This window comes from Channa argus, chromosome 3 (assembly GCF_033026475.1).
Source record: "Channa argus isolate prfri chromosome 3, Channa argus male v1.0, whole genome shotgun sequence".
NCBI classification, from domain to species: Eukaryota; Metazoa; Chordata; class Actinopteri; order Anabantiformes; family Channidae; genus Channa; species Channa argus.
In genome coordinates, this window is record NC_090199.1 from 22,993,803 (window position 1) to 23,137,981 (window position 144,179).

At 40.1% G+C, this 144,179-nt stretch overlaps 5 protein-coding genes across 9 annotated transcripts; 3 read left to right on the forward strand and 2 right to left on the reverse strand.

Moving 5' to 3' along the window:
- Positions 1–32,943: 32,943 nt before the first annotated feature.
- Positions 32,944–55,180, reverse strand: ccdc85al (coiled-coil domain containing 85A, like). Of its 2 annotated transcripts, XM_067499301.1 has the most exons (4): positions 54,329–55,175; positions 52,011–53,109; positions 35,998–36,055; positions 32,944–33,750 (listed from the first exon to the last, which is right to left on the reverse strand). In XM_067499301.1, the coding sequence occupies exons 1-4, from the start codon at positions 54,572–54,574 to the stop codon at positions 33,732–33,734; spliced, it is 1,422 nt and encodes a 473-aa protein (XP_067355402.1). In that variant the 5' UTR covers positions 54,575–55,175; the 3' UTR covers positions 32,944–33,731. The 2 variants fall into 2 exon arrangements, with proteins under 2 accessions (XP_067355402.1, XP_067355403.1); XM_067499302.1 differs by lacking the exon at positions 35,998–36,055 and having other exon boundaries at positions 54,329–55,180.
- A 1,885-nt stretch (positions 55,181–57,065) lies between these two features.
- Positions 57,066–66,326, forward strand: sec23b (SEC23 homolog B, coat complex II component). 2 transcript variants are annotated; one of them, XM_067498937.1, is made up of 19 exons: positions 57,066–57,231; positions 58,809–59,042; positions 59,295–59,352; positions 59,466–59,552; positions 60,053–60,289; positions 60,479–60,561; positions 60,695–60,839; positions 61,993–62,151; positions 62,371–62,486; positions 62,598–62,721; positions 62,825–62,905; positions 63,022–63,111; positions 63,334–63,440; positions 63,760–63,913; positions 64,132–64,209; positions 64,440–64,601; positions 64,724–64,810; positions 64,955–65,176; positions 65,747–66,326. In XM_067498937.1, exons 2-19 carry the CDS (start codon positions 58,822–58,824, stop codon positions 65,834–65,836), a joined length of 2,301 nt encoding a protein of 766 aa, XP_067355038.1. In that variant the 5' UTR covers positions 57,066–57,231; positions 58,809–58,821; the 3' UTR covers positions 65,837–66,326. The 2 variants fall into 2 exon arrangements, with proteins under 2 accessions (XP_067355038.1, XP_067355039.1); XM_067498938.1 differs by having other exon boundaries at positions 58,812–59,042.
- A 5,193-nt stretch (positions 66,327–71,519) lies between these two features.
- LOC137123826 (germ cell-specific gene 1-like protein) lies at positions 71,520–77,340 on the forward strand. The gene is made up of 5 exons (XM_067498077.1): positions 71,520–72,253; positions 74,284–74,331; positions 75,074–75,226; positions 75,563–75,674; positions 76,317–77,340. The coding sequence occupies exons 1-5, from the start codon at positions 71,965–71,967 to the stop codon at positions 76,609–76,611; spliced, it is 897 nt and encodes a 298-aa protein (XP_067354178.1). The 5' UTR covers positions 71,520–71,964; the 3' UTR covers positions 76,612–77,340.
- Positions 77,341–77,912: 572 nt separating this feature from the next.
- Positions 77,913–89,659, reverse strand: tmc5 (transmembrane channel like 5). 3 transcript variants are annotated; one of them, XM_067498076.1, is made up of 22 exons: positions 88,556–89,659; positions 87,962–88,160; positions 87,362–87,567; positions 87,115–87,189; positions 85,974–86,093; positions 85,737–85,839; positions 85,338–85,419; positions 84,949–85,209; positions 84,387–84,529; positions 84,138–84,282; positions 83,741–83,893; positions 83,355–83,521; positions 81,074–81,149; positions 80,872–80,969; positions 80,683–80,778; positions 80,506–80,581; positions 79,832–79,965; positions 79,509–79,682; positions 79,100–79,178; positions 78,878–78,976; positions 78,715–78,795; positions 77,913–78,555 (listed from the first exon to the last, which is right to left on the reverse strand). In XM_067498076.1, exons 2-22 carry the CDS (start codon positions 88,123–88,125, stop codon positions 78,226–78,228), a joined length of 2,862 nt encoding a protein of 953 aa, XP_067354177.1. In that variant the 5' UTR covers positions 88,126–88,160; positions 88,556–89,659; the 3' UTR covers positions 77,913–78,225. The 3 variants fall into 3 exon arrangements, with proteins under 3 accessions (XP_067354177.1, XP_067354175.1, XP_067354176.1); XM_067498074.1 differs by having other exon boundaries at positions 77,913–78,795; XM_067498075.1 differs by lacking the exon at positions 87,115–87,189 and having other exon boundaries at positions 77,913–78,795.
- Positions 89,660–89,791: 132 nt separating this feature from the next.
- On the forward strand, positions 89,792–112,118 carry nomo (nodal modulator). The gene is given in 48 exon segments (XM_067498078.1): positions 89,792–89,944; positions 90,877–91,135; positions 91,297–91,442; positions 91,629–91,784; positions 91,866–91,951; positions 92,031–92,176; positions 92,260–92,407; positions 93,047–93,229; positions 93,393–93,538; positions 93,649–93,763; positions 94,014–94,111; positions 94,365–94,548; positions 94,675–94,805; positions 95,559–95,714; positions 95,804–95,882; positions 95,992–96,183; positions 96,981–97,025; positions 97,028–97,216; positions 97,669–97,758; positions 97,840–97,885; positions 97,993–98,093; positions 98,390–98,496; positions 98,612–98,684; positions 99,764–99,916; positions 100,244–100,381; positions 100,841–100,930; positions 101,455–101,560; positions 101,679–101,829; positions 101,962–102,139; positions 103,031–103,172; positions 103,357–103,488; positions 104,269–104,405; positions 104,488–104,575; positions 104,765–104,828; positions 104,909–105,004; positions 105,122–105,343; positions 105,779–105,861; positions 106,059–106,218; positions 106,840–106,966; positions 107,536–107,649; positions 107,803–107,930; positions 108,045–108,186; positions 108,357–108,440; positions 109,601–109,711; positions 109,843–109,944; positions 110,124–110,243; positions 110,352–110,444; positions 110,638–112,118. Coding segments are annotated over 48 exon segments (5,985 nt in total). The 5' UTR covers positions 89,792–89,928; the 3' UTR covers positions 110,770–112,118.
- The last annotated feature ends 32,061 nt before the right edge of the window (positions 112,119–144,179 follow it).

Here is a 144,179-nt window from a genome sequence, read left to right on the forward strand (position 1 = left end):
TGGCAGCATGTTTATTTTAATCTGCTTTGACAGTGCCCTGTGATGGAAGCCTGACCCGTCTGAACAGCTTCAGATAGCTGATCCGGCTTAACTGATGTCTCTCAGGAGTGTGTTGAACCAAACTTTAAATGCCACATCCCTACCAGTCTAACTGTGACTATGTTTTTGTTAAGCTCTGTACTAAGAAATAGTAGCATGTGTGCAAGAATATGCACACTTATTGGTACCATACATTTTCTTCTATGGCTGGGCAGATGGGAGCAGTGACTTAGTTAGGCACAATTGCTTAGTCAGCAGTATCCCACATCACCCTGAAATGGATAAGCTAGTTAAAAAAATGAATGATGAATAGAGATACTGTTGATAAAAATGGTCAACTATAAGTTGATGTGAAACTTCTGTTTACAATAGTAAATTGTGTAAAAACTATTGATTATGTCCTTAGGCTGTAGTGTTTTGACTGACTCGGTTACAAAAGAGAACATGGATCAATAAGTGATTTTCCAAGCTAAACGTAGCAGCAAAAGCAGATAGATTACCGCAGAGACAGGACATGCAGCCCAATACTTTAAGCAATAAAAATTTTTTGTTCATTTTAACCTTTTTTTTTTTTAGAAAAAACACAGCTGCATCCAGTTAACAGAGAGAAAAACTATGCAGTTTTTTGAGGCGTGTGAAAAACCTGACAATGGCAAACTTATGTCTCTCTTTCTGGGATCAATCACTATGTGCAGGTCCAGCATGGTCTTTGATCTTTTCTTAGCCCCATTCACCAGGCCCGAGGCACCTTTTGTTCAGGTGGAAAATGGAGGTTAGACCTAACTGGATAGAGAACAGCGGAGAGGAGCAGGATGGGGGATGGGGACATCTTGCTTGTTGTAGTTGACGCTGGTGAGCCTTTGTGGAAGTAGGTCAAAGGTAGGTCAGCTTCTCCTCTGCAAGACAGGTCAGTTGGTATGCATTGCCCCGAGCCTTGAAATCAAATCCAGCTGTTTACGTTCTTGGCGTTATTCCCAGTAGATGTTACCAGCAAACACGGCTGACCACAGTCAATAGGATTTTTTGAAAATGACAATTATTACCGGTGATGGTCAAGCCTTTTTGTGTTCGATTATGGGCAAAATATATAGTGCGTGTATAAACTTAAATGTGTAATTATTATTAAATTCTTCTGTTTTGCACCAGCCTATACCAGACAAAAGAGATTAGGTGAGGTACTGCACACCAGGCTAGTTTGGTGATTTGCTTCCAGACAAAAATGTCCCAGGGTTTTCTTAAATAGTACGTGTCTTCTGGTTACTAAACCAAGGATGATTAAGTTTGATCATTTAAATCATAGAAATGCACTTTTAATTGTGGATTAACTTACATTAGCTTAGCTAGACATAAAAGCAAGAAATTCTGGAATTCTGGAAATAAAATCCTTTGATTTCTATTTTAATCTATATTATTTTACAACCCCAATTCTAAAAAAAGTTGGGAAAATGTGTAAAACGTGAATAAAAGCAGAATGCAATGGTTTCCAAGTCTCCTGAACCCATATTTTTATTCACAATGGAACATAAACAACATGTCAGATGTAGAAACTGAGATGTTTTACCACAAAATATTTGCTCATATTGAATTTGATGGCAGCAACACATCTCCAAAAAGGTGGAGCAGGGTGATATTTACCATTGTGTAGCGTCCCCTCGTCTTTTAACAACTGTCTGTAAACGTCTGAGAAGTGAGGAGACCAGTTGCTGGAGTTTAGCAGAGGAATGTACTTTCTTGTCTGATGCAGGATTGTAGCTGTTCAACAGTCCTGGGCCTTTGTTGCCAGATTTTTCATTTTTTGAGGCACCAAATGTCTGGACTGCAGGCAGGACAGTTCAGCACCTGGACTCTTCTCCTGTGAAGCCATGTGGATGTGATAGATGTAGCATATGGTTTAGCATCGTCTTGCTGGAATAGGCGAGGCCTTTCCTGAAAGAGAAGTTTTCTGGATGGGAGCATGTGTCGCTCTAAAACCCGTATGTACTTTTCAGCATTGATGGAGCCTTTCCAGATGTGTAAGCTGCCCACACCATAGGCACTGATGCTCCCACACACCATCAGAGATGCAGGCGTTTGAACTGACAACAAGCTGGATGGCTGTGTTCACATATGGCTTCTTCTTTGCATGATACAGCTTTAACTTACGTTTGTGGACACAGTGACCTGTGTTCAAAGACAGTGATTTCTGGAAGTGTTCCTGACCCCATGCAGTGATGTCCTCTAGAGAATCATGCTTGTTTTTAATGCAGTGCTGCCTGAGGGCCCGAAGATCACACACATCCAGTTTTGACCTTTGGCCTTTTTCCTTGCACACAGAGATTCCTCCAGTTTCTCTGAATCTTTTAATGACATTATATACTGTAGATAGTGGGATATTCAAAGTCTTTAAAATATTATGTTGAGGAACATTTACCTGAAATTGTTTTACAATTTTTAGACACAGTTTGTCACAGAGTGGTGAACTTCTGCCATCTTTACATTCGAGAGGCTCTACCTCTCTGAAACGTTCCTTTTATACCCAGTCATGTTACTGACCTGTTGCTGATTAACCTAATTAGTTGTCAAATGCTCCTCCATTTGTTTTTTTATTAGCAGCCATTAGTTTTCCCGAATTTTGTTGCCCCTGTTTTGTTGAGATGCTGCCATCAAATTCAAACTGAAAATTTAATTTTCCATGAAATGGTAAAATATCTCAGTTTAAACATCTTATATGTTGTTTATCTTCTATTGTGAATAAAATATGGGTTGATGAGATTTGCATATCATTGCATTCGGTTTTTATTTACGTTTTACACATATTCCCAAGTTTTTTAGAATTTGGGTTCTAGAAAGATCTTTTATGGTTTTTAATTTGAAACTTTATGGCAAAATGGCAGAAGGTTTAAATGCAGTTATTTGGATTTTAGGGCAGAATAAAATTAAATAACATTCATTAGCCAAGTTTAACCACTTAATGTAACTTTGAATATAGAGCAATAGAAAATGGTTTTACTTTGCTTTAAATAAAAACCCCAACCTAATTGGAAGTTTTTTTTAAAAGTATGTTATCTTTCCTTTAAAAAGTAAAATTTCACATGAAAGTGATATCCCACTTCTTTTACTTCACTATATATAATAAGCGTTGCTTTTTTTTTTTATACTGTGCATTGAAATGCCACTGTTTTTAAGCTGTCAGACCTGACGGCTCCTGCGGTGGCTCAAAGAGATACAAGGTGCTTCTCATTACTTTTCTTTCATGTCTGTCATCGTTAAAGACATCTCAGTTAAAGTCAGTTAGTAAGAAGGCTTCCAAAACATCCTACATAGAAGTTTTTTCGTTACATGACCGCTTTATAAGAAATATTTGTAATGATTAGACCAACCTGATACTACATCATATCTGTTATACATCTGGGCAAAGAAGGGCAAACGGTGTAATATCACCACACTGAATTTAAAAGCATCATACTAACAAAATTACATTGTCTTTATAACACTGAATTAAACAATAAAATCTCAGTAGAAGCATAAGCATTTGACAAATACTGCGGGCTTATTGGATAATGTTCTTTCAGTGTTTGTGTAGTAGTTTCACAAGTTGTGGTTTGATGGATCTTCTCTGAATATAAATACAAAGTAGAGATTTGAATGAATGTGCGAATGCTTGTCACACTGCTAGGGTTAGCGTAAATGGGGAAAATATTCAGAGAATTATTCACTAGTCACATTGGAGGACGTCATTACACTGCTGCGCTGGCAGCAGTTACACCTGCAGAGTAAGAGCTGATCCAGCTGTGCTGGCGTCATCAGAAACTACGTCAGTTTCTCATAAGCTTCAGATGTTGAGTCAGAGGAAAGGACATGTTGTTTCTCTACACATTTCTTGAAATCAATGTCTCCTTTTTTGAGACTGACATGGGAAACAAGAAAAGATGTTTTAAGAGACTTTTCAGAGGAACACTTTGTTACTTCCATGCAGTTTAATTAACTAAAGTCTGTGTTTGGTGCACGGTGAATGTTGAGACGCAACCAGTTGGGACTCTACAGTATGGCGCTGTTGGTTCTTGCTGCACATCACAGTGTTGCACTAACATAGGATGGGTGCTGCAAGTAGAAATTTGTCTTTAATCTTATAATGCTGTACAAGGGAGCAATATGTGAAATGTTAACAGACAATTTGATGCAAAGGTCAGAGTCTTTGTCAGCAGCTAAGGTCACAACCCTTGAGAGATGTTTTTTCAACTAGACATAATGAACAATACTTCTTCAGGGGCATGTAACCGTGACTCAGCGCCGTGCATGGATGTCGGGCTCGCTGCATGTAAATGTGAGTGCCTCTGTCATCCTGACTGACATTTCTGATTCAACGAGACCTCGGGACTGTGTACAGGGATGATGCGGTCAGAACCCCACATAAGAATCCCTGATAACTTTTCTTTAGTCGAGTGGGCGTGCAGGTAAAACCAGAGCTTTTTATACACACACATATTCTTCTACGGATACAGCAGACTCATTCAGTGAGAGCAGGGCCAGACGTGACTTGACTTGATTGCTTCACCCTTTCACTTAAAATGATGCATCAACATTTCAGATAAAATGGCAGAAACAGGGAATGATCGCCAGCATGGGTTTGAAAAAAATGCAATTACATGTGTAACAATTGTGTCTTTATTAGCATATTGTGTTCAAAGAATATCTGAATTGCAAATTAGGAATGTCAGAAGAAGCTGATACTAAAAACTGTAAGAGGAAAAGTAGCAATAGCTTTTCTATTTGTAAATTAATTTGTTAACTAATGCAGTGTCACCTCTTATCTGCACTATACTCCACCTTGACACAGAGAATCTATAGTGAAGCTAAAGCACTGTCTGTCTGTATGGGTGTGCGTGTAGACTCACACAGAGTTAATAAACCTGACTGCTGGACTATGATTCACACTCTGCTAGGTTAGGTACCCACATGCAACAGAGCAAAACCATGCTTGGGGCTGGAGACAGTGCACACACGGTATGTCTGTGCATTTATACATCGGTGTACATCATATTTGGTGCACATCACATTCATTATGTCTGAGTGTCTTTCAATGAGATTGGTTGGAGGTAATCCCAATACAACAATGCATGCACACAATGCCACAGTGCACCAGTAAAACATGGATGTAGCTTCATTTTTTTCTGATGAGCCAACAGTATAGTTCTCCCTGGAGGGGTGAGCTCACGTGGTATATCTGTACATAGACCTGCGTTCAGTAGCAGCATCCAAAATCCTTGGTATAACACATTGACTGCATGGCAACACCTCCTGGGAGACTCGTGCAGACAATGGTTTCCATCTGAATGCTTTGACTCTCACTTTTTTCTTTTGTGATCTATGAATCCCGCTCAGCACTACCTGAAAATAATTGGAGAGAGAATCACAGACTAGACTATAAAAGGATAGAAACCGTAAGTAATAAAAAGACAAATAAAGAAAAAGGAGAGAAAAGGCAAAGGTACAAAAGAAGAAATAAAAAATAAAATAAAAGAGCAAAGAAAAGAACAGAAAGGAAAAAACAAAACAAAAATAAAAGAGCAAGAATGAGCAGAATGAGAGGAAAGAAGACGGAAGACTAATAGCAATTTATGGTTGCCATGAGGCCCAGATATCCATTAGGGATGCCATCACAAAAGGCTGCTCCCTGGAAGTGACACTCAGCTGGAGCCTGAGCTGAGTGAGTTGTGCTCAACCCGAGCAGACTACTGCTGCCAGCAATGCAACACTACTCATAAAAGATGACACATAAGTCATAAAAATACAACCATTTTAAGTGTCGTCGTGCCAGGTAAAGTCTCTTTTTCTCTTTGCGTTTATCTCTTAATTGTTCACACCTGCTCCACTATTGCTGGTTTTGCCTTTATCTCTATGGATTATTATGTCAGTTTAGATTTAAATTAACATTACAAAAATCTTATTGCCTAGGGAGATGCTACTGAGGATCATTATGTTTGCTTCCTGTTTCCATTGTTTTTTCTTTCCTGACTGTATACATTATACAGGTCAGGTTCTCTGGACACTATTACATTTGAACACATGGAGTAGTGTGCCCAGGTAAAGCAGTAAAGTAATGGGGGTTGAGCTCAGTTTGCCTGCATATTCTTTTCTTTTCCTAACCCGGTTACTGTGCACAAAGAGAAAGAAAAGATTTTATAAATGTCATTAACACTTTTACAAAATAATTTAATCAAACCAACTAATGGGGCTGAAGAAAAAACTAAATCAGTAAATGATTCAATTAGGTCTGTTGTTTCACTTATGTGAAGGGTGTTTCCCCCACTTGCAGAAACTGTTGACCAGTGTTTAGGATTTAGAACAAGTGTAGAATCCTTTATGGCTAACAAGCTAAATTCATTAAAGAGTACAGACATGGGTGACATTGACAGTACTTTGTTGTAAGCTGACAAGCAGACATGAATGTATTACTTTGTGAAAGTCTTAAATTTTCTATAGTGGTTATGGCTGTGTCATGGCACATTTTTAGGTATACGGTAGGAAAACTGGGGGCCACCAATGAAGGAGGAAAGATTTTGTAATTGCTAAAATGTTAACAACAGGAGTTAACAAAATGTAAAGCATTGTTTTACATCTTTCTTAGTGGTAGTTTTGGTATTTTGGATGAAGCAAAAGAAACTAACTTTGGCCACCTCATCAATTTTAAAAGTTGAATTCATAACAGAGCCACTGTATTTCTTTGCATTAAACTGCACAGGGTATCATAAAGTTATGCTTGATTTGGTTTACAACGACAGACCGACATTCACACCTACGGGCAATTTCAAGTCAACAGTTAACCTAACATTCATGTCTTGTGACTGTGAGAGAAAACTACCCACGCAAACTCCACACCGAGCACACACATGAACCCACAAGCTTCTAGGTCTTAGGCGGCAGCGCAAACCCTTCAACCACCAGTCTGCCCTTTTTTCAAAACCCGCAATGTGCAGGTGAGAAATTCGGCCATTATTAGTCTTCTGATCCCATGATTTTTATTTGTCTACCACTACATCCGGACATAAAGGTCAAGGCTCTTTCATCCTGGTCACTGGCATTCAGTGACAGAGCTTTGTGAGAGGGGAGAGCCAGAGGTTGGAGCAGGCACTTCACCTTCCCCAGTCTGCCTCTTGTTTTATTTGTGTAATATGTGTTTTGGCCTTGGTCCAGAGCAGGGAAGTGCTGCAATAATAAGATTATCAGTGAGCCCAAACTTCATCACCTGTCTGCTGCAGTGCCAGGGGAGATAAATTGATGAGGTGATTTACAGCTTGATATGACATGGGGGGCATAGCTGTGTGTAAGACAAATATACAGTATTAATCCAGGGTTTTGTTTAATCTTGGGTTTTTTTGTTTTTTATATTATGCACTCTTTGAAATGATAAAAATCCATTTACATTAACATAAATCATCAAATGAATTGATTCGGCTGTACCCATATTTCAATTCATTCATATAGATTTTTAAATGTGTAAAACATTTATCAATCACAGAGGAATGAAGTCGATTCAGGTTATAATTGAGCAGCAGTTGCAGTTACACTCAGGGACTAAATCTAATAACATTTTGAATTTGAAAACTAATGATCTCAGTAAAATTGAAAAAAGTTAAAAAAGGAACCATCAACTGACATAAATGACTTTCGTGATTTTGTTTGTTTTTATTCAATCAGGATGTTCTAGATTAAGTTAGGATGCAGATGTTGGGCCAACATTGTGTGTGTATGTGTGAACTCAACCCTAAAGCTAATATTGTACCTTTTATTATTGTTTTCTGCCAACTGTGGTCTACAGAAAACAAATGCACAGCAGTGCAATAATGGACCCATTGTCTCAAACTTAGAGTTTAGAGTTATGAATCTGACACCATCATCACTCTGAACTTTGCATGTGCATGTGCATAAGCTGACAAGTGTGGGGCTGTGTGGTTTACCCATCCAGATATTTGACTCTACGTACATAATCATTGTATGCAGAGAGTAGAGATGCAACTACAAACATTATATTACCATCTATTGTGCAACATAATCATTTAGTAGAAATGGAGCTGTTAGAAACTTCCAGAGACAGTCCCTGAAATTGCTAATTTCTACAAATATGTCTTGTGCATTAAAAAAAGTATATTGCACAATCTCATAAAAACTGCATATGGTCAAATTAAACAAATTAATTTGTTCTGTCTTCCTATGACGCACATGTCTGTGTTTATTTCTCCTTCCTGGGCGAGCATCTTCCACTAGGCGAAGTTTATTCCTTACAGTAGGTAAATACAATGATCTGGCAAAAGCCATTACCTGATTTTAACATCCTACTCATCCACCGAGCTGACGTTGCCTTTGAGGAGAAATGGAGCTGACATTTAAATTTGCATCTGAGCAGGGTAACTGGCTGGTAGAGCGCAGGGCACAGCAACTCCTCGCCCCTGTCAGAGTGAGGCTGTGTTTGTGTGCATGTCAGGACCAATCGGTGTGTTGCGCCTCTGAAGAATCTACAGTGTTTCCTCTATTTAAGTGTCAGGCTCCAGAGCACAGCTGGAAAAAGCGAGAATAGAGATAAATAGGAGTGGAAAGGTGGGAAACCAACAGGAGAAATGCTATCATTTATTGAGACAAGGACAAAACAATGACATTGGTGAGAAGGACATTTCCTTAAATACAACACAGAACCAGATTTGTAAATATCACATCCTCTTTCTTCCTCTTCTACTTCTTACTCCATATAGAACAACAAATGTCCAAAGTCAGATATAAATATATGAATGTGCATTCTTGACTTGGGCTTTGAAGGGCACGTTTGCAACAAGCATGTTCAAACTTCATATGTCACTGCTTCGTGTTATCTGGTTACGGATAAGCATTGGCACTGCTGTTAATTTGTATGCCCATGAGGCAACAAGATGCACTGAGTTAATTCCAACAGAATGCACAGGAACTATGCACAATAGTACTTAACTGTTACTGCTGAGTGCTGACACAGCTTTTTCCACATTCATACAACAAGTTGGGAATGCATTTTTGGGGTAGTGGATTAATTTCTAATTGAGCAGGACAGCATGTTTTCATTTAGCTGCACCACTACCCATTGTTAAGGCCAATCTCTCTTGCCCTTAATGATCCTTGTACCTCAAAACACCATATTCTTTTCCACCGGTCATTCATTTTGTGGGAGTTTGTTCTCGCCCACCAGAGCACAAATCAATACAGTCCAAGCCGCGCTCAGTAGGTGGACAGTAAATGGCTGGTTTTAACTGTTTCTTTCTCAGTGACTATAGATGACATGAAAAAACCTTACTTGTGCAGTCAAATTTAAGTGTACATTTTCCTTATTATTAACTTTTTAAACATGTTTCAGTGAGTCCAGCTTTGCTTAAAAAGAAATCTGTCACACATCATACAAACCGCATGAACCAACCAACCACACAAAAACGAATAAAGATAAGAGAAAGAAACATCACAAGTGAGTGAAGCATCAGAAGATACACAGCCACATTATGCACAGCCAATTACCTGTAAAAGTGATATTCTTTCACTGAAAGATCTGACAAATTTGTTTAATATATAACTCATATCAGAAGATGAACAATTGCATGTTAGTATTTAGCTGTAAAATGTTCACTGATATGTGTTCTCATTAAGTGTGACCTCTCTGTTAGAGTAAAGCCCAGTTCCTAGCGTGTTGTGTTGTAATGAGAGCTGGCTGTGGGCTGAGGATGAGGAGAAGAAAGCTCAGGACATCACTGTCTGAGGCACAAAGAACTGACTCCTAGAGAGTTTTACTAAACTGGAGGAGGATAACACTTTAGTGCAATAATGACAGAGAAATTTGTATGTTTATTAAGTCATGAAGGCCTAAAATAAAACAAAAAACATGGGGATATCGAAATGATACAGAACATCTTTTGATAACCATTGTATCAATATCACATCCTATGCTATACCAAAGGATATTTCTATGAGTGAAACATTGGTTTGATGCATGCAACAACTGTGCAATTAGTTTACAACTGTGGTGATTATCCATTGAATAAATATCAATCAAATATTGCAGCAGATGCTGAATGCACTTTGGAAAAATCCTACATTACAGCCAGGTCTGCTTATGTTCTCACCACAAACAAACAGATGCAGCGTTTCTTTGGGACTTGTTTTTGATTGCTATGTTCAGAATACATGAAGGAGAAAATATGGACTAGAATTTGGTTCTAGTGGAGTAAACAAAAGTAAATTTCTCTAAAATTCTGTGTCGAGTGAAAAATGAGTGAGCTGCTTGTACAATTCATCACACATACTCTTCGCATCTCTTATAATGAGCTACAGTAACAATTAGTATATAGCAATCACTTCTCAACTTCCCTCACATGTACAACCTGAGCACCAAGCTGGATTCACTTTACTCCATCCCCTGGCATATTCTTCCAGGATCCTTCACTTTAGACAGTTAAGAGGATTGAGGCTATTTTCCTTTGGAGATTTACCAAAAACCTCTATCACCTTTTCACGTTTACTCCTTACTAGAGTACAGGAGGTTGTGATGGGATAGGCTTCAGCAGGTTGTGAAAATGGGGTGGAATCAAGGTTGACCAAGAGCGGCGTCAGGAACCTGATTGCAAAAGACAGATTAACTAGATGTGTCCTTTAACCCAATCATCTGTGATTGCCTTGGGAAGACTAGATGCCAGTTGCAGATTGTGTCACTTTTTTCTAGTTGTCACCAACAAAACAAAAATAACTACAAACATTTCAAAAGAGGCCAAAGTGAAACAGAGGGGAGGAGAAAAGAAATGTAATTACTGGGGAGCTCATAGTGGAGTCGCTGCACCTACCAGTCCAAAGAACCAGTTAAGGTGGTCCTGGCATCTTATTAGAATGGCTCCTGGGTGCCTTCCTTTGGAGCTTTGGCACATTCGACATTGAAGAGACCTCAGAGCAGACCCAGGATGTGAAGAAAAAGGATATCTAATTTACCTTGGGAACGCTTAAGAATATTCCAGGAGGATCTGCAGAACATGGCTGGAGACTGGGATGTCTGGGCTTTCTTAAACAGTGAACCTGCACCATGACCTGACTCTTAATAAGTGGTTTATAACGGAGGGATGGATAGATAAAACTGACCACTAAAGCATTCTGCAATCTTCACAGACAAAGCCAGTAAAATGAGTGCTAACATTAAGAAAAACTGTCAAAGAAAAAGTATCAAACGAAAGATCTGGCTGTTATTGGGCAAAAGGTGCGGTACACCCTTAACAGGTCTCCACTCTATCTCAGGGCCAACACAAAGGGACACAAACGGACGGACAACCATTCACACCTATGGGCAATTTAAAGTCACCAGTTAACCTAACATTCATGTCTTTTGGCTGTGGGAGGAAACCTGAGTAAATCTGCACACAGCCGGGGATTGAACCAACAACTGAGAGATTGGTGGACAACCGCTCTACCTGGAGGAAACCCACGCAATGACAGGGAGAACAAACTCCACACAGAGAAGCCACAGCGAATCAGGTACTGGATCAAACAACAGCTAAAAAATACATTGAGCACTTTAACACAAGCTTACCAGTTTAATATAGATAGCATCCAGTATAACATGTTTCTGTCATTTCAGATAGATATTTGGAATTCTTATAAAAGGGGTTGCTAATAAGGGGAAACCAATGTGGCTCTTTATGAGCCAAAAAGGATTTTTTGATTCAGAAAGAACAGAAAGAGGCAGCAAGAAAGGTATTTTCTGTATCATTAATATTCCCCTCTCATATTGGTAACATGACTGCATTAAGCTTTCTTTAATACATTTTGCACAAAGGACAAACAATTTCATAAGGACTTTTCCCTAAACTAGAGTTTAGCTTGTTTATTGTTTTCTGATACGGAATGATTGTTGTTTCAGGCTCTCAGGCTATTATCCGTATTAATTTGTTACTAATTGATGGCCATAAATAAATGATGGCTTAAATAAAGGACAAACCAATAACAGTTTTAATTGTCTAACTTTTTTTTCTAGATCCTCAACCTATCTTCCTCTGTCTTAAACTGTCCTTTGTTCTGCAGACAACCCCCCTCGACCAGTCAGCTCTGCTAGCATGAACCCCCATCACCGATGCAGCAGTGAATCTTGAGTCGTTATGTAAATGACTGCACTATGGGATCAAACTTTATTTTCATGAGAGGAAACCAGGAGGTGTAAACGTATAGCAACATTACCTGCATGTTACATTGTACTGCACACTATACAGTGTTTAAATCTTTGTCGTCAACTGCAACATTTCCCAATAATTTTGCTGCAGCTCTCAAGCTGCAAAGCAAAGTAATCTTATTTTAAAATGCAGCCCTGTGCCAAGAGCAGACAGTAAGTGTATATCATTTCAACAAATCAGCGAGGAGACAAATTCTCAGCTCCCTATCTTGATTCTGATGGATACAGAGGAGGAGGCAGAGAGTACTCAGTCTGCAGGCCCTCTAACTCACTGCCTGTCTGTACTGGGGGTGTGGTAATACTGCAGAAATAACATACACACAGTGATACGTTGAGTGCAAATGCACAGGCATGCAAACCCTTTGCAGACAGGGTATGTATATAGGACATGAATGCCTTTTTAGCTACTGTCAGTTTGGAGGCCAGGACTTAAATGCAGCCCTGTAGATGGCAAAAAAAGATAAGCTGTAGGCTATTCATCACTGCTGTCATCAGTTTGAGGGGTGGAGGGGGGGTTGGAGTTGTGTCAGGAAGTATTAATTTCTCAGTGGACCATGCTGGTGAATAATTTTTAAAATGTATGTTTTACTCATTAAATATTACTAATTGATAATTCAGCTGCAACTTTTTAATTTGACCTAGTCTATTTATTTGACGAGCAACAGGTAGCTAGTGCCACGTTTTAGCTTGAAACTTTGAAAACTTTAAAAAGACAAGAGGCGCCACAGTAACCATCATTATATAATACCTCTGTTGCCAGGAGATGGCTGCTGATTAATACCTTTACAGTATGTACAGCGCTGGTGCAGGCCTTGTTTTGTGCTGAACTCAGTGTCAGTTTTCTTAGTGTTTTACATAATGATTTGCCCTGGAATTACAGGTATAATGCATTTTCTTGGTTTGAAATTATTGTTCAATTATATATTTCTGTACAACTTATTACTGGAAAACTCCTACTGTTGCTACTACCCAGAACTGTCTAGGACTGAGGCATCATTTAGCTCCAGCTGCTGTTCAGATCCGTGGCAATCTTTTAGTTATGTAGGATCCCTTCACTGCAGGCAAACTGTTGCGGTGATAATCATTTAAATTGGTAGGAGAAGGCATGTGTGTGTATATTCATGTGTATGAGTGTAGATGCTAACTACATGTTTCAGAGTGATGGCCACTGAACAGAAAGACATGCGAGAGGTCTTCATTTTTCATATTTGTTTATGTCTTATGATGTGATACTCCTATTGCCTAGCAACATAAACATCACTAGAGGTAATCATGTCAGCCCAATTCATTGACTCTTACTATGATTCACAAATAAGTGGCACGTTAACACCCAACTTTAGGCATAAATGGATATCATGAAAATTATACCAGGTCCCAGGGGTATTGAGGCCTGTGATAAACTAATGGAAATCAATCAGGGCTCTCTCATTATGGCGATAATCAAATGTGCCTGTTAAAGCTTCATTGATTGGAAAACAGTCAGAGTTGCAGCCATGCCAACCTCAGGGGCCGTTAGTGATGAGTCATGGTGAGTGGGACTTCTGGAGCATCCTCTGTGTCACTTGTCATATTCTGCCTACTTGCTTTAAACTGGTGGGACACTGCGGGTCGCATGTCATGACACTGTCAAAACGATGACAAGATTCCCAGGCATACTTATTGGAGTCTATAATTACAGCGATGCATTTGATGACTTGGATGAGCATCGGAATGGAATGTAAATAGAAGTTTACTTTCCATACAAAAAAAGCTTAATTTACTGTATGATGTGGGATGTTTGATCAGCCGTCCTTCCCCCAAAAAGTCATGCTGACTGGCTGGAGCCGTTGCCACTACAGTTCCAACCTCTTTGCTTCTCCTCACCCGGCATCTGTATGGAAGCTTCAGGATAGCGATCTCTCCACCCACGGTTTACAGAGAAAGTTGCTTCCACCCACCTATGAAAACACTTTCCCTCACTAAGTTATTAAACACAACTCCCCCCAGTCATAACAGTATTGGCTCATCATCTGTTTGTGTGCTTTCACTTCACTTTCATAAAAACTAAATAGAAATCCACAAGGTGAGAAAAATATTTGTTCAACTTTTGACTGTTAGGAGGTTTCTGTGTTTGTTTGGTGTCATTGGCCCCTGCCCTTCATTCAAGTCCTGTACTGGTATCAATAAATACTGATGAATGGAAGAAAGGACAAAGTAAAGGCACAGCAATCACTTGGGTCAAGTGGAGGTATCACAATGATGAACACAGAAACAGCTTTCTGCTGAAAAACACATATAGAAACAAACAAAAAAAAAAAACTCTGCAATGATTTTTTAAAATGCAAAAGTTGTCAAAAGTCCAAAACAAAGACATGTAAGCTCCCAGGTAAAATAGTGTACGTCATGTCCGACCTACAGTAAATGTTCAGCTCTCAGCCAAGTGAAACCAGACTTCAGTCTGCCATTGATTTCACATCCTGAATAATGACTAACTACCAGAGGGCTGAGTTTGCACCAAACAGTTGCTGTTTGAATTAGGCAGCTTACAATTTACAGTCCCTAGCAGGATGTTTGTTTTCAGAGTTTAGTAGGAACTGACCTTAATAAAGGGCCAATAAGCCATCGTGCCTAACCTGGAATTAAGATTCGTAATATACTGTAGGTGGTGATTCATTACTCAAAAACAGAGAGAACTATAAACAGTATGTTAATAAGCCTTTTTTATAGCTACTACTGTCTACTGTTTTTCAGAGTAGGAAACTCACTGGCATACATAATGACAACAATGATGGCTAAATTCCATTTAGCTTATTTAGTTCCAGGATCATAGAGCCAGTTGCAGTTGTTCATGAGTTCAATTTAGCCTATTCTCCACATTTTGAAAAAAAAAAAATGTTTTAAGCATCTCTAAATAGAATAGATTCCATCACACCACCTAGTTTTGACATTACTTGTGATTTACACCGGGGTAAATTGCTGTACTGTACAGTATGTAAGTCAATTGAATTGTTCACATCTTTTTTTGCTCAAGTTTTTATCTCTACCGTCTCCTGACAGCCTGACTCTCACACTGATAAATAGTTAAATCTGAGCATATAATTTCTTTGAAGTATTCAGAAGTAATCATGGATACAAGATATGCAGTATGCTTATTTACTGATTATTTTACACAATCCTTTTTTGGCACCACCAGTGTTTTTCATCATTTGAAAAAACAGAATGAAACATTAGCATCCAATTGTCAGTAGCCACTGACACGCTGCCCTTTAAGGTTTTTTTTTATCGCAACTGTACACCACTTTATTATTCTGTACGATAACAGATAGACAGTCCAGCCCTAAGCCTTTACTGGATGTGTCTGCTCTGATAATGGAACTGATAATGGAGTGATCCTCTGATCCCAGAAGCACAGCGGTGGCTCTCAGTAGCTGCCCCTGTAGGTGCCTGTCTGAATATTCTTCTTAAAGGGCTTGGTGTTGATCATTCCCCAGGTCTGTGTGCGGGGGAAAAGCTTAGCAGGTGCAGAGCCAGACACTTATCCTTTGAGCTGGGTAGGGAGCTGGTTAGCCAGGTAGGGGGTTAGACAATCAGCAAGTGAATGGACTTTAAGCCAGCCAGAGGGGGGTTTTTTGTCAGCAGATTGCTGTTTTAACTTCTCTTAGCAACCCAGAGAGGTAAGCCCCCCTGCCAGACAATTGAGGGTTGAATAGCGAGCAAAGCAGCTATCCAAACAGCTAAGGAAGCCAATGAGACAGGTAAGAACAGAAGGAAAAACTGCAGAGGCAGGTGTAGAACTAGGCCGAGCAGTGTCACACTGTCCATTTGTACGTCTGTCTGTCAGTTGTTTGTGTGGAGAAGGGGAGGGGGCACACTGGGGTGGCAACTGTGTAACAGCTCACAAGGGAAATCACTGTCAGAAGTCGGGAGACGCGTGTCAGCCCTGAACCCGGAGGATGAGCAGTTGGATTAGCAGGGTCGCATCATGTTATTACTCACTCTGGTGGGTGTGGACATGGAAGGCATGTCTGGTCTTTGTGTGCATGTTGGGTCGAGGGGATATGAGTATCAAGGCACCACCATACTGACAGAATGAAAGCTTAGTTCCAAATAATCTTTCAGTGCATCGGCAGTCTCACACATGTGGGACTCTATGTCCAAACAGATCACTGTTTCTTTGCTGTTTGACTTGAGACTAGCAGACTAATAATGTCCTTTTCACATTTCACTTTAAATCTATAACATGTACTAAACTGTAATTTACAGTATGCATGAAATGCAGTGAAACTAAATACACTCCAAGAGAAACTCTAATTTTACACACCCTACAACCTTTTGTGGCTTCACCGTACCAGAGTTGCGTAAAATATGAGGAATTCCTTCAAGCGACATCACTTGAGGTGAGTCCGAAAACTACAAGACAATAAATCATGTGGAGATGCTGAGCTCTGCCTCTGCTGAAGGTTAGCTGCTGTAACTTTTAATAATCACATTTACGGCTGTCAGTTGCTCTCCGTTGTGGATTTTATTTTGCAAACATTCTATGTAAAGAAAATACATGTTTGTGTCAACACTTACAGTGGACAAAAAAAAAATATGAAAATAATTTATAGAAAATATAAATTTTCTATAAATCAAGCATGAAGGACAGATGGCGTAATATTATAAAACATGTAGTCCAGGCAGTCTGAACTAGTGCTTCAGTATGCTGCCAGAGCACTGCATCTCCATCGAGGTGGTGTCAAATGGCCTCTGCAGTAGTTACTATCTAGTCCTGCACTGTTACTGGATACCTGCTGCTGTCACAGCCTGCTCCGAGTGTGGATCCATGTGCACATCAAAGAAAGGTAGTGCATGTATCTTCTTGTGCACCTGCCTCTTTCTGCATTGATCTATACTATATGTTATGTGTTATGTGTGTGAATAGACTTTTTCCAATATTTTTGCCAACATTTGCAAAAACTAAACAATTCTCCACCTCAACAAAGTTATGGTTTTTGTGTTTGTATCAACCTTACTTTTCCTTTGCTATATGAGGTGTTAATGGGCACTGTATGTGTTATATGTGTCTTGATCAGACACAAATGTGTACATGTGGCAAAAAGCTTCCTCGTGAGGACAATACACTCTCTGTGGTCTTTTCATGTGCTTACTGGGAAATATGTCAGACTGTATGAACTTCATTTCCTTGTCCCTCTGAAAGTGGCAATACATCATGAAAGTATATCAACGCTGGCAGTATGTGCTGGCTCTGATGGTAAAACAGACAATAGCCAAGCCTCTTATAGCTCCTCTAGAGGGAAATACCCATAAAAGGTTAACAAAAGTCACCTCTTAGACAGCTCTCACAGTCTATTAATCTTGTTAAGATGATTACATAAAGGGAATTATCTATCAAAGTAGGCTAAGGCAGGTCACAAGAGTAATTTAGGCTTCTTTTAGCAGAGGAACTTGGTTGGAAATGCTTTTCATGAGTACAGCAGAGCCAGCTTATCCATTCAAACAAAGACTGCTTTGAACGTCACAGAAACCAAATGTTCAAAGGTAGAAAGTCCAACTAAATATGTTTTTATACTGCAAGTCTCGAGAACATTACATTCTGTCTTGTTATTTCACAGGCTGTGCACTCTATCTAAATGTATCAGTATCAGTCGCCATCCACTCAAAATTTTCTGTATATACTTATGACTTTTACATGTTTGCACTTTTGTGTGTGTGTGTGTGTGTGCTCCCTATGTGTGTTTGTGTGTGTGTGTGTGTGTGTGTGTGTGTGTGTGCTTTTATACCAACACAGAAGGCCTGCTCTGCCTTCACCTGCAGGAGCAGCCACCCTACTTCTGCAGAAAGTCAGAGCTCTGTTGCTTCCCTGATGTCATCACCACTCCTCCGCTGAGCGTGTTGCATGCCTCCATTTGCAGGGTACTTTACAGGGTCTTCCTCCTCGTCTTAGCCCTGTGCCTCCTCCACATCATCCCTCCTTTATCTTTGACACTCTGTGGTGACAGTTGTGATTCTGTCTGAAGGCTGTCAGCAGGACATTGTGTTCCTTTTTCATGCAGCACTGCTGATGTAAAGGTAGACCACCTACAATGTGCAGCCACAGAGTGGTTCAGTCAAAAAATACAATATCAAATTCTGACTAGAAAGTTCTGATAATCTACTTCCCATGCTATGTCGTCATACAGTAATTAGATCATATTAATTCAAATACAAAATTATAGGAGACTGAAATAAGTGAATATTCTGACATTATGGTTAATGCGCAATGCAATGAAATATAATACTAAATAAATGTAGATACAAATCAATTACTAAGAAAACAAGTTTTGATTTGACATTAAAACCACCTCTTAATATAATGCACTTTACTATGACCTCCATAAAACACACACACTCACACACGCACAATAAGACAAATGGGAAAACATAACCATCAGTTGTGACTGATCTTGTTTTCCTTCCTCACCATTAGTTTCAGACCCATAACTGCCCCCCATGTTGCTCCTCTTCCCTCACATCTTCCTGTCCCAATGGTGTTTGCCTGATTGATATAAAATGCATTGCTTTTGAATCTTTAATTCTCATTAAGCCAATGTGTCCAAGGCCTGCATAATGGCTAGCAAATTCAAAATTGCCTTCAATTATCTCTATAGACTTCTCATTAGAGATTCTGGCCACAGTTTTGGGCTGCTGCTGCTGCTGCTGTCCCCGACAGGATGCTGGCAGGTCCGCCTCTACTAATAAGGAGAAAAGTGCAAAGTCATGGAGAGGGGGAGAGGGAGTGACACAGTTCTTCTCATTTTCTCTGATTTGCTCATTTTTACTTCTCTGTCTCTCAGTTGGTGTTAAAGCTGTTATATTACACAGGTAAAGAGACTGGAAGAAAATAATAGTATTTTGTCCCTAGATTTAATTCTTTACTGTGCATGTAACCATAAAGCCTTTATGACATACTGCATATACTTATCATATCCAAATGAGGAAATCAGGAACTGATTTTTTTCCTCTATCAATGTATCACTTGGTAAAATGGTTTGTGTTGTTGTTATCATGCTGAGTTGAGACAGATTGTTGTGTTTAAAAATAATATTGCACCGTTCAAAAGAAAGGAAGTGCTTAATTGGCTTTTCCAAACATTCTAAATAACAATTGAACTGCACAGCATGAGGGTTTTGGAAGAGCTGCATGTTTCATAGTCACTCTGGTTCATAATGAGCCACTGGATTAACTGGATACATCAGCTGTGAGCTACCTGGTTGCCTCTGCTCGCTGTCACCAAACTCTTGGACAAGGCTGAGCGAAGACTACTGCACCTGATGAGAAACGATTTGTTAGGATCAGTGGAGAGCACTCGCCTTGATTTTGCTCCAGGGACCACAAACCCTCTCAGAATACAGATCAGAGTAGACTCACACACACACACACAGACGCACACGCACACACACACACTGATATTCTCTAATTTTTTCACACATTCACCCAATTATGTTTGTGAGGCCAAATCAACAGGACCCCTAGAGTGCTAAAAGGGAAACTGGGCTGTTGATTTGATGATGTGTTTGAAAACGAAGGGAAGTGTGTAAGTGCCCATGTGTGTATTTCTTACACTCAACACCATGTGCGGGTCCACTTTTGTCTGAAACAACCCGAGTACTTTTATTTAGGGGACCATCAGTTGCTTGTGCGTCTACGATTAGGAGCTCTCTTTTTGTCTGCAGCCATCCAACAATTGGTACATCCTAAACTGTAGTCCTCTAGCATGCAGTCTGAGTTAAACTGAGGCCGACGTGTTTCAACTCAAGCTTTGCAGAATATCTGCATTACTGCAAACGTCACAGCGAGGGCGAGTCCACCCTCATGTCATAGACACGGAGCAGGACATTTGGACAAATATGAACAGACGGCTGCTTTTCTGAACCTGCAGGGTTGGTTGAGGTTAGGTTTTTGATACACTGTGTGTTCTTTTGGGCTCGTCTTTCTTTTGTTGTTTGCTTCTGAGAAAGGACAGTTGCTTGATCAGTTCATAAGCGAGTTTTCCGATTTACGTCGCCTCAATGTTTTTGTCAGTACATACTTAACCTGTTTACGATCATGCAAGTCTGTCCCTATCTACACGATTAGCATTAGATAAAACGTCAGATAACTGTACTGATGTATGAAACCAAACCACAAATTTACTCATTATACATCATACACAACACTACGGCTAGGATGAAGTGGCAGAATGTTTGTTGTGATAAATGTTATGCCCCCCAGAATAAGACAGTAGTTTATGTAAGGAGGAAGGGGAGTAAATGATCTCTTTTTGCTCGTGTGCAGGTGGTGTGATAAATCTCCCACCCGGGTGGCCAATTTAAGAGCAGCTTGGCCTGTTTTTAGTAGGTTCAGTGATCTTCCTCTTGGTACCAACTCTATCTGTCTGACCCCAGTTTAAATTTGTGTCAAAGTGGAGCCACTCATTCACCAGGTCTACTTACAGACATATACCAAATCTTCCATCAGCGAGTCAGAGTCTTTAACTGATGTAGAATCAATGGATCGTGGAAAAGGCCATTTAGACACGGTCGTTGACACTGCTGCTCTGGAAAAACAGAAATAAGCTTCTTGTTGGAGAAAGAGGATGTTGGAAGTGTATCAGAGAAAACCATAACATGGTAGGCATGCACATCTGAGGATCTGGGGTGGAGCCGAGTAGTTTAACAAGCAAACATGATGTATGTTTGATTGTGCCACCAGTGTTTTTAAAGTTATGCCCTGTAATTGTCTTTATATGGAACATAGATGGGGCTGTTAATTTAATTTATTCGATTTTTTGGAAGACGCGTTAATTACAGAAACTTGATTGCTGAATATATTTTAAATTTGAATTTAAATTGTATTAATATTCCATATTAATGGGCAAATAAGGCTCTTTGGCATGATGTTGCCAGTCATTTCCTATATTTTCCTTTATTCTGCATACTTATTATAATCAACATCCACTAGCCTCAATTCACAGCTACCTTGTTAATGATTCCTGTCTTTATTACTATTTAATAGTGTATTGATAGTGTAGTGTAATGAATGTTATCACTCTCAACATCATTTCATTTTATGCTCTATATTGTGTTAGTTAGTTACAAAATGAAAATGTGACCTGATGGTGGTGCAAAGTAAAAGGCAGCGGGAATAAAAGTATTCAAATAAACTGTTATTGCAGAGGCTTTTCAATAAAAGACAAAAATGTCAATGCAAAAATGTAAAGAAAAATGTCAGTATAGGATTTATTACAACACCACAACACTATACAAAATTCCATCACATGGACTTTTCAGTCTAGACCAATTGAGGGATCAGCAGAGAGATTGGCTGACTAACAGTGCCGTTCTTCGTGGCAATTGAGGCTCAGTGTGTAGAGCAGTCATCCAATTCTTGGTTCATCCTGGCTACATGTCAAAGTGTCCTTGGACAAGACACTGGAACATCTCTAGTCCTTCAGTTATGTGGAGCTGTCCAACAACAATTTCCAATAGGTATCAATATAGTCCGAGCTTTGCCACTAGCATTCCTAAACCAGCAGTCTAAAACTGTTATTGTGCAGAAAGGGGTGTGTTTGTGTGTCACACTATATCAGCCTATCACAAGACAGTAGATGAGGAACGGGATGAACGTCCTTTCTGAGGGAAAGAACAAGACAACAGAAGCAAAATGGCTAAACCTTTCAAACTATACACGGCAGCCTAAAAATGACTGAAAGCTGAACATTTAAAAATAGCACATTCACGCTTTAAACCACACAACCACACGTGTTGAGCCAATCAGGTCAGTGAGATGTCAGCAGCGCTCACAGAAGGGCAGGGATCATCAGAGTTTGGCTCTGCTTGGGAGCACGACCGTATTATCATGGGTCAGTGCATAGCCCTCTGCTGTGAGGATGCTGAGGAAATACAAATGAGCGTGACACACTATTTTTAAAATGATGCAGTGGCAAAAAGAAAAGAATATATATGATCTCCTATCTTTGTGTTCATCTGTATCCCAAGCATGTAAAGTCAGGGAGGAAATATAATTTCTGTGATATGACTGGAGTTGGTATGAGTGAGAGCAGTGCCTTTGTGCAATCATAATACAGTGCCTTGTAAAAGTATTCACATCCTTGAAATTTTGTCACATTACAACCACCAACGTAAAGGTATTTTTTTTGGAATTTGATGTGATAGACCAACACAAAGTGGCACATAATTGTGAAGTAAAAGGAATATGATCAATGGTTTTCAAAATTTTGTAAAATCCAGGAGAACTGATTGAGCAAATAGAGTCCACGTGTGTGTAATTTAATCTCAGTATAAATACAGCTGTTCTGTGAAGCCCTCAGTGGTTTGTTAGAGAACATTACTGAACAAACGGCATCATGAAGTACAGGGAACACAGCAGAGAGGTCAGGGATAAAGTTGTGGTGAAGTTTAAAGCAGGATTACATTATAAAAAAAATATTCCAAGCTTTACACATCTCAGACAGATATGGCCGTTTACAATTACATTTGTGGTTGTAACGAAACAAAATGTGAAAAATTTCAAGGGGTATGAATAGTTTTGCAAGGTGCAGTATATAGACACTGTTGTTGGTCTGCTGTTAACATGGAAGGTGTAAAGGAATGAAGATTAACTGTAGATCAGCGAGTATCAGAGGTTGAAAGGGTAAAGTGAGAGAGAGACAGAGAGAGAACAGGCAAGCGAGAAGCCTTTTCTGAGAGAGACAACACACTCTGTTGGGGGGGTTTCAGTGTGAGGATGGAGCATCTGCTCCTGCCCACTGGGCCTCCCATCTAGTGCAAGCAAATACACACACACGAACACAAACACACACACACACGCACACGCCAAACACACACACACCCACAGAACCAAACTGCTGCTGATTCTAATGAGGCCGAGGCCTGCTGGGCAGCAGGGCGGCTGTTCCAGCCTGTCTCAGGCTCACTGATTCTTGTCCCAAAGCTCCTTACACGTCATCCACTGCTTCACACCATCCACACTGGTTTACACTCTACAATGTTTCCTCCCAGCATTGGCTCTAGAATGCCCTACAATAATTGCCTGCTGAAGTAAAAGTCGTAGAAAAAACGTATTCTTAGCTTAACCTGACGTAAAACTTATTGTTATGAAAACCTGTTGCACTTATTCCCTATCATGGAATTATTTACCGAAGTGGAAGGATTTATTATTTGTTTTTACTAATAAAGGGCTTAAATTTATTTAAATTGTAATTTAATTTGTGTCATTGTTGACATCACATGAAGTTAAAATAAAATAAAATATACATATATATAAATTATACTTAGGTCACACTTAGACCTGTAAACTGATCAAAACTAAATAAAGACTATGAACGGTGCCATTCAATGTGTTAACATAATTCTTTCTTACTTCTTGCACAACAGGTTTCTCGGGGCCTGGTGGCTCAGTGGTAGAGCATTGGGTTTTTATTAGCTCCACCTCTGACTTATTTTGGAAGCCTGGCTCACAGACTTTAACTGTATAGGGAAAGGAATCACTGCTTTCTGACACAAACAGCTGATCCACAACAGAAACTGTCTAAATTTTAAAAATCCAAGGGGGAAAACGACTTCTTCAGACTTCTACGAAGCCCTATGTGTTAGTTGCACTTTGTTTTTTAAAATGAGGAAGCATTGCCACGTTAAGGATCTCTCCTTTTCATTCCTGAGGTGTGTGCCACTTCTGTAATTCATGTGGCTTATAACCCAGTTTCCTGCACCTCCTCGTCAACTGCATTCGTTTGTTTCCATTGCAGGTTCAAGAGTTGGTGGCAAATTGACAAAAGTTGTGGTAGGCAGAAAGACAAAAAAATAAATGAAATATAAAGAAATCATTTACTTTTTTTTCTCCTCGATCCCTGCTCCCACTGCGGGTCTTTGTATTTGCAGGTTCACTGATGTGTTGAGATGTTTGCCTCTCTAGGGCTCACCCATTTTATCTCATCCAAACTTGAGTTCGTTCAACCTCTTTGAATCTCCTTCGTCCCCATTATTCATTCATGGCGACACTCTCTTTGCTTCTCTGCGTCAGAGTCTCTCCATCAACAGGAGGGATAAGCCCAAATAAATCTGCCGAAAGCCTATACCCAGACGATGTTGTCACGAGAACAATACGTATTACCTCTCATTTCAAATGACACTAATGGCATATCGACATGCATGCAGATTATCAGACTATTGCATTTGTGCATATAGGGTGGGGAGTGGCCACTCCTGTTTGTTATATTCTAATCTCACTTCTTCAGCACCCATTATCATTTTTGATCTCTTAGAAGGAATTTCAAATTATCCTTTTGCTCCTACTACCAGTGTTATATAATAATAGGATAACACGATTCATAAAGCCTTTTGATTTATTAATCACAGACTCATCATGTCAAAATCAATTGCAGCTCTTTGAAAGCGTAGTTTTGCAGACGTTATGCCCAAATATTTACCTGTTTCACTGTTTTTTTTTCATTAATAATTATGGTTGTGTTTTCATGCAAGTCATAGATGCCTAATCCATCGTCACTGACTGCATCCACTCTTGCAAATACATCTCTTTTATCAGACAGCATGGTGGCAGTCTGCTTTTGCAGATGGTTGTTGGGGCTCAGCTATTTTTAAATGGATAATAAAGCCAGAGGAAAAAAAAGGCAGCTTAGAATGTCAGCATGGTAAAGAACGGGAGGGGACAAAGTCATCAAATATATCCCAAAGGAGTCATCTCATCCTTTATTTGAAGCCCCTTAGCTAAACTAATATCGTGAAAAGATCTAACATGGCCCTTAATTTCTCACCTGATCTTCTGGGTGCGTGCATTTATTTATGTGCATGAATGTTCATGACTGCACCGTTGTTTCTGATCACCGTGAGATGAGGAGCTAAAAGGGTGCCCTAGTGGTTTTAGAATTTGGCCCAAATTCCCCCTCCAGCAAATGAGTTTAGTTAATCTCACACAATGACGCAACATGAAGTGATAACACATGCTGAATCAAAGATCGTTCCATTTTCATCCAGGGTTTAGATTTAGGAGGAAATGTAGAAGAATGCAAAATAAGAAATGGAAGAGAGCAAAAGTGAGTGACCGTCACCATTATCAGAAGAGAACAAAAGCATCTGTCTTCTTTTTGAAGTGGGTGAAAATCCAGACACATCCAACTAAATTGGCTGTCCAGAGTTGTTTTTGTATCGAGTCAAATGATAATTACATTTTGTGTGTGTGTGCGTTTGTGTGAGTGTGTGTGTGTGTCTTTTATTAGTCTGATCTTTGACAGAGATAGATTGAAAGTCGCAGCGTCACACATTAGAAATTCATCCTGAGATTAATGTGGAAGATCATAAGGTGATTAAGCAGCAAATTTTCAACCAAAGGCATTTTTCCTTCATCAAAGGATACAAAGTTGTCATTGTAGCAGGTGCTATTTGTGTATCTAATATATGGTATGCCTCCCAGCAGTGCAGTGAATTCACATCCACTTCCTTCAGCTGCATCACATCCAGCTGAGGCTCTCTCTGCCTGCTCTGTCCTAGTTAGCTCCTTGAAAAATAGTTCATTCAAAGAAGGATGTTGTGGTTTGTATGTTCTCTGTGTGTTCGTGTGTGTTCATTTTCCCTGGTAGCCCAGTTCATGTTTACGTTCAGACATGGACATCGAGGAAGATTTTCAATTGCTCACATAATGAATATGACATGGATGTGCTGACATACAGTTGTATTTTGTCACTGATGTATGTAGAGATACGATTAGAGGATTAAAGGTCATATGCTTTGTCAAAGTTTGATTCTGGGCATTGTGTGCCATTGGTGCAGGAACTGATTTAAAGTCGAGCTCAGCACTGTATTTTACCTGCAGCTCACTGTCATGCAGTTCTGCAGCTTCTTTGCAGCAATAGATGCTATCATCTGGCAGCGCTCCACAGTTTACCTAAAGTAATTGTTTGAACATTCTTTCATGTGTTTTTTGTCCATACTCTACAATCAAACAGCAATCACACTTCAAAAATCATTAACTTGCTAATTTAACAAGTTCTCCTTCAGCCTTAAAACTGTTATAGTCTGTTTGTCCCTACCCTGTCATAAACCCCACAGAACCACTAAAATTAGTGCTCTGTAGGGAGGCAGGCATCTGTTGAATCTGCACCCCTATTGGTGCCAGGAACCAAAGCAGCAGATGCAGTCTTCTAAAACTGAAGAAAAATGGCAGCTAGTTTCACACTAATTTTCACCCTAAACACTCAAAGATGCTTAAATACAGTTGTGCAGACATGACAGTTTGGTTAACACAGACATCAGGGCTATGTTAGGTTAGTTGTTCTAAAAATGTTTTGCTTCGATTTAAGAAATCATCAAGGCTAGTGTCACACGGCTCACATCATGTGACTTTGTACAACAATGAAATAGAAAGTTGTTGTTTTGGTACAAGTACAAGTACTTGTATATTAACAAATTTTGTTAGTTATTCACAAGTCTAATTTAAGTCCAAGATTAAATGTTTTGCTTTAATAACAACTATTTGTCCCTGTGTGTTGTGAGGAGCAACTAAGGCACCAAATAGACTCATACAAGCATTTTTTTTTAGGTCAAACAATGCTACAATGTGTCCATCGTTACTGAAAATAGGAACATTTCTTTCTTGAGCCTGTTTTAATTGCTGTTATGACACTAGAAAATTGTGGGACAAACCACTACAAAAGATTTTTTTCCCATCTGTTCACAAACTAATTTGCACTGTAGTTTTTACTGATTTTAAGTAGGACACACCCTTTGTAAATGTAGAAACACAGTCATATCCCATCTTACAACAAAGTTCTGCCATGTTTGACTTTGGTTCTAAGTCTTAAACAAGAACAAAGCTAAAAACACAGAGGTTCAGAAGTAGAAAGAGTGTGAGCAAGATGTCACTGAAGTCTGTTTTATCTGGGAGCTTTGGTGTGAGTGTCCAGTCTCTCGTTCTCACACGTCTCTATGAGTCTCTCTTGGGTCTCTCCCTGTTTGCAGCTCCTGTATCTGTCTGCCACCACTGCTGTCACTCTGCATCAGCGTAGTTTTAAAGCTAGCATCTCACTTCATCATTCATGACTTTGCTAACCCACTCAGGAGAAACAAGAAAAGCAAGAAACAAAGAAACAAGGACTTGGGGGGGATAGATGGGAAGAATGCGGAACTAATTCATGAAATGACAACAGTGGCCACCGATGAGTGGAGACCATATAAATGATCGTAAGATAAAGAATAAACAGTTGGCAATCTTTTCCTTTAACTCTATTTTTATGTCAGTCTGTGTGGGGAATTTTCCAACTGTGAGGCCCAGGTCCAGATAGTGCAGGTGTGAAAGAGAAAATTTAATTAACTTTTATTCTTCCCAAAAATCTCATTCACAGCTGACAGTGTCAGCACATCATAAAACATCTCTGGAGAAATTGAAAGAAAGAAGTAGTTTTTATATAAATCCCACCCCTGAACTCCAGTCTTCTACAGAAGGCATATAGAAAGCAGGTACAGTAGCAGCAGTCACTAATTGCTATATTAGCTGCTGCCTTAAGTAAATCAGATGCTAATTCCAGACAGATTGCAAGTGCGAATAGAACGAATGCTTTCTTTGCACATCCACCAATCTGTGCATCAAACTGTGGGATCAAGTTGCCAAAGAGTCATCACACAATTATAGTGTAGTGCTTCACTGCCATTAGTATGCTCTAATGGCTGGGTAGTGTTCTTGAATGACAAAGTTGTTTTAATAGCTGTAGTCTGGACCCTGAAGCTCTGACTAGAGAACAGTAACTTTTACTCTTCTTGAAAGATGTGAAGGATTTGAGGGAAATCTTTTTCGGCCAGCCCAAGAATACTGCAGCTTGTGTGCAGAAGTAAACTGTGTGTAAAGTTAGGCTCAGCTGAATACTGTGTAGCAGTGTAATCTATAATGTACCTAAAGTCTTTTGCGTTTACTCACTTTTATTCCAAATATCAATACACCTAAAATGTTGCACAACATATGTTTGTAAAATGACATAAATTAGTTATTCAGAGTTTTTCTTCTTGATCGAAACAATTATAATGTTTTGTCTTTATTGAAATCTTAGTCACCAAGAGCCAATGAAGGTTAGTTGTTTCTCCCTGTTTCTTTTTATAAGATTTTGGTATAATTTAATATTTACAGTGTAATGCCCAATGGGCAGGTATTAACAAATTTTTGCACCGGTAATATTTTCATTATATTACAATCTTTTTTGTTTACACAATCCTTGATCATTCGTCTTACTTCTGATGATAAAGGAACATGTGTATTAGCTATAGATGCATGATTATGATGTTTAGCTTTGAGTTAAGTTTGAATCCCCCTACATGAGATTTCAATGTAAGGGGATGCAAATTTATCCCTGTTTCAGACATTGAACCCCGGAAATCGTGAGGAGAATTCAGCCTTGGACAGTGTCCAGAGTTTGCTTTCAGACATGTAACTCATAGCAAGAGATTGCCCGAGTGAGAAGCATCCTCAGGTGTGAAAATCTGCTCGATGTCCGTGCGGGATCAGCGCATATAATCTGGATAATGTCATCAGTGTTTTGTTCGGACATTTTTGTTCATACATACACCCACTCCTAAAAAAGTCAGGAGAATGTCAGAATTCCAGTGCATGTCTGAAAAGGGGCCTAGTCTCCACTTCTAGAGGTACCAAGTGTGACAAGTGTCCCCACAGTGAAGTGTGAGCACTTTGTTTAATAAGTCCTCTTTACCAGGCAAGATATGCAGGCAGAGTGGTAATGAGAGATTGGTTATCTCTTTTGCCCATTTGCTTTAGTGTGTGAAGTCATTAGATGATGTAATTAACTCCTATGGTACAAGAGATGGGTCGTTAGCAAATGAGTCTCAGACATACGAGGCACTGACGTTATTTTCCCGCTTGTGATTGTGAGGAGTTACACACAATTTGATGCTGGGTTCACAACGTTTTGTCTGGATGTGACCACACAACAGTTTTTAAGATCACCTACAGTAAGAATGCAGATCAAGCACATTATTTCCTCACTTCAGATGCAGACACAGCACTTCACACACATTTATCACTTTAGAGAAGTGTTTCTACTGAGATAACATAGTGCTTCTGTGAGTTACAGATATGGAAAAAATAAAACCTCTGTGCAAATCTTGTGTATATGGGCATTTATTCTAATCAGTGCAGCTTAAGAAAGCTCTTCATATCTATGTGTAACGACCTGTAGTTATCATGCAGGCAGAGTATTAATAGTGACAGTTTGCGTTTCACACCAGGGAAGCCGTACGGTTAACACCTTCCTACATCAATAAAGGAGAATCCTTCATATGATAGAAATGTGAGACTTGCTGTGTTACAGAAATTGTCCAGAGACAATGTATTTGTTTGTTTCCTTTGTTTCTACATGATAAATCATTGATAGGCCCATTGAAATCATCCTGCTGTGAGAATGTAATAAAATCCCAAATATCCTGGCAGATGAGCTGAGGCTCAACGAGTATTTGTCCAGCAAGCCATTCTTTTGTTTGATTTATGTCCAAATTCTCTGACTCTTTGCCAGTAATGTCAAAAACTGTAATTGTCTGTGATAGCACAGCAATGTTTTATTACGATGCTTATTATTATATTTATGTCAACCTGTGTCTCAGTGTAATATCACTTTCATCGGGGCATTTGAGAAGAAGACGTAAAGGCAACATTTTTATAAGAGTCTGACAAGAGTGCCCAGGTTAGACAAGTGTTTCTGAAGGACAAAATGATAAAAAATGATAGCTTGACAAACAGCGTCTAAGTTTATATGAACTTGTTGCAACATAAAATGTAAGGATTTGTTATTTTTGTGTTCCCAAGTTTTTTCCACCATCTCAAATTAACTTACCCAAGCTGTAATATATTGTAATTATCCCTTAATACAATATAAATCTTTTTTCTTTCATTAAAAAAGGCATTTATATGCCATCGATTTCATGTAGATTTTTATTTTAGATTTTTATTTTACATGACAGAACTTTCCTTGTGAAAATGTGATTCATACCTGTTAGTACCACTGTATGTGTTCTCTTGTTTTGTTTAGGTGCTTTCAGGGCTTCATGCCTCCTGATGATTCCTGTAAAAGTCCTCTTCTTCCACAGATGGGTAATAAATTTCACAATTTCTCAGTCAAATTGGACTTCAGCTGAATGTATTTGCGTTGTGTGATTGTGCTGATTATTTGTACTATTTGATAAACCAATCATCGTATTACATGTCCGATCTTAACCTGAGCAAATTAATTGTGGCCGTGCATTCTGAGTACAGACACACCCAGCTTTGGTTCTTCCTGGTGTCTCGTTGCTGTAACAGCTGACAGATTTGGTGTGGTGTTTATGGATTTACCCTCACAGCGGCTGGGTATGCAGATGGGGAGGACTGACCTGCTGTGACCTTGGAAGAGCGCCCTGGCGGAGGACGACGGCGACCTCGGGATGGGCAGGACGTGCTGCAATGCAGCAGAGCAGATCAGTGGTGCTGCAAGCTCTCACATAAACTGCAGCTCACAATACACTTTTTTACACTCACAAACACACTTACTGTACATAAACATCCTGGAACACAAAAGCATGCACAGATGCACAGAAATCAATACAAACACGGAAACACACACTCATTTATTCCTTCATGTTTAAAGAGGGGTGTGTCCACATCAACCTGCTACTTTCTGGCTGCCTAAAATGCACACTCCACCCACATGTTTGTGCATGTTAAACTGCGCACACATATGCCATCATACACATTTATGTGCATGCTCCCATATAACTACTGTAGACATATGTAAACCTTTGCAGGATGTACACACAGACACACAGACCTGATGAGATAGTAACAAATGCAACTGATGGTAAAACACATCCTGACAATCATGTGAGCACACGCTTTTGTATTTCACCAGATTTATAGCTCTCTAAACATATAATTGTGCGCACCAAAAATAATGCCCAAACATTTCTTCTGAGTTGTGTTCTGAAAAAAAGACTCGTGCTTTTTCTCTCCATCTAAGCAGCATCTATGTAATCATACACATCTATCAGTCTTTTAAGCTTTTCTTAGCCTCACTGAAACCGCTCTCACTGCTTTACAGATGAAGAAAACTCCATCACACCCTATCAATCCCCTATAGGCTATATCTCAGCAGGGCATCCCATAGGAGGAAAATGTGTAACAGCAGTGTCAAGAGACCTGACTTAAATATCATCTTTGCTTATGAAGGGGGATAAAATTGTATTTGTGCTGATGACCTTGTACTGACTTTCATTTCCATGAGTGGTCTAACTGTAATCATAACAACTAGATCAGTAAAACTAACATTTAACGTCTGCTATGTCTTATTCTACTGTGGCACACAGCTGCATTTATTTCAAAAATGTGTTAAAGAAACAATAATAAGGGACACTATTGAACGAGATGATACACTTCTTCATCACGGTGAACATAGACACTGCACTTCTTTGACTCGCAGGTTTAGTAGCATCTAGCTGCTTCAAATTCCTCACAGGAGAATGAAATGTGTTTACTCTGCAGATAGAAACAGTTCCCAGCAAATGTGTTGTTCCCTCCAGTTTAAGTCACATTCGCCAATTTCTACAGTTCCTACCTTTTTTTTTTCTTAAAAAGAAAGCATAACTTGATATGAACTATTTTAAAGAATTTACAGCCTTCGTTTGAAACAGTGGCTTTGAGATTGATTGCTACAGAGAAAGCAGAGAGGGCATTAAGAATTTAAAAAATGGACTATACAAGCTGTTGCTTTTGCTCTGTTGACTTTTGGTTGACTTTAATAAATATAACTTGTTGGCCACATCCTTCAGTGAAATCATAAGCATACACGGAAATCCTCAATGGTGCAACAGATGTCTTAGAACAACTGGACTGAGCCTGTTGGTCAGGATGTGAGGGAAGGTGAGAGGGTCTGAGGAAGGAACATAACTGATGAGTAACTAAACAGGAAATTCTTTCCAGTTTGACCCTACTGTCCCCTATCTGACAGAACAGCCCTGTCTCCATTTGATTTATATATCTTCAATATTAGCCTATTTGCAACTTGCCATTTAAATATGATTGTGTTCATAGAAAGCTATAAAGTTTCAGTTTAACTTATAAAAACTTAATTTTTAGGACACACATTTGGGCAGAGTGAAATGAGGAAAGGGTGTCAAATTTCAAATGATGTAGCCAGTATGTATTTTGGCTAGTGTTTGATTAGTTTAGTCCAAAGGGGTTTATAATTCTTTTCATCAGACATTTAATAAAATTGTTGTTTGGACCACAAGAATTTAATCACCTGAGAAACATCCTCACTCCAAGATCATTTTTTGACCTTTGACTGCTGAATCAAAGAACAGCACACACATCAGCACACTGAAATAAAACACGAATAAACGGTGCACTTTTACATAAAGAAGTCTGTTTATTGTTTGATATATATCATATGCATCTTCTTATAGTAGTTCTAATACCAGTAAGTCAAAAATAATGATCATATTATATTTATATATATATATATATATATAGATATATAGAAAACTAATCCAATAATCTACTTTAACTTGAACTTTACTTCCTCGTAAAAAAACAACATGGAGAAACATATAATCTTTTCCCCAGCTTCAGTATAGGCGCTTTAGGGGAGCAAAGAATATAATACAAAAAAGAAAAAGTACACCTGAACATTGCATCTTATAGAACTAGAACATCTGTCAGCAGCTATAGTAATGGTGACCATCTTGGTTTAAGACACAGGAAGAGGTTTTTTTTTTTTTTCTTTGCTAGAACATCTTTCACAAATAAATGTTAGTTTTGTTTCTCAGCTGAACTGAAATGGTTGAAAAAGAGTTGAGCTTCACTGAGAATGGAGAGGAGATGATAGAAACCGTGTCATTGTTTGGACTGAGAGATGCAACATTAGATTATACTGCTGTCATTATACACTTGAATGATGAATGTCTGAAGATGAAGGGGAAAAGGCAGAGAGAGGAAAAAACAGGACAACAGAAAGGCTAAGGGGAAAATGAAGAGTGTGAGGAAAATAATTCACGTTTTGAACAGCCGGCTATATAAAGTTTAATTTATGTGCTTCTCCACCAGTCATAGACATTTGTAAACAGAGGGTGGTGTCTTTCCTATGTCCTGTCACCGCTCCTCAGTTTTCCTCCCTTTCACTGGGTGCTCTCCAGGAGGTAGCCGTGTCACAGTTGGCGGGGAGAGTTATCCACGCCGATCCATTTAGCTGCAGCACCCTGCATGAGTTGGACTCTAAAGCTCCCCACCCACTCTGCTCTAACTCGTGATATGTAGAAATTAAAACATGGAGGCAGACTGTTTCGAAGATGTGGAATGAATGAGGCCAATGACAACAGACCATTTAGGGCCACAGAAGGCGGTTTCCAGGGGCTCTTTTGTCCGTCAAGGCAAGAGAGGGCTGCCCAGCTCCCACGCCCTCTTTGTTCCAGGAGCCTAGTTGGTCAAGTTGGGGTCAAGAGGAGCCATCAAAGCTGCACAGAAAAGCAAGAAGATTATTTTAACCGCATGGCTTTTGGGAGGAATTACATATCACAAACACTTCTTCTGCGACTGGTCAAGTCACTTGTCACAAACCACATTTCCCGAGTTGCTCTTTGTTACACTTGTACCAGATTTAGCCTTTAAAAGCAGTATAGAAACATTTGAACACAAGTAGATAGTGTTCAGTATTTTGGCAGAAAGGATAAGTTACAGCATATATTAAATATTATATATTACTAATACTACTAAAAAAGGTAGTGAGGGATTTGAAGTTATATAATTTAATGACCATTCTGGCATCTCACCCGTGTAATGGGTTCCTTTAAAACACTGTTATAAAAGGGGGAAAACACACTGTATGGGGGATTGTCTGGGATTTAAATTATTTGATTTACACCTACATTTGATCTACCTTTTTTCACAAGTGATGCAGTACCTGGTACATTTATCTTATGGCTATGACACACCACGCCAATAATAAAGACCTAACATGATGAAGACCATCGGCACTGTTGGGTCATGTTAGCTTCGTCTGGGCCAAAAACAGATGCTAAGACACATGGCAAAGACCAGAGCAAGGAGCGTGTAGCGCTGCACATTCTGCACTCAGGGTGAGGAGAAGAGAAAGCAGAATACCTGGCCTGGGACTGTGGACATAAAAACTGTAAAACCATCACACTGGCTCACACATAGTTTATAACTACTTCTAATTTAGGATATGCTCGATAAAAAATGACAGTACAAGTTGTGCTGACGTTGTTTATACGGTGGTCTGTTCTTCTGCACTGATTCCCTAAGTTAACCAGCCAATCAGAGTGGTTAGTAATACTAACGGGTTCGATTCCTCTCTACTTCTCTAACAACGTTTATCACAGCAGACATTTTGACTTGTCATGGTTGGAAAGGCTCAGGTGTTACAAATGACATTAAGTACGGCTTTGCTCCCTGTAAGTGGCTCAGTGAGTGTGACAGTGTGACGGCGAGCCAGCATGCACGATACCAGGGCCCGGAAACTGAAGTGGCTAAATTGAATTCAACCATCATTCATTTTATCTGATGTGACATGTCAAAATGTCAACTGCAGAAATCCACCTACATACAGTGGGAACACAACTTTTGAATTTAACTTTGAATGTAGAGCTCCTTACTTAACTCAGCGGGGTACATGTTAAAAAGTTGGTAATAAATTGCAGCACAAGAAGATTAAAGGCAGCTAAAGAGATTTTTCCCTATCTGGACACCCAAAAGATGTCCTTTTCTTGTTACTGAACGATAAAGCATAAGCAAATGATGTATACACCACTGATAAAGCCATTAGTTCAACCTTGTTCCATCTCCTCACAGGCTAATAGACTGATTGAGCAGATTGAGTAAGATGTTCATCACTGCAGGTTTTTATGTTGGTTATCAGTGACAGCTCCTTTTGTTCCAGCCTGTGTGTGTCTCCAGTGGAGAGCCAGGATACGGCCACAGGGCCTGACTTCGCTCTGCATGGTTAGCACAACCTTGTTGCTTTTCTCTATGCTCACTAATCATGGAGTGACACTTTCTTCTTTTCCGCACCTGAGTCACACAGGCAAATAAGGAAAATACCAGTTCTTCAACATAAAGTCACCATGTGAATGCGTCTGGCTCATGCCTGTGGTTAAATGTGGTTGCGTGTGCGTTCTGCGGCAGGAGTAGCTATTCTCCAGGGGGAGGTATGTCTTGTCTTGCAGTCATTAAATATTAACACAACCCTCTCGCCCTCCCACTGGGGCCTGATTGAAGATGTAGGATGGCACACAGGTACAGGATAGGGTCACCTCTACTGCTGTAGTCCCACTGTAAACCAACTGTGATTACACCTGGGCCAGACAAAGCATGCAAACAAATTACTCATCTGGAGCCGGTAAACCAGACTAAGTCATAGAATTCGTAGAATGACCCTGCAATAACATGTGTGCTGGTCACTGTGTTTCTGAGAACTCAGGAGAAAACATCCCTATTGTAGTTCATACACTCCTGACAAAGAGATGAAGTAAAACTGTCCTTCAACCCAACAATTAAATGCAAATAGGTTTGAAGATTCAAGCTGAAGGAAGAGCCCTCAATAAGATGAAGTTAATTACAGGATTATCGGGCCTTACAGAAAGAACAGAAAATGACCTTCATTTACAGTTTTTCTTCTTTCAAGAACTTTAATTAACAGAAAACAGGTTTATAAGGAAGAAACCCCAGCAGGGAGGGGTTCTTACCTGTCCCATAGCTTGACATTCCTACAGTTGTTGGTGCAGCAGCCAGCTGATATCAAAGCTGTGACAAAGAGGAGGTTGGGAAGAGAGGGGAGGAAAGACACGTTTTAAATGTGTTTCGGTAAAAAAGAGAAAAGTGCCTCATTAATTTAATGACTTAAAGCTGACATCTGTCTGTTTACACACCCAAATGACTCATACAAAAATCCTGCGGATGCAGTTTGAACAAAATAAATGAAAAGTTTGACATATTGAGAAATATCCTAATGGTATTCTCAGTCCTGTATGTTAATGTAGCTACAGCCCAGAGATAATTAACTGAACTTAGTCTGTGTCTGTCTGTGCATGTCTCTCTGTGTTGACTGAGACAGACAGGAGACCTGTCCAGGATGTACTCACAGCTGGGGCAGACTCCAGTACCCCCCCCCCCAAATGACCCTAAAGAAGATAAACAGTTACAGATAATGGATGGATGGACAAAGGCATTGCGTGATAAAAGTATCGACATGGGCAAGTAGTTGACAAATGACTGACAGACACTGTCAATTTAGAAAGAGCCTCGGGTTCAGGGCCACCACATGACATTCTGTTGCATTGAGCAGGATTTCATGCATTTCCACATTTTCCCATCATCTGTTTCAATCTCAGCTGCAATGGAGCAAGTGACAGCAAACAGAGCAGCAACTATCTCTACAAGATGGCTAAATGTGAGTCACAACGTGTGCACACCCACAGGCAGACTGATTTCTCTTGACTATTAGTGTATCAAATGCTAGACATAAATATAAAATGAAACACCGGAGGAAGAGAAAAGGGAGCAGACAGTGAGGCACACAACAAAGATTTATGTCACTTAGGGAGCATCACTTTAAAAAACTTTGACCACTAAATGTTAAGTCATGCTGTCTCACAATTTGACAAGACTTCACGCCCAGCCGCACTGTCCTTAAACATAAGGCAACCCTTGACCGCAGATTTCTTTGTTGCTTTATTTCTAGCTTTCAGGGAAAATGTAGCTGTCTGAAAGAACAGGACAAACAATAGGGAGTAGTTCTCGTCTGAACGTGGTTTGCTTGAGCATTAAAAAATGCCTTTGCCTTAAAAATGTTACCCCCTCTTTACCTCATTTGTCCTTCAAAAGTGTCTTTTGTCTTTTGTCCTTGCTCCCCTGCTTGATACCTCTCTCCTTTTCTCCCCTTTCTCCCACAATGGATTTCAACTCATGAGTCTATAATCATGTTTTCAGCCCATTTCCTACTGCTCGGTGCACTAACATCTCACATTAAAGATTCATAACACTCTTGTGACCGCGGAGTTTTGCCAAGGATTCCAGTGGCCACCTTCACCATGTTTACAGCCTCTTCCCTCACTGTGTTTATCTTTGTGCGGGAAAGGGGATTGAGGCAAGACAGCACAGAGGGATATGAAAACTCCTTTAGAGAACTGGGGTTGTGCAGCGGTAGGCTGGAGGGTATTTTCATTTGGAGGTCAGGGTGTGTGTGGAATGGGATTGATTTCACGGCTACAGCAGAACTCATAGACTAGTGGTAAGGTGGTAAACACACATCTTGCCTCATCCTAACACAGAAACACAAACAAATGCACAGAAAGTCTACAGGAAGTGTAGCTGTTTAGACAGTACATCTGGAGGCAGGAGTGAAAACGCTCTGATGGATTAATACAAATATAAAGTTAGCTGGCAAAGACTTTCAGAGATTTTCAAACTGTTTCTGGAGGTTTTGGATTAATTTTAACAGTTTGTAGTGAACAATTCAAGCTATAAAAATTTGGGCTATAAATTGTGAGGAGAAACAAATTCTTATAGATGAGGTCTGAATTTATGTTGGTGACATTAGAACAAAATTAAAATTAGGCCAAGAAACCATTTTACAATTCAATTAGTTCCATGTGTAACAAGTGTCCCAAAAAATATGTTTACTTGTGTTGTTTTACTACTAAAATCTTCTACCAACTCTGAACCTTGGAGGAGAACCTGAGCAATCACAGTTGTAGTCTCTACGGCGTTTCACTATACTGCAACATAACTCTGTGATATCCATATTTGTAAAACACACAAAATCCAAAATGATCAAAGCAAAAGGTATTTTATAAAATTGTAACTGTTATCTGATAACTAGAAACTTTTGATACATTTGCTTCTCTCTGTCTTACTGATAGCAGCTCACTGACACATCTGCTGCTCATGCACCGTTTTTATTGTACTGTATTAAGTCAGGATCCTTAGCCTATGGAGGTCTATGGTGAAAAGTAGTGACAAATTAAGATCTCCTTTGCTGTGAGCAGACTGTGGTTATAGCTACTAAAAAAACACAGACAGAACATGTACAGGAAGTGTAGCTGATCACTGCTTCGAGGGTACATGTGAAAGAAGGACTTTGCCTGGACTGATGGATCGATATAAACACAGAGTGGTCCAGGAATGACGTCCCAGCAGCTTCTGAATGTGCTTTGGATTAATGCCGAGCTCTGAAACGTGAATTTAGGATCTTACGTTACTTTGCCCATTATACAATGTGATTAGTTCCACATTATTCTTCAGGATAAACACATGTCAGCAGGGCCTCCCCAACACGTTGCTGATGAAGGTTGGGGTCCCTCTGTTCCTGAGCTCATTACCTTGTCTGGGACATCGCCATTAGTTTCCAACATAAACAATATTTTTGTAATTTTAGTCAGTCTCACTAACAATACAGGTGATGACATTTTACAGTGCACCTGTGATGTACCACAGCTTGTAGTGTAGAGTTGGAAATTACGGCAGCAAAGAAAGAAACTGCATGAAAACAATTAGCTTAAATGTACAGTATTTGTTGCACATACACACATTTAACAAGACTAGAATCTGCTATCTTGTGATAGAGCTCTTAAAAAAAAAATCACACACCAGCTATGTGTCAAAGTCTGGTGTGACTATAGCTGGTTTGACCTCTTCAAGGAGAAATATAAAGTGAGGAAACATGCAGCACACATTAAGTGTTAGTGATTTAGTTACGAGCAGGGTCTTAAAACTGAAATTGGATTTAGCAGCATGTGACACATATGTAAGGGGAATAAAGGGTTGGTGTGGGTCAGAGAAAGAGCACCTGGATAATGTGATTACTGCAGAATTATGTGCCTCCTAAGCTGCCGTAAGTTCCACCTCTGAAAAGCAGAGCTCAAGTGAAAGGCTCTAAATTTCCCCACAATAAGATCTGTGAGATTGTCCTGGGAGAGGCTGCTCCCACACTGAATAAATCACCATTATGGATGGGAAACCGTTTCCCTCTACAGCCAGTCACCAATTATTAACTCTGCCATACTCATACAGGTAGAGGTAGAGAAAGATCGTTTATGGGGAAGAAATTGTTCTTTTTTAATCATATCTCTTTTGTTTTTGTGGAAGGACAAGATGGCAAAACTGGTTCTGGAAAGTGCGAATCTGAGCAATAAAACTGCTGTATAATTTGTCAAAACCAGTAATCAAGTTGGTATCGATGTCTCAGTCAAGGCAGTAAATACATAAACCTGTTCTCTTCAGGGCAACTCATCTCTCAACCCTCTTTGGTTTGTCAAAGAGGGTTGCTCCCCCTCCCAACCCACCCACCTCGTCCCAAGCTCTCTCTCGCTCTCTCTCTCTCTCTCTCTCTCTCTCTCTATCTCTCTCTCTCTCTCCCCTTCTCTCAACTTACAGGATCAATGCAATGTAATTTCACATGGCCATTCCCTCAGATCTCCTAAAAATCTGACACATAAATTATTCAGAGTGGCTGTGCAGGAAAGCCTGAGGAGAGGCCTGGTAGACCGTCCGTTTAGTTAGCAGTCAGTCAGACAATCAGACAGACAGGCAGCCAGTCAGGCAGCTTGGCAGGAGAACTACTGTACCTGTCTTAACATCCCTGAAGCAGCTGCAGTCAGTGCTGTCATGTGCAACTCTGAGGCATGAGGGGAAGCTCTGAATGCAAACTAGAGATTATGTGTGGCCACAACTCAGACACCAAGCGGAAACAAAATGCAGGACTTGTTGTGGGGCCCATTGTGAGGGCAGGATTCAAGTCAAAGCCACTTTTTCTCACATTGTTTTTTCCAGGCTTTCTCCAGAGGTCATTAAAGTCAAGTCATGTGATTACGCTGGACAGTAGGACTCAAATGCATACATACTTCCAATGCTGTACAGTGACTTCAAATACCAGTTAGTAGCTTAAGTTTTAATACCCAGAAAATTTGGATTGAGTCCCTGTAGTGTCTTTAATGACACACCTAACATTGTCATCGCCTATGCAGGATTTTTCTTGTGGCATCCAGCACATTGATGTCCTGATGAGTGACCTACAGTGGTGTTGCTCCCCCATCCCTTAAAAAATGTTTTACATTCTGGTGTCATGCCCAGTACGGATTGTTTCCCAGAAAAAACGATTTTATAACCTAACTTCCTCCAGCAGAAATCAATGAGTTAGAAAACAATCACTTTTTGGCACAACATTGGCATCGTTACACCTTTTCTTCCTTTATTTCCTTCTTGGACCACATTAAAATTAAACATTTCATCTCTTCCTCTCCCCAGGTGGTTTTTACTTCTGTTCTCTTTCTTCTTCTCTTATTTAAGGAATGATAATAGCCTGCCATCATTTCTGAACCCATTGGCTGTTCCAGGTGGTGGACGGGGGGGCAGCGTGATACACTTTTTTTGTGGTTGTGTTTGGACACTGGAGCATTTCTTACATTTTTTAAGTATGCTAAAACAATTACCCTACTATAGAGAGGTGCAGTAGAAGCCTCCAGTGCCACAGACACATTGAGCAGCCCAGCTATTCACTTCTAAAAGCGTTGTGAATCACACTGCTGACCAGTCAAAGAAAACCAGTGATTTTTACTTGATTAATATGTGTTGTAAGATTTGTATTGTGGGCAGCACAGTGGTGGAGCAGTAATCACTGTCACCTCATCCGTGCTTGCATGGGTTTCCTCCCATAGTCCAAAGACATGCATGACTTTAAATTTCCAATAGGTGTCAAAGTGACTCTGAATGGTTGTCTGTGTGTCTTAGCTGTCCAACTGTCTTAACACTTTACAGCTTGATAATAACAGGGATTATTAACAACCCCAAAGAGATGTGGGGTAAAATTTCAGTAATATCATGATAATATAGGGGTAACATCTCAGTAATACTGTAATAAGTAATGTAATGATTTTAGACATTTTAGTAATAAGCAATGATAGGTATTGATAACAATGTTAATAATAATATAATAATAAAAATCATAAAATAATATTATGGTAATAGTTAATTGGGTATATACAGCAATGACCTGAAACACATGGTAGTTTCTGTAGAAGGAAGGAACCACATTGCTTTGTGGGAATATATTTAGCGGTCCAGCCATCTTAAGCCAAGTATAGGTCATAAATATTATCAAGGTATTACCGTCATTAGCTTGTTATTACCTGCAGATAACCCGTATATTACCTCATTATTTTTAAAATATTACCCCACTTTTAGCCCCTAATTACCAAGCTGTAAAGTAAAGTACTACCTAATCAGCCACTTACTGCTTTTACAAGTACCATTTATCTTTTACCCTGACACTAGAGGGTGTTTCTTCTTAAAATTGATCTTCCAGCTGGTGTTTATTAAAATATATATTTTTTTATTAAAAAAACAAATAATTAAAATACAGCATTAAAAGACCAGAAATTGTCATGCTGCTCTAATTAATGATAAGTGTCTTCTGACCACGGTGTAAGCACTGTGCTGAAGTGAGTGATGGCAGCAGGTAGGCGCCCTGATATCTGCAGTGTGGCTCACAGTGAGGCTGAAGTAGACTGTGAAGAGATAAAAGTATAAAACTCACTGGAGCACAGCTATATAATTGGTGCCCTGTAGTCTGATCAAGCCTACCAGGGATGCCTGTGTGTGTACATGTTATACTGTCTTTTTGATCTCAGGCACATTGACACAGCTACATCAAAAGGTTCAGCAAGAGCCCTCTCATGCATCCAAATGCATGCTCATGTATGGAGTACAGCCATCATTGCGAAGGATTCTTCTACATGTTTTTGTGGTAATTACACATGCTCATTTAGCTTAATAAAAGTCTATTACGAACAACTTCTGTAGATTGACATTGAAACTAAAGAGCACAGCAAAGCAAGACAAATACAAAATGCTATTAGAAAGATTCATAAAAGAGAACACTGTCACACCAGCAGCCTTTAACTCTTCTTGTGTTTCTTTTTTGTACTGCATCTTCAAGCTCTGCAACATTTCTCCAGTGGGAGCTCGCATTGTCAGTCACACTGGTGTGGTATGCATTCTGCAATGACTCTCAGAGGTAAATTAAATATTTAAGCAGACATTTGCAAGATAAACTGCTGTTGTCCTATTTTAACATGTCATCACTTCTCAATGCTGATGAATAATACAAACAGGCCGGGCACACAGTACCGTGTAGAGGACTGTGGTGCATGCGGCCCAAATGGGCGGGGATGAGAAGCAATATTGGAAAATTCCCTAGCATTGGACCTTGATGACCAATTATCTGAGGCTGACACTAATTTAAAATTTGTTAGTCTGCTTCATTTCTCCTTTCTTACTAAAAGCAACCAATATTTTTGTATGTGTGTCATGTTAATGTTGTTTGTACCTAATAAAAAATATAGATGTATAATAATGTAGTGATAATATAGAACTTAGGTGACATTTCATCACAAAGCCTAGAGAATTAGTTGACATTAATGCTGGTGTTTGGTGCCTTCGGGGTTACCCATACTATAGGTGCTAAAAATGATTTACATTCTTCTTTTAAAATACTGCACTTATCTTTCACATGTCTTCCCAGGTGAAAATTATGTTTTTGCACTTTATTATACAAAATAAAAACCCTGTATCACTTGAAAGCTAAAAGGGATGGATAGAAAGCAGTTTTACCTGGAAATTCTCAGCCACATTTAGAGAAACTGTATAATGAACAGACCAGCACAGAAAATTATAATATTCTACATTTCAAAGCAACCAACGATTCCCACAATTATATGTTTTAGCTGCAGCAAGACATCTCACAAACCCACGTAAAAGAGGTAATTAAATGTACATTTCACTGTAACAGTAAAGGAAATGAGGTAGTCAGTCTGAGGCAGTGGGGGGTAATGAAATTGATTTCACTATCTCTGAGAGGAAATCTCAGAGACATCTCTGAAAGAGAATGAGTAAGAGATAATGATAGAAATATGACAGTGGTGCCAATCACTTCATGTGGTAGGATCAGCCCATCCATCCACAGTAATGGGAGCTGCACACATGTCATTCTCATCAGGAAAGACATTACATCAAGTGAACATAATGCACAATATGGGCAGGAGATAAATTCCTGCCCCAGGAAATGGGTAACTACATCCTGGGTGTTTTGAGAGGGAGGGATAATAATGTTGTCAGCTGCTGTGGTTTTTACATGTTGTGTTCCCGATATGTTATCTCACTTTCTATCCTTCGTATAACAGCTGGTGGGCTATAAAAACCATCACAGTAAATGGCAGCAGCAAATCAACTCATTACTGCTGCTTGACCAGCAATACTAATGTACTAAAGACAGGCAGTGCAGAAAAGCTAGCCGAGTGCTAAAGAAAGACTGTGCATGTTTAGCAAATTGTTTCCAAAATTCTCTCTGTCTCTTAGCAAATGCACTCAGACTGAACTTGATTCAAATAAATCGTAGACCACAAGCAAGTTACGCATTATTTCACAATGGGGCTGAAAACAACATGGATGTCAGATCACTCAGTCTGAATGCTGCCAAACGCCACTATCCTCGAAGGAAACCTGCACAAAGTGCATGTACACATGTACATATGAGCACCTCTCAGCATGACACACGGCTACTGTACAGCTGAAGTAATCGTAACACATCTAAAAGTGGTTACTGCTGGTGAATTTGGGACTGACAGAGGTTCCCTGAGGCCCAGTCCTGCCCTTGTACATGGGAGCCTCAACTCAACTTCCAGTTAATTACCTAACCTAGCAAGCTAATTTCCTCTCAGCTCAGTGGGCCGTTCCCCATTGGCATGGCATAAGAGGACTAGGACTGTTCTCCATTCCACTGGGTTTGCGTGTCTACCGGATGGCTGGGGCTACTGTGGAACATTTGTGACATACCTCTGGGGTTTGTGCTGGCGTAAACCAGGCTTCTACTGTATATTTCTCACAAATTTACTCAGGAGATGGGGGAAGGAGATGGTAAAGAACATCAAAACAGTTGTATATGTGTTGCAGTGTGAAATACCATCCAGGCTTTCAATATAAAAACATTTTCATCTAGGTTTTATCTGCAGTACATGATCTTTTTACTGTTCTCTCCCTAATTTATAATTTAGCTTGGCAAAAAACATTTTTTTTCTTGTGTTTGACACATTTCACACTATTTCCTATTGAAATGAATCTTGTCATGAGTATTTGGCTACAACTAACATTAAAGGATCAAATAATGATGTCACAATATTTTTAAAGTAATACACAGAGAAGATGTGATATAAGGTTCTTAGCTCCATCCAGGTGGAAAGAGCTTTGAAGACATAAAGCTGACAGCATCTTGATTAAAAATGACAATGATATGCACCAGAGGTTGATAAACAAAATGCCTAATCATGTCTGCTCTGATGGGCTAGGCAAGAGTGTTTGGAATAATTGGTCTCAGGTGTGATTACAAATTCAAATGCCATGATAGCATTTAAAAGTAACATTTTCATCTTTGGAGGGTTGTGGAAAAGACATCCTCCTTAAGAATCTGAGGTCTCTGGTTGAAGCCTCAAATATCTCAATTGGATTTTTTAACCTGGTATTAACATCCCAAGTGACTCTGCAGAGAATGCCTAACTTATGGCCTTTATATGATGAAAAAGAAGTGGACGTGTACATTTTATGGGGCATCTATAGCGATAGAAACACAGTATTATTAGTCAGAACAAATCAAGCGATACAACATGCCACTTTTGGCAAGTTAAAGGACCTAAAGCTGGGATGGTAGCAATGCAATGAGTCTGGCTGCTAACAGTATCAATCCATTTGAGTTACAGCCTACTAATGCCCCCCAAAATCCTTTCGTGCCAAGCAGCTGTGACAAACATTTGAGTTTCTTCATGCCACTTAGGCTGTGAGTCTCCACAATTTGTCAAGGGGATGCTTTCCATCCATTGCCTTGGCAAACAAGAGTCAGAGGAAGAGGAGAAGATATGTTACAGGAAGACAGAAAGAGAGGAAAGGAGGGGAAAACAGCCAGTAATCCACTCAAATACTTCCTCAACCCTCTTTCCTCAGCTCAGCCTGGCACACAGCACATCTTCCGGCCTCCTCCAGAAAAGGGGCTTTGTAATCAGAGTTGTCTCTCTGTCCAGCAGCTGGTTGTTCATACTGGCAGCCAATTAGGATGGAAGAGGAGAGAAAAAGAAGTGGGAGAGAGAGGGAGACAGAAACACCGGCTTCCTCAGTGATAGTGGTGAGTAAGAGACCGAAGCTTCAGTGATGACTTCCTGTCTCCACTTTGTAAAAACAGACAGTAACTGGATAATCTAAGCTGATACGACAATTATAAAGCTTATGAGAACGCTCAGGAATGGAGACAAAACTGTTTTCAGAGTCTTGAATTAGCCGTAAATTTGCAAAAGTTCAGCAGAAATTGGAAGATTCAATTTATGGTAAATAAACACGTCTTCATATTGACTTCTCCTTCTTGACAACACATGCAGCCCTGACAGCCAAAGCACAAAGCTATTTGTTGTTTAAACATTTCAGAACAATACTTTTGCTATACGTCACCTAAATTTTGGGGGAGCTGATCCAAAAGTTGCTCTGTTCTTTGTTGTAAAATATATTTAGAACATCAGGAAATAAAAGGTAAAACTGAGCTGAACTTATAGTGCATCCATAAAGTGTATACAGCACTTAACTTTTTCCACATTTTGTTGTTATAGCCTTATTTAAAAATGGATTAAATCATTATTTTCGTCAAACTTCTACAAACAATACCACATAATGACAACGTGATTCATTGCCTTTGCTTAATACTCTGTTGAAACACCTTTACCACCAATTACAGCCTTAAGTTTTTTTCTGAGTATGATGCTATAAGCTAACACACCTATTTTGGACAGTTTCTCCCATTCTTCTTTGAAGTACCTCTTGAGCCCCATCAGGTTGGATCGGGAGGATCTGTGCACAGCAATTTCCAGATCTATTCCGAGATGTCGGGTTCAAGTCTGGGCTCTGGCTGGGCCACTCAAGGACATTCACAGAGTTGTCCTGTAGCCACTCCTTTGTTATCCTGCTGTGTGCTTAGGGCTGTTGTCCTGTTGAAGGATGAACCGTCGCCCCGGAGGTCAAGAGTGCGCTGGAACAGGTTTTCATCAAGGATGTCTCTGTACATTGCTACATTCCTCTTTCCGTTGATCCTGACTAGTCTTCCAGTTCCTGCCACTGAAAAACATCCCCACAGCATGAAGCTGCCACCACCATGGTTTACTGTAGGGATGGTATTGGCCAGGTGGTGAGCGGTGCCTGGTTTACTCTAGACATGACACTTGGCATTCAGGCCAAAGAGTTCAATCTTTGTTTCATCAGACCCAAGAATTTAGTTTCTTATGGTCTGAGAGTCCTTGTGCCTTTTACTGAAAAGTGGTTTCCGTCTGGTCACTCTACCGTACAGGCCTGATTGGTGGAGTGCTGCAGAGATAGTTGCTCTTCTGGAAGGTTTTCCTCTCTCCATAGAGAAACACTGGAACTCTTTCAGAGTGACCATCGGGTTCTTGGTCACCTCCCTAACTAAGGCCCTTCTCCTTCGATCTCTCAGTTTGGCCGTCCGGCCCGCTCTAGGAAGAGTCCTGGTGGTTCCAAACTTCTTCCATTTATAGATGATGGAGGCCACTGTGCTCATTGGGACCTTCAATGCTGCAGAAATGTTTCCGTACCCTTCCCCAGATCTGTGCCTCGATACAATCCTGTCTCGGAGGTCTACAGAATATTACTTGGACTTCCTCGCTTGGTTTGTGCTCTGACATCCACTGTTAATTGTGGGACCTTATACAGTATAGACAGGTATATTTGTCATGGGGCTAGCCCATGCCCTGTAGAGAGTAGGTACAAATTATCACACTAGTACCACCAATTCTATTACTTTTATCATCAAGCCGGCAGAATAGAGTTGTGGTTATTTAGTTGCGTGGACAAATTCAAGGTGCCAGATAACCCATTAATAAATCCTCTAAAAACCATTGTTACTGTGATACTTAACAAATTTTCATCTTGGCTCCACTCCATCTACCAACAGGCCACAGGTTCAGACAATCAAATAAGAAGTGGGAGGTCTGAAAAGTCTTTATAGATGGGGGAATTAGGCTGTACCATCCGGAGATGAAATAGAGGGGAGTTTTATGATTTTATGGGGAAATGATCTTAAAAATGCATGTAATAACATTTAATGTTAAACTTCCCATATGGGATAAATTAGGCTAAAATACACCAGACATTTATATTTTTTCTATAGAAAAGAACTAAAAGATTGTCTTAATTGACTGTTAATAGTTGTTTGTCTTTGTAGGAGGGGGTCTTTGTAGGAGGGGGTTTATATAAGGCCTGGAGTACAAGCTCCTGGAGGGGAGTTTTTTTTATTAGCTGCAGTTCAGAGCTAGCCCTGCTGCTCGCTGCCCTGTAGCTGTTTTTGGGTTCACTGTAAATAAATCCCACACTGAGTGAAGTATACTGCTGCCTCCCTGCGTGTGTGTCCTCCACCCCTCGGCCAAACCTTTACAGTATGCTTTTTCAGCTCATGTCCAGCCAGCTGAATTTCCCACAGGTGGACTCCAATCAAGTTGTAGAGACATCTCAAGTATGATCAGTGGAAACAGGATGCACCAGAGCTCAATTTTGAGTGTCATGGCAAAGGCCACGAATACTTATGTACATGTGAATTATGTATTTTTTTTAAATAAATTTGCTAAGATCTCAAACAAACTTCATTCACGTTGTCATTATGGGGAATTGTCTGTCGAATTCTGAGGAAAATAATGAATTTAATCCATTTTGGTATAAGCCTGTGACATAACGACATTTGGAAAAATGTAAGGGCTGTGAATACTTTCTGGATGCACTGTACCTTTTGAACTTGATGACAAATTTTTTCGATGTACTGTAAACACAAGTGAATTGGCCTTACTGTTTCAGTACTTTTAAACGGGATTGGACATTAGAACAAAATAATAGTCAGGTGAATATATTCCCTATAACAGCAAGTAGAACTAACGGCACTATGTTGCAGCACAACAGCAACCTTTATACAGATTAGACATCAGCATTGATCCTCATCTAACTGATTTTTTCGGCCAGGAGATTTATTGCAGCTTTGGGCTCCATTATTTGAGAACCACATTGTGTAAGTTTTGCGGTACATATTTAATCACCTGAATTCAAAGGTTATAATTTCCATCACTGACAAGTATCTGTTGTTATCAGCACCATAGGATGCTGCTAGTATGCTCAGTAGATCATTATCATGAGATACGCAATTAGGTTTAGGCACAAAACTAAACTAACAACACTGACTAATGATATCAAAAAGGAAACAGAGGGATGTCTCTCATATCAAAGTCCTGCGATTTGTCTCCCACTCATGCACCCTGACTAAATATGTTTTAGGAGAAAAACGTACCAGCAAATATTGTGGAGAGGTGTTCTTGGTGCCACACATGAAGATAGAATAGATAGAAGATAGAGAAAAACTCACTTTTAAAGCTTCTTTAATGAGGCTCTCCTTTTGCTTTGTTATGTTTTGCAGCATTCTTATTAGTGTGTGATTGTGCGCGTGTACATGTACCTTGGCATTTGCATCTGTGTGTGGCATTTATTGGTACTCGAGGGCAGTGATTCCTACACGCACTGTGGTGCCTTTTTTTTCCAATGATTCCGTTCTTTCTCCTTCCAATCATCTGAGCTGCTTAAGCTAATAGGCAGAACTTGTGATTGCTAAAGCAGAAAACATGATTAAGTCTCTCATCTTTCGGGAAAAAGACCCTCTGTGTATCCTATAGGCTTAGTGAACAATCACTGCTGCAGTCTGGGTCAGGAGACTACAGTGCTCGTGGCTGATTATCTGTTTAAGGGGAGTTAATCATGTGGAACTCATATTTTTGATCTCCACTGAACTGAGATTTGTTTGTTTATACAGCTTAATATCACATGCACAGTTTTAGCCAGCTTTACAGGCCCATTATTTTATATGGATGAGACAGAATTTGTTTATAAATATGTGAAAATAAAGTAAATGACATTCATTTGTTGTCCACATTTTTATCTCTAATTTATGCAAATAGTATTCTCTAAATGTGTTTTTTGTTTACTTGCTTACTGATATTCTGGATCATGAATTGTTGAAAAGGTTAAACTTATTAAGAGAAATAAATATCTCTGTCATAGTTTACTAAGCAAAACTGAGAAGGCTTTTAGTTATGTTGAGGGTATTCAGTCATCCAAGCCAAACAATAAAATGTGTGTAACAAAACTCCTCAAATTATAAGGTTGCAGAGGTCATAGAGCTGTTGTTCTTTCATTTTGGATTTTATCAGGAATTTGACTTGAGTTTCTGTACCGTAAAGTTGCATATGAACATGAGACTTTTGTCTGAATAAAAACTTCTATACTGCTACAATGACCCTGGTTGGAACACTTTAGCACATTCAAATCTCACACACAAACACACACACATGCACACACACATACAACTATACTGTATATGCTAGTACATAAAAAAAATGAAATAATACTGGGCAAAGGGCTTAGAGGATAATCCAAGCGAGTGGAGTGTACTACATCCTCACAGGAATTAAATTCCCTCTTCATCCAAAAAAGGATATGGCAGTAAGGATGGGTCAGTGGATGACACACACAAAGACATGACCACAAAGCTGCTCTCTTTACTGCTTATATCTCACAAAAGGCTTTCTCCATATCAATGTACTTGTCTATTCTTTATTTTCTTTATCACCCATAACATAAGCTGTGTGGCATGTTGATTTTTTTTGTTCAACTGCAACGCCATTTTTTCATTATCTACACCATAGAAGCAAACAGTGTTGATTCTCTTGATATGTAAATATAGTCTTGTGGCACTTGAAGTTAGTGTCCTTGTCAGATCAGTGGAGGCATGGCAGCCCTGAGGGTTCATAACAGAGAAAAACTGTAATTCTGACGAACAACAAGCTGTGATATACCAGTATGACTCCAAAGCAGCACATGCATTCGAATGCCTCTCACACACAGGCTTAATGAAGTCTTTATGGACCTGGTTAAAGGTTATTGGTGTGTGCCTTTTACTCTGGGATAAGTCCACAACAGTTATGCCACACTTGGCAAACCACCACGGTCGAGGGCCAGTGAGTGCCCTGTGCACTCACAGCATTTTCCAATTAAGGATTTGTGAGGCATTAATGTGCCGTGGCCTTTTGCAGACATCATATGGGTTTCAGGTTACATCAAGATTGAAATCTATTACAGAGTTACAGAGTGCACAGAGGTCTAAAATAGAAACAAAATGATGATCCAAATCAAAGTTGCATGTATCTTTATAATAATCCAGTGCAATCTGTGGAGATTGCAAAAAAGGTTAGAGAGGGTGCTAGACTTTTCTGACGCTACTGTGCAGTACTTAAAGGGGTACTTTGGTAATTTTACTTGTTTAGGACAGTTGTCCCTGTCCCTGACTGGTAAGTCCCCCGTTTAAGTTTTGCTTAGTCCACATTCACGGATAACAGACAGCACAAGGCTTTACATCTAAAAAATTAAGTTTAGAAAAGCCTGATGACATCACAGTGACATCATTAGAGTCATTTTCTCTGACCTGGTAAAAGTGCTGCCAAACTAGGTGTACGTGGTTCTCTCACTGACCCGTAAAGTACCCCTTTAAAGTCATCTAATGGTAGCAAATGCAGCAAGCACACTCCGTAACCAGCAATTTGTGTCTTTTCTGTGTAATGTCTGTTTACAGTGAAACTGACCAATTCAAATAATTAACAGGCATGACGTAAATGACTCACCAAGCCCATATTTTCACATAACTATGGGTATTATTTCATGATAACTGAAATCCTTGCAATCACCGTTGTCTTTACTCTGCTCTGGGTAGACTGTTTGTCTTGTAATTTCAGCCTCATATTGCAAAGTTAGGCAGATATTTCACCTTGAGGAATTTGTCCTTTAGCTTCTGCCAGCTCTGTGCTACTCAGCAAATTTTTTTTAACCCGGACTCAAGAAATCATTATCAGCCACTGTGGGATATTTAAACAGTAGCCAAGTTAGTACCTGAACATCCCCCCTCCTCCTTCCTCTGACATCCTTTGCTCCCACTGATCTCACGGAGATGGGCATGACTGCAGCAAAGATCTGGGACAGATTCATTGTCCACTTTAACAGGTGCATGTATGTTTGTGTGTGTGTTTGGAGGCCGGTTGCAACACTACACCACAAGCTAAAATCTGAGCAGCAGCTTTATCTGAGCTGAATCTGTTCAACTTACTGTAGATACACGACATGTAAAATAAATATTTTCCAAGCTTGTTGTCTCTTTCATCCACCACGCCAACCCACATTCCTCTAGAGACACCAAAAGAAAATCAATAACACTGAAAATTGTTGCAACAGTCAAAATGAGAAAGAGTATTTCTATTTACTCAATCACATAAGTGCATTTCAATCCCATATCACATGGCAGATTATTTTTTGCACATTTTCAGGCTTTACAGAGAAGAAACTTTCTCCACCCATCTTAAAAGGAGAGAAAGTAAACTAGCAAACCCTTTAGAGGCTTTCGTGTTAAATTTTACTGATTACGTCTGTCTGTGGCTTGAAAGTATCTAAAATTTACAAGATGTAAAATTGCAGACAGATTTCGTGGGAAGGCGGATGAGTTAGTTTGGAGATTAAAACACAAAATGGTGTCTCACACACACACACACACACACACACACACAGAGAAACAAACACTTACCATTCATGCCATTATAGATGCTTCGATGATGTGGCGACAGCTCTTCTCCAGCTGGCCTCCTCTGCCCCTCTCTCACAGGGCTGCCAAACTTTACATGATCAGGGCTCATACTGTACTGGTGCCTATGAGTTTCAGGGCTGCCACCCTGGATCACACAGCCTTTTTCATGGTGCTCACTGGCTCCTATATGTGCCTGTCGCGGTTCGGGGCTCCCGCAGCCTGTACTGCTAATGCTGCTCCTGTGGTGGCGCTGAAAGAGCTCCCCGCTGCCTCCCTGGGCCAGGAAGTGCTGCCTCTGGCCCAGGACGAGATCAGAACTGTGGTGCTTGGGGTGCTGCTCCGGACTGCGTTGGCCCACATTCCTTCCATATTTTTCTGGGCTGAGGCCACGCATGACTCTACTGTGGTCAGGCACAGATATGGACCCGCAGCGAGGTCGGCAGAGCTGAGGCAGAGTGTATGGGTACTCCAGGCTTGTACTCCGGTGGCGCCCACTTGGATGCTCAGGGTTGGACACTTCCCTGTCTCCTCCACCTCCTCCTCCTATTCCACTGATGCTGCTACACCTGGGTTTATGCACAAGCTCGGGACTCCCTTTATCCCCAGCACTGCCAACTCCACCTACTCCTACAGACAGGTGAGGCTGCTTATGATGAGGGTGATCAGAGCTGTCAGCGCTTCCGGCACTGGAGGTGCTGCTCCCATCCCCAACGTCTCTCATCAGGAGCCCCTGCCCTGGCACCAGGAGCAAACTATTTTGACTGTCTACAGAGTTGCGGCACCCTCCCATTCCTACACTGCCTCCACTTCCACTTCCTCCACCACTACTTCCTCCACCTACCACCCCCTTCTCCTCATCCAGCAGCAGGCAGAGCTCCTTCAGCTCCAGGTTTTCACGGATCACTTCCTCCTGTCGAAGCTCCAGCTCCTTCAGTTTCTGGAGGTAGAGGGTAACTTCTTTACGCATGATGCTGGCGCTGTACCGTCCCAGGCGCTGCCACTCTCTGGATACCCGCTTCCCTTTCTGACGGTCGTCATCCAGGAAGCAGCACAAGTCCCGCAGCTCACGGTTGTCCTCCTGCAGTTTCTGGTTAATGTCCTGAGAAGAGAAAAGAGAAAAAAAATCAAGAGGAAAAGAAATGTGTGTTAAACAAGAGAATTAAGACTGAGAATGAAGAAGCATCATCAGTGCTGATCAGTGATTGAAGAACAAAAATGTACTTTTGTACAAATCAGAATAGTTTTTCTTTTATTAATTGTATTCTAAAGCAAATCACTGCACCCATTTTCCAATTTCAATCCATTTCACTGCTCTTTTAGATATGAGTCAAATGCTGTATGCAATCAGAATGAAATGAATGCATAATCCTCTCTGTCTTGCCCATAAAAGCACTGACTCACCAAGTAGCATTGCATGCGAGCTACATAGTGTAGATTAGAATACTCTGAAGCAAATGGGGAGACCACACAGAGGAATAAGACTGAGTAAGGACAGTGGCATCAAACAGCCCACTTTATATACACCAGTTACTTACACATTACCTTCTGCTCTGTCTGCTTTTGTAATGATTTAACTGTCCCATCTTCTCTCTCTCGCTCTCTCTCACCCTTCCCCACCCTCCAGCTCTTTTCTGTGTAATTAGGGAGCAGAGATGGGTGGAGAGGTGACAGAGTCTCCAAGAAAGGCAAATAATCCCCATGTGTTTCATATGGAGCTACCTCAGGCTGGGTGTCAGCTATAACTGTAAACACTGTGCCATATTCCTCTTATTAGCAGAACAGAAACCAAAATAATGACGGTTACTGAAAAAGAGAATAGATGCCACATTGTTCCAGAAGCAAAGTGCACTGCAAATACTGTAGATTTAAGTGCAGGAATGTTTGGGAGTGTGGTGTGTGTCTAGCAAAGACAGGCAGAGGTCTGGATGCCAGATTCGAACTCTGGTATCTGAACGTCTCATCAGCGTTTTTATCAGACTTGCAAATAAACATTTTGAACGGTTTTGATGAAAAGTGTCCCTTCCCTGGTTAATAAAACTCTACTTGGTTCAACAAAAGTGAATAGAAGCCCGTAAGCCTGCCATTAATTAAAAGTGCACTTAAAGCCTTACACACATACTCCACATTCATCCACGTCAGTCCCTCATCCAGGCCTACACAATGCCACACTGAACTTCAACGATACCACCTATCGTCACACCGTGTTTGCAGACCGGCGCTCTCTATGCAGTAGTACAACCTAGTACCTCCTGCTATGCGCGTTCTCAGGTGTGCTCCAAACCTATGATCTCATCCTTCACCAATGCGCGCCTCCTCACCTTCAGCCCCCTGATCTCGTTTAAGTGTAGCTGGAGGCTGCGATTGACCTCTCGGATGAGATTCCCATGGTCCAGAATCACGCTCATCTTGTCGGCCTCAGACCGCCTCAGCCGCCGCACAAGATCCTCCTTGGTCCACTTGAGCAGCTCCTCGTCAGTCAGACCGGAGATGTCCTCCGCTGGACTTTCGCTCTTCGCTATCGACAGCTGGAGCTGGGGCTGGGGCGGCGGAGTCGCTTTCTCCATTGGCACAGCTCCTCCGGCACCGACAAATGGCAAAAAATACTCAGAGGCTCGTTGACAACCTCTTCTCGCATCCGCTCCCCGGTCGACTTAAGGGTGGAAAACGGTCACCGTTTGGAAATCAGTCGCATAGTTTGGCCTTTTCTGTTGCTCCCGACACTTCCACTCGTTCCTAGAGCAACAGCTGACGATGCCGGCTGAGTGCGATTCAATGGACAAGATGCTCTGCTGTCTGCAACTACAACATCCTCGCAGCCGAGAGGGACCATATGCAGCCTACTTGAAGAGTGAGTTAACGTCCCGCTTTAGTATCCAGAATCAGTCCCAAATGTAGCCAAAGTGAATAAAGCTGGGGATCCGGTGCTCACACCTGCAGGTTCTGCACACTACGAGAGACGGGAGCGTCCGCTGCCGTGCGAGGCAGAAACAGAGGAAGAGAGAGCAATCAGGCTCTCCCCCTCGCTTCCTCTCTCTAGCTTTCTCCCCCAGGGTTTGTGCCTCATGAAAAATACGGCTTGGTTACGGCGCCACCTAATGTTTGGAATAAGCTAAGCAAGCTGGAGCTCTATAAGATGCTGTGTTCAGCCCCCTTAGTTTAATATTTATTGTCAATGCAAACTGGAAACACGGGGTTTCTTTATATTTGCAAAAGCTCGGCTCGGCTCTCGTTGGCTGGAGGTGAGATTTGAACTAGATCTACGTGATTACCAAAAATACTTAGTTAGTTATACGATTATTGTTCATCCAATTTTACTTAGATACAAGCAAACAAGCAACGATTACTTTTAAAAATAAATTAAGTACTTTGAGGCTCATTTTCGTCCTGTTCTATTATCTAATTGTTCTGGGTTAATAGCCTATCCCACTTTTTTCAAAGTCTTTCATTTGGCATTTCAAGTTGAAACTATAGACTTGAGTTAATTTAACTTCACCACTTCGCGCTGGGAAAGCATCAAGTGGTTTCGAAGCTGACAGATGTCAAAACTCCTAGTATGTGGTGCTGCCCTTGAACGCAGCAAGACCAGTACCAGCTGTTGGCCCCTGTTTCCTCCCAGCACCATGGACAGAGACAAAGTTTGAGGGACACAGACTTTAAAAAGTATATGACACAAACTAGACAGGCACTCACCCGTCGTTGCTTAAAGGGGTTTCATGTTTTTAGCAGTAGTAAGCATTAGCTTAATGATAAAATGGGCTAAAAGTAAGAGCACTTTGTAGATAACACTGTGGCGAATGCGTTCCGTCAAACTTACATGAAGCTTGATTGTGATTTACAAGGATGAATTACAATAAAATTCCTAAAAATAATGAGTTATACACAAAAAATCAATTATTAATAGGCTAATTATTAATAGGCTAATTGCCTAATTGCATTTATGCTCTATTCCGTAACTTTCAGATAAATGTAAAATATGAGGTATAATTTAAGTATCCTGCACTTGGGTAAATAAATGATCTTCACTTCACAGCAAATAGGCTTATGTTTAAAACGATTCTGACAGTGTATTTAGTGTTATATTAATCAGTTAAGTAATTAAATAGCAAAGAGTGTAATGGCCAATATCTCACATTGTCAAGGTACAATTCTGTCATTAGATAGATTATCTAACGACAGCATGTCCCTGACCGCTGGTCAGTATAACGAAGGTCAGTATTATCAACTTCATTTCCCACAACCTCGCTCGTTTTTTACGTACGACGCATCCTTGCAAACGATCCTCCCTGGCAATACTCATACGTCAACTCGGCCGCCATGTTGGTACGGGGAAGTCGTGCCTCAGGCAGAAGGCCTAGACACAATTATATCAACATAACTGGTCGGAATTGCCACCTATTTTCCAGTAGTTTGATTTGTTACAAATACCTGAAATGTGTTTAGAATCCAGGATACTTCAACAAATAAAAATGCGGATTTTGTACCACACATATCTGTAGTGCCACTGAAATGAAGACAGGAGGCAGCGCTGCAGGTGGCAGAGCTTAAGATGTTGAGGTTCTCTTTGGGAGTGACGAGGATGGACAGGATCAGGAATGAGGACATCAAAGGGACAGATCATGTTAGATGTTTTGGAGATAAAGTCAGAGAGGCAAGATTGAGGTGGTTTTGGACATGTTCAGAGGAGAGACTGTGAATATATCGGTAGAAGGATGCTGAGGCTGGAGCTGCCAGGCAGGAGGTCTAGAGGAAGATCCTAATCATGATTTGGCTCCAGTCGTATCAGGGCCATATATCAGGAGTGAGCGACACGTAATAAATGTAATTTCAGCATCTTACTAATGTATATTTTTTATTTTTAAACTGAATGTAGTGTTGACTATATCTTATATTATTGTCATATATATCACATTAAATATGTAACAGTAAAATGTTGTAACACAACTTCTCGCCTTTGACGTGCTGCCACATTTGTGGGGACACGACGGTACAACACTCACCAGCGGACGTCCTAGTGACGCAATGGAAACGAGAGCCAATAGGAGACGTCTGAGTTTGGAGTAACACGTCATTCTAGTAAATTGCAGAAGCCGGTTGGGAGTGATCATCTCACCGCCGTCTTTCAGATACATTCCTGTGCTTTTACCTACAAATGCTTTAATTTGCTTGGAGGAAAATTTACTCTTTATTCTTGTATATTCCCGAGGCCAACCTGAGATAAAAGGTAAGCACTCGAGTTAAATTCGCTCGAAAGTAGGCCGCCCGGTTTCTGCTTCCATTTCTGAGCGGAAGTGGGTTAAGCGCTAACGCTACATTCTGTTAGCTAACTCAGTAGTGTTAGCTTCAAGTGGTTTGCGGAACAGCGGAGAGACATCTCCCAACAATATTTAACGAGATAAGATTTGCTGATCACTTCATTGGGTTTCTACAGCCACTATCGAGGTTATATCGAGTTTCTCCTGGCTCGAGGCAGGAGTATACACAACGCAAATTGTCAAATTTGAGTGTTTGCTGTCTGCAGCTCAAGACCGATCACAAATAACCCAACTGTAGAGTTTGGTAACGTTATGATACGTGGCCTGGATGTAACATCTGTCGAGCTAATCACATTCCTTGTATAATTCGGTAAAACAGTAAATACTTGCTAATGCTAATTTTTGTTTTACAAGCTTTCCATGTATTTATCCACGTAGGATAAAAGGGAAAATCGATTTCCTACAAGCAATCCGACAGGTACACTCGCCTTTGACTCATTTTGTTCGTCCAGCCATCCTAAACCCAAAGATACTAAATTAAATTAAAACTTATTTTTGATTGAAATCGATTAAAAGATATGTAAAAGGTAAAAATATGATTCTTATGTTGATGGTCTAATTCATTTACCGTTTCAACTCTTAATTATATCGTAGCATTACCCAAATAAAGTAATGCAAACAGTTATGGTAAAAATGTTAAGTTGGTTATAGCTAATTATCCACTTTATTTTCAGGTCAGGTAACTGTTTTCCTCATTTATTTACTTTAAATAAACCAACAACTTAAACAATAGAGTTGAAACTCATTTTATTAGGCGAAAATTTCTGAACTTACACTAACAGAAAATAAATCCTCAACTATTTAAAAAAATAATAACCAACAACTTAAACAATAGAGTTGAAACTCATTTTATTAGGCGAAAATTTCTGAACTTACACTAACAGAAAATAAATCCTCAACTATTTAAAAAAAATAATATATTTTTTTGAATGGTACAGACTTTTGTTGTCTATAAAAACCAATCCATCAAATTCATGCACATCTCAATGCTTTCAGTCAGGGTTCATCCATCGTTATACAACAGCAGTTCGACGTGTTTTGGTTTGATAGATTAGTAGATCTTGAAGTTAATAATGACAACATACCTGGTACACAAATCTTATGCCCAGCAGACAACCAGTTTTCCTTGTGTTGTGTAATATGTGTCCTTTAATATTGCACTGCCAAAATTTGATGCTTCACTGACACATGCCAAAAGGTGCAGTCTAAAATTGGAATTGGAATTCATCTGAGCGGTTCCTTTCATAACCTGGTCGTCAGGTTCCCTGATGACGTTTTGTGCGTCATGCTTTCGAAGATCCAGGTCCTATTTTACCACAGGACAGGAGGAAACACCTGTATAAAGAGCAGTTGTTCTTTGTAGCCAGTGTGAGCAGTTAGACAGACAAAAGCAGGAGCAAGTGTAGACTGACAGTGTCACTGAGAGTAAACCTAGTTGTTAAATTGGGTCAGCAGTCTAACCCTGGTGGATTTGGGTCTTTTTCAGCAGAAGCTTGGTTATGTCGACCTACCAGGAGTTCATTCAACAGAACGAGGACAGGGATGGGGTGAGATTCAGCTGGAATCTATGGCCCTCCAGTCGGCTGGAAGCCACTAGACTTGTGGTCCCCGTCTCCTGCCTCTTTACACCTCTCAAGGAAAGAACTGATCTGCCACCAGTTCAGTACGAACCAGTACTGTGCAGCCGGGCTAACTGCAAGGCAGTGCTCAACCCACTATGGTAAGTCAGAAATACAATGGCTAGGCTTAAAGAAGTGTAAATTTGAGTGGGCTAGAGAACAATGTAATATGCATGTAACTTTTGTGTGTTAGTGTGTGTTTGTCAAGTATTTGTTATACAACAGCATTTTCAAATGATGAGGTGTAATTAGCACTGGGTGTGTCATTTAAGAATGGCAGACATCTTGTGTTACACGTTTGCACTCCTTGCAGTGGATGCAAGCCCTAAAACGTTTTGATTCTTCTGTTACAGTCAAGTGGACTTCAGAGCAAAAATATGGGCATGCAACTTTTGCTTTCAGAGAAACCCAGTGAGTACTTGTGTTGACAGGACAAATAGTTCATTTCTTTTTATATGCCAGAATAATTGTCTGGCTACATTCTTTATTATTAGGCTGGCTAAATAGTGTCTTTGTCTCTACAGTTTCCTCCCTCATACGCAGGCATATCAGAAGTGAACCAGCCAGCTGAACTCATGCCACAGTTTTCTACTATTGAGTACATAGTACAGGTAAATACTACATATATACCTGTATTCTGACCTTAGCACGGTGGATATTTTTTTATTCAGTGGATGGAAAGTACAGTAAGTACAAATGAGGGGGGAAAAAAAACTAAGGTTGAGGCAACAGCACAGTAATTAGGCCATTAAAATGTGCTCTGTGGTATTTACAGTGAAATTACACTGGAGGCTAAGATAAATTTTACTCACAGACATTATACAGAACATTTTTGGTGTGGCTGCTAATGCGGTTAACAAGTTTAACTTGTTAACTAACTATTTAATATGCTATTCAAAAGTAATACAAGCTCCATTTGCCACATACAGCTTAGAACAAACCAAATATTAAACATTAATTCTGCCTCCTTTTTATCCAATCCTTTGGTAAACAAATGCTCTTTGTATAGACAAACATGAAAGCACAACACCATAAAGGAACCATGTGTCTGTATAATAAAGTGTGTGGATATTTCTCCTCAGTGTGACCTTCTTCTCCCACTTCTTTATAGCGAGGAACCCCAGCTCCTCTGATCTTCCTGTATGTGGTGGACACATGTTTGGAAGAAGAGGACCTCCAGGCCCTTAAGGAGTCCCTGCAAATGTCCCTTAGTCTGCTGCCACCCAATGCGCTGGTGGGCCTCATCACATTCGGGCGCATGGTCCAGGTTCATGAGCTCAGCTGTGAGGGGATCGCTAAGAGTTATGTGTTCAGGGGCACCAAGGATCTTTCCTCCAAACAGATCCAGGTAAATGTAGAGCAAAGGCCTTGTGACTCCGTGGAGTAAAAAACAAAATTGGGTATTTGGTGACAAATCACGATTGCATTAGAGAGAACGAATTCTAATTATTTAACTGGCTTTGAAATAAATTTCTCCTTTTAGGAAGATTGTTGTTCTAAAATTTGGTGCTGACACTCATCATAATGTGTATTTCAGGAGATGCTTGGTTTAGCAAAGCCAGGAGCAACAGGACCACAAGGTCGCCCTCCGGCCCTTCAGGAACCTGCAGCCTCTTGCAGGTATAGTGGAATCATTCTTGTTCACTAAATGTTACCTTTTCATAGAAGTGGAAAAGTAGAATAAGCGCAGTCTTGGTGACCCCGGGGCAATTTGTTTTTCTTGCTTAAAGTGTGTGTCTGTGTGTATTTGTAGGTTTCTTCAGCCTGTACACAAGGTTGACATGAACCTGACAGACTTGCTTGGTGAGCTTCAGAGAGACCCCTGGCCTGTGCCTCAGGGCAAGCGACCCCTTCGATCCACCGGTGTTGCTCTGTCTGTTGCTGTTGGCTTGCTGGAGGTACAACAAACACCCAAGTGGTTTCAAATATTGTTGCCTGTACCTTACATGTGAGGTTTAACACGCAAGTTAAATAATGAAAACTGCACACAAAGGAGTGTGTGTGTGTGTAGGTGTGTGTGTGTGTGTGTGTGTGTGTGTGTGTAGGCGTACATATGTTCTGGATGCAAATGTATCAGTACTCATTATTTGAGAAGCTTCACAGTGACCTGAACTTTGGCCTCTTTGAGACAACTTTGCCACATGTCATTGTTACACACCCACACTTTGACAGTCCAAAGGCTGGTTTCTTGTTGTCGTTTGGCTTCTTTTTTCTCTTCCACAATCATTATCCTCTCTTCTCTACTACTAATCTGTATGGTTATATAACTGTGCAACAGATCATTCACTTGCTCTGCTCTCCATCAGGAGTTAGGAGTTATCATTTGACTTGATGAATGAAACTTTTATATATTAAGCAGAGCTTTTAAGAAAAGCAGTTGGCATCTATTCTCAGCTGGTTAATTTGTTTAATTATTCTGTTTGGTACACTTTGTCCCTTTATGAATGAATAGGTGTTTACGTAGAACCTGCTCTCAAATGGTCACATATTAAAGGCCTAATCTAGCTGCTGTGTGACTACGTGGCTGACTTCTTAATGTATCATTGTCTCTTGGACTGTGAACTTTGTTGTTAGTGTTGGCTGTGATGTTTGCCCTTTGCTAAAACTAAGTTCCTCAGTAAGGCTCATTCAGATTTGTAATATTTCTGTTGCATGCATATCGATGCATATCGGTATTATATTTACATTTATATGTATATTTCTACATACTCAGTGTTATCAAACACAGTATTTTTAGAAGTTTTCAAAGTTGTATTTGCAAGAAAATCTTCAGTTTGAAGCTCCAAAACCCTCCTTGTTATTTTAGAACCAGGTCCGTAGGCCATCAGTGCTAAGTTTCAGTGCTAAGTGCTGTAGGACAGATGATTTCTTTAGCCTGTTTATGATAAGTAGTAATGTGCAATGGGGAATCACTATGAATGTTTCAGTTGTCATAACAACTTTGCGCCATAGTAAATACTGTATTTACAGTGTTGTAGTTTAATTTTAGGCACAGTTGTATTTGGTACATACCCGTAACTGAAACAAAGTTGTTTCTCTCCTCACCCTCAGGGCACATTCCCCAACACAGGGGCTCGTGTCATGCTGTTCATTGGAGGGCCACCCACACAGGGCCCAGGCATGGTGGTGGGAGATGAGCTGAAAACCCCTATTCGCTCCTGGCATGACATCCAGAAGGACAACGCTCGCCATCTGAAAAAAGCCACCAAAGTGAGTAAATATGTAGTCTTCTAATCTGCAGCAGTATTTGTATTGTATTTGTATTTTAGCGAAATAATTGTCAGATGTTCTTAGGTTGTAAAACTACTTCAATATCCGATCTTTATCTTGCACTGTGTTGTCTTGCTGTTACGTGTGTGTGTGTGTGTGTGTGTGTGTGCATTTCTTTCTAAAATGTTTTGTTTTTATTTCATCTTTGGTACCACACAGTACTATGAAGCCTTGGCAAACCGCTCAGCAGTAAATGGTCACAGTATTGATATCTACGCCTGTGCCCTGGACCAGACCGGACTGCTGGAGATGAAGTGCTTATCTAATCTGACTGGGTACGTCAGCACTGTTGTTCAGGTAGTCAAGGGTGTGCCTTTATATTTATCTGTCCCTCTTTAGGTACAATTTAACATTAACAAAGTTAATATCTTGTGCTGTGTTATTAGTGGCCATATTGTGATGGGAGACTCCTTCAACACATCCTTGTTTAAGCAAACTTTCCAGAGGGTTTTTAGTAAAGACTATAATGGAGACTTCCGCATGGCCTTTGGAGGCCTCCTAGAAGTCAAGGTAAACTTGGTTAAATGTCATTAGTTGTAATGTTGGCATCACATATCCGCTCCTAACCTGACAATAGCTATCAAAGTTGAGTCTATATCTTTTTTCTTTATAGACATCAAGGGAGCTGAAGGTTTGTGGGGCCATTGGACCATGTGTTTCGCTCAACTGTAAAGGTCCCTGCATTTCAGAGAATGTGAGTCACTGCTTAGATAGGAGTGGGGGGGTTCCGATATTTTACCCTCACAATAGCCAATCGGTGAACTGTTATTTACTGCCATTCATCACAAATGTGTTCACTGTTTTGTATAGGAGATGGGAATCGGTGGCACGAGCCAGTGGAAAATTTGCAGTCTCAATCCCTCCACTACTTTGGGCATTTATTTTGAGGTGGTGAATCAGGTAAAAGAACATGTACTTGATCCTTAGCTTGAAAGCACTGAAAAGTGGGCTGAATGCTCGTGATAAGACCGACATGTAAGAAACAAGTGCACTGTCTTTTAGAATATTGTGTTTGTTTGCTAAAAACAAAAACTCTCCAAACAAAGGCCTTTTCTTTTCAATGTGGTTGAATGCAGTGATTGTCAGCTGTAGTCTTACTTTCGCTTTCTTACTTATTTGTAGCACAATGCTCCAATTCCCCAAGGAGGTCGAGGGGCAATCCAGTTTGTAACTCAGTACCAGCACTCAAATACACAGAGGAGGATACGGGTTACCACAATCGCCAGGAAGTAAGAGTCTGCTTTTTTGTTATGGATGCTGTTTGGTGATTTATGCAAGAAATGTACTATATGTTAAACTGTCCCAGTATTGTATTTTATCTACCTACCAGTCATATAAATAGCCTGGCATTGATCCACAAAAGTGTCAGCTAGAATCAAGATAAGCCTCACTGGAAAGTATTTTTACGTAACTGCAATTTAGGACATCATGAAGACAAACCTGTTTGCGTCATTCATGCCACACACACTTACCTACGCCGTTCTGGTTTCTCCTGCCCTTTATTCCTCCCTCCCTTGTCCTTCCCTTTTGTTTGTGTCACTATTCAAGCTGGGCAGACGCACAGTCTCAAATTCAGCACATCGAGTCGTCATTCGACCAGGAAGCGGCCGCCGTGCTCATGGCACGCCTAGGTGTCTTTAGAGCAGAGTCGGAGGAGGGGCCAGATGTCCTGCGTTGGCTCGACAGGCAACTCATCCGCCTGGTGAGGGACACTCCCACGCACAAACCACTCCCTGAACTTTGCTTTGTGACGAGAGAAAAAGGGCATAACTGGCATTACTGAGATTTTTCTTTATAAATAGTTGAATGTCACTCTAATTGATGGTAATTGGTATTACTGCTGTTATATCACAAGTTACGTGGGATTTATAGTGTGGAATGTTCACTATTTAAACAATGCTTTGTCTTCATTGGTTGCAGTGTCAGAAGTTTGGCCAGTTTAACAAAGATGATCCTACATCCTTCAGGCTTTCAGAGTCTCTGTCCCTCTACCCACAGGTAAACCTGCCTCCCAGTGCAATGACATAACTTTGTGTCATTTAAAAAAATAGTAATATATACAAATATTTATAATTTTATATTTGAAAATAAGACTTAATTATAACATTATCCCTGACTTTGATTTACATTGCTTCTCAATCTTATGGCGGGTTTTTCTTTGTATGATACAGTGATCAGTGTCATAATTTCATCATTGTACTATTTATTTTTCTCTTTTCCACCTGCAGTTTATGTTTCACCTGAGGAGGTCGCCCTTCCTGCAGGTGTTCAACAACAGCCCAGACGAGTCTTCCTACTACAGGCACCACTTTGTTAGGCAGGACCTGACCCAGTCCCTGATCATGATCCAGCCCATCCTCTACTCATACTCCTTTCATGGACCACCAGAGGTCAGTCTCACACCCTCCACATCCTTACTATCCATGTTTGAGTTCCATTAGTGCTAAAGAATCTGTCGGTTTTCATATTTTTTGGCACTAGTTTTTAACTGTGTACTCGATGTTGTTCACAGCCTGTGCTCCTGGACAGTAGCAGTATCCTACCAGATCGAATCCTGCTGATGGACACCTTCTTCCAGCTGGTTATCTACCACGGAGAGGTGAGCCATCTCCATCTAAAGATCTAAGTCTCAAAAATGCATTAGAAAATGTAATTTTCTTAATTTCTCTCCTTGGGCCGAACACCCACTTTGTTGAAATAAGCAATCAATCCTTAATGCCTCCACTTTCCTTTTTATTTTCAGACCATTGACCAGTGGCGTAAAGCAGGCTATCAGGAAATGGCGGAGTATGAGAACTTTAAACAGCTGCTGCACGCTCCTCTTGATGACGCCCAGGAGATCCTGCAGACACGTTTCCCCATGCCACGTTACATTGACACTGAACACGGAGGCTCACAGGCTCGCTTCCTGCTCTCCAAGGTCAACCCATCGCAGACTCACAACAACCTTTACACCTGGGGCCAGGTGCAGTATTTTTATTTTATTTTATTTATTTATTTATTTATTTGTTTGTTGTTTGCTTTAAAATAGGTAGCTTGAAAATAGATGGGAATGGATGGTTATCCAAAATGTGGGGAATCTTTTTTGGGGTTTTGTTTGATTCCTTGCTGCATTTGACTATTATTACCTTTCATTGAATTTTTACTCTTTCGCTTTTTATGGAGTAAGTTTCTAAACAAATTCCTACAGAGCCTTCATAACTAAACAAGAGAAATCCGAGATTGTCTGTCCCCTGGGTGAAAAACAATCTGCATTGACAATTCAGATTATTTAAAGTCAGAGTGTCACACAGATCACAGATCTTGGATTAGCTGACCTCTGCTTCTAAGTGGTGAAGATTGAAAGCTGAAAATAGCATTATTTTTTCTATTTTCCAAGTCAAGAAAGAGCCGAACATGCTGTGTTCACTCTGAACATGGCAGTCTGACAATGGGTTCATTAAACTGATCATGATATCAGTTATGTCATGGAACGCGCTGTCCATATAGGAAGGGAATCACTACTCACCATTATTATTGTCCTACGCATCTACAGGAGACCGGAGCACCGATCCTCACTGACGACGTCAGCCTGCAGGTCTTCATGGATCATTTGAAGAAACTGGCTGTTTCCAGCTCAACGTAGATGTTTCTATTCTACCACAAAGAAAGGAGAGAAATGACATTCCTGTTCAGATATCGGAATCCTTGAACATTCTCCCCTGAGCCAAACCAAGAGAGTCCACTGTATGTATTAGCTGTATTCTGCTGTACTCTGAACAGAAAAGGGGGGAAAATGGCTCATTCCTACTAAAGGACATTTCTACTCATTTTCACTAACTTCTTATTTATAAGAAACTGCTCCAATCCTCCAGAATGAGACTGTCCTCATCAAAGCAATATCACATTCTCTATTTTATATTTGATATCAGCTCTGACATGCAGAATGAATAGTCTAATCTAATGTTTTATTTTTGTTTGTCCTAAAATGTGTATCTATAGTTTCAGACTTAGATGAAGATGCTGTTTAATAGGGCACCCACTGTATGTTTGCTTTGTGTATATCAAAAGATGTCATGTAGAATTTTTCTCATTAATAAATTAAAATGGTACCTTTAACACTGGGTAAGAAATGCTCACACTGGTGGATTATTAAGCGGTTTGTTTCATCATGAGTTTTATTCTAAAGCCTCTGTTTTAAAATGACAAGTATCTAGATTTCATTTTAACAAATGTTGTTTTATTAACATGTGGTACTTTACACCCAATGATCTGCCCCAAGTTTCTTTTTAATCAAACTTTAATGTACTGTACACATGTATATAAGAGACAGCTGTTCCATTCAGACCCTGTCTGCATCCTAATAATGTGTATGAAGGACAAGTAAAACTTACTGCATGCTCAACTTTTGCACTAGCATGTGTGTCCCATTTCAAGGTATTTTCATGCCACTGTATATTTGAATTCTCATTCAGCTGAGCAATAATTAGTCTGTTTTCACATGGACTTCAGAGGTTATCACAGTTGCTCAACTGTTTCTTATTCTGTGTAGTACTACAGATTTGAGCAGTTGCGTGTGTGTGTGTGTGTGAGAACATGCAGTGTATTTTAACAACAGTAGATGAGATTTCCTATGTGCAAATTAGAAGAAACAATTGCAAGCCTAAACAATTGTCTTTTTCTCATTTGTTGCTACTGTACGGAAAGCTTGTGCAGGATGCAATCCCAATCATAAAACCACTCACACACCATCTACTGTCACTGTAAGCTGATTTCAGAGCACCCAGACAGTATGATTTCGAGGATCAGTGAACGGCAGATTATGAAGACTAATCCTTAGGGACTATCTGTTTAGGGGCAAATTCTACTCTTAGCAGCTTTAAGCGGAAGCTGCTACTAAAATACAAATGAAGTCTGTGTCTTTTGAGAGCTTAGGCCTTAAAATGCCTCAGTACGAATTTACATCTGCTCCAGATCATTGGCATACTCACTCTGCCTGTGGGGCACCTGATACGTTTTGGCCCCCATCAGTACACATGCATGTTTGCTAAAAAGGTAACATCCCCAATAGATGGGGTTCTGAAGTGCCCACATTTTGGAGGTGGAAAAGGACCCTGGATGAATGAAAGTGCACACATTGGAAAGAGACTGCGGGAAATGGGTTTATTATCTATAATTATTATTATAGAGCAGAATACACTGCACACTAAATCTGCACTCCAGTTCACACCGATCAGGCATAACATTATGACCAGCTGTGCAACTTAATGTGATCCAATACAGTGGCCATGAATTCTGACAAGGGACAGCATTATAAGTGTGTTCATTATCAAAGGTCAGAATGAATGAGTGAATGAGCTCCAATCTTCAGTGACATACATTGGGAGTTATATTTTGGGAATAGGTGACAGCTGATAAATTATCAGGCATACATCAAGTGTGAGACTGAGAACAATGATTGATACTTAAAAGATGCAGTATGTCTTTGTGAGGGTCCCTTTGAGCAGTTGTTCTTAAGCCTTGTCCTCAAGGTTGCCCCTGCTTTAAAGGGCACTTCCTCCCCTTTGCTGTACTGTAAGATCACCATACTGGCACCTAATTGCATTTGCTCTGATGTAGGAGCATCTAAGAGGGCGCTTTTGCGGTATCCAGTTGTCCCTTTGGGCACTTGAGGGGGCAGCCGTGTATGCACAGTTTGTGTTCAACACCAGGTCATTAGAAAATGATACTCCCTCACAATACTAAAAGCTTCCTTTAGGTCCATGCATATTGTGAGTTGGGAGGTGATTTGGTGTGTGATTTACAGCCCAACAGTACACGTATATCAAATCTCAACTGAAGAAGTCATCACATCTTTATTTTACTGGACCATGCAAATGCATGCAAAGGCAGAGCAACAAAAGAACATAAAAAATCCTCTCAGCCCACAATTTAGCTTTCTTCGGTGATCATTATGATGCTCATGTCCATGAGATTCCCAGGATTAGGCAAAGCTGTAAGGAAATGTGTTGTCTTATTATCTCCTACCAAATCCTTACAGATCAGTTAGTCCAGGCTGGCTTCTGTCCTGTGTAACTTATGTAAGATTTCCATATAAAATATGTCATAGCATGTTATATAACTATGAACTATGTTTCAATATGATTGGACTAGATGCCAAATTTTATATTACAAAACAATGTGTCTGCATAAATATAATACAGTTACAATGACAAACCTCAGTACCAGGGACATAGGAGTTAATAATCACATAATATTCTATGATGGAGCTACACAGGATCATGCTCTTATTTAGTAATTATAGTGATCATCTTACAATTGCACATTTCTATGATTTGAATTTATTAAGTTATTAAGTTTACTACTAAACTGCCACAGTTCAGTTTTGGCCTGGGTTGTGTCTAATGAAACATGACTTCACGTGGTAAGGACTTATCTGAATGAGTAAGAAACCAGATTGTCAGACTATATATAGATGGAAGAGGGTACAAGATTAGAAGGCACTTGGATTATCTCTGGAAATTGGTGTTTCAGTGACTGATCAGTCAGTACGATGGACATTTGCATGACGTCAACCTCAGTGGGAAGCATCCACGAAAACAATCACAAAACAGCACAAACTACACTTTTCCAGAAAGTTTGGCAAAGATGAAGACAGGACCACCACAGTGAGACGATAGAGCCCACATGGCGATGCTGACAAAGAGCAGTAGGGATAAAATGTTTAGATGACACTAATGCAAGTTTGTACACACAAGTATTCAGTAATTCGTTCATTCATTCATTTGCATCTTTGCATCGCTCTGTAGGTACTGTAATAAAAGCAGTAATGTCAGTAATGATACCCACCAAGAGCTACTGGCCATATCAGACCAAAATAAGGCTGTAGCAGCAAACCCCCTGGCTGTGTTAGATTGAGCAAGGGTGTGTTTAAATCTGTGTGAATTTAAGTTGTCATTTATAAGATGTCAGGGATATTTTTTTAATTAAATGTAGTTAATGTAGAGTAACTTTAAATGATCAGTGACTTGTGCTTTTGGCCACTGAAGAAATGCTGATATTTCCATTAAGACTCTTCCTTATGATTTCACCATGTTCCTTAGCAGACCAGGATCTGTAGACCACAGTTTTCTGAGATTTTGAACCTTAAATTAATATTAAACATATCCTCATTCAGTTTGTGCTGAGTACAATCAACAGCAAAAAAAAAAAAAAAAAATGTCATTGTTCTCCTGCTATGCTTTGGTGAGTTTGAGAACATTCATTTTCTTCAAGCTGCACCAAAGGACTTGAAATGTGTTAACTGGAAAGCAGGGATTAACTTCTTGTTCTTGCCACAAATGCAAGAGACGGCCTATCACCAGTGGCTGAGATGTCATAGGCGTGTGTTTACCAGACTGTAGCTAAATATTCTGACTTTCATTACACTGCTGATATTCAATAAGTCTTTTGTCAGCGGTTGGCAAGAACCACTGGGTTGTTAAGGACACAGGGCATTTGATAAAGCTTTTATCACATATTGAGGAGTGTTGACTGACAGAAATTCAGAGGTTCTTCTACTACAATACTTTCAGCCATCAAAGCAGTTCATCTAACTCCATTTGCTATTTTTTGCACCTATAAGTCTGTTTCACATGAAGTGGGAAATTTAGTGACTGTGTAATTGTGACAGCGAATGCGCCTATGACCTGCTGATCACCTTGGTGAAAACTCTGCCAAGGGGGTAATGGATCACCAGCAGCTTGTTTAACTGTATTTGGGGCACTTTGGTTGTAGAGCCTTGGCCTGATTTGTTTGTCAGAGTCATGTCGAAGTGCGGCTTAGCCTCTGGGGCTAGAAGAGGAAGGCACGCTGCTGAGGTAACTGCAATGTCAGGATGATCTGGCCTCATTTCTGTAGGGTTTTAAACCCTGTTTCTCAGGAGGATCGCACAAATTGTATCTCGAGCTCATTCTCACATAAAGAATCACAGTACTCGTGATATCATTTGTGTTGCCTCGGTGCTATGGTTCAGCATGGAAGACAATCGGTGCTGTGGACTGAACTCTTCTTGTCATGGTGTGTAGAGCTTAACAGGCCACAGAAAGACTTGTTAGGAGCAGCAGGCTCATCATCCTCTCAGCGACTTCCCTTTAAAAAAGACAGCACATTGCAGCTTTTCTGAAAACAGAAACAGGTCTTAGAAATGTTACCAGGGATAAATTGGTCATATTTTGATTGTATAAAAAGTGTTTTGTTAGCAATGTGCTTCTGGATAGTTAAATAAAGTTAAAATGAAAGCAGAAGAAGTAAAAAATAAGGAAAGATATCTAAGGTTCAACTACTTTGTAACACGTAAGATATACAAAATATAATTCGGGCTTATTCACAAATTATTATTATGAGTTGGTCAAGACTGGAAAAAGTCAATATTCTTGAAAATGTCCATGAATTCCTCCAGAATTTAAGAGTAAGACTTTTTTCAAGAATCAACACAAATGCAACAGAGCAAGGAAAATTGCTTTTTGAATTGCATCCTGTATTTCTCACAATGCACCAGGCTTTTTTTTTGTTTTTTCACTTTCAAACTCGTAGTCTTCACCCCCATCTAATCCTGATTCATGTGGCATCACTTGAGGCGGTTTATCGACTTCCTCAGACTGTAGCAGCTTCCTCTGGAATCACAAGGCTTTATAACGTAACTGTTCACCTGTAAATGCAGTAGTATTCTTTAATATAGCTGATTCCGATATGTAACTTTGTTTTTTTGTTTTTTGGGACATAAATGATGAGCTGAGGCTTTTTTCAGTTTAATTTTTAAACTACTCATGTCGACTGAGAAATTGCTAGTGGAGGAAAAAGCAAAGTAGCATCATTAAGTAATGAACAGATAAATGTACATAAGTACAGTAACAAAGTACAACTTATCCCGTCCATATCTCAAAATGTCCTTGGGAAAACTTCAGTGGCTCCTGGTGGTCAGCTCAGCATATTGCACGGCAGCTGCTGTTATCTTTGTGTTAATGGGTGAACCTGGTCTGTGGATTCAACTATATACAGTATATATAAGTATAAATACAGACCATTTACCATCGCATTTAATTTGTATACATTGAGTCCAATCGTGGCCTAAAGACTAAATAAGTCAGCTTGTGACATACCTGGGTTCAACCCCAACAACAGTAGTTCAGAAGTGAAGAAGCAGCAATTGCAAAACCCCTTTAACCAGTACAATCGCAGGTCAGGTCAGACTGTGGTTGTACCAGTCTTGATTAAGTTGTTCTCACTAAAAAGAGGTGAGATTTTTTGAGCACTGCAAAACCAGCAGACGGTGTGACAGAGACTTGGCTGCCCGTTGATCTCGATTTGTGTCTTATTCTGATATCAGTGGTATAACTTTTGCCTGTCTCTGATAAGTTTGTGTCCAAGCGGTGGAGGGAGGGAGGCGCCATAGCGGCAGACAGAAGAAGAAAAAGGGCATCAGAAGAAAATCCCCCGCTTTGACGCAAGCGAGCGTCAAATCCTTTGACAACGTGACATCCTATAGGCGGGAGAAACAGACTGGCTCCGTGTGAATGATGGGAATGTGACGCTCTGGCTCACAGCTGAGCTCACTGTAAGGATGCTGCCTGGATCCTGCACATTTTTGGAGAGGTTTGGACGCGCTGCGGTGCCAAATGGGAGCCTCTCCTCTCCTGGGGAGTTTGGAGCTTAGCCGGGCTTGGTGCGCACATCCCACTTGGCACCCATGAACTTGTCGGTCCTCTAGGCGCCTCTGCATCCTCCCCACGGACAATGAAGACGACGCGCAGATGCAGGACCCTTCTGTCGGTTAGTCTGAACTTCTTCGCCCTGATTTTCTCCATAACCGCCTTCATAACGACTTACTGGTGCGTGGGGACCCAGAGAGTCCCTAAGCCAAAGTGCAGCAAGCTGCGGACTCACCAGTGTATAGACTACGGAGTGAACGAGACGGACCCCAACAAAGTGGTGTACAGCTGGGAGACTGGCGACGACAGGTTCCTGTTCCGCCAGTTTCACACTGGCATTTGGTCCTCGTGTGAGGAAAATATCCACGATGAAAGTAAGAAGAGAAGGTGTGTGTGAGTGATGTGTGTGGCCACCAAACAAATGACATTTATTTGATGCATGTGATGAAATTCATCTTCATCAGTGGTTATCTATAAGGCCCTCACATGTCTGTAGAAGAAGCCTTTAGTGGAGAAAAAAGTGTTTCATTTTTTTCATTGTTCTTTGTTTACTGATGCCATTATTTTGAAATGCATTTCAAAAGCTTGAAAATCAAGTTGAAGTTATTGTTGATACTTCAGTCACCGAATATAGAGTAACTGTATATGCAGGCATATTCATTTCCTCATGGCTCAATCTCTCGACCTGTTGTCATCATCATCATCTTTGTTCAGACAAACACTAACGTCTACTGTCTGAGATTACAGTACATCAACATCTACTCACTATTCATGATTGAAAACACAAACCAAAAATACACAAATCGGACAGTACGTTTTTCATGATGGAGTTTAAATACAGATTAATTGCTCCTTTTTCCATGTATAGACTATTTCAGGGTAATCACTATATCTATTTCTATTAGTCAATGCTCCCACTCAGAGCCAGAATGTTTTTGTTTCATACATTTGGATGATGGGGGTGGAAAAGACTGAATCGAGTCTGTACAACTTCATTTTTTCCTTAATTTTATCACACTGGAGTTTGAAGATGAGTTGCAAAGAAGTGTCAGTTACGAAGAGTTCATGCTCAGGTGGGGTCAGACCAGATTGGTTCTGTGTGGCTGAATTACTGCAGCTGGCTCTGAAATGAGCTGAACTCTGTAAAGCACCTATTAGATATCAGCCCGTAACTGTGCTAATCAAACTTATTGTATTAGCTAATATTCAATTCAATTAAACTTTATTTACATTGCACCAATTCACAACAAAGTCATCTCAAGTCAAGACTATAAAGATGTACAGAGAGAACCCAACAATTCCCCTTGAGCGAGGCCTAGGCAACATTGGAGAGGGAAAACTCCCTTTAACGGAAGAAACCTCCAGCAGGACCAGGCTCAGGGTGAGCAGCCATCTGCCTTGATCGCTTGGGGTGAGTGGAAAGTGAAGAGAGAAAAGAAAGAGAGCGACAAAAGCAACAACATCACATCGGGCAGGTTGGTAGGACCAGTAGCTGCACGCTGGAAAACAAACAGCTCCAAAGTCGGGGGACACCTGCAGAGAGGGACAGAGAGAGGGGGACAGAGAAGGAGAAAGACAACTACGAACCCACCACTCACATTGAGATTACTCAAGTGGGAATTGCTAGCGCATCTCATCAAGCGGGGGTATGATGGAGGACAGTCTCAGACAGCTTGAGTTAATAAGGATTATGTAACAGGGGCCTTGATGAGTTTTTCCTCAAAACAGCTGGTTCTACCTGATTAAAACTCTTCCACTCGCAACAAATCCAGTGACACATGCGGCCTCGACACATAACATTTTTAATATCCTGTTTGGTAAATTTGCACAGGCTGTCATTATACATCACAGCGTGTTCAAGGTTTGACAGACATGAGTGTTATTACAGTTTTTCTACTCTGTTCTATCATTGTAATTCTATGCAATGTATCTGTAATTCAATAGGACGAGAAGCAGATGTTGAGCGGCCTTGCAAGCCCACCATCTGGTGAAACTGAATCAGAGCCCAAAAAGCTGCATTTCTGACACATGCCTCTTATTTAACAATCTATTTATTTTGTGAACTTGTGGACTGTGCAGGGTTTTGTTGCTGATTCGATGGATTAGAAATACAGACAGCGATACATGATAATAGACACAACTACTTAAGTGTCAAACTGGTCGGTTTTTAGAACAGAAAAACAGCAGACTGTGTCAGGGCATGTGGTGGCAGTTCCAAGCACTGGTCGGAGAATAGTGTTCAGGTGAGTTTGCAGGTAATGAGGGGCAACGATAGCCTTAGGGTCAGCTCTGATGATTTCCACAAACAAATCCGCCACTTGGTTCTGACTGGCCACATAGAGAATCAACATAAAGATGCTGAGACATGACAGTGTGTGTGTGTGTGTTGTTTCTGCTGCGCTAGGTGAAATGTGCCGAAGCTTCCTCGATTTGGCCCCAGCATCAGAGAAAGGTGAGCAATCCTCATTTTTATATCATGTGCTGTCAATACCTTTGCACTGTGATTTTTTTAGGCTGCTCATGTCACCCTCTAGTTTTTTAGATCAGCCAGTTTGGCATTGGGATTTATTCCGAAGCAACAGTGGCACAGTGAAGAGCGTGCACGTGTGGTGTTAAATGTCAGCTGTGTCAGCACTGTGTCAGCAATGTCCTTTGCAATGTGTTCACTTCCTGTTTATCTGTGAAGTGACTAAATAACAATGAAAACAAGAGTAGATTTGTTGTCTGATCTTCATATGTAGTCAGATTAAATGTATAATAAATAAATAATTGGAAAGCTGAATATGGCCTATCAGTTCAAAAGGTTATCATCTGCTCCTGGGTAACACCATACATCAGGGATGCTTATTCCAGGTCCTCAAGGACTCCTGCCCTGCTTGTTTTCCAAATATCCTTGTCCAACCCACTGCTGCTTACCTGGATCAAGGGAGATCAGTCATTCTGCAGTGAGTGCAGGCAGAGCTACGACTCTCAAGGCCTAAGACATGTGGTGATGTTAACTGGTGTGAAAACGTACAGATGTAAGAGACAAAGAAAACTTCAGACTTATGCACAATGATTAAAATGTAATAATAAAAGCCATAAAATTGCTATAAAAGATGTATATAAAAATACAAAACAACAAAAAATGAGATAAGAAAATCAAAGTTATTTCACAGTTATTGTTAGTATGATCTAATAACCCTGTTTTGCAGGGATGCTATGGCTGTCGCTGATCTCTGAGCTGTTGTACATTGTTCTTCTGGTGGTGGGCTTCAGCCTCATGTGTTTGGATCTGGTTCACTCCAGCAACATCATTGATGGACTCAAGCTCAATGCCTTCGCTGCCGTCTTCACTGTGCTCTCAGGTACAGTAGCTTCATTTTACTCGTTACTACCTTAAATGTGTGAATGCCTGCAATGCAACGTAGTCTGAGCTCTCACTGGTACCAAGGAGCCAGTTGTCCAGTTTCAATCGGGAATAAATCCAAACTGGATTTCAAAGCTATGACTAAAATGTAGTTAACAACCGGAAACGTTATGGATCTATGGGGAATATTTATTTTGCAGATTAAATAAAACTGTGTGAACTTTGTGAATAGCCATTTAAAGATTAGATGTATACGTCAATGAAAGGATTTGGGTCTTTTCTTGTGAAAAGAAATCCCGTTCATTTTTTAACCACATTATCCCTATGATTTCAGGCCTTCTTGGCATGGTGGCTCATGTGATGTACACACAGGTCTTCCAGGTGACTGTCAGTCATGGTCCACCTGACTGGAGGCCGTACAATTGGGACTACGGCTGGTCCTTCTGGTATGACTGCTCAGACACAGCAGAAATCATTTTTTCTCAATCTCAGATCATATGTAGTCTTTAGAATGATATGCATGTATGTAACGATATGTAAGTAACATCACCTTACTAATTAGGACACCAGAGTGGGGGACCACTCTGCTCGCTGCACTAAACAGTCAGTTATAGCTGTGCTCTCAGCTCTTCCCAGCATAACAGTTCCTAATGAAAAAAGCCTGAAGCACTCATGTTATAGCAGGATTAGGCTTTGGTGTCCAAAGCCCCAATGCAGGCGTGATTGAAATTGCATAACAGGATAATATTTCACTCCTTTACAATATGCACAGTATGCAAAAAAAAAACAAAAAAAAAAGTCATTTTAGAGGCTAAACAATTCTTGACCTGTTGTGGGTATTAACCAACCTGCGTGAAAAGTACATGAGATGCTGATTTGATTGTCTGATCTCACATGTGGTCCTGCATGTTTAAAGGGGAGTGGTGGGACTTAAAGTGATTGACACTAATCTCTGCAAACACTATCAAAATATTGAGGGAGAAATGTCAAAATGCAATATGGATTGTGTCCCTACACAGCGGCTCATGAGAGTTTATCTGTGAGTCCCACATGCTCAGTTTAAAGCTTTTTGCTCCATTTGATAACAGCATGGCCTGGGCCTCCTTTACCTGCTGTATGGGCGCATCGGTCACCACACTCAACTCCTACACAAAGACTGTCATCGAGTTCAGGCACAAACGCAAGACCTTCGAGCAAAGCATCCGCGAGGAGCACGCGAGGGAGGCTTTTGGATATTTGCGGGACCACTCGGTGCACTCTATCTCCAAGTCTGTGGAGGTTTATCCCAGCCAGACCATGCAAAGCGGCAGGAAAACCCCCATAGGCGATGACTCTCTGGACCTGAGTGACATTACAGCATCTTTAGGGGAAGAACAGTGCTGAAGGTGACAGGACAGCAGGTGATGTCACCATTACAGCACGAACACCTAACAGGATTTCGGGCCCCATCATTAGCTTCACTCAATACATTTGAACACTGCCTTAGCTGAAACGGGCCACGCATGTTCATAAGGTTTGAACTGAAAAAGGAAACTGGAGGAGAATGAGCTGCGGAGAAATTGTAAAGTGTAAATAGAGTGAGGGATTCTCTAAGAGCCTTATTAAACATGTATCAGATAATCAATAAATCAATGCAAACAACGTGTGACAATTTAACCAGTGTTCATTAATTTCAAAATAAAGCCACAAATACTTACTGAAAATGATGTGCCTACATACAGAAATTGTAAATAAGTTGTGGAAATGGAAAATTGTGTTTTGTTTACATTTTGAATGGTCACTATCACTTACTATTACTGTCTCAAAAAGCTTTCATTAAACCACAGTGAACGAATCTTGAATATAAAAATCTCAGACCTTCATACCAAACCCTTGTAATGGCATAATGAGAATGTCTGGCAGAGAATGTTTGGCAATCACTAAATTACACTATTTGACGTGTCTGATTTGATTGGAGAAAAATAAAAACTCAGTAATGTCAAAATATATCTTTTCACAATGTTTCAGATGAATATGCTGGATATTAATGTCCACATAGTGTAAAAATGTGTAGTTAACATCACATCCAGTGTCATAATGTCCATTACATCAGGTATTTTGATTTACTTTTCAGTCCCCTTCAACTTCATCTACTTTTTGTTTTATTTAATATTTTATTTTATTTTATTTTGTTTCATTCTATTTCTTCTAATTAGATGTTAATTGAGAGATAGGTCAGTAAAGGACAATGCTGCCTTTGTGCTCTTTGTAGTAAAGATGCTTATTATAAAAAAGAATAATAAAAAACTTGGGATGTTATTTCCATTAATTATAGAAATTACACCAGAAGAAGGACTGGATGTCTCTGTACCCAATGTTCTGTATCTTAAAACGATCTTTAAAGTGACCAAAGGAACCACTGACCACAAATCTGAAAAGATAAACTGTGAAATTGTAAACCAAGCCCCTATAGAGGGCAGTGTTGTTCTGACATCACTTACTGTTAGTAGCTTATGCTCTGGTTTCCTCCCACAGTCAAAGACATGCATGTTAGGTTAGAGGGTGAGTCTAAATTACCTGTAGCTGTGAGTGGTTGTCTGTGTCGATATGCGGGCGAGCCCTAACACGGTGTACTCCACAGCTGAAATTCCAATGCCCACGTGACCCTTAACAGGATAAGTGGTTAAAGATAATGGATGGATGGGTGAATCTTATGTCATATTTATTTACATCTCAGAGTAAATACTTTATTAACAATTGAGGTTTATGATACACAAATGGCACATGATCAGGCCTAGTGTATATGTTATAGTACCGATCTATCATTTTAGACTTCTATCATGATACACTGTAATAGAAATATAATATATTTGTAAAAAAGGTGCAAAAAGAGGTGGACCTGCACTCTCATAGTTGTGCTGCTGCTGCGGGACAGAATGATGTGCAGCTCTGAAAAATCACTCAAAAACTTAAAATATGCAAACATTATAACATGAAGTTCAAGTCAAAGCCATTCGTTCAGTAACCATCATCAAACTCATTCTGGGCCTGCTGTCTGGCCAGCATGGCCTGAATGAGAGCGCTGGAGCCAGAAGGAGCTTGGTTTAGTGAGGGAGCAGGAGCCCACTGAATCCTGTCCTCTTCCTCTGCCCTCTGCCTGACTTGCATGACTTGCATCATAACACCTGACATTGAAGATGGCAGGTCATCTGTATCATCTCCCCTGTCCTCCTCTGCTCTTTGTCTGGCATGCATGGCCTGTACGAGAGCACTGGACCTGTTGGTGAGGTTTTCAGAACACACTGATGGAGTATAGTGTTCGTCTTTCTTATCTCTCTCATGCGTGGCCTGTGTGAAGGTGTTGGAAGATGACGGGTTGTTATTAGGCTTTTGATACAAATTTTCATCAAGGTCTTCAGCCCTTTGACGGGCCTTCAGGGCCTGTATCAGGGCGCTAGAGGGGGAGATGTCAGCAGGAACGGGTACCCCATAAATAACTTGTCTTACTTCTTTATCTTCAAACTGCTGCCGGGCAAGTAAAGCCTGAGCCATGGCGCTTGAGTTGGACTGACTGCCTGAGGAGGTGGGCTGAAAGGCAGGACAGAAAACATACAGTAAGGCTGCATCTGAAAGGTAGTAAATAAGCGTGACAGAACTATAACAAACTGACCTTTTTTTGATTTTTTTGAATTTGTTTATTTGTTTTATTAGGCTTAAATTTCTGAAGATTCTGGAGCTTGTCTAGCAGGAAGGCCTTGTCTTTCCCCTCCTGGCGAGTGAAGCCAGAAGCCGGCAGGAAATGAAACACAAAAAACAGACATTGTTGAAAATTAATCTCAAATCTCAAACTAAAGGGAGACACGTGTAAAGGATGTTTTTCAAACACACTCACATTCACAAGCAGTTGTCTCAGTAGAACTATGAGCTCCTTGCGGCCCTGAGTGACTTGCCAGAGGATGTATATGATTATCCTGAGATGTAAAGACATAACCAGGTAAAGAAACAAAGAAACAAACTAACTAAAAACATCTAGCTTAATATCATGTATCATCTGGTGCAAACAAATACTGTCATCACTAAATAGACATCGAAGTATGTTTGTTTGATCAACTACTTTTCCCAAAGTGAAGGATGAACTTTTATTTCAAAATATAAGTGAACGAAGACAAACAGTCTGTAGAGTTGCCAAAACATTACCCATAATATTAAATATTATGTGAATCTATGCTTTGGGTTGATTCCCAAGTTATAATACAGAACTGTAGCACACATACAACATAGCACTTGAACTTTAGACTTACAAAATGATGAGCGTGATAATAAAATAAAAGATTTCACTGCTGACGACATGTTGGTAGATCCAGATAACCCACTGGGAACCAGGGACATCCTCCAGATGGTGGGTCCACACCACAACCACACTGAAGGAATTGTTGAGTCCCCGAAAAGGACCACAGTACTCTGAGGGAGTCAGGCTACAGAGCAGGACAGAGTGAATGAAACAGAACAGGTGCTGGATTATTTGGATTGGCTCACCAGTATTGTAAAATTATTTCAGTTCTTCTTTGTTTTCTTTCATGCATGAAATTTTTTAGAGATGTGACAATATGTCAGGGCCTTATACCTCCAGGAAATGTATGCAACCATGGACAAGGCCCCCACAAAGAAAGGGAAGAAAAGGAGGGCGATGAAGATGGTTTGCATCTGAGCGGCCCTGCCTGTCTGCCGTGGAGGCTGGCAGTTCTGGGTCAGGCTGACCTGAACAAGAGCAAACGCACAAGCACACGCAAACACATTGTACTCATGCTTGCAATCACTCAATGCTATTAAGGTTTACAAAACCATGAGCTCACTTCATCATTTCTGATTCTCCCTATAATGGAAACACAAGGATCTCATCAGGGCTTTTGAATAGCTTTGCTTCAAAGGTCATTCAGCATGTTCATTAAACATTCAGCAACACTAGATCTGGCCTGGGTCAAATTACCAATTTTATTGAAGTCATTAACTTTTCTGGAATTGATTGACCTTGCCTGGTACAGAACAGTGCAGCCAAAAGCTTTACTCCCTAAATATAAAACCCTTCCTGTCTTTAACATAACACAAAAACAAAGCATGAAGCCAATGTTATGAAAGGGATTAAATTAATTATTGACCCTGGCGCACGAATAGAGTAACATGAGCTGCAAAAGAGTATTTAGAGCTGCTCAGGCAATGGTGGCATTGTTTTTGCAAATGGCTGTGTCAGCGGGGCAGTTCAGTTTCCAAAACTACCAAACCTCGGGAACTCGTATTTACCTTCTTTAGGTAGAACAGAATGAATAATTTAAGGATTTGGATGGCAGGCAGCAGAGGAGAGAAGTAAATTCCAATCCTACAAAGAAAAAATATTGGTTACAACAACTTTATTAGGAAAATGTGACTTTGTCAATTATTATACTGTAAATTATTTAGTAATAAATGTATTGTTCTTACCAGGCTAGAGTCTGTGCATAGATGAGTTCGAGGACATTTCTGGCTACATCAAACTCTGGAACTCCAATACGGGGCAGTAATCGGGTTCCTATCACACTGTTGTAAAATAGAAACTATGCTTTGTATCTGATGTTAACGTTCTCTTTTTGTATAGTTGTTGATTAAATCAAATGCATTTCTATGACTCACTTGCTGAGAAATTCTCCAAAGAAGGATCCCAGCATGAGAAAAAGGAAGTCAAAAATGACCAGGCGGTACACAGCCTGTCCTACCATGGACTCCCAACACTGTGGAGAACAAATGAGATGGGAGAATGGGTTTGTATGTCAAAATAATGTTGGTGTGTTAAAAAAAAACAAAAACAATAAAGCGTTTTTCATGTCCATCATACCGAAAACTTATCAGCCACCACATTCATCCAGTAGTAACACAGAACACCCAAAATGGACATCTTCAGAAAGACATTTCTGTGGGAAAAATATTTCGAGGATTAGTTAGACAGGGTTATGAAGACAAGGTTGAATGATTTTCTTTATTATTCCAGGATAAAAACATAGATTAGAAAACTAATATCGTTTCCATTACTGAGATTCATTACTGAAGTGCTGTATATCACATAACCATAATGTCTGTGGTGTTACTCTCAGTCCAGGTTATTTTTAATATTACCTTTCTAAATCAAACGTTACAATGCGCTTCGCAATAAATGACAAACCAAAGACAAAGTGAAGTGAGACACAATATAAACCACAAAATATAGAAAAAGACAGGAAACACTAATAGTGAGGCTAAAACAATGGGTGAAACAGTCTCTTCTGTTTTTAATGTAGTGCAAGAAACATACAAGAAACCCTGTTCTGAGGAATTTGGGGACCCGTTGGTAACCCAGCACTTCAGTAGACATCTAATGTAGACAGGTGCCTGCAGTGCTCGAAAAGTAATTGCAAGAATCTTGATTGGAGTGAGTTTAAATGACAACACAATTGATGCTTTCTTTAGTTCGGCACTGGTTAAAAGACATGTACAATATAATTGGATTTAATTTGCATAGCAATAATAGGATATGCTAGACATTTTAAACCCCCACATGTATCCACAGGGAGTCATGTACAAATCCAAATAAAGTGGGAGCAGTGTTAGGGTGTGACTAGTTACTGTAATTAGGTTACAAAATAAATGCAATTGTTACTGAGAAGAAAAAATACATAATTACAGTAGTTATTAATCAAAATGTGGAAAATTACAAACAATGTATTTTACAAAATGTTTATTCTGCAAACATATATGCAAAATAACATTAATCTTTGAATCCTTTCACTGTGCACTGTTCTGGGTTCTCTTATTAATTTACTCATGTTTGACTTTCATCCAATCAAATCAATGCGCATTTCTGAGCAACCAGAGTCTGCTTTGCCCTGCTCTGACCAGCCAATCACCCTAATGCATGTGGCCATGTCAATAGCAAAAAAAGCTTTTTGATACTGGAATATTTTCCTTTTAAAGTCAGAACCTAACCCTAAAAGCACTGTACAATATAAAGCTTGATAAAAGTTTGACAGTAATTAGTGCTGAGCACTGTTGTAAAGTACACTGACTGGTTTGAATGCATGTTTTATGACTCATCAGCTTGTTGCCCAGTTTAAATCATTTGTTGAAGATTAATCAAAAGTAATAAGTTACCTTACGTTGATGAAGTAATTAAAATTGGTACATTACTTATGAAATTTTTACTACAGTAATTGGAACTCATCACATTTAAAAAACTAATCTTCCCAACTTGGAAACTAAAACAGAACTATGTAGCACACAAAGCAAATGAGGTCCACATACATTGCAGAGTTACAATGACAATTTAAAAAGTCCTATAAGAGGAGAGAACTGTAGTCAAACCAAACTGTATGTGGTTTTTGTTACTTTTGGAGAATGTCAGACCAGATTGCTGCAGCAGGACATGGGAAATGTTTCTATGCTTAATCTGGAAAACCAGGTATAATATTTATTTCATAATGTCAACATACACCTATCAGCCACAACATTAATACTGTTAATCTTAATAACGTCATGGAGGACAAGGGTCAGTATGGCCACTCTGAGTACTCTGCAGTCACACAGCCCCACAAACAGCAAAAAGATACACTGTGTGCAGAGGTGGTAGAAGTACACACACTCAATATTCAACTAAAAGTGCGAGTATTGGCATAAATAATTTCTCCACAAGTACAACTTGGAATAATTTACTCAAGTAAATGTACTAAGCAGATTATCTTAGTACTATCAAAAGTACTTTACTGTACTTTTACTGTACAATACTGATTGGTGTATGTGCTGTGTTTTCCCCTTATCTCCATATTACGTGATGCATGCCATATCAGAAAAAACACACATGCCACTTTTTTCGACTTGTGAGCCACCAGCAGGCCAGGAAACAGGACACTGTGCTCTTCGTTGTATTTAACCAGTGCCCCGGCATGCCACAGACCAAAAACCTTTTCCAAGTCCCTTTAGATATGGGAATGGTGTCAATTATTTAAGGTATCAACAAGAAAGCAAATTTGAACATTTCACATTTTTTATTTTGACTCCCAAAAGGCCCATACTTTGCTTTTACGTCGTTTAATTTGTGTGACCTGATGCGAGCTTTCTAATGACAGAAACTAGATCTGTTCTCTGACCTGACTACCAGAGCGTAGATCTGTCTCCGGTGGCTGGAGTAGTGCTCAAACCGGTTGAAGAGGGAATAGAGGAGTGGGAAAACCAGGTTCATCAGTGAGACGACAAAGGGAACCAGAAGAGTCTTTGCTTCCTGAAGCAAAGTCCAGTTTTGAGTGTCTGTTGTCTGCTATAAGTATAACATGAACATACAATAACGTGTTATCAGATGCAATTTGTCTACACATACAATTAAAAAGATTTGTCTGTGAATACTTCAATAGGACGGCAGGAATAGAATCTTTCACACACAAAAAATACTTTTTTTATTGTCTCAATGTAATCTAAATCAAACAGAAATTATTTAAGTTTCAAATTAAGAGTAATTATTTAGTCTTGGCTTGTGTACCTGATGTTCATAGAGACAGAGGTAATAGATGCTACCTCCACAGCCAAGAGCCAGGCTGGTGGAGAGGAACCAGGAGCCCAGATATACAGCAATGTGCTTCAGCTTTTCAGACAGGGTCAAAAGCTTTTTCTGGGTCTTTTCTGATAAAGACTCCTGGACAAAGAGCAAAGGGAACAGGACTAGTGATAAAATATAAAAAGCTGTGTGATTTATGTGAGAACATCTCTGAAAGCTATGTGTCTGAAATTAGTAATAAAGCTTTTGGGGAAAGTGCCATTTGCAGATGTACTGTGAATTTTCATGATCTGTCTGAAATGATCATATAATAAAGACCCATGTCTTTCATGACCTGTAGTCTGAATTGAGAACAATACGTGTGAAACATAATAATATTCACCCTTAGTTGGACTCTGAGGTTGTTCTTGCGCTGTCTCACTGCTCGCTCATTGGTAATACTAAAATCCCAGCTGCATAGAAGCTGCCACGCACTTTCTGAGGCTATGTCTGCCAGGACGTAGTTTTTCTTAAACAAGATTGCCATGCTAAACACAAATGGGGGAAAACAGGTAACATCAACAGAATTTATTCAAATCATTTACGCCATGAACATTTAGGCAAATTTATGCAAACACTGGATTCAACGAACCTCAAAACGAGTACAAATCCACATAGCACCATGTAGGCTGCAATGGTGAAGAAATAAGCCAGCTGCATGTTGTATCTCACCTGTCCCACAATTGTTTCGTTGCTATACCCACCGTAGTACATGATGGTGTAGTTCAAGTAACCCTGGAACGACCAAAATAGATGTATTATGCAGTGAAAAAGCACAACTTGAATAACTTTGTAATGTCCAATATTCACTTTCCCTTTGGCTTTTCTCACTAACAACTCCCGAGAAAAAAATACAGTTTCTAGCTCCTCGGCTGCAAGTTGCTAAACTACTTTGACCATCTGGTTATTAACCTTGTCTGTCACTCAGTGCTAGGCAAGTAGTGGATTGTGAGTTTATCAGTGAATTTATACTAGCAACCACCTCTTTGCTTGAAAATTCTTTTAGTGATTGTAGGGGGAGCTGACCAAACATCTTTCACGTCATAGTATTCATTGTTAATGCGGGAATATTGCTTAGAGCAGCTTTAAATCAGACAGTGATTAGAAAATTAGGCAAACATATTGTCTGTTATGTGATAAGAGGCCACACTTACAACTCCAGTCAGTATCTCCAGTCCTCTGAAGCTCACATTTGCAGGTATGTTGGGTGATACATCATAAACAAGCAGTGGAATGGTGATAAAGCCAAAGTTAATCAGGAAGGAAAAGATGTTAAACACGAGCAGCCACTTGAGGAAGATGAAATAGGAGAGGACACTGGTGCCAAACCTCCCACTAATCTCTTTCATGACGCCTTGCCACAGTTGCAGCGTCTGCCTGGCTGACTTCAAACCATAACTGCACCTGCGGAAAGTCTGAGGGAACAGCTTGGATCATGTATGACACACAAGCATAGAAGTTATAAATCAGAAAGCCAAACTCAAAGTGACTTATCAGCATATGATGTGGCAGCATGTTGATTTAAGATTAATGATGCACTCACCAGCGACACGCTCTCAGAGCAATCTGAAAAACATGTGATCTGTCGAGATTTTGTGGACGACTTAAAAGCCAGCACTTGACTCCTGTGATGGGGATTTAGAACACACAAAGTTTTTAATAATCCACATTTAAATCACAGGATTTGTCAAAACAATGCAGTGCGCACATACCTTAAAACCTTTTTGAAACCTTTTTGTTTAATGAGACTTTAATCAAGTGAATATTTGTGTCTTTCCCTAGTTACCCATATTACCACATCCCTAAGCCTCACATTACCTCCAAATCGTTATTTAATGCTTATTTTATGATCCTTGGCAGGGGTGTAATAATTAACTATGTTACTAGAATGACACTTACAGGGAAGTTGATCATCTTGAACTGCTTTTGATTCAAAACCAACCTGATGTGTTTCTTCTCTCCAAAGCTTATTGGAAGGTCCAGAATAGCCTGGATTCGTTCTCTTGTTGACAGGGCAACAAGCTCCTTAACCAGGCTCTGTTCCTCTGTCACACACAAGTAATCACAAGTAAGACGAGTTAGTCTTTACACACTGCAACTAGCAGCCAGAATGCTGATCAGGTGTCCCACTATGTCACATATCCACGGGAAAAATCTGACACCCATAACAGGCTCCTACCATTCTCCATCTCAGTCCTAATGGCATCCTCTGTGAATTGTAGATAGGAAGGATCACTGTTAGGAGACATGCTCATCCTTCTCATTGAAGCGCTCCTCCATCTTACTCCATCCATGTTTCCTGGATGATCACACAGAGGGATTTGCCACTGAGTTGATGTGCTCATGTAATATGTGTGTATGTATATGTGAAGTGACAGAAACTGCTGCAGGAATTCACACACTGAAAGATTTGCTCTCAAAGAGAAGCAGAGGTCAGTGGGGGGAAAGCACATTTTCTGAAGCACAGTGCTAAGTATAATTCTGCTGTGCATCTTGCGCATGACATTTCCACTTGCCCCTCTAATAAACTTTTGCCAATATAATTAAGTGAAAAATGTCATTTTTACTCCACTATAGTGATTTGATGACTATTCTTACTCTGCAACTTTGGGGATTAGTAATAAAAATAGGCAATAAACTATGTCTGTAATATGATAGATTCACTCTACACAGATAGGCCACAGTCAGATAGGGACACACACCCACAACCTTCTGTCTCTGAGGGATATTGCTACTTTTATTCCGTTTAAATAACTGATTGCCTATTTCCCCTCTGATTGTGCATCTATTTCTTTTTTTCTTTTCTCTAAATAACCCTCCAGTGACCCTTTCTCTCGCTCCTTGTTGATCTGCCACTGTAATAAGAAATTTATGTCTGTAACAAAGTGGTGCACCGAGTGGTGCAAGAGACTGGTAGATCAAATTCACTCAACCTTTTGGGAAGTTTAATTTTAATCCTAAATCTTTTAATATGTGCAAAGATGTAGTTACAGTGCAACACAAACAATACACGTCCACTTTTTACTTATTACTTTTTACCAGCAAATGTCCTTAGACTATGCCCCTTTGAATAACATGATATAAAAGTCTCCTTTCTTCTGCTCCACTTTCTTTACCAACTTCCTCATCTTGTTATTTGGTGTTGGACAGCGTCCATTAATAGTTAAATATTATTATTATCCCATATCCTGTGTATGTGTGTGTGTGTGTTTGTTTGTTTAGTGATAACAACATTGTGAGAGCTTACAGAATTTTTGCCAGAATTGAAATGGAGTAATCTATGGTGTTATCTATTGGAGCAAAATGAAATTAACTATTACCTGAAATTAAAGAAGGAAGTTGAGTAGATGATGATTGATCCTGAGAGTCAAAGTTGTTTTGGAATGTGCTGCGATCTAAGGTGAGGTGTAGACATGTCAACAGAAGTGTCACATAGCAACCAAATTGGGCACAGACAAACCTGCCAGACCAAGACTGTCTGACATAGTATAACACATGAACAGCACTAATTAAGGCAAATCTTCTATTTTTTTGCTGACATAAAAAATTATACAAGGCCTTACTCACTTGGGTCATGCTGCCATGAAGGACTTTCGGGGCCTGTTGACATGAGGCCCATGGGGATACTTTCTCTCTCCCTCCAGCCCCCCCTGGGTACTCTCTCAGTCACATCATCACTGCTGATGTGACCCCCAGATGAGTGATGTGTGTCTGCCCTGTCCCCCCACCAGTCTGGGTTCTCAGTGGCATAAGGATTAGTGTGGTGGGTTTTTCTGAAAGACGCCAGGCAAAACAAACACGTTTAGAATAAAATTTGAGTAAGTGCTCATCACTGACGTCACCGTATCAGCTCATGAAAGGAGCTGAAATCGCAATTTATAATTGAACTTAAGCATATGACTGCTATAGATGTAAGGGCAGAATGAGGTTTGTGAGTAATTTCAGAGTCTAACGGATGTTTACTGTAACGTTCTGAGAAGCCTTAATGTTTTCACCCTAAAAAATTTTAATTGGAGCATTCTTCCAGCCCGGGATAAAGTATTCCTGTCCTTTGTGGATGTACTTTTGGTTCTTTTACAGAACACTAAATGCCCTCTGATTACAGGTACAAACAACACACAGCACTCCCTCAAGCCACATTTGTTATGTTTTTATATTGCTACAAACCTTCTATCAATTTCCAGGGTCTCGCTGTCATGGTAGGCATGGTTGAAAAATCCGCTGTTGCTGTAACTTGTCATGAGATCCTTCAAATTAATCCTTTTCGCTTTTCTTAGGAGACAGTGACGATGCTTCAACTCCTCTGCCTCAGTTGCTCTCGTCTGTAACATCCATTTCCAGTAACACAGTGGACAAAGTTGTTTGGCTGAATAAACAAAGAAAGTGAAAACTGTAGCAGTCCGTCTTGAGATATCATTAGAAAGAGTATTTGTACATGGATTAGATATAGATACGGTTCATTTCTTATGTTTAATATAACTTAAGTAGCACTGAATATTGAGGCCAAGTGGCTTTCTGTGCTAAGAGTGACAGCTATATTGTCAGAGGGAGGCATATGTAATTTGATCTGTTGGTCTAATTCTCATCTTTTCATCATTAATTCATGCAGTAGATTTGGTTTCTACCACATAGCACGATAGGAAATTCCAGTTACCTACAAAGCAATAAAGATTTTTCCCAATAAATTAACAGTGAAAGTCAGTGAAACTAATGTAAGAGAGAGGATCTAAAAAAATCCTGTCATATTTTGCTCTTGCTTACCTTGTATTGGTGAAAGACTGTGCTGATGTAGATGTTGAATACAGTTGGCATGAGAGGTTCAGAGCGGCAGTGGCAACGACTGAGGGGTAAACTGTCTCACCCACTGTCCATGAGATAAAACTAAGCACTGTCTTTCTAACAGGAAGTGTGTGTAAAGCTATAAACCTATAAAGGTGAAAGTCCACTGCTTCGGATAAGGTCATGCAAATTCCATGAGGTAACTTTCTATTGTGACAAAAGTAACAGGAAATCTTTTTTGAGGAAATTTAGGTTATTTTTTGTTTAATTAGCCACTTGTTCATGCTATTTGTATCTTATTTGAATCATATACATGGTGACGGGGGAAAATGTTAAAAACAAGTTTGATGCTATAAATACCAACAGAAAATCAGAGGAAAAACATGATGTTTTGCTGTAATGGCCAATATAGGTGAAAATGCATCAAGTTCTAAAGGATTCTTTGGTGTCCGTGTTTGATGTGTTGATGATTATGTATTCTCCCTTAGACCACAATCAATTAAAATATGAATGAAAAACATTAAAACAATATAATTAGCATTTATCTAAGGATAGTTTTGCTGTGATTTATTTGTCTAGCTTCCATTGTCTGAAGTCCTTTAAATAATATTAGTGATATACAAAATATCATGTGATGTAATATCTGGGAATATTTCTACATATAGATAGATCATAAAATTGCAGGGCACAGAAGTTTTTTGTTTTTTTTTTGCCATTGATTCTTTGGATAAAGATGGTTGTTGAATTTCCTACCATTTTCAATTTTATGTTTAGGTTGTTATCTGAACATTACATACAGTTTCCTGATGGATAAATGTGTTTTCCCAGCTGCCTATTTTTGTGCTTAGAGAGTCAAAGGTTAGAGAGCCAGTGTGACAAACTGGGACATGGTGTTTAAAAGTTGCTAGTGAGTTGCATTATAGGAAATGTGGGGTTCTGTGTTTTTCCAAACGTAAAATGCAGAGATCAGGAAAGTCAGGAAATCTTATCTTAGACTATCTGTTGCAAGTTGTCCATTGTTTTAAAAGTGCATTAATAAATTCCCTTTAAAGTTCCGTTTAATTGTGCTTTTCTTTTAAAAGATTAATACTAATAGAACAAACCACTTTACTATAAACATTTAAAAAGCAATAGGTTATGATAAGTAAATAAATGAATAAGATAAGGATGAGTTACAGAGAGAAGACACTGAGCGCGCATCCACATTCAGGAAATGCTCTTTGGGAAAAGTGTTATCTTCCTGGCAGCTGGGGCGACAACTCCCCGCTGACGACGTCTGCTGGCTTCGCTTGGAGCTTAACTACCACAGTAATATTATCTAACACCTAGTAATAACAATATCAGAGACGGAAACGATGGATGTCGACGCAGGTAAATGTGAAATTAGCGCCTTTCGCTATTTTCGCGAAGTTCGTTCAAACTTCACTACTTCGGCCACTGCTAAGCGGCTAATGTAATGCTAACGTCGAGCTTTGATCAAAGGGTCTCTCAGCAATAAACCTGCTAGTTACTCATTTGACAGCGGCTCTTCGGAGGAGCACAGGGAGCAGACTGGGTTTTCCTGAAAATTCCACAGTTGTCTTTTGTTCTTGCTGTCAGCTGCCCTGTTAGCCATTATCTGCGAACCACAGCCGAGGAGACGAACATCAGCGTGTTTTAACATTAACAGGCTTTAGGTGCCCAGCAGCTCAGATTGGATGACGGCAGCTAAGCTAGTTATTCATTTGCAAACTCTGGAAAAAAAACATAGAAACTAATATTAGATCAGGTTACAGCCCAGTCATAAGCTCATCTGGCCGGATTACTGGTGTTGCTGTAGGCTCTCTACAATATCTACAGTCCTCAGAGTAATAAGATTCAACTGACAGGCTTTTTTAGTCATGTTTATTACACTGAAAAACATGTCTCATATCCCACTCTTGATTTCAAAATGTGGATGTAATCTCCAATTCACAGACTATACAACTTGACCATATGTATTTTTAGTGTTTACTTGGATGGGTTATGACAGATGTGGTAGAGATCTCTTGGCATTTACAGATGAAAATTGGTCAAAAACAGTGTCAATCATGCCTCAGCCTTTCTAAACATAGAATTAAATACTGGTTTTGATTTAGATCCGCACTTAATCATTTACTTAAGACCATTGGTGAAAGATTATTATATTTTACCTTCTGTCAGTCCTGGAAATTAACAGCTTGTATTGTAATAAATTATATGCTCTCAGACCTGCATTATTACAACTATCTATTTTTATTACTCTGTAAGATCTAATCAATTTCCTTTTTTTTTTTCTTTTCAAGTGTTCTACACTGATCACAGTGGGAAGGTGACCAGTAACCCACTGCTGGACCAACTTCCGAGCTATCAGTCCCTGTTGTACCGCAGAAAGTCGTCGAATGGGGGCACCAAACGAAGAGCCAGTTCTAGGTCACAGCTTGGCTCCTCTGGCAGTATGAAATTGAGCACGGTCAACAGACAGGATGAGAGACAGAAGGGTCAGACGCTGCAGAGACCCATCAGGGAGCTAGCCAAGACCATAAATGAGAAACGCACATACAAGTAGGACATTTAGTGGAATTACAGCCTTTTTGAACTGAACATTAAACACATCTGTTGAGCAATGTTATCATCTGTTTTAATTGTTGCTACAGTGTATTCAAATGTGCGTTTAGTATGCTGGTGTCTCAACAAGAGTTGTATTTGACTGCATAATCTGTTAGAAAACAGTTGGATGAAGCTTGTGAGCTCAGCAGCTGGGGGCAGTGGAGGCAAAACACCCGCAGGTGTCTCAGAAGGATGAAGGATGAAGCCCGAGGTTTTCTCAACTCACTGAAACTCTGGAGGGGAGACATACACCTGATAGAGGGTGAGAGATGAAGAATGACATGGTCTGCTTGTTAGAAAAGTGTATCCTTAGCTTGAGACATTGTTGGTTTTAATTTAGGATAGTCAACATTGTTAAAGATACTTTTACTCGAACAGAAAATGTTTTAGTTATGTTTTTTTTGTTCCTGAGATAAGTTCTCCCTTTTGTTTCCCTTTCATTCAACAGGGATGTTTGGTCCAGGGATCCTGTCTTACTTCTCCTTCCTGCGCTTCCTAGTCATGCTCAACTTGGTTATCTTTCTGATCATGTTCAGCTTTGTCATGCTGCCCATCATCATTGCCCCGCACGCTTCAGTGAACATCACCTACAGCCAGAATAATGGTGAGGGAAACCTTGTCTGTTTTAATCTAGAGCATAGACTAAGCTTAAAGGAGTTTACATTTTTACCATCTTTTGATACAGGGAACGTGTGCAGTGTGTATACAAGCAGCGCTCGTAGAGGTCTCGTTGTGTTTCATGAGCACTTTACAGACCTGTTGTCCGGTGGAGTAAGTGCTCATACTTTTAATACATTTTATTTGCTGTGGAAAACAATGTCCTCGCTCACTGTTTATGCTTCATCTGCAGGGCTTTCTGGAAGAGACCTATCTTTTCTACGGCTACTACAAGGTGGACAAAATTTACTTTCCACAAGTCACTTACAATTTGCCACTGGCATACCTGTTGGCCACTGTAGCGTACTTGTTCCTCAGTCTCATCTGGATTGTTAAAAGGTACTGAAAAGCCAAACGTATGTAAAATATTTAATCTAAAACAACTGTTTTTTAAATGTGTTTTTTTTTCTTTTTTCTTTAAGGTCTGCCACAGGATTCAAACGGAACTTGATTCAGGATGAGGATCGCTTCCAGAGTTTTTGCAACAAAATCTTTGCTGGCTGGGATTTCTGCATCACCGACAAGAACGCTGCAAGGCTAAAGAGAAGCAGTCTGCTCTATGAGCTTAAGGTTAGTGGATTTTTCTGCCGAACAAGATGTTTTTTTTTTTTGTATTCCAGAATTTGCCAGGAACCATAGGTTAAGATATGGGGGGCACCAGGGGCCATTTTTACATGCTGAGTGATTAACATTGTTTTTTATGCGTCTGCACAAGTGATGTGGTTGGAGGCATTATGCTTCCAGAATAAAGTGGTTCAGGAAACACTCTGATTAGAATAAAGTGGTTCAGGAAACACTCTGATTAGAAACACTTTATGCGGCTGTTTTTCAGGAAACACTTTATGTGTCTCAGGATTGAGGGAGGAACTGACTAGAATATGAGTCCTAACAGACATGCTTGTAAACTGTGACTTAACTGGTTGGCAGAGGCAAACCACTGTGAGGTGGTCATTGTAGTTTCGTAGATACATATGACCCCTGGCTAACCTGGCTCCATACAGGGCCTGTATCCTGAGTAATGTTGAGTAGGAATGAACAGTTCAGATCCTTTCTCAGTCATGTAGACTGAGGTAGTATGTTTTATTTTATTTTTTTTCAGAAATAAGCTCAGCCCCATAAGGCGTTTTAAATGATAATGTATAGATGTTATTTACAGTCTAATAGGTGTTACCGGTAAATGTTTACAAAGTTTTCTTTGTATATGTCCAGACGGATTTGGAAGAAGAGAGGATCAAGCAGAAAATAGCGGAACGCACTCGCAAAGAGAGGTGTCGGATTTACCTCATCCGCCTCATCCTCAATCTTTTTGTTATCGGTGTTCTGGCTGGTTGTTTCTACAGTATTTATTTGGCCACCATCTACTCGCAGGAAGCACAAATGAATGATGTGAAGGTAATGGAAGCTGCGTTTTGTTTTAAGCATCTCATTTGTTTTGAATTTATGTATTTTATTATTTATTTATTCTGTCATTTTTTTGGTTTAATCAAATTTAGATAACATTTTTTTAAAGAAACCAGTAGGTATCAAATAATGTTCCCCTAATGTTTTTTTGCAGAGGAATTCTCATATAGATCTGATCATTGAATATCTTCCCTCGATTGTTATCACCTTGGCCAACTTCATCACCCCCCTTTTGTTTTCCATTATCATCAATTATGAGGACTACTCTCCTGCCTTCGAGATCCGCTTCACTCTCATGAGGCACAGTGGACTTCAATTTGTTAACCACTTACTCATCTATGTATCTTAAGGCAAAGATGTGAATGGCTTAATTGGGCTTTTTAAGTTCATCCACTTTTCTGTCTTCACAGGTGTGTCTTCATGCGTTTGACCAGTATTGGAGTTTTGCTCTTCTCTCTCTGGTCTCAGATCACCAAATGTAAAGAGGGGACCTGCATCTGTGGCTATAACCATTTGCTTTACTCTGTAAGCCTTTTTTTAAAAATCCCATTTGTACAACAGCAGATTTGTAATAGAACATCTGTAGGTGCCAGTGTCAAAGCTGCTTTCACAGTATCTGTGTGTCAAGTACAAATAGTATGACATTTTTAAACTGTTACACTGAGTGACATACATTTCAGAAATAACTTTTCTCAATCATGCGACAGCCAGTGTTGTGGTGATGTATTATAAGCATGTATTTTGTTTCTGTCTGTGTTTTTCTCCTTGTCAACAGTGTTGGGAGACCCGTGTTGGCCAGGAAATGTACAAACTGACTGTATTTGATTTAATCATCATTGCAGCTGTTACCCTTTTTGTGGAGTTTCCCCGGAAGTATGTCCTCCATTTTCCACTGTAAAAAAAAAAAATAATTAAATGTTAATTCGTAAAATATATTTATTTTAAGGCAGTTTGAGACATTGTAGTTCTTTAAACATATAGCTCTGTGATGCTTTATTGTGCAATCTGGGTCACATTTGCTGCCTTTGATCTTATACTCTCTCAATACTTTTAATTTGAAAGTCCTTTTCTTTGTTAGTTACTAATCACGTCTAAAATTGTTCTTCTGTTCCCTCATCCTCCTCAGGATGATAGTGAAGTACTGTGACTTTGGCCTGGTCAGGTGGTGGGGCCAGCAGGAGTTTGCCATTCCTCAGAATGTGTTAGAGATCGTGTATGGTCAGACCATCTGCTGGATCGGCACGTTTTACTGTCCGATGCTGCCGGCAATCTGCACCATCAAATACTTTTTTATCTTCTACATCAAAAAGGTGATTTTTTTCCCCCCCATTTATATATTTTTTTATTTTGTAGGAGAAAATTATTCGATTCCTGATATTTGCATTTAAAATGTTTTCCTTAGCCGTCATTGCTGTCGTTTTTTCCTTGTTTGTCAGGTGTCATTAATTAAAAACTGCCGCCCAGCTACACGTCCTTTCCGAGCATCCAGCTCCCATTTCTTCTTCCTTGGAGTGCTGCTAATTGGCCTGGCTCTGGCCTGCTTGCCCGTCACCGTTAGTGTAGCACAGTAAGTAATGAGCTCTCTTCTTCTCTGGAGCTTTAATAGAAACTGGAATGGATGTACTGACATGAGAGGGTATTTTAAGATTTCTGCAGGTCCTTAAAAATTCTTAAATTCTAGGCCTGAGATGTTGTAAATACTTTCAAACTCTAAAAAAGTCTAAAGCATGTTTTTTTTAATAGATTTTCTATAGTGACATATATCAATTTCACCAGTTTAATAGCTGAGTTAATGTGCGAGTAGAAACTTGACATGATGGCTCTCTTATTATAGCTTCGCTGCTCTTGCAGACCTGATTGTGTCAGTGTGACTACTTTTTTGTGCACGTGTGATAATCAGTTTCTAGCTAATGTTAATTCACTGACTTAAATTGAAGCGAGGTCTAAATTAAACATTCCGTGTCAGCCGTGTGCTTTTTGCATTTCTGAGCACTGTTGTCTGTAAACGTAAAAATGAGGCAAGAGGCATCACTCTGTAACACTGGTTACAAAAGTGGAGGAGTGGACTGTCTGCAGCTTAGCTACAGTTCAGACACAGCGAGACATCATATCTAGCCTATTGTAGCCTATTTACATTCATATGCAATACACATGCATGTATTTATTTTTACCATGTAGAGTATACTGATTATTTTCTTTGAATGTCTTTCATTCAACTTGTTGAAACCTGCAGAATGATAATTTCAGTTTTTTTGGAATGACAAACACTGCTACCGCTTACATGTCGTCCTGGCATGAACACGCTTTCCTTTTTGCACAGAATAAGCAGTTCCCAGGCCTGCGGACCATTTGTTAATTACTCCACCTCCTGGGAGGTGCTGCCATATACGGTAGCCCAGCTACCTAATGGAGTCCAAACCATCCTTTATGCTCTCTCATCAGAGGTCTTTGCTGTCTCCTTCTTTGTCGTTACATGGTATGTGTTTCACACAAGTACTTTAGCTTTTAATAACCTTTTTGCTGGTTTGACTGTAGTTTTAGATGTTATTTAAATTTGCTCTGCAGTTTGGCCATGTTCTATGTGATTGCACTAGCCGGAGCTCACAAGCGAGTTATTAACCAGCTGAGGGAGCAACTTGCCACGGTAGGTTTATTCCAGAGTGCATATTTTCATTAGATGTGGTTATGTCTATCTCTTTTTTTTTAAACATTCTTCCAAAGTACTTTATTAATGTGTCTTTCTTTTCCCCCAGGAGGGCCGTGACAAGCGTTTTCTGATTCAGAAACTGTGCCAGGCCCAGGGAATCCCAGCTGTGAAATCCCCATTGTCCAAATCTCAGCCTCTGAGTAGAAACAGGAGCAGCCCCAGCTACCACACCAGCTTCTCAAGCAATTTCAGTGAAGGGGTGTTTCTGGCACACTCACCTCCTCATTCCTCCACACATGTGTGAGATGAGGACGTCCTCCTTACAGACCAGAAAAACAGATGCAGTAGACAGATTTAGTCAAGGAGAAGAGTGTTTTAATCCAAGTCTTAATTGTTTTCTTGCATTGTTTTAAATACAACATGGTAGCTTCTGTAGAACAACATCTTGCCTTTTCAATGTTCTTTCTTGACTTTTTGTAATAAGTATTGAGTAGCTGCAGTGTTCAAATAGTTTTAAAACCAAAGCAATATTTTGTTGGTGAGATGTTTTTGTGGAGCTTTATTTACTGCCTGTAGTTACATCTTTTCCTTCTAAGAAGGACGTATGTACCTCTAACCACTGGATCTCAAACATTTTCTTGACTCTATGCACTTTAAAAGTTTCACCAACTACCACTTTCTTAGTTAATCTGTTGTTTGTAACATTTCTATTATTTGTAATTGCTATAAAGTTGCATGATGATACAAAATGGCATTACACTGAACAATACTAAACTGTTACCCGGTTCTTTTTAACGTGGCTCAGGTTTTGTAACTGAAATAACTTGGATTGTGGGTATGTTAGTTTTAATACTGTGTTAGTCTGTTTTTTTCTTCTAGTTTTATTTGTTATGAGTTTCTGTATGACTGTAGTGTCTGCTTTTAATGCCGAACCTTTTACTTGGAAAATAAATATTGTATTGAATTGGATCCCTTAATTTTCCTTAATTTTTTTTTTTAAATGTCCGTTTAAAAGTTTTATTAGTACCAAGTCATACCACCTCCGGTCCAGCAGAGGCCGCTGGTCACACCATTCCCTGCCCCTGACATTGACAGGAGCTCAGCTGCTACGGAACCGGAGGCAGCGTGTTGTGGCTCGGCCCTTCGAGAGGTCCGCTTGTCGATAGTCAGCCAAAATGTTGAGAATTATGATCCGGGCTCACATGGGGTCAGTTTGGCTGGTTTTCTGTGTCATTTACTCGCAGTTCTGGACCGTGTCCTCGGATGACATCGTGGTGGCCTGCGGGGGGTTTGTGAAATCTGACGTTGAAATCAACTACTCTCTGATCGAGGTGAGAGGGCAAACGTCCCGGGCAGCTAGCTGCTAGCTTACAGTTAGCTGCTGTGGAGAGTTGTTTGAATGATAGATTGAATGAAATGTCCCCGACAGCGGTCTATATTAACCTGAAATTTGCTCTCCGGTGCTGGCAAGCAGAATGTAGAACGGGCGATGTTTTTGAGTTTATCTATGCACTGCTCTGTTCATTTCGATGTTTTTATTAAATTCCGTTAATGGGTAATAGGTTAGCTACCTGCCCCAATCTCTGCTGATTCACAGAATTCTTCAGCCATTTGCTTAATTGGCCAAATAAATTGAATCCCAGACAGTCAATCATCTGTTTGTTCATGACTACTTATAAATTCCGTTTAACTTGCTCATCAAGACGGCTCCTGGCCATGTAGCCTTTAGTAGCTCGGATTAATTACAGACATACTTAATGGGGATATACTCTCTCATGCACAGATTAAACTCTACACCAAACAAGGCTCCTTGAAGTATCAAACGGACTGTGCCCCTATCAATGGTTACTTCATGATCCCTCTCTATGACAAGGTATGATAGATTTTTTTTTTTAATGCAAATACTTTTGCAGTGATACGATGGTTTTAATACATAGCTCTTTTCTTTACACAGGGAGATTTTGTTTTGAAGATTGAACCCCCGCTTGGGTGGAGCTTTGGTAAGACACCTGTTTATTGCAGCCACTACCAACAAAGGGCAACTTTGTCTATGAGGCTTTGTTTTTTTTTTTTTTTTTAATTATTTTCTGTTTTTCACTTTTACCAGAGCCCACCAGTGTTGAGCTCCATGTGGATGGAGTCAGTGACATCTGTACAAAAGAAGAAGACATCAACTTTGTCTTTACTGGCTTCTCTGTCTCAGGAACGGTGAGACTTGCAGCATTTCTCTCCAAGCTTTAAAGCTTATATGCACAAAATGAAGGGTGGGGGTGGGGGGCTTACACTTGTAGTACTGTTTTTTTGTGTTTGTGTGTCTTGTGGGTATACATTTTCTGTGTTTCTATGAATGTTTCAAAGACCAGAATGAATCGTTTTTTAATAATAACTTTATATATAATTTTGTATAATTTTGCTATACAAGATAATATAATAATCTTAATATAATAATGTATTTTTTTATGCATAGCTCTCTGTTTTCCCCTAATGTACTGTGCATTGTTCAGGTTCTGAGTAAGGGCCATTTGGTTGGTCCGGCAGGAGTAGAGGTCAAACTTACCCGTCCAGGAACAGAGGAGAAACTCCAGAGTGTCGTCACACAGCCCGGAGGAAAGTAAGTGTCTCACACCTTTAGTTCCATTGCACAGGTGTTTCTGCAACAAATATACATATGTTTCAGATTTTTTGCTATTTAAAGACTTTTTCTTCTTTTTGATATTCCTTCACAGATATGCATTCTTCAAAGTGCTACCGGGAAATTATGATATCACAGCTTCCCATCCTACTTGGACTCTAGAGCAGGTTGGGGCAATCATTTCATGTTTTACTAGCATATAGCTTATAGCACAGACTGCATATAAACACAAAAGTAGCATTTGAGATGTCAAATGTCCCTTTTGTTAAAAGAGTCTGGATTTGTTTGCTTTTGACATTTACTGGAGCTTGAGCATCCATGTTAGGTCAGTGGGTGGAGCTGTAAGTCAAACAAATGCCCATAACATTTCCTAATATAAAGCAAGGTTTCGTTTCTTCCTACTCTAAACATAAACTAACTCGGTTTATTACCGCTACATAAAATAATTGCAGATTATTGTAATAGACTGTTGTGATTGAGTCGTGATCAAATATTAGGTTTTTCTTTTCTTTTTTCTGAGGTGCTCCAAGATGCCCACTGCTCATTAACTACATCAGGTGTTTTCAGTCAATCCAAAGCTGGAAGACACCAATTTACGTGTCTTACTACACTGTGCCCTCATTTAAAATGATATCTACCTACTTGAGATTTACTGAACACACCTGATCCAGGTAAACAGAAGTGGATAGAGCTGGGGTAGTTAGCAAACAAGCAGGGCAGGGGACCTTGAGGCTCAGTTTTGAACCCCTGCATTAGACCATAGAATCCATCTTGTGTATAAACACAGTGACCCACTGTGATTATTCAACTTTTCATAATCATTGACAAAGTCTTCTATACAATGTCATTGGAAGGTTGGTGGAGTGGAGCAGGAGATTTCGTTAGTTTCAGGGTTTATTAATTAATTATTTCAAGTTAATCAGTCAGCTCTGTGTGTGTGTTTGTGAGTAATTTTCTGTCCTGTACCCAGTTAATGACACGCTTTTAGTCACCACACCGTCGCAGTTGCCCATCTGAATAGTGTCATTAATCCTATAGAGAATGCATGATCTCAGAGCTCTTTTAATTTGGTGTCAGGTGTATAGAAAACATCATCATTCACCTCATGCTCAATTTGTAAGGTTGTGTGTCAGGTTAGCAGGTTTGTAACTGATGGTCTCCAGCAGTAATCACACTGCTCCTGACAGATCCATTATTTTGACTCTCAGTGTAAACTACATGGTGACCTTTGCCTGTTTTCCCATAGAGTACTACTACGGTGCATGTTTCCAATGCCAACGCTCCAGCTGCCAACAGTCTGGTAGTTGGAGGTTATGATGTCTCAGGAGAGGTCCGCAGTGATGGAGAGCCCATGAAGGAGGTCACCTTCCTACTGTACTCAGCCACAGTCAATAGAGAGGTAAACCAGTTAGTCAAAATATTCATATGGTCTAATCTAACCTATATCACTGTAGGTAAATCAGATATTATAGGCTTCTGGGATATTATGGAATTCTCTTGGTTTCAAGACAGGCAAGGTCATGGTTTTATTCTCCAGAGGAAGTCATTTCATGTAAAACTGTAATGATCTCATAAGCACCTTGAAGGTGCTCTGACATTGTCACAGTATCTAATAAAAAAATCTCCTTTAGTCTTACATTAGAGCAAGTACACAAACTAATGTATAGAGTGAAAAATGTGTGTTACATTGCTACACTCTTTGTGTGTGTTTTTATGTGGTTTCCAGGACATCAGTGGCTGTAACACATCCCCAGTGGAGGGTGCAGATTCAGGGGACAGCTCCCTGGTCTACCTGTGTAGCGCTCTGTCCATGGAAGATGGGACCTTCATCTTCCCCTCGCTGGCCAGTGGAGAGTACACTGTGGTACGTTTTGCAACAACTCGGATTTTTATTTTTTTTTCTCTTCCTTAACATTGTCAACAAGTGTGGTTTGATACTAAAGCCACCACTCATCGAGCTGCTACTTATCTCCAAGCAAGTAAGCAGGAAACAGTGAAGCTGATCAGTGAAAAATGTGCTGCTTACTTGCACATGAGATGAATAATAGTGTATTTCATTGAACAACATTAACGCGCCAATAAATGGTGTTACGTCAGGCTGCCTTAACTGAAAAAGGTTTTTATTGTAGTTGCCTGACACATCCTGTGTCTAGTTAGGTTATTTAAATCTAACAGTCAAAACTGCCATATATAGACATAAATATTGAATGCTAATTTACTGTATTGGTTTAACTGGTTGGTTTAACCCGCTGTCACACTTTCTGTCATAAACTTAGGTATATGTGTGTGTAAAATTCTGCTTGTGTGAAATTTGTCACTTCAGGTGCCTTTCTACAGGGGAGAAAGGATCACTTTTGATGTTGCTCCTTCCAGGATGAATTTTAAGGTCGAACACAACAGTTTGAAGCTAAAGGTAAAGAATCAGTTTTTACCTCCATTTTTTTTTATATTTGTCCAAAAAGTTGAGTGATTTTTCTGTATTTTTATTTAACAAATCGCATAAAAAGAACTAAAAAGGAGCATTGAATTGCAACTACCCATAGTAATGTCTTGTAATGTCTGTAACTTATTCAGCTGTGCCATAGACCTCCATTGTTGTTCCAAAACTATAAAAACACATCAGTGCTGCATTGGATGACATGTTTTTTTTCCACCTAAAATGCGTCTTTCATTTTTTTAAAAAGAGCTCCAAGGGCCAAGTACGATCATAATTTAATACTTGACTTGTTTTTGTGGTAATCATTCTTACAGGGTGATCACCCATACAAATTCCAAATTCAATTTTAAATAAAAGCCAGAAACCCAGTTGTGCACTTCAGGGAGCTTTCTGATTTCATTTGTTACCTTGCAAATATGGATATAAAATATGCATCGTACCACAGTTTCACATATTTATATTGTGTTTCTTTGGTTTTTGTTTGTTTTTTTCATGTCTAGCCTATTTTCCGCGTCATGGGCTTCTCTGTGACAGGTCGAGTTCTTAACAGTGTTGTTGGGGAGGGTGTCCCTTACGCCGCTGTGTCGCTGAACAATCAGATCAAAGGTAACCAGCAGAAGACCTAATGCTTTGTGTGTAGTCTCCCATGTAAAAGTAACCCCAAATTATGAAAACCCTAAATTTGTGCATTTTGACATTATTATTATTTACTCTGCCGTGACAGTCGTCAGCAAGGAGGATGGTTCTTACCGCCTGGAGAACATGACAGCTGGTACCTACACAATCCGAGTCAACAAGGAGTTAATGTTTTTTGAACCCGTCACTGTGAAGATTGCCCCCAACACTCCTCAGCTTCCTGATATCATCACAGCAGGGTACTCCAAACTCTCCATTTTGTTTTAGTTCTACATGTTTGGAAAAGATTTTCAAAACCGTAATGTCTTTACTGTCAGTTTAGTCTTTTGCTAATGAGCCTGCTAAAGGTCTTGACATTGCTCCCACACCAGATTCAGTGTGTGTGGCCAGATCTCCATTAGCCACCTGCCTGAGGGCATGAAGCAGCAGGGTCGCTACAAGGTCACTCTTACACACCAGGGCCAAGACAAAACCTCAAGCCGGACCATTGACTCCGACCCTCAGGGGGGCTTCTGTTTTCAGGCCAAACCTGGAGATTACAGCGTCCATGTAAGGCTGTAGCATCAACTATTTTTTTAATGCTAGTTTGGACATAATCCAAAGTTTATTTTCATCAGTTGTTTCCAGTTTTTCTGTAAACTTGCAAATAGCCCAAATTATTAACTTCATATTATTCTTAATAAATATTCAGAAAGAATTCAAGATCAGGGCTGCATGGTATGTCCGTTTAGTGTTGTCACACGATGTGCATATGCCTGTTAACCAGAAACTGGCACTTTGAATCCAAATCAAATGAGGCAGTATTGATCGACAGGGAATGCTGTTGTACTAAATATCAGCATGGCAGAGTGCTGAAGAAATAACAGCCATGCTGATAATCACATTTATTTATGTAGCATGTAATTGACCAAGGTACTTCACATACACACAAATAAGATTATAAATAAAATCATTAGTAAATAGAGGTAAAAAAGGATCATTACAACAAATGAAACGCAGCAAAACAAAATGGAGAGGACATGAAGCAATAATTAAAAACAAAGTATTAGACTTAAAAAAATAAGTCTTAAGCAACGATTTAAAAGCTACCAGGTCAGTGGGTAACCTAACATTTAGGGGTAAACTATTCCATAATTTAGGGGGTGCAGCGTCAAAACAGCGAGCACCCCATTGTTTGTATGTGGCACCGTGACACCACTAAAAATAACTGACTTGATGATCTAAGGGATCCTGCCAGGCCCTGCAGTAAATCCCTACACTCTTTGGCCACCATCTCCCCCTCATCCTACCTCAGTAGAAAGGAATTCAGGGATGTTTTTTTTTTTATTCATTGCAATTAAGATGTACTGGCAGAAATATAATTGGTTTCAGTTCTTTTATGGTTTATTATGGTGATAACTTGGCTTAAAGATAATATTGGATTCATTTTCATGTGTATAGGTGTCTCTCCCTGAGGCAGAGGTGAAAGCAGGCCTGGCTCTGCAGCCTCAAGCCCTGGAGGTCTCCCTTGTGGACCGGCCCCTCACAGACCTCCTCTTCACTCAATTTATGGCTTCAGTCTCTGGAAAAGTCTTCTGTCTAGGCAAGGATGGAGTAGATTATTTTTTATATCTTTACAAAATATTGACTGTCCTGACTTGAAAGAAAGTGGGTTGATAAATTTCTTATTACATTAAGATGAGAAAAATGACATGATTTATTTATTAGTTTGTCTGTCTGACCCCCCGTATAAACTGACTTTGTGTTGTCCTCTGGTTGACCCTTAGCATCCTGTGATGATCTTTCAGTCACCCTGCAGCCAGTGAGTCGGCAGGGAGAGAGGAGGACAGTCGCTCTGTCTGGCAGCAGCGACATCCTCAGCTTCTCTTTTGATAATGTTTTACCAGGGAAATATAAAGGTCAGAAAACCTTTTATTTTATTTCTTTTTTTTTTTTTTTTTTACAATTTATGCTTTATAATTGTGAAAACTAGGACTTGGTAATTAAACCACCTCAATAATGAACAGAAAAAAAGAAACAATGCTGTAATAACGACAATAAACTAATGTAATTTTCTGCATTCGCATTCTGTTCTGATCTATATCAGCTTATAGAAAAAAATAATTTTGCCCAAATCAGTAATTGCTAGTGATATAGACTCAGCATCGTCTCGACTTTTATCTGGAGTCAGGATACTGGTTTTGACGGGAAGAAGAGAAAGAAATCATTCTACCTCCATTTCAAAATGCATTATAAAATCACAGTAATTAATCTCTAATGATTGTGGGGAAATCCATTAGTAATTACCAGCTTTCAATCATAATCGGCGTCTAGTATCAGCTCTTAGGAAGCACAGCCATATTCAGCTGGTCTTTCTGTACCTTCTGGTGCGGCATCAATCTCCCTCACAGTTCAATACACTCAATCTGTTTGTGTGCCTGCAAGCTAACTGCACACACAGCAACTTTGAGGCATGTTTACTCAGCTTGTAGCTTTGCCAGGCCAGAGTGGTGCAAGAAGTTAACTTTTTACTGCATTTGTTTAAGGATTAGATCATTTTAAGAACACAGCATCTGAGTGTTTTCCACTTGCTTAGCCCTTTTTCAGCAAGTATTATTATCACATTTGCTTTTTCTGTCACTTTAATTTTAGCACTTTAATTATTTTGGGTTTCTCTCGCCCTTTGTTACTCCTGTCAGTGAGTATTTCTCATGAGGAGTGGTGCTGGAAACATAAGTTTACGGAAGTGGATGTTCTGGACTCCGACGTCTTGGGAGTGGAGTTCAGACAGATTGGCTACATCCTGCGTTGCTCCCTATCTCATGCAATCACCTTGGTCAGTAATGTGCAACTGCAGTAGCATCTGGTGTGTGTTACGATCGTTGCTCTAATTATAACCAAATGCATTTTCTGCACAGGAATTTTTCCAAGATGGAACCAAACCTGAGAACGTCGGTGTGTACAACCTTTCCAAGGGAGTTAACCGTTTCTGCCTCTCCAAGCCTGGTGAGGTGCACTCTTCTGACCTCTCGTTAGCTAAACATAGTGTGAATTAGCATATTGAGAAAACGAGTGTACGAGTGTTCCCTTGTGGATAGTTAGAGTACAGTGCTTTGGGCCAAAAGGTCTGTGTCACACTTAGCTAAATATAAAACTGGGGCAAAGCAATTAATCACTGAAAAATGACTTCTGCAGGTGTTTACAAAGTCACCCCACGCTCTTGCCACCAGTTTGAGCAGGACTTCTACACCTACGATACGTAAGTAACAAGTCACTGTGTCTGTTTGTTTCTTTGTGTACGAATCATCCTAATGACTGTTGTTAATCTGTGTGCAACAGCTCAGCCCCCAGTATTCTGACCCTCACTGCGGTGCGGCATCACATGACTGGAATCATTACTACTGACAAGATCCTGGATGTTACAGTTACCATCAAGTAACTAAAACTTAACATATAGAAACACTAGCTGCTGTACATTTGTTTATAATTGTCCACCTTATTTTTTTGGGGGGGGTTTGTTTTGTGTTTTTTAACTGTCCTTTCCTCGTTCAGATCATCTATCGAGAGTGAGCCAGCACTTGTGCTGGGCCCCCTGAGGAGCCTGGAAGAGCAGAGGCTGGAGCAACAGCTGCAAGAAATTCAGCTTCGCCGTCAGGAACGAGAGCGTCGCGCCGCTGAGGAGGAGGGGGCCACCAAAGACGATAGTCCCCCATTCCAAGAAAAAGCCGATGAACTGACAGGCCCCTTCCACTATGAGTTCTCTTACTGGGCCAGGTCAGTTAGGCATGGTTTTATAGTCCAAACCCATCATGTTTGCAGTAAAACAAAGTAACAGTCAGAGTCTTGTGATGACTTGAGAATTAATTTAAACTGCTGTTTCTGTTATCAGGTTTTAAGTCATAATCTCCCATTTAAAATTGCTGCAAAATAGAACATTAAGTGATTGGAATTTCAAAAATGGGATTTTTTTGTATGCTTATGATTAGATGTTTTGTAATGCAATCATTTGTCTTTAGTCCAGTTGATTCAGCTTCCAGGCTCCAGGTGTAGAAAGCTTTGCACCTTTAGCTTTAGAAACCTCCGGGACCTTTTTGTTCTTTCTGACAACCACTAGTATTAATCACCAAACGGGAAGTCCTGGACCCATTAAATGGCACACTAAGGTAAATATTACTGTGTAATATAGTACAGTTAATGTGTACTTTACAGGGCTGGAGAGAAGATCACAGTGACTCCCTCGTCAAAGGAGCTGCTCTTCTACCCACCTGAAGTAGAGGCCACTATCACTGGAGGCAAGATCCATCACACACTTTGTTTCTCTAACAAGCCAAATTCTTTGTTTTTGTTAATGCTGCTTCTTAAGTTTAATTAAATTTTATTTTACCATTTTAATCAATTGGATACACAAGAGAAAAATCAGGCCATATATTAAAATTCTGTAACATACGATGCCAACAACTACCTAAAAGTATTTACACTATTTTGACAGAGTCCTGTCCTGGTCGGATGGTGGACATCACCGGACGTGCAGGTCTTTTCCTGGAGGGAAAGGTATCACCAGAGCTACAGGGTGTAGAGATTTCTATCACTGAAAGAGGAGCTTCTTCACCATTCATTACTGTGGCCACTAATGAGATGGGAGCTTACAGGTAAGAGATCCCAGCACTTTAATTTAGACCTAAACATAAAGTACATGAAACTAGATGGAAATTACAAAGCTGCAACCTGTCATGGATTTCTTTGACTTAGATTAAAATAATGCCTCCTATGGGTTTTGCTGGAAATGTATGAGCTTAGCAGGCCATTATATACCAGCCTGTATGTCCAGCTGGTGCATCATAAATACAGTAAGTTAAAAAATAAATGTGAAAAAAGCAGCATCTGTGGGTTCTATTTAAGGCTTTACAAGGCTTAACATTAAGCTTTATAGACCACTTAGTAACTGAGATGTTTTACTTGCACAATACCCAAACTTACATATTTGTCCAAAACTAAATTTCGGTCTATTAAAAAATAATAAAATAGAACGAACTCATAAAAATAAAAAATATAATTTGGTGGTAAAAATATTAATATCCTTGACTTGTGATGCATGAACAATTAATTTGTTTTCTCATGTAACTTCAGAAAAAGTTACAATAGTACCATAGTAGTAATACAAAAGTTAGTTTAGAGTAATATTTTGATTGCTATATAATATGACACATGGTTTAAAATATTCATCTTGAGGAAGTGCAGTCCACAAACCCTATTCCTTCTCGTTCTGTCAGCGTGGGTCCACTCCACAGTGATCGGCAGTACGACATCAGCGCCAGTAAGGAAGGTTTCATTCTGAGTCCTGTGGAAGGAACCCAAGGGGATTTTAAGGCATTCGCTCTGGCTGGTGTTACCTTCAAGGTACCGTATAACCATCCACATTTAATACTTTGCTGACACTGCTATCCAAAGTTCTTTGTTCAACTTTACAACTGATAATGTTATGTTTTAAAGCAAATATGAAATCGCATAATGAAAAGCCCCCATTAGCTCCTAATATATCCTGTTGCAAAGTATAATTACGTCAGTGATTATAGTTGAATCAGTATTGTTCTGTCAGTTTGTCTCATTTGTATTACATTTCTCTGCAACAATCTACAGCAACCGTGAGATCCTGGCAAGAATCGGTGTTAGTTTTCCTTTGTGCGGAGTTTATGAAGAGTTTTGTGTCCTTGTTTATCCTCCTCCTGTAAAGACTCCGTGATATAAAAGATTAGAGACCCTTAACTCACCTGTCATCCCGATTTAACTCGGTATTTTAGAATTTGAACCATGATTTAGTAAGTTTATTATTTTTCTTTGCTAGCTATCCTTCAGTCCAGACATTTAGTGCATGCCCGTGATCTTTTTACTGTGAAATGATAAAAGCAGTTTAATGTTTATCCTTCCTATCCAACCACACAATTTAACATGCTCTATCTGTACCGTAGATCAAATCGGAGGATGGTCAGCCCCTGTCAGGTGTCCTTCTGTCTCTGAGTGGAGGACAGTTTCGGTCTAATTTGTTGACCCAGGACAGTGGCATTCTCACCTTCAATAACCTGGTAAGGAACCAGCAACTCCTTTTTATTTGTCTTTAGCCCCGCAAGACCAGTTTTCTCTGCTGTAAGCTTTGAGTCCTCCAGCTGTAAAGCTTAGTGTCAGGATGACCTCTGTTGTGCCCTGTTTGACATAAACACTGTTTTACTTCTCCTCAGAGTCCTGGGCAGTACTACTTTAAGCCCATGATGAAGGAGTTCCGCTTTAAGCCGGCATCTCAGATGATCACAGTGGAGGAGGGTCAGAACCTCAGCATCGATATAAGTGGCATAAAGACCGCATACAGGTACTGGGATGTCTCGGAGGATAGTCCAAACTGTATGTCATGCACAGAAATGTTACAGTATATATGGTTTTAAAAAAATGTTTCTTGAGCAGTGTCATGGTGTTTTGTCCTCAGCTGCTATGGAGCTGTGCAGTCTCTGAGTGGGGATGCAGAGAGAGATGTGGCCGTGGAGGCGGTGGGACAGGGAGAGTGTAGCCTTTACAGCGAGGACACAGTCACTGATGAGGAGGGCCGTTTCAGACTCAGGGGTCTACTGGTGAGGGTGCTAGGAACCAGTTAATTAGACTGTGATTACTGTGTAGAATAACTTGTGTAAGTCTAATTTGTATAGAATTGTACATGCAAGCATACTGAATCTATGTAATGTTGTAGTTGTACACAGTACTGCAAGATTTTAATGACTTAATTAGCCATGTTTCTTTGCAGCCTGGTTGCAAGTATTTGATTCAGCTGCGAGCTGAAGGCAATGACCACATAGAGAGAGCACTGCCACAGCACAGAGCTATAGAGGTAAGCAGCTTCCATTTGTCCAGATGGCTGTAATTGAGCATGTAAATGTAATATTGCCATTCCAAACTGGTTTCCTAGCGCAGGTTTAAAGTCCTGGTAAAGCAAAACGTATGATTTGTTTCAAAACACGATATATGTCAATATGTAATTTAAAATAGTGTTTCTTGTCTAATATTTATATTGGTAGTGGCCTTAAAGGAACACGCATTTCCCATGAGCCCTCAAGGCTTTTACATGCAAAACATCATGGATGGACAAGAGGTGAACGGTTCACACAATTGTCCACCCTGTACTTGTTTTCGAAAAGCTGTTTCATCCTCCTGTGATTTTACCAATACATAATAATAACTAACCCATAACTAATGTCAGAAACGCTACTGCATTTCAAACTTTTTATCTTTTAGTTTAACTTTACCTTATAATCATACTATTCATCACAGAACTTAATGCTTATGCTTTTTGTTGTTGACTATAATCTGCCATTCTAGGGGTAGGGATTGAGCCCATTAGGCTCTGACTGGGTCTGAAACACAGATGACCTACACTATGTGATGTCCCTCGGTGCAGCAGCAGCAACAACAGCACGGTGCTCCACAGCTGCAGCTGATGAGAGGCTGCTAATGCTACATTAGGTAGTGCCATGGGTGGAATATGTGAAAAAGGGCCCCTGAGCACAGACAGGGTACAGCCCCCCCCCAGCCCTTTGGTTTATGCCATTTAGGCCATTAACTATCGCATCCAAAACTGACACTTTTTTATTCTTTGTTTTTTTTTTTCCTTTTATATTTTGCACTGCAGTAACAGTCATGAAAAGGTAGACAGCATGGTGCGGAAAACTTCTGTAATTAAATTGTTTAAATGACTGTGGGAACCTTGTGGTTCTCCCTTATCAGCAGCCCTATCACATGGGTCATTTTCTATATGCAGAACAATAGCAGAGATAATCCCATTGCAGGTTTAAACCTCTCGGTTCAGAATTTTAGTTTGTCAGAAAAGTGCAGAGCCTCTAATCTCTCCGGCAAGGCTGGAAATGCCTTAATTCCACTTAATTCTCTGTTATCACACTCTACGACTTGTACTATAGCTTTATCCAGAGTTGGTGCTTCCTTTAGGAGTTCAAGGTTGTACCTGTACATGAAGCTGTGTGTGTTTCCTCCCAGGTTGGCAGTAGTGACATTGAAGGAGTCAACATTATCGCCTTCAGGCAGATAAATCAGTTTGACCTCAGTGGAAATGTCATCACGCCCCCCGAACATCTCCCGACACTCTCGGTACGACTTGTTGCCTAATTTTATTGCTCCATGTTGGTCCTTTCTTTACGAATCAATCTAGTTTTTTTTTTTTTTTTTAAGTCATGCATTGTCGAAGTTTTGTAATTACTTACTCGTCTTTCTCTGTTAAGGTGAAACTGTACAAGAGTGACAATATGGACAATCCAATCAACAGTGTCTCTCTGGGACAATCCCTCTTTTTTCACTTTCCTCCACTGGACAGAGATGGCGAGGTATAGTATCTACTTGTCTTTCTGCTCTGATGTCTACACAGATTTTCAAGTCCACATTATGCAATGGTTGTGAGGCTGTTATATTGTACTACATTAAAAAAAAAAACAATAAGAATACAACCGTGATCTATGATCTATATGTTGTTGGATCTGCAAGTTAATTCTTCTTTCTTTTCTAGAGCTATGTGCTTATGCTGTACTCTACACTGTCCCGCTCCCAGTATGATTTCACTCTTGCTCAGGTCTCCTTCGTCTCCACTGGCTACCACAAACATGTAACCCTCACCTTCAATCCCACTGTAAGATATACATGCTTGGATCATTAAATAAGTACAATATTTTAACAGTTATACCAAGACATGATCTATATCAAAATGGTGGATGTGATGTGTGTATTATGCCCACAGCGTAAAGTGCCTGACCAGGATGTTGCCCAAGGTTCCTACATAGCTCTGCCCCTCACTCTGCTGCTCCTTTTAGCAGCATACAACCACGAAAAGGTATATAAGCACCTACACTTGGTTCAGTCTGTTTTTAGGAGTTCGTCTGAATCTGTTTAGTTGGAGTTAATCTCTCGAATTTGGATAGATCGTGGCCTAGCATGGATTTTCCTAATTGAGTCAGGAAGCTGATCAAATCCAAAAAGCATTGAATTTGTTTTGTGCACCACCTTTTTATTGTTTTATTTTTTAGGTGATCCCCCTCCTGCTACAGCTGGTGAACCGTATACAGGGAGTGAAGAGCATGGCCCAAGCCAGCGGAGAGAGTGCAGCTCTGGACGAAGCCAAACGTCAGGCCAAGAGACAAAAGGCCAGGCGTACATGAGGACACAATGAAGGCCAACCTCTTTGTACACTAAATAGGACACTAGCACCCACAGCCCTACCCCCAGTGAGCACTGGGTTAGCTAAGATGAACTTCCTCAGTTGCTGCAGCTAATAATGGGTGCTAGTGAACTGTTTAACCTGCTACGATGTGATTTGGCCCAAAGTGAAGTCTAACATGAACCACTCAACATGTTGCCACCACCTCATTTGGACTGATTGTTGCCCTTGTATTGGTTGTTGCCTCTGTCAGAACGTTTGTTTCCCAGAACACTCTTTCACCAAACAATTTTTTTATGACTTTGAGACGTCTTTTATACCTTTCTAATTTATCTGGGTCTCCTAAAATCCTTTTGCTCTGATATCATCGGACACCGAGGAAAACGCAGTGTCTTGCTCGTATAATTAAGTTTTATGGTATTAATGATACAATGCGAGTTAAAATACATGAGGAACAATTTGAGCTCTTCAGATGATAATTAGAACAGTGTATACAAAACATTGACCTGATCTGGAAGGAATAACACCATTTAATAGGGCATCAGCTCTTATCAGACTATAATTATAATTCGGTAGACAACCTTCTACCCCCTAGTAGTATCAGTATCTGTTCTTACTGACTACTGGGGTCATGGTTTCAAAATGAACAGAGAACTGTCTACTAGAAATTCCTCAGCTTTTATGCCCAGTCATCTACCCCCAGTTCTCCCTTTACAGTTTTTAAAGTATGTTGCTAAGTTATTCCTACTTCTGTACTACTTAAGGTCATTAAATGGTGCTTCTTTATCACAGGTCTGTGACGTAGAAGGCTGCTTACATCACCAAGTGGAAACTTATGTTATAATCCCCAAATGACTTATGTGATAACAGTGAAATCGGCTAAAATATTGGTGGTTCCAAAAGTTTTTTTTTTATGTATCTTTATCATTAACATAATTTGTGCAAACAACATTTTGCAAGTGCAAGCCATCAAACATGTCTTAACATTTAAATGCCCAACACCCATTACTTACTGTAATCTCCTCCACTCATGATGTTTTTTTATAAGCAGGTAAGCGTGATGCAAGATTGACTTGAAGTAATTTTTTCTTTTTCTTTTTTTTTGTCAGCTCAGGAAAGTGGTGGTGGGATGTTAGAAATGTAGATTTGAATTCCGGTAACTTTGTTTCTGTTTGGGGTTTTTTTTTTGGGGGGGGGGGCAAAAGGGTCTAACTAAGGGTTGACTAATTTATTAACATATGTCTAATCAGATGTGAATGGTAACCTGGTTTGTATGCTGGAGAAAGTCTTTTAGAAATGTGGCTGCTTTTCAGTGATATTCTGTCAGATGAAGTGTGTGTGTGTGTGGCAGCATTAAATTAAGAAGCCTCACATCTATAGAAGTGAAAATAAATGAGAATCTCTGGAAAGGGTATGTCAAGACCTGAAGTTAAACGTAGAACGATAACACAGAATCTTAATTTCGTAAGCTCATTGTGTTACGGCTGAGCTGTGTAATGCACTGTGAAAACTATGGACCCCAATTATTTTTCTGTATCCAATTTCTGTGTTCAACACATCTGCTGTTTCTGACTTATAATGAAAGATAAAAAAAAAAAAAAAAAAAGGCCACCGACTATTTACTAAAAGATATTCCACTTAGTCTACAGTTAGGGGGTGTTGATAAATTTAGTTGGGGTGGGAAAGAATGGATGAGGGAGGTAAGGGCATACTTGTCATCTGGTCCAAATCAAATTTTGTTTGGAATAATAAAGTTTGACTAAAGGAAATGAACCTCTGTGTTTTATGATTGGGCCTTTAGGGGGCAGTGTAACGCTAGACAAGTACTGGACAACGCTGCAGATTTCATCTTTTAAACGTTAAAGTACACAAATGAAACTGTGTTAAATTAATTCTAGATCAAAAAAAGTTGGCTATTCTCAGAAAATCAATAAGTCAGATTTATTACATCAAGATCTTGTCCTATAAAGTGATAAGGATACATTAGAGTGAGGACAAGCTGATGCTTGTCCAAGAGTGGTTAAAGTGCTCTAATAGCAGAGCTGTCTGTCAGGAAAGGTTTTTTTTTTTTTTTTTTTTTTAATATGAGAAGGAAGGGTAAACATTGTCTTCCATGCTGCTTCTTTTAGCACAGTCTGGCTTATATTTTCCTCCCCATCCATGAATGGAATCTAGCATGGAGGATCATAAGGGGGTTGAGGTTGGAGCTCCATAGTTAGTGTTTGTTATAAACAGGCCTTTTCTGTAAAACTTCAGTTACTTGAGACAAAACTCACCTTTACTCACCTGAGTAAAGCATATGATGAAATTAACATTAAGGATGCCTTCCAATCATTACTGGACACCAGACCCAAATGGAAGGGTGTCATTAATTAGGCCTGTGTTCCTCCTGTGTTGGCAAACAGACACACACAGAACAACATGAGCATCTCTTTTAGGTTGTGTTTCTGGCCTTGTACTGAATTGAAAGTCCAGTATTCACTGTCATTTTAGTTCTGCTTCAGTTCATTAACTTTTGTGCTGGCGAGATGGCATACACTCAGTTTGTCTGAACTTGTTTTATAGCAACATCATTTTTTTTATGATGGAGTTGAGAGCCATGAGAGGGAGTTTATGCTAATGCCAGAAACCAAAACATTGTCATAAAAATGCCTGGAAACTGCATAAAGCAGAGGTGTGTGTTATCGTATTCTCAGTGATTTGGGGCCACATTTTTACAGCGCGTGGTCATCTTGGATTAAAACAGACAAGCAAGCCTGGTGGTTAAGATACTGCCTTTCTGACCTGTTTGTGGTGCCTCATTACTTCGAATACATAAACAGTATTTCTTACATTATTTCTTGTATGAGACCTTTTACAGCCACTGATGTTTTGGGTTGAAACACCTTCCTTTGTTGCTTGCTATAGCACTTATTCCACTGGGTTTAAATTCATGGACTTCTCTGCACATATTATTAGCTATGGATGTATTAGATAGTAAAATGTGAGCACGTGGCATTTAAACCAAAACCTAAACCTTTTTTCTTATCACTCAACAGCACCACCTCCTATCAGGCTTTGAATGTGTAACAATGACTCATGAAGCATTTATTGTTTACTGTTTACACATTGTTTTGTGTGTGAGCGTGAATTTAAAGTCTCTAATAATTCTCAAAAATAATGAGAGTAGCTTATATGAAACACATAATTTACACGAGATGCTCATATGGTGCCGCATACAGTGGTGAGAGAAAGTAAGGGAACTGTTTCCAATTTCCTGTTTTTTTTTTTTTTCTTGGTTCACAAAATTTCATGATCATTCATGTCTTTGTTAAATACACCCGTTAAACATACACAGTGGTGGTGGGAACAATAATGACAGCAGCAGGCTTCTGATGTCACTAAACATGAAGTGGAGTCAGGTGCTGGCAAACCTGGACTCCAATCAACACTACTGTCAATAGAAGAGGGTGTCCAGCCAAAATCCCTCTGAAGGCACAACACAGATGCTTAATGACATGACAGCTAAAGACTTGGAGAAATCATGGTAATTGGTTAACATCTCTGGTTATAAGTTAACCATGTGTTAAAACGTTGAAGAGGCACAGTGTTCCTATTCATGACAGGACACCATGGACAAAGTCCCTGCTCTCAAAATACAAAATTGCAGCACACCTGAAGTTTGCTAAAGACAACCTTAAAACCTACAACAACACAACAACGACATTATATAAAATGTGTAGTGGACAGATGAAACAAAGGCAGAGTAATTGGGTGATGCAGCAGGACAATGAGCATAAACACAGACGCAAATCTACAATGGAATGGGAACATTCACCTTTTGGCGAGGCCTAGGCAGAGCCAGGAAACCAACCGAATAGAGATGCTGGGAAATGACGATAAGAGAGCTGTTTTCACCGAGCGTCCCAAAAATATGGCTGAGCTGAAGAAGTTCTACAAGAACGAATGATCCAAAACCTTGTGGACGTCTAATCCACAGCTACAGGAACTAATTGTTTAAGATTATTGCTGCCAAAGGTGGTTCAACAGGTTATTACAACACTGTTGCCATTTCTTTTTGCTCTGTTACATATATATTTACATTTTGTCATTTGGCAGATGTTTTTATCCAAAGCACCTTATACGTACAAGGAGAACACATTAAAGCAAAGTGCTGTAAGAAGCAGGGTTTTCATTTCATGAGAAGCAAGTGAAACATGCATTAGCACAACTGGGACTTTTTTAAGTGCATATAGTTGGGGAAGAGTTCTGTCTTCAATAGTTTTTTGATTACTAGTAGTGAGGCTGCCGAGCGTGCACTTTTTATGATTAATGGCTGTGTTCAGTAAAGACATAAAAGTTGATGACTATCTTTTATCAGCTTAGAAATACTGTCGTTTTTTTTTTTTTTGTGCTTTCGGTTTATCCCGTGAGTTCAGGGTCGCCACAGCAGATTATTGTTCGCGGGTTGATTTGGCACAGTTTTTATGCCAGATGACTTCCCTGACGCAACCCTCCCCAATTTCTACCGAGCTTGGACCGGCACTGTACAGCTAGGGATGGGAATAGGTTTTTAGGGCCCAGAGACACTTTGACATATAGCAAGGACCAGGGATCGAACCACTGACTCTGTGGAAGACTGCCTTACCAACTGAGCTACACCCGCCCCCAGCTTAGAAATACTGTGATTGTTGATAGTTGTGAGTTTGGCAAAGATCAGATCTGATTTCATGAGTAATTTATGCAGTAAATTGCAAATTGGTCACTTACTTTTTCTTGTGACTGTTTAAAAAAATTGTTGTACAACATTATTAATGGAACATTTAGAGAAAAACAAATCAGGTTCAGTGGTTGAGTGAATTTGTGCACACTCATGAAAAATGTATGTGTTAAATTAAATAGCGGGAGAAATTTTCAGAGGGAGAAAGAAATAAAACCTAAAATATCACTTAACTGATATATCACATGGCAACAACAACAACAACAACAACAACAACAATGACGACAAGAAAATGCCTTTCAAAATTGTGTACTTATTTGACTAGTGAGGGTTAGTGCCATTATCTGTCAAATTACTTCCCCTAACAGGAACCCACACTAAGGGTCATGTGCCTTTTAGGTCTATTCATTAGGAAATAAGCCCTTTTGGCTTTTCCCCCTGTTCATCACCCTCATTTCTTCTGTTCCTACTAGTTTGAGTTTATTTTTTCAAGGTGAATCGGTGGTCCTTTTTTGCTCCTCATTATTTCTTATCTCTTCCCACATTTGAGATGGACCCTTCACTGGAAGGACTCCTTTCTTAATGGCTCTTTCTGAGAGCGGGTTACTCAATGCGCAGCTTTATCATGGTAGCTAAGACACTGAGTTTGGGCTCATCAGCTGGAAACACCTTGATGAGATGCAGCCAATTAGTGTGACCCACTCAGCTCAGCATCTGTCTGAACCTGGGTAATGAAAGCAACAACAACAACACACCGGGGTCAGCGTTTTTATCAGATAACCTCATCGCTCAAGTTCATCACACATGGCAGCCTGTTGTAGAAATGAATCATAGTTTTCCACCTTATTTCTATTTCTTGAGAAACCCTTTAAGGTTTTCCTTTCTGACGCAGCCACTTTTCCCACAGAGAACTTTATCACACAATTTGCTGACATTCTAGTATGATTTCATGCAAACAGCTGCTTCAAGACATGTATCATCACTGTCATTACCAACACTTTGAAAACACTACCTTTGTGCTTTACTCAGCCTCTAAATAGGTCCCAAATTGTATTCTGGGGACCTTGAGTCCTCGAGGGCTTACAAGAAGTCCCTAGCAAAACATCCATTAGTGGAGGCTTTTAAAATCAGATAATGTGTAGAATTAGTTCTCCCACCAGGGGTTTCCACACATACAATAAAGCATGTAAATTCTTATCACGGTACCAAGGTTTATTGTTTTACTGTCTGTTTTCTAAATGAAAATGGTTTGGATAGTTTCAGCATCCTTGCAGAATCCTGACTAGCCCTGTGTCTGCTGCATTTGCATCAGAGCGTCACCTAACATAACCTCCCTCCATTCATGTCACCCCACACTCCAGTGGCACGTTGCCCAGCCTGAGTCACCCTTTACCAGTCATAATGCTTTGGCCAGGACACAAGTCATCATGGAGCAGGGAGAAGGGAGGAGGCTGAGAGGGCGCAGCGCACTGTCTGTGGCACATTAATACCAGACGTTTGACGAGTAGGCCAGAGAGGGGGAGAAATTAAATATTCATAGCGCATGATGACAAGATGGGCAGCGGCTAGGATGATGTGTAATAGTATCTACTGCCTGCTTTTTGTGGGAGATGAAGCGTGTGCATGTGGAGACATGACCCAGATGGACTCGAGTCACCAGTTTCTCTCAGTACAAGAAGTGTGTCAAGTCACCGTTTTATGAAACCTAATGCCTACCTGTTGTATGTCATGGTATCTAAGGGAGCTACAGTAGGTCCTAATTAATGTAATCACAAGGACCAAGACCAGTCATTAGTTTTAAACAGGAAGAGTGGGTATTTGAGCTTAAAGGCTCACCAGCCTTTATAAATTGCTACAATCATTGTATTTTCTCATTATATACAACAACAACAACAACAACAGCAGCTTTTGGATTTTCCCTTCAGCGGTTGCCACGTTTATTTGGCATGTTTTTTTTTTTTGAAAGAGCCAGACGCCCTTTCTGCCACAGCCCTGCCATTACGTGCAGGCTTGGGACTGGCACCAGGGTCGCCCTTGGTGGCAAACCCACTGCCTTCTGCATCCAAGCCCTATGATTTACCACTGAGCCACCAGGCCCCCTTTTTCTCATTATATAAAGACTAAATGAGTTTGTTTTAGTCACAGGGTTCAACTTTGATAAATGTTGACAAGCAAATCTGCACTGTTGATCAATGGTGCACAGTCTTGACAGAGTTGACCTTTGAGCGAAAAGGAAGCCATATCCTAAAATGTAGGAGAGCTTTCATTACCCCAGCTCTGTGAAAGCAGGGGGTGGTACAAACCGGTTGCCTTGGATTAAATTATTTTAATGGAATAATGGACTCGATGAGAGATATCACCTGACTCTGCACTTTCCTCAACAGACCATTTTAATGTCTTTCAGCTTATTGTTTTAGCTTTACAGCCTACAACTGCTGATGTTTTATTTGACTCTTACCAGATTTGTTTAGTGACAAGCAGCAAGCAGTAAATAAAAAATAAAAAAACCTGCCTACACCTGCCCAGCAGCATAATAAACCTTGATTTATTATATATCTAATATATATCTAATTTTACCTGCTTCCATGTCACATACTTCCCTCCATCTTCAGTAAGTCTCTTCTTGTCTACACTGACATTATCTTCAACGTCGCTTACATTTCTCAGATAAACTGTGGATGGTCAGAACCACAATCCCATTTCCATACAGGGCCACACTGTTGAGGCTACGCGAGCATTCCTGCCATTTTTAATGATAAATATTCTCTTCAGCTTTTCTTCCTACATCATACACTGTTAGATCTCCCCAGTGTGACAGAAGACCAAAGTCCCTCACAATCATTGTTAAATAGCGCCACTGGTTTGTGGTCAAAAGCAACTTATTCCAGGTTAATGTATTGAGGAGTCACTTGAAATAAAATATTCTTGGTGTTACCCAACTTCAAGGAATTTATTAATATTTATCTTCAGTCATTTCCTAGAATTTCCTGGCACTTAGTAATGTTACAGCAGCGCGTCTAAATCAATAGTGGAATCAATAATCAATTTGCTTCACACTCTGTTGTTTAGAAAGCAATTTAGTTCTTCAGTGAAATAAGACAGGTCCAGGTATATCTAAACCAAATATCTATTATCTTTTATTTTGTAAGGCATTTTTGGCAGACGAGAGGAAATGAGGGGAGAGAGGAATAAGGGAAACAAAGATCCTCTGGAGAAATCTCGTGGTTGTTGCCATACGCCCTGATCCACCAAGGACTGCATATACTGAGTCTTTGTTAAGGAAAAATGAATACACATCATAATGCTTCTTTAAGACTCGGACTCTTGAATACATTAGGTTAAGTCATGAAGGATCTTATCTTTTCTTGTGTATCTATTTCTGCCTTACTTTCGTTCTCATTTGTGGCTTGTCCATTATTAACCAGGCACATGGTTGCTGATCTCCTCTGTATGTAACCTTCAGTACCTCTTCCCCAGCGGTCCATGGTGTAAGGTGAGCCACGTATGAACGCTCTCTTCTAAACCTCTGCCTGTCTCACAAGTCTCTCTGTGACACTGACCACCACCACTGGCTGTTGTCTCCATACCTCTCCCTCCATCCTGCCCAAGGTCAATAAGGGGAACCATCCACACTGCAGAGCTTTCTGTCCCTTGTATCTCACTTGCTCACTGGCAGTACTTAAGTGTCCCACGGATCAAATGGCCGTTCAGGCCCACTTGCCATTCAACAAGGTCTCTGTAGCTGTCACCTTGTTGGCTTTAAAAGATTTTTGTTGGTGGCTGCAGTGATAAAAGCACAGACATCATGGTAATAAAAAGGCTGACAGCTTCTGGGAAGGACTGATTTTTTTTCTCTCCTCCTCTCTATCCATTTTGTTTTGTCTCATATCTCCTCTCCCTTCCCTCATCTCTCTCTTCAGCTCTTGGTTCCGATACACTGCTGCCATAGTCTATACTGTCATCTGTATGGTCAACGGAGCCTGACGAGAGGGGAGGAGGAATGAAACAGAGAAGGCAGAGAGAGACAGAGAGATGTCTGGTGTGTGTATATGGGGGAGAAGTTGATCAGAGCGGAGTTGGTCAAGTCCTTGAGCAAAGTCACATTGTGGAGGAGGACAAAAGAGGTGGGTATCGCTACTGACATTCTGGAGAAAGCCTCAACTAAAAGGCTTCCATATACTAAGAGCTTCTTTAGTACATCAGCAGGATGAGCTTTGAATCTTAAATATTCAGCATCCAGTTCTAGCGCTACCGGTATCGATTAACACCCAACCACTCATTAAAACCGCCCTTCCAGCCAGGTGTGGGCCTGACTTAATTCCAACACTGCACAGCAGTAGGCAAAATGTGGAGTTTTTATTCAAATGTTTAGTTCATTCTCAGGTATAATTATAGATTTCATTCAGCTGTGCTGCACATCTTGCATGGATTGATGTACATGTATGTAAATATGAAAACACTATAATGACATTCACTAGTTATCATGAAGCATAGCAGTATGACACATTAAACAAACTAGATGTTGTTTCTGAACTCACCTATTACTCATTTGGGTATCCATCAACACCCTTTAATCAAAAAAAGCCAAGCCACAATCCACAGCCACAGTTCCAGGATTTAGAAAATGTCGTGAGATGATTGAAGATAATGAAAAGTGGTGGAAAACCAGAATTAAAGTTTCATCATCTCATCTCACCCTTCACACTTTGCTGAGCAGTGGTGGGAGGATACTGATAATGCAGCCAGATAAAACACTCTTGTTTTAATTAAGTGGATCTACCTTTTCTGATTAATTGGATTAATTAAGTGGGTGAATAGTCAGCCAAGCGAGAGTGTAAAAGGGAATTTTGTGTGTACATTTAGTTTGATAGGTATGCAGTACATACAATTAGAAGAGCAGTGCAGTTGTGGACAGATGTGTGCAGCGGTGAAGCCATCAGAGTCATTGTGTGTGTGTGTGTGTGTGTGTGTGTGCGATAGAGAGAGAATGAGGAGGAAGAGTGAAATCCTCACTGACCTCCACTGTTGGTTAGCCTGAGGATGAAGTGATGACACAGTGGGAATGGGAATGCTAGTGTGGGCGATCATTGGTGCAAAAGGACACACGGACGAAATACACTCAGAATTTAAATGGACTGTGTGCAGCTTTTACCATCAAAAAATCATTAGCACATTAATTTAGAGACATTAATATATTTAGTGAGAGCAATCACAGCCGAGACAATTTTTAGTATCTACTTGCCATTATGCTGCATTTTAAATAATGTCCTGCTGCGCTGAAATTCAAAGAACATCTTTTTGGAAATCTCCATAAATATAGAAAGAGACAGCACAAAAAAGACACTACGAAGCATATGGGAGCAGAGCCAAAGTCTTTAGAGTTGCATACAATGGCAGATGGTGGAAAACAATTGAAAATTCCTGTCAACAGACATTCAGTTAGAAGGAGGAGAGATCAGTTAGAAATGTACGGCACAGTTTATTGTGACAGCAATAAAGAGTAGGCCTGAACATAGGGACAGGATCCTGGTACTGCAAGAGTAGAATTCAACAACCCAATGGATGGACAAAGCAAGATGACTGACCAGACATGAGCATGTTACACTGTGTGCATAAAGAAGGTTGTAGCGAGAAAAAAATAAGAATATTATCTTCTAGATTTATGCCTCTTTTGTTTTCATACAAAAAAATTTGATACACTGATCAGAATATGGCTTTATTCACAATTACTGAACTTCATGCTCAATTCGATTATTTTACCCAGCTTTTTGTGTTTGTGTTCACACTGATGTTTGTTAGCGACACATGTCATCACCTACACTTTAAGATGTGCAGGTTTATCTGAAACGTGAGCCACGTGCATACGAGAATAACACACCGGGTTATGTTTGTTATAGTGGTAGGTATCTGCTCCACATACAACTCGGATCATTATGCTCTGAAGTTAAACATCACCGTGTTGGTTGGTTTTATCACACAAACTTGCTTATGGTGACGTTTAGACTAATAAAACCAGAGGGTTGGGGTTAGAAAAAGAATGAGATTTCGGTGAAAATTTACACTGACAAACAACAACTCCATTTAAGCTATTTTCCTTCTGTTTGGCTTGAACAAAATCTTTTCCATAAAGCTTGAACAAACTGGAAACTTGAACTCTGCCACTATTATTACTCTGCTACATTTTTGGTTTTACAAGTAAAGAGCTGACACTGAATGTTGGTAACAGGCATTATGTGCACAGAAGTGAGATGTTAACAAACCACATGAATTCACATCCGACAGCTCTGACAGTAGTCACCAAGCTAGAGACCTGCTCCATTAATCAGACCTCATAGTTCACATGAACATCGACCCGATCGGATTTGAGTGGCTCACACGTCAGTGGAAAAAAAAATCAGATTAGGGCCATTTTGACATGTAAAAAGAATTTCGAGTGAGTAAGTGGTTAGCTACTGTACGCTTTGTATATAGACATCAACAGATGTAGATTAGAAAAAGCCTTTGATGGGGCCAGAAAAAGCTTTGAGAGGTAATTTCTCTTTAGCTTCTCTCTACACTGAAGTTTTTGTACAGACTAAACAAAGAAATACAATGAATGTAATTATAGCCTTCTCAGCAGACAATCACCCAGCGCATATTTGGAATTGGTCTGGCCAATTGTTTTTAAGTCAAATGTTCAATAAAGCTGTGTTTTTGGTCCTGGCTCACTCCTGAGAGGAGTGTTTGGCTCTGCTGAACGCTGACTGTCAGCCGTTTGGTGCCGTGCGGATAGTGGACAATGGTTTGTGGAGCGTTTTTACTGAAAATAGTCGCGTGCTATAGCTGGGAAAAACGTCGATTAGAGGTGTGAGAGTGAACCAAATCAGTAAGATTCGGGGCAGTAAACCAAAACCAAAACGTTATAAAGCTCCATAGAGCTGATGGGAAGTGCAGGATCTAATGATACTTCGCTCTGGGTTCATTACCAAGAGGAGTCATGTGATCAGTTGGCAACATAAAAAAATCAACACAGATTTTAGCTGCTTTCAAGAGAACTGTCACCTTGTGCGGAGGAATATAAACATGTGCACACCCTTGTTTACGGTCATATCTTGAACATGTGCAACTTTCCTCATGAAGTCTAGGATTCCACAATCAAAAGAGCCGTTTACCGTGAAGCGCAGCGGTCTCCAACCCTGTGCCATTAAAATCATGTTTACACAGGATTCGGCTGGAGACAAACACAACAGCAGGTGATTTCACTGATTAGTTCCTTCCCTCCGACTGAAGGTGTGCTAATCAGAGAAATCAAATGCTCAAGTGTTTCTCTACAGATGCATGGCACACAGTTCCCCCACTGCCAAGCTGTCTTCATTTCACTTTCGATGTTGCTATTTGTTGTCCGTCCTTACATCACTTTATCTCTTTCTCCACACATTCCTGTCCCTCAAGTGCCGTCAAATCTTCACAACTACAGTATGTCTGCTACTGTCCCATCCTTCCCCTCTTTGGCAATCCCTCATGCTGAGGTGTATCCCTTGTTTTCCTATGTGAATAATACATGTCCTTGGAGGCTTCAGATGTGGAGAGGGAATACGATCTTTGGCCAGGGCTGTTTTTCTGTCTGCTCACCTCCTGGGGTTCTCAAGTTCACAGCATCTCAATGACAGGAATATTGAGTGAACAGCCATAACATGCGTATGGTCACACTGTTATTGGCAGGTCACGCGTGTATATTCAGAAACACACATGCAAACCTTATCTTATATATACTCTGTGTGTGGGCGAGGGTGACACAATGAAAATAAAATGTATGAACTACTGTGAAGATCGACTGTGTGGTTGTGATGCAGTTTTATTCTATCACAGGAAGTAGTCTTGTCTGGGTAATTTATTGTACATGTTCTGAAAACATTCTCTGCATTGGAAACATCTGCTCCCAACAAAACAACCCATAATGGAACACCGGCTTCTGGATCCTTTAATGAAATGACAATTACAAATTCACACCTAGCTTTCCTTCCCCAGAAGCCCTTTTGAAAACATGACATCATAACAAGGACAAATGAGAGCAAGACTCCCTCTAATTGATAACCTCATTACCTATGTCTACCAAGCTATTAACAGCCTCCCTCGCTCTTTAGTGCTTGGGTCACTGGGTCACCACTGAGACTTGCATATGAGAGCAGCCAGCATTAAATTGGTACAAGCTGGCCACGGCTATGTGTGCTCCATTGTTGTCAAATGGCTCTGCCGGACAGACACACATGTCAGCGGGGCACAGTCTGCCACCAGCTGCTCTTTGATGATGCAAAGAGAGAAAGGGACACACGCAAACCTTGGATGGAGGGATCTGGCAATGGAGGTGTCAGGTGTCTGAGATTGTTATCGCCAAAGCTGACAGAGCCTCTGTGAGATTCTGGATGTGTGTGGAGAAGTGTTTGAATAAAATCCTCAATAATCTATACAATTTTATGTCCCATATGCCTAAGTTGAGAATTATATCTGACCTGGGGCTTTTGTGTGATCGGTTTCTGAGCTTTTTTAGTATTTTAGTGAGAGGTTATATGAAGAGTTTGTTTGCATAAAGGCTTAATGGGTTTTTGTATAAGCTGCCAGTAAACAGGTCTAATGGCTGGTTTGTTAGGTTCACAGGCTCCAGCATCAAATAAAATAATTGTATACGTACACTTCAAAAAAAAAAATCCGAGCTGTGTTGATCCTGCATTAATTGTTGTTTGTTTTGCCAGTTGGAGGCAGTGCAACCAGCTAAACAGCTCAACAGTCAATGTATCAGAGATGAAATCAACCAAACTCAGCATTGCACAACTTTATCAAGAAACAAGTCAATTTAGTGGAATTGATCTAAGCTTGAGTACAAAGTTACACTGAAAGAAACATAACTTTCATTGATACATCTTGGTTTCCCATTACTGTAGAGAGATCCTTAAAACAAGAACTAAACTTCCATTCAGCAAATGATTTTGAAGGAAGTTGAAATCCCGTCTGAAAACGAATCACATGACTTTGACCAGATGGAAGAGGCTGTACATTTGAATTGGTGAATGAGATATGACACGTTGGATCAACCATCATGCACACAGGACATTGATCAAAGCCATATATGACAGCTTTTAGTCATGAACATTGCTTTTATAACATATTAGATTGTTTTTTTTTTATTATTCTTTAAAAGTTCACCGTAGTGTAGTGTCGTGAACTATGTCCTTCCCACAATCCAACAACACTGCAGAATATGTGCAGTTCTGTCTGTCACACACTTGCTGACAGCTGTCCAATCATATCGGACAGTCAGTGGTACTGACAGTTTATTGGGTGTCCTCAAAGACCTTAAGATACCAAAACGCATGTGGGAATTCATCAGAGGCAGAGCTGTCATTAGTCATGAGCTGTTGTTTTTCCCCATCTACACACTTTTACATTCCTCAGGATTTAATTTCTATTTTAATTCTTAGGCTGTAAGACACTATTATGGGAAGAAGGAATAAATCTTTGCTCTATCGATAGGGACCCTGTTCTCAAATGCCATTGCCAGGAGCTGCAGTGATCCCATTTTTAGACTTGTACAAAAGTGGACAGTGAATGTATCCATATTCAGAGATCATGCACCTCCAAATAATGCTCCTGTTGCACTGTGTCTGGAGTGTGTATAAACAGGCAGTTGTTCAATGTGAATAAAGTTTGCCAACAACTTAAAAAGTTGTTAATATGTGCAATTTGAGGGAGTGTTTTTATTTGTCTTTATATCATTATTGTTATTATTTTTTTGCCTGTGTAAAATGAATTATTTCTTTGAACCAACCTATGCTCCAGTTCCATCCACTTTTTTCATGATCACATGAAAAAAGATCAGAATTTCCTTATTTATGCAATCAAGTCCTACTGCACAATGCCAGACCTACACTACATCCCCAAAATGACTGGACAAACTGGAGGTGTGGAAAATGATCCCACTCTGTAAACAGGCTATATACATACAGATATAGTGTATCAGAAAGTCCTTCATTGAAACAACACATTGATTCACATTGTCAATAAACTGGGATGAACTTACTAATAGATCCAATCTTGATCATCCCTTCGACATTCACAATTGGAAATAGTGGATATATACAAATAAGCTGATCAACAAGATGCTTAGTGAGTGTTTCCTGATGGACGCCCACAGGAAGGTGGACTTGAGTGGCAGCTTGGCAGCCACTGGTGGGGAGATCCATCATGTCATGACAGGGAGGAGAGGGCTCTGACGTCTTGGCCTGCCCTGAGAGGCCAGCGCCTGTCAGCTTAATGAGGCTCCCAGTGACAGGTGATGGGGTTGTTAGATTGTGTGTGTGTGTGTGTGTGTGCACGTGTGTGTCACATTGAACAAGTGCATCGTTAGCATGACTTATACAGCTGAAATGGCTGTTATTCCATCTAGTGCAACTCCAGCAGCCTTATGTTCCTCTTTGATATGTTTCTCAAAACACACAAACACACAAACAAAAAGGCTTTCGTCTCCGTTTATATCCCAGACATGCAAGAGGGGTTTGTTTTCTTCTGCAGTTCAACGTGGTTCACAAGTGATATTAGTACAGCTATTGTATCCCACCTGCATGCAAATCTCAAAAACTCTCTCTGCTTCCCCAAAGTCGACCTAACCTGAGTTACTTCAACCTGTGCAAGTGCATCAACAACTTTGTGTATAAATAACTCTTTGACCTCTTCATTTCAAACTTCCTTTTCTGCTCCAGTGCAACCCTCCTGCCTCTGAAACTCTCTCACCTCTTCCCCTCAAACGACCCACTCATCTTCCTTTCCCCCATGTGAGGATATTAGGTTCACACAGTAGAATATAGATGAATCCAGCATGAACACCTCTATTGATTTCTCTCACACCGCAGACACCAGGGATAATGAAAGGGTTTTCCTTGCTTCCCCCCAAGTAGCCTTGTGTCATATTTCTTCAGGAAGTATGTGGAAGACAAATTGAAAGAGTTGGACTCAATCCCAGGTATATGGCGGAATGTGCTTGTCTCACACAGTATCTTCACTGTAATCAGTATCAACTGTGTGGCTTTTACTGTAAACAACAGAGAAACAATTGATCAGCTGACTATTCGCTTAACCTTGTTCCCTTTGTCATTGTTGCCTCGCTTGTCAGTCTTTCCATTCTCACACAGTTTGCCTTAAAGCCCTATGCAGTTTAGAATACCAGTCATCACAGAAGTAAGTTAGACCACTGCCTAGAGTTTTTTGCCGTTACGCACATCGGCATGGCAGCATAAAAGAAACGTGTCCAGCTATTCCTGTTTCAGTTGGTTCAGAAGATGGAAGTTTCTCAGAACTAAAACGAAAGAAAAAAAACTACCTCTGCAGTATAAATAATACAGACAATGGTCTGGAATATGAAGGGGAACACAGAATCGGGGATAGAGGATGCAGTTAAAACTCTGTAAGTCAAGCGTGATTTGCTCTCTAGTTATTTAATATGCTGATTCCGCTGATGATATGCCAATGCATATTTCATGGGTGCTTTTTACGCTTGTGAAAAAGTGTGTATAAGAGAGATTTGCACTGGTATTAATTAGAAATTAGTTGCACGGCTGTGATAAATGTAGAATCAAGTTATTGCAATTATAATGCAGAACTATTTGGGGCATTATTTGTGCAGTATATGGATTCTCAAAATGCCCACAAATTGCATTATGTACCCTTTATGATTTATTATAATATTTTGAGTAAACTAGCATTGCACAACCCTGTTTGTTTTATATGTGTGGCATATTGGCCTTGTGTGTTTTTTCCGGTATGGCAAATAGAGGGATAATTGTGGGTTAATGGTTCTTTAAACCTAGAGAGGCAGACGTACACGCCTCTGTCCTGATGAAAACAGCCGCAATTTACCACCCAAAAAGGTTCTAACCTGTGTCTAATTTTTAAACTGAGATGACTGAATGCTCACACGTTTGAATTATTCAACTGACGTTTAGGCTGAGGTCCCACAATATCACAACTTATTATTATTACAGTCGATAATGTCACTGCTACTTTGTAGCATCACTAATATATTGCCACTTTGCTGGGCAATATAAGAGTAACTAATGGTAAATTAGTCAGGAAGTAATCAGATACTGTTAAATAGACTAATTTAGTTAGTATGATGTGTCACTTTAGAGTGCACAAAAACAAAACAATTGATTAATATATTAGTAATGAATGAGTAATTGTTGCTGCTCAGAGTTATCCAAAGACAACTTAAGATTAAAGTGAGACACATACTTATGAAATAATCATTACCCATTCAACCATAATCCTTTAGACACCACTCATTAATGTTTTTTTCAGTAACTCCATGGTTTTTTTAATTATTCTTATATTTTTACAAGCAACGTATCCACAAAATATTCCAAAAAAGTGCACACATTACATAAAAAAGCTTTTAGACAATCATTTTTGCGATCGACTTGCTGTAAATAAAATTATATGACTGATGTTAAGAAGCCAAATGGGAAGTTTATGTCACTTTCATACCAATTGGAGGGTGATTAAAGTCCTAGGTTGTAGACTGATGGACTGCCCATAGCGACGCTGGCCATTTGGTAGCAGCAAGGGGCTGCTTTCTGTTCTTTTAATATGGTCACTGGTCTGGGTGTGTCCTCATTTGGTTTCTCAGAGCTGTAATGGCTGCAACACTCTGGAGGACTTAATTACTATCCAAGCTGTGCTGAGAGATACACTCAGAATTTGTTACAGCAACATGCCTTTTAATTGCTGCTCTCTCTAAGAAAAGAAGCCTCTCTTTTGTTTCTGTGTGAAAGACGTTTGGAGCAGGGCACGTATTCAAATAAATATAAAAATGAACAATCGTATGACAAAGCTGTCTGTGGGCCTAATATACTTTAGATTATATACCTGATTATCTGTACAAGTCAATTAGTCAATGGCATTGAACGAGAGATATCACTTGGACTTTACAGTGCTGAATAATGTCCATCCTAAATTATTTTGTGCCTATATTGATTTCTTTATGAAGCTCAGCTCGGATAGAATATTGAACAATTCAGTTTGAGCCAGCACAGATGGCTCTGCCTCCAATGTTCTCGTTCCCTTCAGCCAGAGGAGCTCCTGCTTTCGAAAGTACTAAAGGAAAAGACTATTATTATCATGGGAACATGACAAGCAGGTGCCCAGTGCTCCCAAGTGATTGGTGTCGGCGCTTGTGGGTGTGAACTCTTGGCCTTTTCCGCCGTGACTCTGCATCAAATGTGCAGATGAGATCAGCCAAACAGATGAACTCAGAACCAAAAAGAGATCCACATCAACTTAATCACATTGTTAGTAGGTTGGGATTTGGTGCTACTGATGTAATGCATGCAGAAAGCGAAGAATGAGGTAACCTCATTTTAAACACTTCTCCAGGTGTTTTGTAATCAATAAATGATCTATCTGATTTGACATACATTTTTTTTGCACTTTATTGCTGCATATACATTTGATTATGAGAAAACTTTGTTATGAACACTGTCACAGATGTAATTTTTGACAACTTTAATTCAGTAAAATGCTGTCACTGGTGCATTCATCCGTTTTAGAACTTGCCCACTGTACTTAATTTTCATCTGTCCATCAATTTTTGTTCAGGCCTTTTTTACTGTATAACACTATTCCGACTGGCACTAATGCAATTATTTCCTCTTAATTATGTGACGACTTGCACAATGTCAAACCTGTTAAACAATAAACTGACATAATAAGTTTAATAACATTCTATGGACATTTTTACTCAGTACAGTTCACATTTACATACATTTGATAGAAGCCTTATGTTTTTTGGTCATATGTAGGAGCGTATTGCCCAAGCGCTTCTTTTTTCTGTCTGCTTCATCTTATTTGTCATTTGCTGCTTCTCCCGATTGGTCGTAAATCGGGGCTAAATTCCTCTGTGACTTTTGGCTAGTTACCTCCTCTCATTGGAAACCTGATTTACCTTTCACTGCCACAGATTTTGTAAATCCCCATCCATAATGTGAGCACTGCTTTTCCAAGAATGTGGCCATTTGCTGGAAGGTTCCACTGGCATTTTCTCAAAAGGTCACCTGAGCCTTTTCCCCACTCGATTGTGTGGCTTTTAGACTTTGCTTTTTCCACCTAAATGTTCAATAGTATTGGCACCTTATGGATAGGCTGAATCCCAAAGAAGTGTATGATGGTAAATGATTACATTGTAGCAGATTCGGTTTCATCTGCACAGTATGTGTGACATTTCAGAACCGCTGAGCTGGTCAAAAATGAGTGTGAATATTCTCCTTAGAGGGAGGGTTATTATTTTTTTGCACACAGTCAGTCAGATTCAGAGCAGTGTAGGAGTTAGTTTTCGATGATTGATTTAACCTATTTCTTACATGTCCAAGAATGCTCTTGGTAAATACCACGAATGGAAAAAGATGTTGTCAATATGCCGAAGAACCTGTCAACTTAGTAAACTTAGTTTTGATCATTGACTATAACTATGTAACCATAGGAACATATTTTAGCAAGCAAACACAATATTTATTGTTTGCTTAGCAGAAAGCTCATGCGGAGTGTGTGTTAGTCATTAGGCTGCATACAGTAGCAGACTAGTTAGGAATAGAAATGGATGCTTTGCTTACAAGGGCTGATGGTGACTACTGGGCTGTTGCTTGGTGCAGCATGCTGGATGAGTAGGGTAACAGCTGGACTACTGAACAGGATGGGGATTCAGCTGAAACTGCTTGGTAGAGCAGCGTAGCTTAACACATTTCACCGTATGCAGACTGTGCCTGGCCACAGTGTTCAGACTATTTGTTGTTTTGGGAAAGAGTTTAATCAGCTAAAAACGTTTGGCAAATTTAAGTGTGAACTGATTGAAAACACAAAGAATGAACTTTTTGTGCCTAAGCTGAAACATCAGGTGCTGTTATTAAAACGACAAAATGGGATGAGGAGGAAACCATAGTGCATGATCTGTCTTAAAAGGAGGCTATGAGACCAGCCAAGCTAAAGCACCACATGACAATGCAGCACCCCGAGCTATTCGACAGAAGAGTGAGCTATACAACACCAGGAAAGGGGCATTGTCACCTCAGTGCAAGAATGTTCTGGGTTTTAACTAGTCAGCCGACCGAGGCCTTGCTGGGTGGAGCTTACATGTTCTCTCCGTGCTTCCATAAGTGTCCTTGGGAAACTGTGATTTTCTGCCACAGACCAAACACATGCAGTGTAGGTTGAACTGTGTTGGAGTTGTGTTTTAGGTACTTGCTGCCGGTGAACAATGCAGCACGATACGGTCATGGCTCCAAAGTGAATTTTGAAATTGGCCTGTCAGATGAACATTTCAACCTCGACTTGTCCATCCAAAGAGGTTACAACTTTATCTTTAGAATCAGTGCCAAAATCAATGTGTTAATTTAAAAAAAAAAAAAAAAACGACCCAAGGAGAAGAAGAATGGAAGAATGGTAAGACAGACAAGCTGTCTGTAGATGTTGTGAAAAATATGACCAACTCTTACCTTGCAGCTCTGAGACATCCCTTTGGCTCTTACTTCTCTGATTTAAACAGCAAATATGGGACTGGGCGCGAAATCCTTTTGCCCCAGCTGCAACAGCTTTAAGCTAGTGGTAAGGCAAAAGAGCAGGTTCTGCAGTTATCCTGTGACTGAAGGTGAAATTGCACCAAGCCCACCCTTTCCCAGGAGGATCCCGAACTCCCTTTTGAAACCATAACTATTTTGCTCCTTTTCCCTCTGACTTATCTTTTCGATATTCATTCTCCACATTGACTGGAATAAAGAGTGAGCACTGGCTACAATTCCATGTGGAAAATTACATTTAAATCTGCCTGTCAAATACTGTAGAACTCCAAAAAAACAACAGACAAGCACAACAAATCTCATGAATTAGGAATTAAAAACCCTTGTTCTAGTGTGTTTTAATAAAGAATTGAAAAAAAAAAACAGTGACTTTTTCTGTTTAAGCCTTTTAAGTTTGTTTTTCTTTAAGTGGTTGCCGCAGACATTATCCAGTGTCTAGAAAGGATAAGTGATAACCTACTGCTTGAACCTGTTGTAATTATCTGCATTTATGTCTCAGTTTGTCTTAAGATATGCTAAGATAACAATCTTGGTTACAGTAATAAAAATACACATTATTTATTAACTAATAACATTCAAACCATTGTTCTTGTTCGTCCATATGAAACATTAGTCAACAATTCACAGTGCAAGTTCGAGACTGTGCATAACCGTGCAAGTATGTGCACCGCGGGCTAATAACATCCATCCATCAGCTACACTCACTTATCCTTGTAGGTCACAGGGGGCCAGAGTCTGTCCAAGCTGACATTGAGGTCAGCAGTAAATCACAGGGCACAGAGAAGGACACTCACGCTTACATTCACACCTAAGGGCAGTTCAGAAAAACCTGCGTGTCCGTGAGAGGAAACCCAAGACGCAAAGCTACTTTAAAAAGAAGCTCTGAAAACAATTTGTTATTCAAAAGAAGCATATGCTGATGTGTGAGGGGTAGTACTCCACACTCACTGATAAGCAGGGCTCTTTATTAGGGAGGGTTGTCCTCTATTAAAGACAGAAAAGTCTAATCAGCAATCCCCCTTATTTGAACCTGGCTAGACTGGTTGGGGGTTGGTGTGGGGCTATTGCAGGTAAATCTATTCATATCCTTTTCTGAGGTAAACTAGATTTAATCTACATATGTTTATCGTATTCGTCCTTCCTTTTTTTTAAGAGGGCATAGTGTCAGTCTGCTGATCTGTTTGTGTTTAGTAATTAGCTGTTTTAAATGCTGAAATGTATGAATTTAGCTGCTGTTGTTTTACCCCTGTGTTTCATCCGATATAGCTATTTACTGTTGTTAAATTTAGAGCCGCTGTTATACGTCGAGTATCATCATATTTTGATAGAAAATAACCTCATTTCACAGTACAATTGTAGTAACACCAATATGTCCTCTTACAACAAGGGCAACAGGCTGCAGGAAGTAGGCCCACCCTCAGCCCCTCTTCACAGCATGTTGGGTGGCAATAATTGGAGTTGTAAATGTTATATGTACAATAGTTTGTGAAGTTGGAGTGTAAACCTAAATTTGTAGTGTTTCATTATCTTGAGCATGTGTGGTATTTGTGTAGTGGGGGTTTTAGTGCAGCACCTCTCTGCTGAAAGTCCTTAGAATGGGGAGCGAAATTATTTACTGTCCTTTTCTTGTTCAAAGTAAATAACATTTGAAGATTCTGCCAGTTTGGGTACTAACACTATTTTGTTTTGTTTTTCTTGCTTTTCTTGCTTTTTTTTTTGAAAGAAATTTGTACTTTGGGAAACTCTTTGCACAGCTCTCACTCTTAATTAACTTGACCATTGTTAGAAAGCTGCAGCTGAAACTCTGGATCCCAACTGTTTGATTAGGATGAAGTTACATTCCTTATTCCGGAAGGTTTAGATACATGTTCTTGTCATTGTACAGTCTGGAATATAGCTGCAGTCACACAGAAACATGTTTTGTAAAAGTAACAATAATAATTCTCAGTGTCACAATTATCGGGGGATGTGAACTTTGAGAACATTTTTCTTTGCAATCACACAGGTTTATGTTTTATAATAATTTTAAAACTACAGTATATTTCAAATACAATATTTAACTATGTAAATAAACTATTCCCACACTTGCTCCTTCTTTTTGGGGCGGTTTTATTCCTACCTTCAAGCTCTGGTCCTCTACCAGGGGCCTGGGAGCTTGAGGGTCCTGTGCAGTATCTTAGCTGTTCCTAGGACTGCACACTTCTGGACAGGGATCTCAGATGTTGTTCCTGGAATCTGCCGGAGCCACTCTCCCAGTTTTGGGTCCACAGTCCCCGCATTATTCTTACCACTTGTGCCTTCACCTTCTCATCTTTTCTAACTCCTCTTTCAGCACTTGGTATTTCTCAAGCTTCTTGTGTTCCCTCTTCCTGATGTTGCTATCGCTTGGGATCGTTACATCTACCACTAAGTCTTGTTCTTCTGTTTGTCCACAACTACTATGTCAGGTTGGTTGGCCATTGCCAGTTTGTCAGTCTGTATCTGAAAGTCCCACAGGATCTTAGCTCTGTCATCTTTATTTTGACCTTGGGACTTCCAGCCTGTACTTGGCACAGATTTTTCTGTACCCTATGTCAGCCACGTGGTCATGGCGTTCCTGGTATACCCTGCCTGCTAGCATCTTGCAGCCTGCTGTTATGTGCTGGGGCATCAGGGGCATCTGTGCACAGCCAGCATCCGGAGTCCTGTCTGGTATGGTAGACCCCACCCTCTACTGATCTTGTACTTAGAGCCTCCTCCTGTGCTGCTAGGCTTAGTGCCTCTGTGTGTCTTTCAGTCCAGCTTTGTCCAGCCACTGGTAGGACTTTTCGATATCAGCTAAGTAGCTAATATCGTTCTATTTGCAGTGGTACATAATGTGCAGGGGTTCGTGCTTCCCTGAGGATTCCTGTTTTTCTTTCCCTTGCTCCTCTGTTTTCTGATGGCTGAGGTATTAACTAAGCATGTCATCACATGAGGCGGGTACCTGATGACTGGGAGGTCATAGGTGTCACCTGGACTTTGTTCCTCCCATTCAGCTGATTTCTCAGGACTTGCCTTACTCTTTATAGGTACCTGGTAGTAGCTGCTTATCTTGTGACCTCTTCCTGGTTACCATTTGTCTGCTCCAAAGGTACTTGTAGCTTTCCTCAACATCTCCTATCTAGCAATCTAGTCCTACAATCCCCTCACCTCTGATTACCTTTACTCTCCTTGTTACCATCTTGTTATCCACTAGTAGCTTGTTCATTTGTGCTCCCAGGTGCTCATGGAGTGAGATTAGCTTCATTTGATTGATAGGCATGGATCATGTCAGGGCCTGGTGCTGTCCAGTTTTTCATACTTGAGACCCTCTCTTGGATGACAGTTACTGGATCTTGTTCAGGCAGGTTTCTGTGGTCTGCTCTCAAGTCCACCAGCCACTGGGTATTGTTGTTATGAGATGCCTCCTTCTCCAGCCTTAGTGGGTCTGCTCTCATGTTATTATCCTGCCACTGGGAAATCACCTTGGACGTATGTTACTGTTAATAACTGCAAGTATGCTTCTAAACTTTTAATATGGAGAGGTGCAGTTGAAGCCTCTTGCGACTCAGACTCATTGAACAGAACTGCTGTTCTAAAAGTCTTTGAGCAAGACTTTCGCTTCTAGGTAATCAGGGATTTCTGCTTGATTTGTAAGTTTTGGAGAATTTTCCTTTGTTGCAATTTCAGGATGCCTCAATACCTGCAGTTGTGGGCAGTATATGGCACAATGTAGCACAGTTTTAATAAAGAGGGAAAACCTCATGCTGGTTGCATAGTGTACTAAAGCAGTAAAACACGGGTTTAACCAAATTGCTCTTCCAAAATAATTGTGAAGACCTGCCATGAGCATTAAAGTTTAAGTGGCCCAGTGGATTTGCTTTATAAATTCTGCATGAAATTACCTTCTGTATTCTTTCTTCCACCTCAGTGGAGAGAGAGAGAGCTGTCTATGCTGCATTTTGGCCTTAACAAAAAGTCAAAAGGTGTTGGTTTCAATTTGACTCTCATAGATTTCTTGTAAAATCTTTCTGTAATGAAACTGTCTGGGTCTCTCTGTTTTCTTAAATACCAGGCCTTTTACCCTTTCACAAACTTTTAGTAATTGGCAGACCAAACGAAATGCTCAGAGGAAATGGATGGAGATATTCAGTTTCACTGTCTGCATGTGTGTGTGTGTGAGAGAGACTACCAGCACATCATTTCACATGCATTTGTGTGCGTTTTTCTTTCTTTTCCAGCTGAATTGTGAACATGTGGGACTGGACACATCCGCGTGAATGTGTGTGCGTATGAATGGATGCACTCCGAAGTAATTGGTCTGGTCTGCAGAAAAAGCGGTGGAACTGCAAAGGATAGAATCCGAAGAGAGAGAAGGAAGCGAGAGGATGCTTTGCTTCAGCTCATTAACCAACGCCTATTAGCTTGGAAATAAATTGGGTGAGATTCCACCACTGGAGAGGCTGATTAGTTCATTTTTCTCCTCCCCCCCGACGGATCCGTCCGAGGTGTAGTGAGGCACGGACGCTTTTCTCCCTCTCTCCTTCTTGCTCTGTCTCATTCACACACATGCCATATGAGCACAAGCTCACGCATACACTCAAATCAGTGGCCCATGGGTCCTGGAACAGATGTGAAAGAGACAGGTGTCAGATGACTTGCAGCCTGCCACAGCTCAAAGGTCATCTAGATCCACAGCATCATGTCTGCCTGGGCTCACAGCCAGTGGTCAGAGCCTCATCCAGTGGGACTGATGGCTGACAGAAAACGTCAAGAAGGCAGAGTGATGGAGAATGCTCGGAGCACTCGAAGGAAAACAACATAAAAAACACTAGGATGCTGGTGTTTCTGCAAAGTCGTGAAGTGCTTTGCCAGTGATGGTTTTGGTCTAGTGACCACTCATAACGTATGATTCTGAGACATCATCTCTCTCTCCCTGTCATTACGATACCAGTGGAAAATGCCTCTTCTGCAGTGTTGCACATATCACTGCATAATAGCACATAAAAGGCGAAATTTGGATCATATCTTGCCATTCCAAAAACCCTGACATGTGGTTACCATTATTCCCAGGCTGTTCAAAACACTGGCTGAACACTTAACCAGTCTGAAAGGGGCCATTGTCATCCCGAATGAAAGCATGTCAATTTGGCTAGAAGTACTATCCAGAAGAGAGATGATTTTTCAAAATAATATTCTTCTGAAGTAATTGACTTGAATATGTGTTTAGTTGAGAAATTACCCGAGAGTGGTGGAAAAACCCCAAAGCACTCATGCCAAGCTTTGATGGAACTGTCAATACACACTTTACATCCATCTATGTTCACTCCCTCATATCCACTGACATACAGCTCATCTGAAGACATTATATAATGGACATCGATAGACATACTCCATGCATGAATGCACCAATGAACACAAATGCATGATCAGGTACCCATTAAAATGTTAATTTGTGTACAGACACATGGCAGAATGAACTTGTCCAATACAACATGCATGAATACACACACACACACACACATACACACACACACACACACACATGGTCAATGCTTTTGAAGAGTCACAGAACAGCCTGTCATCTTTTCCCCCCACTGCTCCTACTCTGTTAATAACATCATTAATCAGGAAGTGTCAGCGCTGAGATATGGGTCATAAACAATTTGGTGCAACATGCCTAATGGAAAGCGGAGTCATTTAATATGTTCACCTTCTTATAAATCCTACAGATTAGACCCTGCTTTCTCCTTCGGTCGGGAGCGTCCCACCAAAAGTATTGTACAATACTTCTCTGATATGAGGAAACATAAAAAAGATTTAGTGAAAACTGCAGCAAACACTCATTATACACTCAAAATTACTTTGAAGGCTTGTTTCACGTGAAAGTGTTGGATAAGAGATGTGTTACTCAGCTCTTCCCAGGCTTGAATTAGAATAAATGTATTACCAAGTGAATTTTACCACAAACCTCAGGAGAAAAATCTCTAGTTCTGTGTATTATTAGTACATTCAGATAATGTTTTTTATTAAAGAAACTTTGGACTTTTGACATTTTAATGAAAAATACAGAAAACCAAGTTTTAGGACTATGGTAACGAATAATGTAGCATCTGTGGTTGGTGATTCATTTCAGACACAGGCAGCCCATATGGGAATAAAATCACACATTTTATTTGCCCACATCACACCCTTAAAAATGGATGTACAAAGTTTTTCACATAAACCGCCATGGATTTTAAAAGGCCAAAGAGGAGGCTATGTCCATTGTAAATGGCCAAAATAACACACACACACAAGCACACACACCTAAACACACACATAAGGAGAACATTCAACTTTGTGGATTACTGTACCATATCACAGACTCATGCTCAGTCTCATGGGGTGTTAGCTGGATTAGTCATGAAAACACTGCCGTCTCATATCTCTTTACACTTGTGTATTGTTCATACGTACCCAAAGCCATGGCTGATTTCTGAGGCATCACTGGCTGTCACCACATCAGCACATTACCCTTACGTTTGACAAAAGCTGTAGAATATTCTCTCCTCAGACCCTTGATTGTGTTTCAGCATTTACAATAGTCATTTGTTTGTTAGTATGTGTTTTGAAGCTGGTACAAACAAATGTATGTAGCTGCACATTATCAAACACTCAATAGGCAAAAAAAAAAGACTAAGCTGATCTCGCCTCTCTCATCTTTCTGTGTCAGCCCCCCCGAGTGACATGCAGCCTGAGTGGACATGGCACAGTCATCTGACTGGGACCAAATGAGGCGTGAGTAACGACAGGGGACACCCAGACCATTGGCTAATTGTCCTGAATAATGAGCCTGCTTCTCCTCTCTGATTGGTGTTGGGGGTGGGAGGTTGGCAGTGGGCAGATACTTTCATAGTATACAGTGCAGTGTCACAAAAATGGATTTGTTGGATGGCTGCTGTGGTGGCAGGAGACTAACCTCAATTTTCCATCCACCCACTGCAACATACCCTCTGTGCTTGGAATAAGCTCTCATAGTCTAAATCTTGGCTTCTCTGCAATGCATGAATATCACTTAAAGACAGCTTGGGCTTTAGGTCTGGCTTCAGTAAAGTTTTCAACTAAAGTCTTTGCCATTTTATGCAGCTGAGACAATTTGATGCAAACAGTTCTGAGCAGTTCTTCTTTGTGAAAATTTCCTCCCTGTGCCCACATAAGGAATTGCATGTACCTGTAACCACCTAAACCACCTGCTCGTTTTCAGACCTAATTTCGAGAAACATGGCTAGGATTTGTTCGGCATCTGTAGCTAAAACACTTATTTTTCAGAACTTTTAGCACACTTATTCCCCTATAGAGCACAAAAAATGCCTGAGATTTGTTTCTCCTCTACTACAGTTGTAGGGGAAGTACTGCAGTTGTACTACTAGTAATATCATTGTGAATGTGGCTATCTGGAGTTTGCATGGTGCTCTTGATTGGGTTGTCAGAATGCAACCAGCCGCTGTGTGACATGCAGAACACAGACCTGATTGCACTGGGAACCAGTGCTGACAAATGTGAGGGGTGGTGGGTGGGAGAGAAAGAAACATGACAGAGAGATAAGGCTTCATCAGTTCAGAGATCTCACTCTTGGTTCATTTGTATTTCAGATTTTGGAATGAAATGAAAAACCTGAGACTTTCATACTTTGCAGTGGGATTTATCGGGGAGCAAAGCAATAATCAGAAGGAAACGGAGAGATATGGAAATGAAAAGTTGAACTCTGAGAGACAAACAACTATTCACACTCACATTCATACATATGGGTAAATTAGAGTCAGTAATTAACCTAACTTGCAGTTTTTGGACTGTGAGAGGAAACCAGAGTATCGACTTGAAACCCCCACACAGGCAGCACATGCAAACTCCACACAGACAGGCTGCAGCTGTTGATTCAAACCAGGGACCCTCTATCTGTGAGGAGCCAGCGCTAACCACTCTACCACCGTGCTGCCCACTACATCAACTAATGCTTATGAATTGACCATAGTAAATGGTGGTTGCATGTAGAGAATTAGCACCTGACTCTTACCCTTAGCTTCTATCAGCCTTGTTTTCAGCAGCAGCGGGCAGCTGTTTTCAAAGGAAAAGCTCTGATAAATGCACCGTAATCTACCTTTCGAGCACCAAGCAGCAATGAAAAGTCAGCAACCTGCCAAATCAAGCTAAATGAAAACTGAATATTAGCCGTTCATTCATCAGACACCGAATGGGTGAAAATATTGTCCTGTATCTGCTGGATGTGTTAAATCACCAGAGGAGTATTGTAGATTGAGTGAGGGAAACTTTAGGCCTATTGCAACAGATGCTCTAACAGTGCTCAGTGCTCAGTGTTCAATGTGCGTGTGATCTGTGACAGGTCACGATCCCTTTCTCTACCCACCTTTCATCTAGTGCTAAAATTGTCTCAAGACTGTTATAAGTATAACATAATGTGTAATTTATTTTTTCCTTTTCATTTGCACCAAGCTCACACCGAGCCCCTCACAGCAGATGTAGATGACAGGTTAGGGTAAACTGATAAAGATGTCTGTGATGATTTGCACTTTTCATGGTAAATCAAAGCCTCGGCGTCATATATGCTCGGCTACATGTGTAAACATAATGTATATTCCCTCAGTTACCAAAATCTCAAATCATGTCATGTGTCAAATGTATCAGTGAGGTGCTGTCATACTAGATGTCTCCTCCTTACTGTCATCTCTCCTTCAACCCCCCCACCCCTTTTTGGCTTCACACATTTCACACAGCCCACTCACAGTCTGCTCAGCAATTCCGCTACACATACATTGACACAAACACGCACACACACATTCATCCAGCTCGCCATTTCACGGCACCTTGCAGCACAGCAGGTTGCCTTCGCCTGTCTGTCAGCGCCTCCCCCAAAACATACCGAGAGCAGCAGTTGTATGACTCTATCAGCAGCCGGGCTGAGGTTGGCGAGCTCTGTTGCCACCCTCCCGCACCTACAAAGTCGGCCCACTGGAGCATGACGACACCAGGTGGAAGACACACACATAGTGCCAACACTGGAAGAGTAGTCTGACTCACTCTACACTCATAGATTTTTGTCTTAAAATAACTAACAGATGCACCCAGGTTTATGTTCAGGTGTGTTTTTGATTTTTTTTTTGCATTTACTTTTTTGTCTCTCTGGATATTTCCTTTCTCATAACTAAACACGAGTGTTATGTGCCAGCTGATGTGTGAATTTGAGTGTGACTGCATGTGCCTTGTGATCTTACAGTAACAGAATTATCTTGAACTGCAGGGTTCCCATCATACAATTGGATCCTTTTCCTTCACTTGTTTTGAGCATTTTTTTTTCTTAGTTTCTTCATGATAATCTTTGTAACCAGTAGCCAAGCACAATTTATATATTCTTCATATCAGTCTTGACCACTCAGCATTCATTGGTTTTCATCAATTTCTAAGGACAGATTAAAACCAGTTAAAATCCAAAGAAGAAATTTGTGGAATACCTCCTTAATCCACACACTGTGTAATCCATCAGTTATATTGTCATGATGAAGTGCAGATGTTTCAGATTATGTGACTGAAAACAATGACTGCAGACTTTACGTTGCCTATGATCGATTACACTGATCAATCAGGTTTCAAGAGCTAATTGATTTTCAAACTGTAAGGAAATAAATAAAAGCCCATGGGTGCCAGAATGGCAATAGACAAATACATCAAATCAATCTAAAATATAGCCTGTGTTCAAAAATCACCAGCTAATGTTCCTACATACTGACAGACAAATATATTATCACCATATGGAGCTGACAGGTTGAGTAATAAATGTTGCTAATTTACACACTGAACAGATATACAACGACATTTTTATATTTTTGGAGTCAGACAGGTGTCCACCTGAGGACTGTTTAATATTCACTCTCCTTTAATATCAGTTTTTCTTTAATTCAACCCCAGCTGCAGAGAGTGTGAACTGTGGGGATGGGGGCAATGAGGAAATGCCTCAGCCTGCCATGGTGGTTACACAGTTTTGGGGGCGGGTACGGCGATGGTGCATAAAAACCTAATTCAGAAGGGTGTGACATCAGCTTCACATCAATTCTCAATTGCCTAATGTTTCTCTTACATGTTTTTTTAGCTGCAAACAGCTGTGAGCTACAGACGAGAGCCATGAGGGGGAATCCCCTCAAAATGCTGTGGCCAATCAATTCAATGAAAAACCACTGAAATGCTCTAAAGTAAAATGCAGAATTTAGTGCTAATCTTTTCTCACAGGCAGCTACATGCCCTATTATATTATCATTTAGCATGGTATCATTTATCTAAACAAAAATCTACACACAAACAGATCCACAGTTAGGAAAGTAAGGAGTTGTTAGTTATTTGGTCGAGGTACTGAAACTTCAGTTAGAGATCCCCAGCAGGTGGAGACTCCACTATCGTTACTCTCACACCACAATTTCCAGCTGCTGTAACATCACTCCAACAATATACACTAGCAAACTAGCAGTTAGTTGAGCTGGTGAACTGCTGAACAGATGCAGAGCACGTTTTTTCACGCTCTCAGTGTAATGTGTCCATTGAACACAACTCCGTCAGACAACTTTTTGCCATCTCTTTCCCAGAATGTCCCTTGTCTTATTTAGCAGCAATTACGTGCACAACCCACATTCCCACATTGTTTTCCCCTATTTACAGAGTATGTTGTTAAGAAATGGTAAAAGAAAACCTCTTTATTTATTTATTTTTTTATTATACTTTACCTCCTCTATACTGGACTGTACTACCATACCTATACTTATCATAACCTCTTAGCTAATGCTAATAAGCTTGCAAAACATACTTAAAAAATCATTTTATATATATATATATATATATATATTTTAATTCTGACTTATACTAATCAATAAGTGATAATCCAAGCAGTGAAGCAATCCCACAGGTCATGTTTTTGTACCTCGTTAGCCCAAGTTCTGTAATGGAGTGAAAACGGATTCTGGCTGTTTGCTTGCCTTCTTTGCTTAGATCTGACCCCTGAAGACTTACAAACAGCTGATGAAATTGATAATTAAATCTCAGTGGTGATGTGAAAATGGGAAGACCACCTTTGAAATGGAGGTGTCTCTATCTCATTCTGTGTATCTGAGTTTTTCTTTTTTTTTCAATCTGTGCGTCTGAGTCACCTCCATGCTCAGCTCTGCTTGTCTGGATAATTAGCTGCCCAGCCCTCGCTGCCAGGCTGTGTGCCCCATGGATTTATGATAGTGATGGCTGGCCTGCTCTCAAGGGAAGGTGTGTGTTTGTGTGCCGGTATGTGCCAATCAGGCCAAGGGAAACATGGCTGTCCTACTAATGAGGGGACACAAGGGTGTTTACAGCAGGCTGGACCGGTGCCATAGATATGGAGATAAGGCAATAGCTAAGCAATAAATCTTGAATATGTGTGAATTTGGAGATGCATGTGTGCAGTCCAAATGCTTAGATCGTCACAGATTGGTGAGCTTTTCAGTATCAGCCTCCTACTTTCCTGCAAGGACAAAAAAGGCTTCCTGTTTATGATTCATTATCCTTTCTCTTCTTATTCAAACACATATTCAGTAGAAAACCTGCCTGTAACAGGTTCTCTAAATTATGTATTACACTTTATTTGCTTTGCTGTAAATTAAACTGAAGACCTCCTCCACTGTAGTGACTCATCTTTTCAGTGCATTTATAGTGTGATTCAGACCTGAAACACGTCCATTGGCTTCAGGTCAGTAGTAGAGAGGCACTTTTTAAAAAATGTTGCTCCTGTAACATGCAAACATTTAGACAGCTTGCATCAGAGCGGCAATCAGTGCGCTTGTTCTTAGTTGGTATTATAAACGGAAAACAGAAATATTTCAAGGGTGTTAGTGTCGTCAGAATACAAGGCAAGCTTGAGTGGTTGAGACTGTAAACTAGAAGTAAAAAACACTTTTCTCTGATCTATGGGTTATGAAATGTACTCTGAAGGTTTTAATCATAAAGCCGTCTTCGACAAGCACTTAGACTGTAGAAATGAAAAGTTCTCTCTTTGAGAGCTCCTCGAGTGTCCCCGTCGAGACAAGCTTGACCACTCTGACCTGTTCAAGGTCTGTTTAAAAGATCGATCTCATTCGGCACTGAGATGCTTAAAAAATCCCTCTTTGCACTGTGTTCCTGTTACTGTGTGGATATTTTTCTCTCATGAAAAAGAAAAAAAAAGTCCATTTTAAAATAAAGCTCTCACAATTTTCCTAGCTCGTGATTTGACCTCTGGATAGGCAACATTTATTAAAGCAGAGTGGATGTCTGGCTGTGGATTGGCCGCCCTGTTGGATCGGCCTTCAGGTGACCTTGTTAGCCAGACAGCTGACCTTCGTCTTTATCTCAGTCTTTTTCCCGATTCAAGCCAAATTTGTCCTCCAGTAGACACGCTGACCTCTCACCCTGTGTGCTTTTGTAAGTTATATCTTTTTTTTTCAGTCAAACTTTTGTGCCATGGTTTTGTTTAAAGAAAAATGACCTTGTCAAAGCTGACATAATTAAGTAACCCTCTATTTGTATCTATACCTTATGGCCTCACTGACCTCAGTATAACATTACACATCATATATTTTCATTATGTGACTTATATTTGTGGGTTTTTACAGAAGACTCACCTTCTAAATTCAACATATTCAATTCGTGTTACATCAGGTTTCTTCAAAGACTTTGGCAGAACATCTTGCATTCATCAACGACACCTGGTAAAAGTACTTTGCACTCCCACACTGTTTCCTAACAGCAGTTTATAAGCATTTTCTCAAAAACATTAAGCAGAAAGGTTTTCAGTGGAAAGACCTGTTCAGTTACATCATCAGCCACCAGCAAAGTAGACTTTCGTTTTTCCATCGGGAAAATACCTGGTAACTGCTAAATCACCTTTGTTGAGGTTTCAAGTGAGCTGCTGTATTCCCATAGTCTCTACTCTGAGGATGTGGTTCCCAAAATCCTGCTTTTTTTACGGTGGGCTTCTTTTGTTTTGCTATCAGCACCTTCAATACTGATAATCAAAAACAGCATTCCTTTAATATTCTCCACTGTTCCTGTGTGTGTTGTGTTGAAAATGTA

Excerpts from the sequence above, each read along its gene's own strand:
- ccdc85al (XM_067499301.1), bottom strand. The coding sequence starts at position 54,574 with ATGGAGAAAGCGACTCCGCCGCCCCAGCCCCAGCTCCAGCTGTCGATA. Across the intron at positions 53,110-54,328 it reads ACGAGATCAGGGGGCTGAAG|GACATTAACCAGAAACTGCA; the intron begins GTGAGGAGGCGC and ends TTCTCTTCTCAG. Across the intron at positions 36,056-52,010 it reads CATCTATAATGGCATGAATG|CTTTGATATCAGCTGGCTGC; the intron begins GTAAGTGTTTGT and ends TCTTTGTCACAG.
- sec23b (XM_067498937.1), top strand. The coding sequence starts at position 58,822 with ATGTCGACCTACCAGGAGTTCATTCAACAGAACGAGGACAGGGATGGG. Across the intron at positions 62,906-63,021 it reads GTCCCTGCATTTCAGAGAAT|GAGATGGGAATCGGTGGCAC; the intron begins GTGAGTCACTGC and ends TGTTTTGTATAG. Across the intron at positions 63,112-63,333 it reads ATTTTGAGGTGGTGAATCAG|CACAATGCTCCAATTCCCCA; the intron begins GTAAAAGAACAT and ends ACTTATTTGTAG.
- LOC137123826 (XM_067498077.1), top strand. The coding sequence starts at position 71,965 with ATGAAGACGACGCGCAGATGCAGGACCCTTCTGTCGGTTAGTCTGAAC. Across the intron at positions 72,254-74,283 it reads GGAAAATATCCACGATGAAA|GTGAAATGTGCCGAAGCTTC; the intron begins GTAAGAAGAGAA and ends CTGCTGCGCTAG. Across the intron at positions 74,332-75,073 it reads GGCCCCAGCATCAGAGAAAG|GGATGCTATGGCTGTCGCTG; the intron begins GTGAGCAATCCT and ends CCTGTTTTGCAG.
- tmc5 (XM_067498074.1), bottom strand. The coding sequence starts at position 88,125 with ATGTTACAGACGAGAGCAACTGAGGCAGAGGAGTTGAAGCATCGTCAC. Across the intron at positions 83,894-84,137 it reads ACCTCAGAGTCCAACTAAGG|GAGTCTTTATCAGAAAAGAC; the intron begins GTGAATATTATT and ends CTCTTTGTCCAG. Across the intron at positions 79,966-80,505 it reads TTCTGTTCTACCTAAAGAAG|GTCAGCCTGACCCAGAACTG; the intron begins GTAAATACGAGT and ends GCTCTTGTTCAG.